At 31.4% G+C, this 144179-nt stretch overlaps 2 protein-coding genes across 2 annotated transcripts in view; one reads left to right on the top strand and one right to left on the bottom strand.

Moving 5' to 3' along the window:
* LOC145266316 (tolloid-like protein 1) overlaps positions 1-47833 on the top strand; it is a 213627-nt gene extending 165794 nt beyond the window's left edge. Inside the window, exons 7-18 of the mRNA XM_080121875.1 lie at positions 2632-2850; positions 10390-10503; positions 12922-13067; positions 18269-18464; positions 22805-22927; positions 23882-24042; positions 27217-27400; positions 29705-29830; positions 36152-36493; positions 38575-38752; positions 43388-43460; positions 47621-47833. Coding sequence (XP_079978001.1) covers positions 2632-2850; positions 10390-10503; positions 12922-13067; positions 18269-18464; positions 22805-22927; positions 23882-24042; positions 27217-27400; positions 29705-29830; positions 36152-36493; positions 38575-38752; positions 43388-43460; positions 47621-47785 — 2027 coding nt within the window. The 3' untranslated portion in view covers positions 47786-47833. The remainder of the gene's footprint in view (positions 1-2631; positions 2851-10389; positions 10504-12921; positions 13068-18268; positions 18465-22804; positions 22928-23881; positions 24043-27216; positions 27401-29704; positions 29831-36151; positions 36494-38574; positions 38753-43387; positions 43461-47620) is intronic.
* Positions 47834-62114: 14281 nt separating this feature from the next.
* LOC145266315 (sphingosine-1-phosphate lyase 1-like) lies at positions 62115-143364 on the bottom strand. Its single transcript, XM_080121874.1, has 15 exons — positions 143073-143364; positions 125407-125554; positions 112772-112947; positions 110836-110955; positions 102397-102525; positions 97371-97459; positions 94447-94483; positions 87770-87877; positions 83510-83572; positions 79191-79337; positions 76033-76153; positions 70348-70465; positions 66639-66785; positions 64379-64499; positions 62115-62392 (listed from the first exon to the last, which is right to left on the bottom strand). The coding sequence occupies exons 1-15, from the start codon at positions 143109-143111 to the stop codon at positions 62291-62293; spliced, it is 1665 nt and encodes a 554-aa protein (XP_079978000.1). The 5' UTR covers positions 143112-143364; the 3' UTR covers positions 62115-62290.
* Positions 143365-144179: the final 815 nt, after the last annotated feature.

The raw sequence follows: 144179 nt of genomic DNA, 5'->3' as shown, positions 1-144179 counted from the left end.
CTTTGGAATTTTTTGAAATTTTGCACAAACATTAAACATGATATGAGTAAAAAAAGAGTTACAGAACGGATTTTCTGGGAAAACTCCAGTTGTTCCCCTAGGGGTGCCTTTAGGGTTAAAATGACTAAAATTGACAATTTCGTGCTTATTTAAAAAAAAAATTGATGCCTTGGATTTTTATAAAACTTTCTGAAAAACTGATTTCTATATAACTTTGCGATAACTCTTACTTCGCGATAACTCTTGGGTATACCCAGGGGCTCTTTTAGGGCTAAAATGGGGAGGGGGCAAATGATGGACTTCGTCATTTTTTTTTTTTTTTTTTTTTTTGCATGGTGCAGAATGCAAATTTACATATGTTAAGGCCTGAAACTGCACCGTTTGTACATTTTCACCAGGATTTAGAATCCGCTGGAGATATTTGGGGCTAAATAGGGGGGGGGCACTCACGAAGGGGTCATGCATGCTTCACTTTTTAATTTCAACTTTTAATCCTAAATTAAAACGTGAAATCTTTGACTAGAGCCATCCGCCAAACTGCACATCTTTTATAATTTGTCGTTTTCCAATTAGTCATTTGACTTATTATACATGATAAGTGAATAACCTCCGTTGAATATGACGAAAAAGTATGCTTCGCCAGTGTTTGGACTAATCACAATCAATAAATTCAAAAGAAAAGGGTCATGTGTGTATGCGTGCGTGCGTGTGTGTGTGCACGCGCACGCGCGTGTATGTGTGTGCATGCGTGTGTGTGTGTGCGCGTGTGTGTGCGTGCGTGCGCGCGTGTGTCTGTGTCTATGTGTGGGGGGGGGATGTGTGTGTCATATATATATATATATATATATATATATATATATATATTAAGTAATGTGATTTACAATTTAAAAATTAAAAAAAAAATTTTTTAATTTAAAAATCAAATTTTAATTAAATTAAAAATCAGTTTCCTTCTTATGAAACTGATTTTTAATTTAATTAAAATTTAATTTTTAAATTTTAAAATTTTTTTAATATTTTTAAATTGTAAATCACATTACTTAATATTGAATTAGCTCTAGGACATTTAACTATCGAGCTTATTATATATCTAAATTACAACGAGCATTTCCTGTATTTTAATTAAACTAGTAATTTCACTATTACATTAAAATACACTTAGCTCTTTAGACTATTAGTCTAATCTCCTTTAAATTATATATATATATATATATATATGTACATATATATATATATATATATATATATATATATATATATAGCAAGAGTACCCGTCGTTGACTGGGTTCAAAAACAGCCTACAGAAAATGGACTCTGATTTATGAAAGTATGATAGGTTATGAAAAGGAAGGGTTGTAAAGAGATAGCTTCGAATTTGGGCGTAACAAAACCAAAGCAAAATATGATGAAAGTAAAAATAAAATAGATAAACCCCATAATTTATTATACCATACCTGTTCACACTGAAACACTTATCACAATATTCTGTGGATCTATATTAAAAAACCTTGTTAAACTTTGTGGGATATTTCCATTCTATGGAGATCAGGTGCGAACGAACACCCCCATAATTTTATTATACCATATTTCTTCAAACTGAAACATAATTATCAAAGTATACTTACGCAGATAGATGAAAAGTCTTTATTAAAGTTTGTGCCTATTTCCATTTCATGGAGGCCATCCCTATTTAAGTTAAAACAGACCCCACAATTTTAATGAACCATCGTTCTGCCAGATCAAACATACCCATTCCTGTGTCTCGATACATCTTCTATCATTATATGTAATCAGTTTTTTAAAATAGTCAACCGTATAGGAGCCTAGTCGTGACCAGACACACACACACACACACACACACACACACACACACACGCGCATTCAGCTTTATATTATATATATATATATATATATATATATCTCACACACACACACACACACACATATATATGTGTATATATATTTCAATAAATTTTTTTTCAAAATTGGCACAATTAATTAGGCTCAATAAAAATAAATGTATACTTTCAGAGCATATGTAAAACGAATTATACTAATAATAATAAAATAAAATACGTAAACATAAACGTAAAAATACCGCAGCAGCCGAGATTGAACTCACATCACGAGTTGATAGCTTGTCCGTAGCTGAATATTTGATGCTTCGCCAGGGCTATCAGGGGTATTTTTTATCGTGACGCCATCACTAGATGGATTGTCTACCACGGCTTAAGAGAGGCCCTCAAGAGAAGGATAAACCGCACCAGTTTCCCAACCTCGTATTTTACCTCGCGGAACATACAGCGCCTCGCCTTTCCAAATGGTCACTAATCTGGTACTGGCCAGGATCGACGTTGCTTAACTTCGGTGATCTGGCGAGACCCGTTGTGTCAACGTGATTGTGGTCGAAACAAGAACACTCGGAGCCACATCATACAATCTAGCAATCGGAACCAAGAAAATGTCTGGCTACTTTGACAAAATAACCAAGAATAAAAAGAAAACTCTGTCGAATGCAATAAAATTAAATTATGGAACCAGCAATATCTGTTCTCTGATAGTAAAGATGTTTTATTTGCAAAATGTTCATACTTATATTGTTATTATTGTTGTTTTTTTTGCCGTTTTCAGCTTGTGGTCGTACGCTGCAGGCAGCAGCAGGACAATTTTCGCATGATCCAAGTCAGCGGGAAACGACCGATCGAGAAGTCTGTGAATGGCGAATATCTGCCACTCATGGGGAGAAAATCATCCTGAATATCACATCGATGGACATTCCGGAATCTCGAAATTGCGCCACAGATTTTCTTGAAGTGCGCGATGGATATTACGAAGGATCAACAAAATTAGGTGAGCTTATTTATTTATTTAGTTATTTAGTTAGTTATTTATTTGTTTATTTGTTTGTTTATTTGTTTGTTTATTTGTTTGTTTGTTTGTTTATTTATTTATTTATTTATTTATGTATTTATTTATTGTTTATTTGTTTGTTTATTTATTTGTTTGTTTGTTTATTTATTCATTTATTTGTTTATTTATGTATTTATTTGTTTATTTTTTTTTTTATTTATTTGTTTGTCTATTTATTTATTTGTTTATTTAGTTATTTTTTTATTTATTTACTTGTTTATTTATGTATTTATTTATTTGTTTATTTATTTATTTGTTTATTTTTTTATTTATTTGTTTTTTTTGTTTATTTATTTATTTGTTTATTTATTTATTTATTTATTTATTTAGTTAGTTAGTTGTTTATTTATTTATTTGTTTATTTATTTAGTTAGTTATTTGTTTGTTTATTTATTTATTTATTTATTTATTTGTTTGTTTATTAATTTTTTGTTTATTTATTTGTTTATTTATTTGTTTGTTTGTTTATTTATTTGTTCATTTATTTATTTTTTATTTATTTGTTTTTTTGTTTATTTATTTGTTTATTTATTTTTTTTTTTATTTGTTTATTTATTTATTTTTTTTTATTTGTTTATTTATTTATTTGTTTGTTTTTGTTCTTATTCTTGAATTAATACATACTTCCTGTTTTACAAGTATTTTAATAGTGTGTGCCCCAAGGAACTTCAAGCTCTTGTACCTTCTCAACGTAAATACCCGAAATAAATCAGACAAGCTGCAAAATCCCACCCCTACACAGTAAAGATCCCTATATGCCAGAAAGCCTTCTAATCTATGAATTTCTTTCCTCGGACTGCGAGACTATGGAATTCCCTTCAGGGTTTTTGCAGAAGTTCAAGTGTAATGTAAACAAACATCTTGCTGCTAAACTCCCTACATGGTATCCCAGATAGTAGCGCCCTACATCAAAGTGGCGCTGTGCCTTTTTTAAGGTATCCCAGATAGTAGCGTCCTACATCAAAGTGGCACTGTGCCTTTTTTAAAGGTATCCCAGATAGTAGCGCCCTACATCAAAGTGGCACTGTGCCTTTTTTAAGGTATCCCAGATAGTAGCGTCCTACATCAAAGTGGCACTGTGCCTTTTTTTTAAGGTATCCCAGATAGTAGCGCCTTACATCAAAGTGGCACTGTGCCTTTTTAAGGTATCCCAGATAGTAGCACCCTACATCAAATTGACACTGTGCCTTTTTTAAGGTATCCCAGATAGTAGCGCCCTACATCAAAGTGGCACTGTGCCTTTTTTTAAGGTATCCCAGATAGTAGCGCCCTACATCAAAGTGGCACTGTGCCTTTTTTAAGGTATCCCAGATAGTAGCGCCCTACATCAAAGTGACACTGTGCCTTTTTTAAGGTATCCCAGATAGTAGCGCCCTACATCAAATTGACACTGTGCCTTTTTTAAGGTATCCCAGATAGTAGCGCCCTACATCAAAGTGGCAGTGTGCCTTTTTTAAGGTATCCCAAATAGTAGCGCCCTACATCAAAGTGACACTGTGCCTTTTTTAAGGTATCCCAGATAGTAGCGCCCTACATCAAAGTGGCGCTGTGCCTTTTTTTAAGGTATCCCAGATAGTAGCGCCCTACATCAAAGTGGCACTGTACCTTTTTTAAGGTATTCCAGATAGTGGTGCCCTACATCAAAGTGGCACTGTGCCTTTTTTAAGGTGAAACTGTAATAAAAGAAATAGGTAAAAATGTTCAAAATTGCGATAATGTGACTAAAAACTCATTCCATACAAAATTCGTGCCATACACAGCGGATGTAGACTTCACAACAAGATGAGAAATATGCTTTGCTCTCTCCGTAAAATGAAAAACAAAATCGAAGTTCACTAAACTGATTTTTTTGCAAAAAATATAACGCTACTCTACCGTTTTAACAACGTTTTTGTATATATATATATATATATATATATATATATATATATATATATATATATATATATATACTAGCAAAAGTACCCGTAGTTGACTGGGTTCAAAAACAGTCTACAGAAAATGGACTCTGATTTATGAAAGTATGATAGGTTATGGAAAGGAAGGGTTGTAAAGAGATAGCTTCGAATTTGGGCGTATCAAAACCAAAGCAAAATATGATGAAAGTAAAAATAAAATAGATGAACCCCATAATTTATTATACCATACCTGTTCACACTGAAACACTTATCACAATATTCTGTGGATCTATATTTTAAAAAAAACTTGTTAAACTTTGTGACATATTTCCATTCTATGGAGGTCAGGCGTGAACGAACACCCCATAATTTTATTACCCCATATTTCTTCAAACTGAAACATAATTATCAAAGTATACTTACGCAGATAGATATGAAAAGTCTTTATTAAAGTTTGTGCCTATTTCCATTCTATGGAGGTCAGGCGCGAACGCAGACCCCACAATTTTATTATACCATCCCTATTTAATTTAAAACATACTTATCAAAGTATTATTATGTACATCTATATCAAAAACACTTGTAAACGTTTTTTTTTTAATTTTTTAATTTTTCATTTCCATACTTTGTGGACCAGGCGCGAACGCAGACCTCACAATTTTAATGAACCACTGTTCTGCCAGATCAAACATACCTATTCCTGTGTCTCGATATATCTATCATTATATGTAATCAGTTTTTTAAAATAGTCAACTATATAGGAGCCTATTCATGACCACGCACACACACACACACACACACACACACACATTCAGCTTTATATATATATATATATATATATATATATATATATATATATATATATATATATATATATATTGTTTACTGTTTTTTGGGAAAGAATTCCAACAAAGTGCGCGATTACAAAGAAAAACTTTTTGGATATAAGAGCTTAATATTTATTTATTTAATTGCACAGAAGTTCAGAAAAGGGCTTGAAACCGACGGTACCAATGTTTTTCTGAATTTCTGTACAATTAAATAATTATATATATATATATATATGTGTGTGTGTGTGTGTGTGTGTGTGTGTGTGTGTGTGTGTGTGTGTGTGTGTGTGTGTGTGTGCTAGCATGGGTGCCTGGCGTTGCCCGGGTGTTTGGAGGTGTGTGTTAAGCAAAAAAAAAAAGTGGTAGTAGGAAGGCAGGCTCGAACCCGTACCGCGAAGGAGGAAAAGAACGTGAAAAAAAAACGTGATACTGATCTTGTGAAAATCTGTCGCCTCTATCGAAAGTTTTAGGCAGACATGCAAACATACATACATAGATTTATATATTTGTAGCTCAAATTTTCGAACCAAACCGATTAAAAAGCTTGCCCCATCTCTGAATACCCTTTATGTAAAATTTCAAATGTTTAGACCAGAAATTTTCTTTAGTAATTTGGTAGATACCGCAGAGGTCAAATTTTTTTAACTTTGACCCCTATTATGACCCCTCAACATTTATTCTTTTGGGCTCAAATCAAGTTATTAAGTTAGGTCCATGTCCAAGGAACCTATATCTAAAATTTTAATTGTCGGAGGAGTTTGGTAGAGTTCTCAAAGGTCAAATCTTTGAACTTTGACCCCTTAACAGACAAATTTCTGTCCAAAAACGCATTGCAAAGATTTTCCCAAATCTCAGTACCCTGTATATCAAATTTCGAGTCTGTAGACTGAAAGTTGACGGAGTTATTGTGTAGGGAAATGTACACAGACCTACACACAAACACACACACAAACACACACACACACACACGTTCGCTTTTGTAGATATAATAGATAGATATATCTATAATTCTTAAACGTATTAATTGTAGCATTATATTTTTGCAAACATATCGGTTTGAGGAACTTCATTAAAGAATATTCGTAATAACATTTTTTCAGAAGTTAAATGATTAACACTTCGTATAATTGATCGGGAAAAGCTCAGATAACCTTCGCTTGCCTCGTAAACCATTATTCTTTCTTGGAGTCGTGTTACACTTTGGTCAAATAAGAAACTTCGTCTTGTGTGTCTTTCGCGGTAATTTCCGAGGCCATGTCAGATCTTTTGTTCTCTCGCCTTATTTGTAATTTCAGCTTTTATTCAAAACGCCATTCATGAGCCGACATTCTATTAAATCTTCTCCGGCTTCACAGGAGTAAAATCTACGAGGTTTGATAGCTGTGGCGAGCACGATACGTTAGCCGCTGCGTGCTGGTAAATATCTCAAGATTGCGGTCAATCACGACAACTGCAACAACAGCTGTGGCCAAATGCAACCAAACCAAAATTCATCTGCTAGAAATATCTCAGCACACGAAGACAAAAATCTTCATGGTTTCTGGAATATTCCGATCACCTGAAAGTAAGGTGATTGCTACCACACCAACCAAACTCGATCACCCCACGCAAAAACTTATCTTTCCCAACTTTTTCTATTTTTTTTTTTTTTACTTTTCTGCCTAACAAATATCTCTCTACCTATATAAGAGCCAAGTACTCCAATGATAAAGTACTGTTGCCACATCTGGGCAGGAGCTGCTAAAAGCATTCACCCTGCCTTGACAGAGCTCAAAATAGACTTCATAGCCTAGTGGGGGATGCCATTTTCTCTTCCCTGCACCCTCTTTCCCACAGAAGAGTCGTTGCGAGCTTGTCTCGCAACGACTCTTCTGTTTATCGTTATTTTCATGGCAAGTGCTCGTCTGAGCTCCAACTTATGGTCCTCCGTTGCTTAACTTTCACTAAAAACACTCGTCTGTCTGAAACTACTATCAATAGTTTTCCCTACTCTTTATCTGTGCCTAAACCTAAACATAGATTCCAGGAACAAAGCTCCTGTCTTGGAACTGCACACCTATGGACTTCTCTTTCGTTTACTTGCTTTCCAGCTGACTACAATATGACCGTAGATTCCATGAACAAAACTTCTTTCTTAGAACCGCAAGCTTTTGTAACTCGCTTCTGTTTGCCTGTTTTCCAGCTGATTATAATGTGGTCGTCTTCAAGTCTAATGTAAACAAGTTCTGGATCAACTAGTTACTACACTACACTCATTAACCTCCGGGTCTTGATGAGTGGTTACTCCTTTATAATATAAAAAAATATAACTACCTTGTTAATCTGGTATAATTGTACAAGTGTTTGCTAATGATCCTAGTGACTCGGGTTCAATCCTCGGTTGAGTTCTGTCCAAAAAGTTTTTGTTAAAGCTAAAATTATCTGCTCCTTTTTTAATTCGTGGTTACCGTTCTGCAGACGGGCGAAGATGGCAAGCAAGACATGGTCCCTTCTGATTAATGATTATCTTCCTCTCAGATGGCGTGGAAGCCCTCCCCTTTCTTTTCATGTTAAGAATGGCTTTTTTTACTACGTCTAATTATCCATTCAAATAGACAGCAGAAACCGGAAGTTAAAAATAGCAGACAATCTTGACTATCACGAATTTAAAAAAAAATGGAAGTTGATACTCTCTTGTTAAACATTCAGCATCATGTTGGAAGGTGGGGGAGAGCCAAGCCAACGCCCCTAAAAAAGTAGCAATCTGGTCTATTAAAAACTTTCCGAACAGCCGTCTGCATTCCCTTGTCAGGGCGCCTCAGGCAGCAAGCAATAGACTTATTCGTCTGAAAGGCGAGAGGCAACGGCCTGGGAAGCTGAACCTCTTGAATTGCGCAGGACTAACAGCCGTACTTAGTTAATAGAGCAAAAGTCATTTTAATAATGGCCTAGTGTGGCATTTTTATGAATCAAACGTTAAACAAGGTTAAACGAGCAGTTCGCCCATGTCGTTTCTAACGGATGCGTACTTGTGCGTTTTCGCCGAGAAACAACTAACAAAACAAAAAGTATTTTACATACATCCGCGGTCATACTAGTAAGCATAGTCTCTATTTATTGACGTAGGGTCTCAACATATAACCGGACATCTGCCTCACTATTAAGACGCGTCTATATTTGAGTGGACAGTGAGGTTGTTTATCAGGTTTATAGAGGAAGAATGTAATCCCTACTTTATATGACTAGAACTCCTACCGAGACTCCTATTTTAAAATCCGAATCCGGAAGTGCTAACTTTAACAACTATTTCTCATACGACAGAAACGGACCTTAATTTGGTTCAGGTGCACACATCCACTTCCGGTATATATGTAAGAGAATTACATGGTCATAAAAAATGTTATCTGTTTAAGAGGCTGGCAACTCTCGGACAGCTTAAAGAAATGTGCACCAAAATAGAAATATTGCTATGACGTTATAGAATGAAATTCATATAATCACGATGTGTCGTAACTCTTACTTTCGATCAAGGAACAATCAATAAGTTTTTTTTACATACGTGCGCGGTCGCTGGTTTTCATTTTCTCCGTCGTCGCTTTCCATGCATGAGCGTTAATCCCTTTTGTGGTCGTGATCTTCTGTTTAACACTCATGGAAATACAATGGAATTGAAAATTCAGATAGTGTGCCCTTCGGGGGAAGGGAGAGATCAAGTATTAATTTTCTTTCAAATGGTCGATGCATGGGCAGAGTCTGGATACAATATCCACTTAGATTCTCTCTACATTTTTTAGACCATGTTTGTTCTCTTTGTTTCCCAAGTACCACTGACTAGAAACTCTTCCCTGTCTTCGCCTGTCAAACACGTGACGTCATTTCTACATAATAATATTCGACACCTGCTGTTTAGCACATTTTTCTAAAGAGGTAATCTTTAAAATTCCTTGCCTCAATCACGCCAGTTACACTTGTGACAACAGTAGCAGCTGTATGCAAATGTCCGAGATGTGTATGAGGTGACGTCACAGCAAGGAAGAAGGGGAAAAAAGATTACAAAAAAGAAAAACAGTCGAGAATGACAGAAATAGACGTGTTACTCACGTGATACTCACGTGATCCGAGAGCGACAGGAAAAGACACGCCCTAAACATGGCCAGACAAAGAGTACCATGTATTCGATACGGCAGAGCTTTGTTAAGTACATTGGAGTACGAGAAAACGTTTGAACAAGACACAAGGCGTTATTCTGGAAAGTACCTGTAAATAAATGTCTATTGTTGCATTAAAAAAAAGTGAATTGAATTTTTTCCTTGTCTTTGTTTTCCTTGCGATTGCTTGCATGCAACGTGTCTCGAGTGTTAGCTTATACCGACTACATTGCAGTGTTAGCATACCTCCTTGGGTCCTTCGAGTGCGCCAGCTGGGGAATTCTGATTATTTCCTCGTTTTTATAGGAGTTTTTATCGGCTTCTTAGATTTTGAGCTTAAAACGATTTTCATTGGCTGAAAAATGTTGATTTAGTACTTTCCTGTGAAAACTGTATTTTCGTTTGTCGCCAGATTATCCTGACAAGTATTTAATTCAGTACCTCAACTTATTGGCGTAGAATGCCAATATATGTTCGGTGCGGGGCTAAAAACAATGGTTACAAATGATAATATTGACGCATGGGCGATTAAGAATAATTCTCCTGCTATCCAACGCATTCGATACAGAAAACACAGATATATAATTTTCTTTTGTGAATATTTAAATTTGTGTATATTTCCAGGGCGATTTTGCGGCAAAACTGTGCCTGGAGTTCTTCAATCAACAGACAGTCGGATGTGGCTGCGGTTTATGAGTAGCCAAAAGAAAGGCGAAGGATTCGTGGCTAAATATGAAGGTTCGTACGATTTCTTTTTGTCTTCTTCTTTTTCTTAATTTTTTTATTTTTTTATTTTAGGGGGGTGTTTTATTTTGTTTTGATATTTTAGTTTTTGTTTCATAAAAAGTTTAAATAAATTATATTAAAATAAACCAGTAGATGTATTCCGCGTTTTGTGATTACAACCACCGCCTCCGCCGCCGCCGTCGTCGTCGTAGTCATCATCAGCAGCAGCACGACAATCGTCACCACCACCATCACCACCACCATTACAATCATCATCATCATCATCATCATCATCATCATTCATCATTCATCATCATTATCATCATCATTCATCATCATCATCATCATCACCACCATTGTCACCAATACCATCAGCAACAGCAGCAGCAACAGCAGCAGCAGCAGCATCATAATAATCATCATCATGACCATCATCATCATCATCATCTACGGTTACAGAACCTTGCATAAGGATATATCACGTGTAACGGGAAAATGCTGTTACAGAACGGGTGTGCCAGAAATGGTTTGCCCAATTCCGAACAGGAAGTTCTTCAATGAAAGATGCTCCTTGCTATGACCGGCCGGAAGTGATTGACAGTGATGAACCAAGTGAAAGCTGTAGTTGAACAAGATTGCCGTTTGACAATCAGACAAATCGCAGACATTCTCCAGATTTCCAAGTCGAGCGTGGAAAATGAATTACATAAATCCGATTATGTTTCTAAACTTTATGCTTGCATTCCTCTTTCCTTAAAAAAAATTTTTTTTAAACAACCAAACTTTTTGGCCAACGCAATAAAAGTAAGTTAGTACGAGTGAGCAGGGTAATGCTGCTGACATTATTCCATAAGTGAAGGTTGCCAACATTTATACGTCAGTAACTACTTCAATCCGTCTATTTCGTTTCTTTTTTTTATTTTTTATTTTCTAATGTTTGTAAATATGAGATTCAGGTTATTTCAGCAAAGAATTACATACCTCCTCTATGCGCTATTCATCCATCCAAAGATTTTACTCGTTATAAACTATATTTTGGTGTATGATGACTATTTCCTGTTAATTTCAGTGTTATGTGACCAATAGTTTAAAAGTTTATCGGTTAAATATTTTCCCACACGTATGCATATGCATCTATTGTTTTATTTATTTATATGTTTGAATATATTTTTATTCATGCAGATTTCATATTTTTTATTACAGAGCCAATACTCTATTGAATATTATATTGTACCTAATATATTGAATATTATATTGTATCATTATACTGAATATTATATTGTATTATTATATTGAATATTATATTGTACCTGTTGTGGGGGTACAAATCACCCCTATTTGAGAACAAAGTGGAATCAACCAGTCCTATGGATACCACTGGTTTCAGAGACTAAATGGAGACATTCATACCATGTTTAACTGCATACTACAAACACGTTCCTCTCATATAACTTTAGTGGCTCCTGTATTCTTTATGATAAATACATATTATTTTTTATACACTTTACAGTACTTGTGGTTTCTTTCATTTGGGAAACTCCCTGCCAGGTTCCTGCTTCCCCAACTGTACTGACATGCTGAAGTTCAAGTGTAACATGAACCGACATCTTGCTGCCCAACTCCCCACCTAGTACCCCTGTAGCCTGTGTCCCTAATAGTAGGCCCCTACATCAAAGTGGCAATGTGCAGAGCTCTACATTGCGAGTGAAACAGTCGCATTTGCGAGTGATTTTTCAAAGTGTCGACTAGAAATAATTTTAGCGATTGTATTTCTTTCACTGAGTCTTCCAAAGCTAACTACTAAGAAAAAATATATTTTCAATTTTTTTTAAATAAAACGAAGTTAAATTATTTAAACAATAAAAGTTTAATAGAACAATATACTCTTTTTTTTACGAAGGCTGTTAAAAAAATATCTGAAGAAATTAGAATGTTTATACCTTCAAGTATTAATATAAAATTTGTTGTATATTTAGAATTACACTTATTAAAAGAATACAAAAAAAAACAACTTTATTATGTACATAATCGTCACAGAATAAAGAGGTCATATTCTAAAAATCATGTGGGTTTGGCTAGTAACGTTTCTATTTGGCTAGTAAACGAAAATATTTAGTTGTCAAAGGTCAGCTAAAAAAAAAAAAATTTCTATAGAGCCCTGATGTGTCTTGTTTGGGGTGAAAATGTAATAAAAAAAATTTTTTTTTTTATTGTGACCCCTAGCACGGGCCTACAACACTAATATATAATAATGATTTCAAAAGTTTTAAAGTCTGACTTGAGTACCATCAGCTAAAATCGAAACCAAAACATTCAGAGCTCCAGCTGCATTCCCTATCGTTTGAGCTATCAAAAGATAAGCAAGAAAGATTTTCAATTAAACCACTTTATATAGAAAACGTACATGTAATCTGTCTTTGTCTGTTTCAGCCATTTGTGGTGGTGTCATTAACAAGGATAGCGGCATATTGACTAGCCCGAATTCGCCCGATGATTACCGAGCCAATCAGGAATGTGTTTGGCGATTAACCGTGCAGAAGGGATATTCAGTCGGACTTATGTTCCAGTCATTCGAGGTTTGTTGAAATCTTTTTCTTTTCTTAACGAATAAAATCTGTACCCTTTTATGACCTGAATTATGATGTAGATATTAAAAAATATTAACCGTTAATTTTAATTAGTTTAAAAAGTAATGTTACTATGATTTTAAGACGTTTTTACTGTAATGATCTTTCATTATGAAGTTCAATAGTTAAATTACCATTGAGAATTTTTGCATTTCATAAACTTACCTTGATTATTATCCATAGTGCTTGAAAAAAAGTGTGTTAATGACAGCAAACGAAATCCTTCACTCTCTGTGACAGATGACGGCATAGTTAATGTAAGCAATTAACAGTTACAATCTGGAGATATCTGGCATCTACTCAGATACTGAACTAATGCGTATAAGGCGTGTTTGAATCAATTCCCACTTTATTTATGCCGTTATATTCATTTATTTATGACTGAACGAATTAGTTCAACCAGGTCATAAAGGGTTAATAAATGGCGCTAAATTATGACCTCGTCTTTATGCCTAATTTGGCGGTTTCATATATTTCATAGTTGGCAAGGTTATGAACTTTTGTGCTAGGCCTTTGACATGTCAAGAGCTGCCGTCCTAGAAACCGACACTCACCTTTGATAGATTTACTAATCCTATACGATATCCAGTCAGCACGTCAGCTGTTTATCTTGCAGGATGAGACGATTGACGATCATTGCTGACAGGCATATTCATCCGTCATTGCCCAGGAATGAATGGGGATCCTCTGTGTACTGCTGTTCCCAAAAATGGCGCCAAAATATGACCTCGTTTTTATATTTGAAGTTTTGGATTTGGTGGCTCCGGATATTCCATAGCTAGCAAAGTTTTGTGTCAAACTCTAACAGAAGGTTTTTGAATATCTTAGGAGGTTTCTCTCTAGAAACAAATCCCATCTTTCTATAGATTTGCTGTGCAATATTACAGTCAGCTCGTTAGTTGTTGATCTTGCAGGACGAAATTCATATTGCCTGCCACTAAGTAGATTGCTTTGCTGAGATGATTGATAAATGTAAACTAACTATTGCTGACATACATGTACACCTGGCATTGCCCGAAAATGAATGGGGTCTGTTTGTATATCCTTTCCCTCAGCTCTGGACCCCATATGAAAACTTTAAGACCTATTTTTATTATATTAAGTAAATGTAAGATCTAATGAGGTTTTGTAAAAATATTACTTACTGTTTGGTTGGACTGCGGCTACAAAAAATCATTTTAATTACAGTTTCTGCGTCAGATTTGTCTCATATTATTCTTCAGCTTGCTGTTCTCATTTTGAGTGTTATTTGCACAACGTTTCAGCCGATGTAACCTCCAACCTTCTTCAGGTGTGTCCTATCAAACTCAGGAATCTTTCTGTTGAACTCGGGAATCTTTCTGTCAAACTCGGGAATCTTTCTGTTGAACTCGGGAATCTTTCTGTCAAACTCGGGAATCTTTCTGTTGAACTCGGGAATCTTTCTGTCAAACTCGGGAATCTGCACAGAATTTTGGACGGAACCCGTTATTTAATTGACTAAGATAGCATACTCTCGTTCCGGCAGCCATAACGAAGTAATTCGCATTTTTATTTTGTGTTTCGCTCGCAATAACGATAGAACCTTCAACCTCCAGAAAAGCGTAATTTGATTTTACAAGAGTGCTTTATCTACTACGTTAAGAATTCCATTTGAAATTCCGTTCAGATTCCCAAGTTTGACAGAAAGGATCCCCCGAGTTCAACAAGAGACACCTGAAGAAGGTTACGTTGTCTGAAACGTTGTAAAATAAACATTTAAAATGAAACCAAGAGTCTCGGAGATTCAAATATTCCGAGGTCCTGGATATGACCTTGGATGTCTTCAAGTCCAACGTAAACAAATTCCTAATGAACCGCCCTCTTAAGTAAACGCTTCATTAAATCTCCACACTAACGTACTGTACTTGCAATAACCCTTATCCCTGAGTGGCTTCCGGGCCTTGATAAGTGGTGACCATCGTGTAAAAAAAAAACAATATGACCTTAAACTATATCCAGTGGTGAGGCCCCAGCTTGCGAGCTTTGGAGAGTGTAGAGCCACCCTTTAATTGCTATTGTTCCCAGGTCCACTCTGACCGGGAGTGGTAGTACCTGTTAGGGTCCCAACTATGGGTTAAATAGAAACCGACTTGAAAACAACAAATATATTCTATTAAAAAAATCTTCTTCAAAATCTTTGGATTCAGCATTAAATAACCTGAAAAGGGTTGATATGCCGTAAAAGAACCAACCAACAGCCAACAACAAATAATACGAATACTGAATCGTCATCTCAAAAATTCAGTAACAAAAAAAGTATCACCACGTTTTAAGTAAACGTTCGGCATTTAAGTTGTTGAGAAATCTACGAATGTCCATACAGACAATAATCTCGTAATGATGTTTCTGAATTTTTGGAGATGAGGATTGGTTAATGGTATTATTTGGATCCTCCAACTACTGTTTTCATCGTGAGTGTCATTTTCACAAAATTCCGGTCGATGTAACCTCCGACCTTCTTCAGGTATGTTTCTGTCCAGCTTGGGAATTTGATGGGACAAACATGTGCATGCGTGTGTGTGTGTGTGTGTGTGTGTGTGTGCATGTGTGTGTGTGTGCATGTGTGTGTATTAGTGTGTGTGTGTGTGTTTGTGTGTATATGTGCGTGTATGCATGTATGTTTGTGTGTGCATGTATGCTTGTGTGTGAGTGTGTTTGTGTATGTGTATGGCTGGATGTGTGTGTGTGTGTGTTTGTGTGTATATGTGCATGTGTGCATGTATGTTTGTGTGTGCATGTATGCTTGTGTATGTGTATGGCTGGATGTGTGTGTGTATGCGTGTGCATGTGTGTGTGTGTTTGTGTGTGTGCATGTGCGTGTATTAGTGTGTGTGTGTGTTTGTGTGTATATGTGCGTGTGTGCATGTATGTTTGTGTGTGCATGTATGCTTGTGTGTGAGTGTGTTTGTGTATGTGTATGGTTGGATGTGTGTGTGTGTGTGTGTGTGTGTGTGTGTGTGTGTGTGTGTGTGTGTGTGTATCCAAAGAGAGAAATAGCCCAAACGGATAGGAAAGGGAGAGGAAAACCATGGGAGAAGGTTTTGCCCAGGTACCACCAGCTAACCCTGACTGTCTATTATATAAAGGACTTTTGTCTGTGTGTACTGTGTGTATGTCTTAGGATTCGTATCCCGGACCACGTTCCAAACGCCATAATCAACGCACGGCGTAAGCTTCCGAGCCTTAAGGAAGTACTTCTAATCAGGAGGCTTTTATGGTTTGGGCACGCTTTTATTGTCCCCCAACTGAACAGATTCACAAGGCAATTGTACAAATACTCTCCCAGGATAGCACAACAAGAAGACGTGGCTTGCAACAGTCAAAGCTGACTTGGAAGCTATGACCGACTTTTGCATCTTCCCAATGAAGTATGCTGCGAAGTCGGCAGCGGACAGACCTGAACAGACTGTAATGCAACAAATTAACTTGGAATCAGCTCAACCCACCCCGGGTGCATACCATGACAAGTACAAGCCCCAACTCCAATCTGATTATTCTCCACATCTTATAACTTAACGAAAACTATTATTCTTGATATTGATCAACGACCTTCCTGATAATATTGTGTCCGAGATGGGTATATTTGCTGATGATACAGCACTCTATAACATGAGGGAAGAAAGGAAGTATAGAAATCTAAGACAAAAGCCGTAGTTGAATGGGGTCACAAATGGATGGTGACATTTAATGCTAGTAAGACTAAGCTGTTCTCCTTTAACAATTACAAGACCCCCTGCCCAACAACAGATATCTATCACAAATAACACCCTATCTGAGAATTCTTTCTTTAAACGCCTCGGCTTAACATTCACAGGAAATATGAACTGGAACAAATACATTGAGAACATTGCAAAGGCTGCTGCAAGAAAGGTGGGCTCCCTCTATCGTGCTAGAAGACTACTTACACCTGAAAGTATCCTGTACTTCTAAAAGGCCACCATTCGTCCATGCGTGGAGTATTGTTGCCACATCTGGGCTGGTACCTCTACCACTGGCCTCTCCCTATTGGATATGCTTCAAAAAAGAGTTTTCAATCTAATAGATCCCACTTTGTCAACTAAGCACCAACCCCTGTCCCATCGCCGCAATGTTGCATATCTGTGCCTGTTTTACAAGTATTTTAATGGAATATGCTCTGATGAACTTGTTTCACTTGTATGCCCTCGACGTGCATATCCCCGATAAACCCGCTTAGCAACAAAATCACACCCCTTCACTGTTGAGATCCCTAAATGTCAGAAAGCTTTCTACTCTTATAGTTTCTTCCCTCAAACAGCTAGACTTTGGAATTCCCTTCCTGCTACCTGCTTCCCTGACTGTACTGATATGCAGAAGTTTAAATGTAATGTAAACCAACATCTTGTTAATCTTTCCTAGGCATGGTCCCAAATAGTAGGCCCTTACGTCAAATTGGCGGTATGCTTTGTAAAACGGTGAACGGGAGTAAAAAAAATAATAAAAAATAAAAAAAAAATGCAAGTGAAGGGTAACTAACTCGGGTGCGTAAGAAGCGATATTAACCGATATCAACCCTTTGGATCGAGTCGCATCGAAAGCAACGTGGTGTGCTTACCTCTAAATACCAAAACTAGACGAAGGAGGAGGAGAAATTAGGAGAAGGTGAAGAAGCAGGAAGGAGGGGGTAGGAGAAAAAGAGGTTGGAGGGGAAGTAGGAGAGTTAGGGTGGAGGAACGAAAGCAAAGGATGATGTGAAATATAAGAAGGAGGGGGAGAAGAATAGAATGGTGAGTAGGAGTGGCGACAGAGAGTGAGTAGAAGAAGAAGGAGAGAAAATAGAAGGGGGAAGAAGAGGAGAGTAGAAGGAAGAGGGAGGGGCAGTATGAGAAGAAGAAGGAAAGTATGAGAAAGAAGAAGAAGAAGAAGAAGAAGAAGAAGAAGAAGAAAAAGAAAAAGAAAAAGAAGAGGAATGATAAGTATATAAAAGGAAAATTAAAGGAAAACGAAAATATTGTAACAAAATACTGAGTTATCTCCCTTAGCGTTTTGTAAATAAATATTGAAACTGAGGTAAATGTATATTATGATCACGATAATAATAATTTTCTTTGTTTTTTGTTGTTGTTTTTTTCTTCTTCTTTCTTTTTAAATATTTTGTGTGTTCTTTTCAGATAGAAAATCACGACAACTGCGTTTATGATTATCTCGAAATTAGAGACGGACCAGATGAGACCTCGCCGTCACTGGGCAAATTCTGTGGCTACAAAGTTCCGGAGGATATCCGATCTAGTGGCAATCAACTTTATGTCAAATTCGTATCGGATGGCTCAGTACAAAAGGCAGGTTTTTCTGCGACTTTTACCAAAGGTCAGTTGTTTGATGAATTTAAATGCAAAACAGTAAAGTAAAAATAAGGAAATTTGATTTCGCCATCCTCTCTTCTAATGGCCGTATCGTCGTCTTTCACACTGGCGATCGTCAAAGGGTGCGAATGGGATCACAAGCATAAAAATAAAGTACAAAACACAGAATTACATTAACTGATACTTTTCAAAATAAAGTGAAATATAATTGAAATAACGGGTTTGTTTTACTGTACACATAGATTCAAAAAAGTTCTCAAAAAACAAATATATAACAAATAAATGTTATCCAAGGCAAGATGGGTTACTTTTCTACCAAACTGGATAAATTTTTAGTGTTTTTATTTAATGTAACATGTTTATTCGGCTCGAAAAACATGCAGTGTTTACCGATGAATTGGAAAATTTAAAATGGCGCCCGACTCTCCCTTTTTACGCGGTAAGTTTGAGAAAAGGAGTTAAAAATTTAAAAAAAAACTAGACAAAATACTGTTAGAAACTCGCTCAATATATGTTACCGTGACATAGACTGACATATATTCGGTGGGAAATACCCTCTAAATGCTAACGTCTTCATGTACGTTCTGACGAAGATGTGTTCATCTGTCGAGTTGATTAATTTATTTCCCCATCTGCTCCGAGCTACAATCTGTGTTCAGCTGTGTTCAAGTTCTAACTATCATTAAGTGTCCAACTGGTAGCTCAACTTCAATTATACCCTATTGGACTGTCATCCACTAGATTCTCAACTGTCATAAAACTGTCACAAAATACTTTCTACCGTCATAAACTCCCTCCAAAAATGTGGGAACTAAATCTAAATATATCTACGCTCATTGTTTAGTTATCGTCATTGCCATGCCAATAATTCTATGTCAACATTCTTTTGTCTAACATATGGAAGACCAAACAGAACAGATACTACACTTTGATAACGGTTCATACTTGTAAAGACTTACTACGAGGCAAACAAAAGAATGTTCTATTAATTCTACTGTTCACAACATTTCGGTCGATGTAACCTTCGACTTTCTTCAGGTGTATCTTGTCGAACTCTGGAAACTTTCTGTCAAACTAAAGACTCTTTCTCTTGCAATTAGGAATTTGCATAGAATTTCGAATGGAACCCTTTATTTAATTCACGGAGGCGGGTAGCTTGTTCTCTTTCTGTCTGTCAGCCATGACTAAATACAAGTCCTAAGTAATTCGCAATTGTATTTTAAGTGTTGCTTGTATTGAGGATTGAAACTTCAACCTCAAGAAGAATGTAACTTATAAACGATTTGACCACTTTAAATATTTTAAATATTTAACGATAAATATTTAAAATTATTTAAATACTTTCTCTAACAATTTAAACATTTCCAATTATGCTCATATATTTTCTAAGACATAAAATATTTAAAATTATTTTAGTATTTTTTTTTGATAAAAATATTTAAAATTACTTTAATATTTTCTTAACATTTAAAATATTTAAAAACGTTAGATATTTATTGCCTAAAATATTTTTTTTAATTTTAATTTTTTACGAAGATTACAAATATCTAACTTTTTTATATTTTTCCAAGATTTCAAATATTTCAAATTATTTTAGTATTTTTTTTTATAAAAATATTTAAAATTACTTTAATATTTTCTTAACATTTAAAATATTTAAAAACGTTGGATATTTATTGCCTAAAATATTTTTTTTAATTTTAATTTTTTACGAAGATTACAAATATCTAACTTTTTATATTTTTCCAAGATTTCAAATATTTCAAATTATTTTCGTATTTTTTTTTTTTTTTTTGATAAAAATATTTAAAATTACTTTAATATTTTACTTAACATTTAAAATATTTAAAAACGTTAGATATTTATTACCTAAAATATTTTTTTAAATTTTAATTTTTTACAGAGATTCAAAATATCTAACTTTTTTATATTTCTTCCAAAAAATATTGAAATATTTAAAATAATTTTTATATTTTTTCCAAGATTTAAAATATTTCAAATTATTTTAGTATTTTATTTTGATAAAAATGTTTAAAATTACTTTAATATTTTTCTTAACATTTAAAATATTTAAAAACGTTAGATATTTATTACCTAAAATATTTTTTTTAATTTTAATTTTTTACAGAGATTCAAAATATCTAACTTTTTTATATTTCTCCCAAAAATATTGAAATATTTAAAATCATTTTTATATTCTTCCCCAGATTTAAAATATTTCAAATTACTTTAATATTTTTATGATAAAAATATGTAAAATTATTTTAATATTTTTCCTAACGTTTAAAATATCAAAACAAAATTCAATATTTTTCCTAATATTAAAATATTTAAAATTACTTTAATATTTTTTCTCCCATTTAAAATATTTAGAAATATTTTTATATCTTTCATAACATTTAAAAGCATTTTTATTTTTTTATTTTGTTTTGAATATTTAGAATTTTTTAGAGTTTTTTTTTTTCATAATATTTAGAACATTATTTAAAATTTTAATATTATTTGCTAAATTTAAAATATTTAAAATTATTTCAATATTTGTTTCTTACAATTTTAAATATTTAAAATAATAAAATAAGATACGCATCAAGTGCGCTTGAAAGCCAAATTACAACGAAATATTAGGAAAATAAGCAAATATTTTACTTGTTTTAAATTCATAACATAAATATATTTCGGGGCTATACTTACTCCTCAGTATGTTGTTATTTCTTTTTTTCTTTTCTTCTTTCTTTCCATGTTGTTAAGTTGGAGAAAGAAAAGCCTGTTTTTTTCCTAATATTACGTTGTGCTTTGGCTTTCAAGCGCACTTGATGCGTATTTTATTTTATTCAAATTAAAACAACGTTTAATTTCTCTCATTCTTTGACATTATTATTATTATTATTATTATTATTATTATTATTATTATTATTATTATTATTATTATTATTTTTATTATTATTATTATTATTATTATTATTATTATTTTTACCGTTCAACACACATTTGTTTCAGTATCTAACGATATATACATATTGAAATCGATTGCGTCTCCTTTTTTGATGTTTGAAAATCAATATTTAAATTATGCTTATCAATTTTCATATGTAGGTAGATGAGCCTCTCCGTGATTTTTTTAGATATAGTAAGATATCATAGTCTACTTATTCTAATTTTATTTACACAACTTAATCTAGGGTATGTTTTTCACAAGGTCTAATTTTAGTTATGAAAAATGATGTTACTCAAATGTCCCCCATTTTCATTTTCACTCTCTTGTGCTCTCTGCAGGACATTGTCCAGGACATCACTTAATGTTTCAGGGCTTATGGCCCTAATTTCCTCCTCTATATTGTTTTTAAGGGCATTTATTGTGACTGGTTTTATTGCATTGGGAGTAGGGGAATTTCTTGTGTTGAAGTTTCATTGAAATTCTCTTCGAGTTTCTGATATTGACTCATTCAACCGAAAATATGACTCTACAATAAATATCCGCTCCTCGGTAGTGTAACGACTCATGATAGCGTTGGAAGGGTTACTCTAGATGAGCTGAAAAAATAAAAGAAAAATATGAAAAATTAAGAAAGTTATGAATCTTTTTAACCATCAGCTTCTTTTGGAATAACCTGTACGTTTCCAAAAAAATTTTAAAGTAAAAAAAAAATAATAATAATAATAATAATAATAATAATAATAATAATAATAATAATAACATTATTTTTACCGTTCAACACATTTGTTTCAGTATCTAACGATATATACATATTGAAATCGATTACGTCTCCTTTTTTGATGTTTGAAGTAAACGCTTATACAGGGTGTCCCAAAAGAAGCTGATTGATTTTAAATTTTATTAACTTTCTCAATGTTTAAGTTATGCTCTATTTGTTTATTTCCTAATATTACGTTGTGATTTGGCTTTCAAACGCACTTGATGTGTATTTTATTTTATTCCAATTAAATCAACGTTTCTATATGGACCTCGCACCCTTGACGTTATTCTCGCGTTGCCTACACACTGTTCCAACATTTCAAAATCTGCTGAGATACAACGCGTGGCTCTTTACAGACTTTTCTTTCTACAATTTTACAACATGGCAAGAAAAAAGAAAAGAAAAAAACGAAAGCAATATACTAAAGATGGAGTTTAGCTCCGAAATATATTTATATTATAAATTTCAAACAAGTAAAATATTTGTTTATTTTCCTAATATTACGTTGTGATTTGGCTTTCCAGCGCACTTGATGGGTATTTTATTTCATTCAAATTAAATCCACGTTCCTATATCAAACTCACACCCTTGACGATATTTAAAATATTTTTTTAATATAATTTTTTTTTTTAATTTTTCAATATTTCAGAATATGATGAATGCGTAACTGAATACCATGGCTGCGATCACAAATGCGTCAACACATTGGGTTCATACAAATGTATATGCGAAATTGGTTTCGAATTACACTCAGATGGCAAGAAATGTGAAGGTAAAAGATTTATCTAAACACATTAAACACATTCACACTCTGTTTAAACACGTCAGACTCTCACATTTTCATTCTTTTTAAACACGTTGTGTTCTATTTTATTAAATAGTAATTCTTTTTTTTTTCAAAGATTTGTATTTCTTTTATCAAAATACATTTAATCAAAATACATTTAATCAAAATACATTTAATCAAAATACATTTAATCAAAATACATTTTATCAAAATTCTAAGCCGGGAAGGTAGAATAATCCAAGTAATTTCTGCACCCGTGAACTCTTGAATTATTTGCTGTTTCTGATTCTCTTTCATGAAGTGAAATATAATATATCAGTGCCAATAACATAATGATACAAAAAATAAACAAAAAAATAAGCTAGTCCGAATCAAATATCGATGCCAAGCGTTTGTTTGTGATTTTCTTTCATGTTTCAGAATATGTAATGACTAAGGGGAGATGCTTGCACTCTAACCAATTCCTTTGACAGAATAAGTATTTATACAAAAAAACAGAAGTGAAATATATAAGCTAGTCCGAATAAAATGTTTCAGAATGTTCGGTGATTAAGGGAAAATACATTCATCCTAACAAATTCCTTAAACGAATTGAGTATTTACACAAAAAACACTGAAGCGAAATATAATATATCAGTGCCAATAACATAAATAAACAAAAACAAAAAACATAAGCTAGTCCGAATCAAATATCGATGTCAAACGTACTATTATATAGGTTTCGCTTCATAAATCCGGTAAGATAACTTTATATTTTAGATTAGGTTATTTTGTTTGAAATTGTATTACGATTATTTCCAATAATTTTTTTTTCCTTGGGATTTTGAAGAATGGCAACTTACCGTCTGTATATGCAACTTTGTATTCGTATCTTTAATGACTGTTTATTTAGTGGTTTCACTATTTATATATCATTTCTTTTTTTATTTCTTGTTAAAGACGCTTGTGGAGGATATATCAATAGTGAGAATGGCACATTCCAGAGCCCCTCATTTCCTGACCTTTACCCAACCAATAAATATTGTGTGTGGCAAATTGTGGCTCCGAAACAACACCGAATTACTCTCAACTTTTCCTACTTTGATCTTGAAGGAAATAATGTAAGTTTTTCCCCGTCCAAAATTGAAATTTTATTGAAAGAAAAACAACTTTGGGGTTTGCATTGCTATACACATAGATTCGAAAAAGTTGGCAAAAAAAACAAATATATAACAAATAAATGTTATCAAAGGCAAGATAAGTTACCTTTCTACTTAACTGGATAATTTTTAGTGGTTTTATTTAATGTAACATGTTTATTCAGCTCGAAAAACATACAGTGTTTATTAATGTATTGGAAAATTAAAAATGCCGCTGGATTCTCTGTTGAACACGGTAAGTTAGAGGAAATGAGTTAAAAATAAAATAAAAACTATACAAAATACTGTTAAAAACACACCGAATATGTGTCAACCTATGTATATATTGAGCGAGTTTCTAACAGTATTTTGTATAATTTTTTTTTTGTTTTGAACTCATGTCGTCCTCTTCCCTGATGAGGCTATACATGTGACTGAGAACCGTTTGTGAATTTGATATTCCTATGAAACTTCCTCCTTTGGAGGAAGCCAATTCAACCCGTCTAGAACGAATGCTACTTTGGTTCAAGAGACGGGGGAAGTGAATCGAGTATTGAAATAGTAAGGTAGTTGATCCTAATTTTCCTTACATCTCCCCGTAATTCTAATCTTTTTACTCTTTTTATTAGTTTGGTCACTTCTTCTTTTGCGTGCCTTGCAATCTTAATATTGCATCTCCATTTCCCATGTTCAATACTTTTTACAATGCCTAATTCGAGCTTGATATATTTGGACTACTCTAATATTTAGACTACTCTAATATTTAGACTACTCTAATATTTAGACTATTCTAATATTTAGACTACTCTAATATTTAGACTATTCTAATATTTAGACTACTCTAATATTTAGACTACTCTAATATTTAGACTACTCTAATATTTAGACTACTCTAATATTTAGACTATTCTAATATTTAGACTACTCTAATATTTAGACTACTCTAATATTTAGACTACTCTAATATTAAGACTATTCTAATATTTAGACTACTCTAATATTTAGACTACTCTAATATTTAGACTATTCTAATATTTAGACTATTCTAATATTTAGACTACTCTAATATTTAGACTATTCTAATATTTAGACTACTCTAATATTTAGACTACTCTAATATTTAGACTATTCTAATATTTAGACTACTCTAATATTTAGACTACTCTAATATTTAGACTATTCTAATATTTAGACTACTCTAATATTTAGACTACTCTAATATTTAGACTATTCTAATATTTAGACTACTCTAATATTTAGACTACTCTAATATTTAGACTACTCTAATATTTAGACTACTCTAATATTTAGACTACTCTAATATTTAGACTATTCTAATATTTAGACTACTCTAATATTTAGACTACTCTAATATTTAGACTACTCTAATATTTAAACTACTCTAATATTTAGACTACTCTAATATTTAGACTATTCTAATATTTAGACTACTCTAATATTTAGACTATTCTAATATTTAGACTACTCTAATATTTAGACTATTCTAATATTTAGACTACTCTAATATTTAGACTATTCTAATATTTAGACTACTCTAATATTTAGACTATTCTAATATTTAGACTACTCTAATATTTAGACTATTCTAATATTTAGACTACTCTAATATTTAGACTACTCTAATATTTAGACTACTCTAATATTTAGACTATTCTAATATTAAGACTACTCTAATATTTAGACTATTCTAATATTTAGACTACTCTAATATTTAGACTATTCTAATATTTAGACTACTCTAATATTTAGACTACTCTAATATTTAGACTACTCTAATATTTAGACTATTCTAATATTTAGACTACTCTAATATTTAGACTACTCTAATATTTAGACTATTCTAATATTTAGACTACTCTAATATTTAGACTACTCTAATATTTAGACTACTCTAATATTTAGACTATTCTAATATTTAGACTACTCTAATATTTAGACTACTCTAATATTTAGACTATTCTAATATTTAGACTACTCTAATATTTAGACTATTCTAATATTTAGACTACTCTAATATTTAGACTACTCTAATATTTAGACTATTCTAATATTTAGACTACTCTAATATTTAGACTATTCTAATATTTATACTACTCTAATATTTAGACTACTCTAATATTTAGACTACTCTAATATTTAGACTATTCTAATATTTAGACTATTCTAATATGTAGACTACTCTAATATTTAGACTACTCTAATATTTAGACTACTCTAATATTTAGACTATTCTAATATTTAGACTACTCTAATATTTAGACTATTCTAATATTTAGACTACTCTAATATTTAGACTACTCTAATATTTAGACTACTCTAATATTTAGACTACTCTAATATTTAGACTATTCTAATATTTTGATTACTCTAATATTTAGACTATTCTAATATTTGGATTACTCTAATATTTAGACTACTCTAATATTTAGACTATTCTAATATTTGGATTACTCTAATATTTAGACTACTCTAATATATGGACTACCCTATTATTTGGACCACTCTAACAATTTGATTACTTTAATATTTGAACTAGTCTAACATTTGGACTACTATCCTCACCTAGCTTGTCATTTTCTTAATGTCCTCTAGACCTTGCTGGTTTGAACAGTGACGTTCTAATCAAACTTGTATTCGTCATAAAGTACATATTGATTAAATTATGAAAAATTCCATTGACTAAATAACTACTTCCTTGCAAACTACAACATAATCATGTTTTTCTATTTGCTTGTTTTTGATAGATTTAAAGGTATGACGTTCAAATTTGCCAAATGAAAAGCTCTATATTTAGTAAATGAACAGTTCTGAATATTTAATAACTAGATAATAAAGTTGATTTTTTTAACACATTTTTATCCATACGATCGTTTCTGCCTTCCAAATGCTCGCGTTAATCATGATATCAATAAACTTAACGGCTTTGCCACAGAATTTTCTTCAAAAAGATTTACCTCGCTTGAGTCAATCGTTTACATACAAATTTACAAACATATACACACACCTAACTTTATATATAGATGAAGAGGAGTTCCGAGTTTGCGGTTTTAAACATTTTTATTCATACGATCGTTTCTGTCACATTAATCTTAATATTCTATGTATATATTGTTTTTATTTTTACGCACTCAACAGCAAGACTGTGAATATGATTCAGTTCGAGTGTCAAATGGATTGAACTCGGACACAAAAGCAATCGGGATATTTTGTGGTTCGACTTTGCCGACACCAATAACCTCATCAGAAAATTCCCTCCGCATTGAATTCAGTTCAGATAATTCGGTCCAAAAGACGGGGTTCAATGCCTCTTTTTTTACTGGTGAGTAATCAAACTTAACTATATAACATAATCATGCGGATACGCTGGTTCTGGCTATTTGCTTTTTCTCCTGTTTTCTATTTTGTCTTCTCTTATTGGTGTTATTGATATTCTCTCTCTCTCCTCTGAGCTTCATCATGTGATAGTGACACATCTTCGCGAGTGCATCTACCAATACTCTCCAATCTAATGGGTCCTGCACTGTCAACTAAGCTCCAACCCCTGTCCCATCGCCACAATATTGCATCACCCTGTGCCTGTTTTACAAGTATTTAATTAAAATGTCAAGAATTAGAGTTCAATAGAAACATTGTTTTAATTTCAATTCTATTGAACTCTCATTCTTGACGTTATTCTCGCGTTACTTACGCACAGTTCAAACATTTCAAAATGCAACCACTAGATACAACGCACGGCTCTTTACAAACAGACTTCTTGCTCCAAATTTACAACATGGAAAATAAGAAGAAAAAGAAAAAAAGAAACAAAACAACATACTGAAGATGGAGTATACCTCTGAAATATATTTATGTTATAAATTTCAAACAAGTAAAATATTTGTTTATTTTGCTAATATTACGTTGTGATTTGGTTTTCAAGCGCATTTGGTTCATATTTTATTTTATTTAATTAAAATGTGTTTTGATGAATTCATAGCACTTGTATCCCCCTCGATATACATACTCCTGAGTGACCCGACAAGCAGAAAAATCCCGCCCCTTCGCTGTTGAGGTCTTTAGATGCTGAAAAGCCTTCTACTCCAATAGTTTCTTCCCTTGGACTATTGGACTTTCGAATTCCCTGTTAAACTCTCTCTCTCTCTCTCTCTCTCTCTCTCTCTCTCTCTCTCTCTCACACACACACACACATATACACACACACATACGCACACACATACACATACATACATACATACACGCACATACACACACACATACAGACACATATGCACACACATACACATACACACACATACACACATGCACAAATACACATACACACATATATACGCACATACACATACACACACATACACATATATACACACACATACACATATATACACCCACATATACACACACATGCATACACACATATACACACGCACACATGCACAGGCACACATAAACACACACACATAAACACACATATACACACACATACATACACATATACACACGCACACATACACAGACACACATAAACACACACATATGCACACACATACGCACATGCACACATACACAGACACACATACACACATATACACACACACATACACAGACACACATAAACACATATACTTAATGGCAACAAATTTTCTGACTTTTTTATCTAATTCTTATTCAAGAACTTCTACACAAACTTTGGACTTTCAAAACATATTTTACATTTTTGTAAAATTGTTGATAAAATATATTTTGTTCGTTAATTCATGTTTTCTTGTTTCGTTCTCAAATCCTGTTGGTGAGTTTCCTACCTGTATCACCCGAGATGTGTTGAGCCAACCCCAACAGTGTTAACCACATCTCACGTCAAAGCCATTCAGCCCTGTTGGTCGGCAGCAGAGTTGACGGCATGATCCAGCCATTCACAGTTTCAGCGACGGACAGCAAAAATGCAAAGACCGGACATGATCTCCATATCTGCTTTTACTGTCGCTTAAGTTTTGCCACGTTGGTGCTTCTTCCGACCAGTGGGTGCAATGGGCACCACCAACTGACAGATAAACTCATCCCCTGGCCAATGCAGCACGTAACTGAAGCACCAGAGTCTCCTTTTCAGCAGAGTTTCTTCCAAGCCAAGGGTGTTACATCTAGCGCGTATGGTCGAGTTAGGAATCAAGCCGTAGAGGCAAATGCATAGGATATGGCAGAGATAGGATCGAAGATTTCAAGTTTATGAAGATACTCTCTGTGCAAGTCTCACGTCCATAGAGAAGAATTGCAGCTCTGTGGTACATCTTAACTCCTGGCGAGACCACAGTCTTTTTGAAGACAGATGAAGGTTGATCTATTCAGGTTGATACGGGTGATGATTTCAATTTTTTGCTTAGCTCTTACTAACTGGTGACCCATTTCATGTTTTTATTCAACTTTTATCAATCATCAATTTAACTCCATTTGCATTGACTGCTAGCGTGGCTCTTGACACTTTTCAAAGATGGCCAGCAGCAGCACAACATCCCAAAACAATTCAATATATCTTGTAGGATTTCTACTTGTTTAATTCCGGATAGTGTTTATTTCCGCTTCGAAATAATCCACTGAATGGCTGTATTTTTTTTTTCTTCTCTTCTTACAGACAAGGACGAATGTGCATTGAAGAATGGCGGGTGCCAACAAATCTGCAAAAATACAATCGGCAGTTACCAATGCGCTTGTCAAAATGGATTCACTCTACATGAAAACAAGCATGATTGCAAAGAAGGTAATGGCATTTTTTTTTTTTTTTTTACATTTTAAGACATACGTAACATAAATTTCATATGTCTGTTTAAATGTATGTATGTATGTATGCAGGGCGAATGAACTTTTTTTCTGGGTCAACGGCCAACTAGCACAGTGTATATTTATGTGTGTGTGTGTGTGTGTGTGTGTGTGTGTGTGTGTGTGTGTGTGTGTGTGTGTGTGTGTGTGTGTATTGGGGTGGAGAGGGCTCCCGGAAGCCGTGGTGAAGGCAACCTTTCTAGGAGAAGCAAATCTCTGATTTAAAAAAACCATAAAGCGGGAGACCAGTACCCGCATTAAGCTGGTCTGCAGTTTAATTTGTTGCTGGCTATCTTGCTCTTGCTTGTTGCTGGATCTCAACATTTTGAACCGAGAGAGAGACTTAGCTGTCGTACAAAGCGAAGACTCTGTAACATTTTTGTATAGATACTCCCTCAGGCATTTGGGCTCATGGATTTTAAATGTCTGAGGGAGTGGCACTCGCCTGACAAGACGTTGCAATCATCATGTATGTATGTATGTTTGTATGTCTGCCTAAAACTTTTGGTAGAGGCGACGGATTTTCACGGGATTTGAGGCTCGATCCTTTGGACGAGAAACATCGAAAACATTAATTCCTTCGCCCTTAACTGGGTACTTTTCTACAGGGATGGGGTCGTTTTTTTTTTCGGCGATATTTTCGACAGTCATCTCCTCTTTTCGATTGTCTAGCTTTAATTTAAACCTACATCACTTTTGGTTTGGTGATAAGCGGAACAGCAAAGACGTTGCGTTTTATATGCAAATATATTTCAAAATTTCCAGTAGTGTAAAATTTGTCTTTGTGGATTCATTCATTTGTTGTTTTTTTTAAATAATCTGTGAGATGCATCGTCGTCATCATCATCATCATCATCATCATCATCAACAACAACAACAACGTGAGTCTTGTAAACAAACGTTTCTAATGGTTGAATAAAGACGAATTAACATGATGGATTCAAAAAAATTAAAATAAAAGATTAGCTAACCGGGTTTCGTTCCTCGCTCAACAGAGCTAAATCGAGGAAAAATTGCGATTAAAAAAAAAAATTTTCATAATATGGTGGGGGAGAAAAAAAAAGTATAATTAAAAAAAGACGGAGGAAAAATCACATAGAAATCACATTAAGTCCTAAAAGACTATCTTTTTGTTTACAAAAAGACGGTCTCAATGACTTTACAAAAATGGTTTCTGGAATTTTTAAATGGAAAAGCGAGTGCGACCTGCTTAGGATCGTGAACATGTCATTACTAAAGTTTGTGGCACAAGCGCTGTTATTTATAAGGTGTTCACAAATCGTTGACCCATATGTATTATTCAGAACATCAGAAGGTGAAAAATTTGCATAGTGAATCGTTGATAGTACGTGTTGTTTTAAACGAAAATGGCAACTAATATATATATATATATATATATATATATATATATATATATATATATATATATAGTAATTTATAAAATATATATGGCGATTAAGCTACACTGAATATTCCGCGTTTCATCCACACAATGGATGAAACGCGGAATATTCAGTGTAGCTTAATCGCCATATATATTTTATAAATTACTAACTAGCTCTACCTACGTATTGAGCACTTTTGAAGTAAATACTTAAAGTTTACGCATAAATCTATACTTTCGTATATTAATTTTATGTGAGTAAATTAAGTAGTTATATATATATATATATATATATATATATATATATATATATATATATATATATTCTTACATATGTTTATATGTACATATATATATATATACGTATGAATTAATGAGTATATATATATATATATATATATATATGTATACGCACGCACACACACACACACACACACACACACACACACACATACTATATCAATACATTTAAAAAAAACACATTTATAGGAGTGTGTGTGTATTGCTGCTGCTGCTGCTGATGATGATGATGATAATGACGACGACGATGACGACGACAACAATGACGATGACGATGATCATCATGATCATGATCATGGTGACGACGACCATGACGATGACGACGACGGCCGAATCGTCAATTTCGTTAAAGTCTATTTAATTTTTGAAAAAAACTCGTCAGTTGAATAAAAAACACACACAGATGATTATAAAAATATGTCCTTGTTTTATTTTCTGTACATATCAGCTTTTAATGCTTTTTTGGGTTTTTTTTTTTTGTTATTGTTGTTCTTAGAATCCTAGGTTGCACGAATGACGTGCCTAACTATCATACGTGTAGAGAATCAGCAGGAACCATTTGTCATGCCTTACTTTGTCATACCTCACTTTGTCATACCTTACTTTGTCATACCTTACTTTGTCATACCTCACTTTTTCATGCCTTACTTTGTCATACCTAACTTTGTCATACCTTACTTTGTCATACCTTACTTTGTCATACCTCACTTTGTCATACCTTACATTGTCATACCTCACTTTGTCATACCTTACTTTGTCATACCTCACTTTGTCATGCCTTACTTTGTCATACCTCACTTTGTCATACCTCACTTTGTCATACCTCACTTTGTCATGCCTTACTTTGTCATACCTCACTTTGTCATGCTTCACTTTGTCATACCTCACTTTGTCAGACCTTACTTTGTCATACCTCACTTTGTCATGCCTTACTTTGTCATACCTCACTTTGTCATACCTCACTTTGTCATACCTTACTTTGTCATACCTCACTTTGTCATGCCTTACTTTGTCATACCTCACTTTGTCATGCTTCACTTTGTCATACCTTACTTTGTCATACCTTACTTTGTCATACCTCACTTTGTCATACCTCACTTTGTCATACCTCACTTTGTCATACCTTACTTTGTCATACCTCACTTTGTCATACCTTACTTTGTCATACCTTACTTTGTCATGCTTCACTTTGTCATACCTCACTTTGTCATGCCTCACTTTGTCATGCCTCACTTTGTCATACCTTACTTTGTCATACCTTACTTTGTCATACCTCACTTTGTCATACCTCACTTTGTCATGCTTCACTTTGTCATACCTCACTTTGTCATGACTTACTTTGTCATACCTCACTTTGTCATGCCTTACTTTGTCATACCTCACTTTGTCATACCTTACTTTGTCATACCTTACTTTGTCATACCTCACTTTGTCATACCTCACTTTGTCATACCTCACTTTGTCATGCCTTACTTTGTCATACCTCACTTTGTCATGCTTCACTTTGTCATACCTTACTTTGTCATACCTTACTTTGTCATACCTCACTTTGTCATGCCTTACTTTGTCATGCCTTACTTTGTCATACCTTACTTTGTCATACCTCACTTTGTCATACCTCACTTTGTCATACCTTACTTTGTCATACCTCACTTTGTCATGACTTACTTTGTCATACCTCACTTTGTCATACCTTACTTTGTCATGCTTCACTTTGTCATACCTTACTTTGTCATACCTCACTTTGTCATACCTCACTTTGTCATGCTTCACTTTGTCATACCTCACTTTGTCATACCTTACTTTGTCATACCTCACTTTGTCATGCCTTACTTTGTCATACCTCACTTTGTCATACCTCACTTTGTCATACCTTACTTTGTCATACCTCACTTTGTCATGCCTTACTTTGTCATACCTCACTTTGTCATGCTTCACTTTGTCATACCTTACTTTGTCATACCTTACTTTGTCATACCTCACTTTGTCATGCCTTACTTTGTCATACCTCACTTTGTTATGCTTCACTTTGTCATACCTTACTTTGTCATACCTTACTTTGTCATACCTCACTTTGTCATGCCTTACTTTGTCATACCTCACTTTGTCATACCTCACTTTGTCATACCTCACTTTGTCATACCTTACTTTGTCATACCTCACTTTGTCATACCTCACTTTGTCATGCTTCACTTTGTCATACCTCACTTTGTCATGCCTTACTTTGTCATACCTCACTTTGTCAGGCCTTACTTTGTCATACCTCACTTTGTCATAGCTCACTTTGTCATACCTTACTTTGTCATACCTTACTTTGTCATACTTTACTTTGTCATACCTCACTTTGTCATGCTTCACTTTGTCATACCTCACTTTGTCATACCTTACTTTGTCATACCTCACTTTGTCATGCCTTACTTTGTCATACCTAACTTTGTCATGCTTCACTTTGTCATACCTTACTTTGTCATACCTTACTTTGTCATACCTTACTTTGTCATGCCTTACTTTGTCATACCTCACTTTGTCATGCTTCACTTTGTCATACCTTACTTTGGCATACCTTACTTTGTCATACCTCACTTTGTCATACCTCACTTTGTCATACCTCACTTTGTCATGCCTTACTTTGTCATACCTCACTTTGTCATACCTCACTTTGTCATACCTTACTTTGTCATACCTCACTTTGTCATGCCTTACTTGGTCATACCTCACTTTGTCATACCTTACTTTGTCATACCTTACTTTGTCATGCCTTACTTTGTCATACCTCACTTTGTCATGCTTCACTTTGTCATACCTTACTTTGTCATACCTTACTTTGTCATACCTCACTTTGTCATGCCTTATTTTGTCATACCTCACTTTGTCATACCTCACTTTGTCATGCTTCACTTTGTCATACCTCACTTTGTCATACCTTACTTTGTCATACCTCACTTTGTCATACTTCACTTTGTCATACCTTACTTTGTCATACCTTACTTTGTCATACCTTACTTTGTCATGCCTTACTTTGTAATACCTCACTTTGTCATGCTTCACTTTGTCATACCTTACTTTGGCATACCTTACTTTGTCATACCTCACTTTGTCATGCCTTACTTTGTCATACCTCACTTTGTCATACCTCACTTTGTCATACCTCACTTTGTCATACCTTACTTTGTCATACCTCACTTTGTCATACCTCACTTTGTCATACCTCACTTTGTCATGCCTTACTTTGTCATACCTCACTTTGTCATACCTCACTTTCTCATACCTCACTTTGTCATACCTTACTTTGTCATACCTTACTTTGTCATGCCTTACTTTGTCATACCTTACTTTGTCATACCTTACTTTGTCATACCTCACTTTGTCATGCCTTACTTTGTCATACCTTACTTTGTCATACCTCACTTTGTCATGCCTCACTTTGTCATGCCTTACTTTGTCATACCTCACTTTGTCATACCTCACTTTGTCATACCTCACTTTGTCATACCTTACTTTGTCATACCTCACTTTGTCATACCTCACTTTGTCATACCTCACTTTGTCATGCCTTACTTTGTCATACCTCACTTTGTCATACCTCACTTTGTCATACCTCACTTTGTCATACCTTACTTTGTCATACCTCACTTTGTCATACCTCACTTTGTCATACCTCACTTTGTCATGCCTTTCTTTGTCATACCTCACTTTGTCATACCTCACTTTGTCATACCTTACTTTGTCATACCTCACTTTGTCATGCCTTACTTTGTCATACCTCACTTTGTCATACCTTACTTTGTCATACCTCACTTTGTCATGCCTTACTTTGTCATACCTCACTTTGTCATACCTCACTTTGTCATACCTTACTTTGTCATACCTCACTTTGTCATACCTTACTTTGTCATACCTCACTTTGTCATACCTTACTTCGTCATACGTCACTTTGTCATGCTTCACTTTGTCATACCTCACTTTGTCATGCCTCACTTTGTCATACCTTACTTTGTCATACCTTACTTTGTCATACCTCACTTTGTCATACCTTACTTTGTCATACCTCACTTTGTCATACCTCACTTTGTCATACCTCACTTTGTCATGCCTTTCTTTGTCATACCTCACTTTGTCATACCTCACTTTGTCATACCTCACTTTGTCATACCTTACTTTGTCATACCTCACTTTGTCATGCCTTACTTTGTCATACCTCACTTTGTCATACCTTACTTTGTCATACCTCACTTTGTCATGCCTTACTTTGTCATACCTCACTTTGTCATACCTTACTTTGTCATACCTTACTTTGTCATACCTTACTTTGCCATACCTCACTTTGTCATGCCTTATTTTGTCGTGCCTAAATAGTAAAACACAACATGCATAGACATTTTCTTTTTCTTCCTAATTCCATCCAATCATCTTCATCCATTTTGTTCTTATTCATCATCTCATTATCTATCCCTCTTCCCTCTTCTCTGTGTCATCCATCAATGTAATAATCATCCAAGCACGTTACCACTGCATACCGACAGAGCATCACATCCGTTTTTCCCTAACTTATGTGATTGCGTATTTTTATTGTTGCAGGAGGCTGCAAACATCAGATCAAAACGCCGTCGGGTAATATCAACAGCCCGAAGTGGCCTGATTTCTACCCAAGCCGTAAAGATTGCGTTTGGACATTCACAGTCACCGACGGCCATCGGGTGAAGCTGGAGTTTGAAGAATTCGAATTGGAACCACACCAAGAATGCACTTATGATCATATAGAGGTATTCGACGGTACAAGTACGAAGAGTCGCAGCCTGGGGCGCTTCTGTGGAAACAAAATTCCCCCGCCTATCTACTCGAGCGGCAACACTATGTTCATGATATTCTATTCGGATGCATCTGTGCAGCGGAAGGGCTTCAGTGCCATGCACAGCACAGGTAATCCAAACATTGTTTTCAATAAAAAAAAAATTAAAAAAACCTGTAACCTGTGTCTGAAAGAAAAGATTAGAATGTTAATATAACTATTTTTAAGTGCGTGTAGAGTGAAGAGTATGATTCCCTCGAAGATCAGTTTTACAAAAATGGATGAATATGACCAATTTAGGGCACGTGTGTCATATGTAGGATTTTCTTTTGATTTCGTTTGTCCCGGTTTGAATTTTAGATGGGCAGTACTTAATGGTTTTTTAACAATTTATTATCTTGAATTTATTCCTGTGTCGACAACATGAATTTTACTTACACCTTTGCTTTTATTTAGACTTGATGCGTTTAATCTTCTCTTTAATTATCCTTTTATAAAAAATAATTAATGGCGTAAAAAGTGTTTTGAAACTTTTTCGGAAATGAAATCAGGAGAGTTGCGCCTGAAGAATTTCTTAAAGTAGAACAAATGAAGTGTAAGGGGAGAATATGCTCCTGCGGAGACCCCTTTAAAGAGAAATGGATAAATATGAACCCCATAGGACAATCTCTATAGACAGGAGATACTTTTGACCACATTTCAAGTTCTTAGTTTTATTAACCTAGAAGCAGTTAGCAAACAAAGAATATATGTGTATGTGTGCGTTTGTGGAAATTTATTTTTTTCAATCATACTTCAATTTTTATTTACACCAATTCTTTAATTTATAAAGCTCAATGTAATTACAGAGCATATATTAATAACATAATATATATATATAATAACATAATATATATATAATAACATTATATATATATATATATATATATATATATATATATATATATATATATATATATATAAAGGAACAAACCGTATTATGTGTTCATCAACGTTTCGTCTTTATTTCGAGACTTCCTCTGGATGAATGAGATTATGACAAAGGAGTCTTACTCCGAAATATATTTCTTTAAAAATAAACACCCGTTTATTTTATAAAAAAAAATTTCGCGTTACAGTTTTGGCTTCAAATGTATTTATACATGTTTTATTCTTTATATATATATATATATATATATATATATATATATATATATATATATATACATATATATATATATATATATATATATATATATACATATATATATATATATATATATATATATATATATATATATAGTTTTTTTAATGACTTGGATGCCATCAGCTAGAATCGAAACCAAAACATTCAGCTCTCCAATCGTGTTCCCTATCTTTTCAGCTACCGAAAAATAGACGAGAAAGATTTTAAATGAAACCATTTCAAGCAATCAATGAATTTGCGCATGCACAAAAGTAACAGAAAAATATGTCGACAGGTTGAAATGAACATTTTTTGCATTTCAACTTGCCGTCATATTTCTATACACGTCATCCATCCAAACAAAGATTTTACTCGTTATAAATCATCCTTGTTGTATGATTACTACTTCCTGTTAATTTTAGTGTTATGTGACCAGTAGTTTAAAAGTTTATCGGTTAAATATTTTCACACACACATACACGCACATAAACACACAGACACTCACACATACACATACATACACTCACACATACACATACACACACATATACACACATACACTCACATACACACACATACACTCACACATACACACACATACACTCACACATACACACACACATACACACATATACACTCACACATACACACACAGATACTCACACATACACTCACACATACACTCACACATACACGCACTCACACATACACATACACACACACATACACACACATACACTCACACATACACACACATACACTCATACATACACATACACACATACGCACATACACACATACATACACATGCACACATACGCACATACACACACATACACACACATGCACATACACACACATACACACACATGCACACATACACACACATACAACTCACACACATACATGCATATATACATGCATATATACATGCATATATACATCTACTGTTTTATTTATATGAAAAAAAAAACCGTTGTTCTTGTTTTCTTACGATGCTTTGCATATTGTTTTCCTGTTTCCTTATGAAGTTTTCAAATCTTTCAGTTTGTGGTGGACATCTGTTGGCGAAGACTGAGCCCAAATTCATCTACTCACACGCCAAATATGGCGACCAAAACTATGATAATGCAGCCGACTGTGATTGGATAATTCAAGCAGAAGATGAACAGCAAATATATGTGGAGTTCAAAGCCTTTGAAATTGAAGATGAGACGGAATGCATGTAAGTATTCAATGGGAAGTAGGGTGAAGGTGGTGTCTACTTAATTGTCATGTCCCAGTAATCAACATATCCAAAAAATTACAAAAACCAATAAAGTAAAAATCAATTATTTATAAGAAAAGTTTTTCAAACACTGAATTTTGCTAAAAAAAAAAAGAAAGAAAAAACAGTGTTCGAAACAAGAGAATAATTTTCTGAAATCTTAAGCCAAATTAGCAAAATTCAGTTTTTTGCTAATTGTACAAGCACCAGCTTTGCATTCAATCATCTGCCAAAAGAAAGAGTTTCTTTTGTCCCTCACTACATGTCACTTAGGACTTCTTCCAATGATGCAACTTCCTGTACACGTTAGCTCTAATTCTATTTTTTGATTATTTGAAACTGTTTTTCACCCCCAAACAAGGCATATTGCCACTTGGATGTAACGGGCTACTATTTGGGATCGTGTCTAACAGGAGAGTGTGTGTAGTTGAGCAGCAAGGTGTCTGTTCGTATTACATTAAAACTTCTTCAGGTTGTGCAGCACCCCCTCACTCACTCACCCTAACTGAAACTTTTAAATAAAATAAAATGAAATGACAGCTCAAGCAAAAGTTACGTTTAAACCAGGACCAAACTCAAAGAAAACCAACCTGCCTCCTCCCTTGAGGCTTGCATTTACTAATATCTGCGGGCTTAGAACTAACTTAGATGATGTTGAGTCATTTCTCCTTGTAAACACCCCGGATATCTTAGCATTAAGTGAAACTAACCTTCACTCCTCCATTCCCTCTAACCACTTTAACATGCCTGGTTATCTCCCACTCTACCGTAAGGACTCTGACAGACATATGCATGGACTTGGAGTCTATATTCGTAACACCCTCGCCCTGACTAGAGAAATAAAACTAGAATCAGAGGACCAGGCCTTTATGTGCTTCAGACTAAATATGCAACACAATATTAGCTACTTGTATTTTCTCTACCGCTCTCCCTCAAACCAAGACTGTACCCTAATAAACAAAGTCTCAGACAGCATAGATATAGCACTCTCCCTCGATACTAGCGCACAAATACATGTATTTGGTGACTTCAATGTCCACCACAGTAACTGGCTAGGATTCTCTAATCACACAGACGATGCTGGTAGCGCAACAATTAGCTTCTCTATATCCCATTCCCTATCTCAGTTGGTTACATTTCCGACACATTTCCCAGACCAGCAAGATCAACATGCCTCACTTCTAGATCTCTTTCTGACAACGGTTCCCAATGACTGTACAACAAATGCCCACAGCCCACTCGGGAATGCTGATCACGCTGTGATAATGGTAGAAATCGGCCTAAATTCTCGCCTTAAAACTGAAGACCCACTACTCAAAACAACAAGGTATTACAAAAAGGCTGATTGAGAAGCCATCAGGGAGCTCATCAGAGATGCCCCATGGCAAAATATCTTTACTCTTCAAGCGGAACAGTGTGCAAATGAGACCACTGAATGGTTCAAAACTGCAATTAAAGCACATGTTCCCGCACGGAAATTCTATAGCAAGCCCCACTCCCCCCAATGATTTACTTCTGCTTGTGCAGCTGCCATTTGTCAAAGGCAACATGCGTTCCGCAGATTCAACCGACTTAAGTCCAGCTCAAATAAACAGAAGTTTATAGAAGCTAGAAATAATTGTAAGAGAGGGATAGAGACAGCTAAGACAGATTACTCTGAAACCACCAGAAAACGCATCGAAGCACAGAAATTAGGAACCCGGGATTTTTGGAAAATCTACAACAGCGTAGTAAATAATGGACAGTCAACTATTCCCCCACTATCAAACGATCATGAGGTTGCTTGCACGGCAACTGACAAGGCTAATCTGCTTGCCAGTCGGTTCGCCTCAAACTCCACACTGAACTCGGTACACCACTCACTCCCTGATTTTCCTCTGCGAACAGACGCCTCACTAGACGATTTGAAAATCACTCCTTCTCAGGTATATGCTATTATAAAAAACCTAGACACCTCAAAAGCATGTGGACCAGATCTCATCCCGGCTGTGCTATTAAAAAAATGCTCTGCCGAGGTTGCTCCAGTTCTGTCCAAACTTTACAATAAATGCCTTAACGAATCTTGTTTTCCCGACTGCTGGAAAACCGCCTCTGTGGTACCAGTCTTCAAGAATTCTGGTGAAAGAATTGACCCACTAAATTATCGCCCCATTAGCCTCCTCCCGCTTTTCGCCAAAATATTTGAGTCCTTAGTTAATCAATCCCTAGTCCAGCACCTAACAGCTGCTAAACTCCTGACTGACAAACAATATGGATTCAGGCAAGCCCGTTCAACAGCAGATATCTTAACTGTAGTTTCTGAACGTATATACCGTTCATTGGATAAAACAGGGGAGGGTAGAGCGGTGGCCCTCGATATATCTAAGGCTTTTGACAGGGTATGGCACGATGGTCTTCTAAGGAAAATTAGATCATATGGAATCACTGGAAGAATTCATAATGTAATTAAATCCTTCTTAAGTAATAGAAAAATCAAAGTTGTCCTCGACGGTCGTACATCCAAACAATACGACATAAATGCGGGAGTACCTCAGGGGTCTATCCTTGGACCTCTATTATTCCTGATATTCATAAACGACCTCCCTGATAAAATTGTTTCGGAGATGGGTATATTTGCCGATGACACCACTCTCTATAACAGATATGAGGGGAAAACAAATGAACACATATCCAAGGAAATGGCAGAAACACTAGAGGATGACCTCCAATCCGTAGTGGAATGGGGACAAAAATGGTTGGTCACATTCAATGCTGCTAAGACTAAGCTTGTTTCCTTCAATAACTACAAGAAACCTTCTCTACCACCAATAGCAATGGCCAAGAACACATTACCTGAAAGTACTTCTTTTAAACTCCTCGGCCTAACGTTTACAGGGAATATGAACTGGAATAGATACATTGAGAGCATTGCCAAGGCTGCTGCAAGGAAGGTTGGCTCCCTCTACCGTGCTAGAAAACTACTTATGCCTGACAGTATCCTATACCTCTATAAGGCAACCATTCGCCCATGTATGGAGTACTGTTGTCACATCTGGGCTGGTGCATCTGCTTCTTGTCTCTCGCTCCTGGACAGGGTTCAAAAGAGAGTCGCCAACCTGATAGGTCCTGAACTGTCACCTAGGCTTCAGCCTCTGTCCCATCGACGAGATGTTGCATCCCTCTGCCTGTTCTACAAATACTTCAATGGTGAATGCTCTGACGAACTGCAAACACTTGTACCTCCCCGACGTAACTACCCCCGACAAACCCGACAAGCTACTAAGTCTCATCCCTTTACAGTAGAGATCCCTAGGTGCAAGAAAGCCTTTTACTCCAATAGTTTCTTCCCCAGAACTGCGGGTCTTTGGAACTCCCTTCCAGGATTCTGCTTTCCCAACTGCAATGATATGCAGAAGTTCAAGTGTAATGTTAACAAACATCTTTCTACTCATCTCCCTTCATAATGACCCCGCTAATTAAGTCCCTGATAGTAGCCCCCTGCTTCAAAGTGGCACTGTGCCTTGTTTGGGGTGAAAATTGAATAAAAAAAAAAAAAAAAAGGTTAGTTCAATCAAGGAAGCAAGAAACAGGGAGGAAATTATTAAGACTAGTAATCTGAAGGAAGAAACTATTAGGGTAAATATTTTCTTGCAACTACGGTTCTCAATAATGAAAGGGTGGGATTTTGCTGCCTGTCAGGTGAGTCAGGAGTATATACTGTTATGGAGTTCATGATGTGGTTAGTACAGAATGTTGTTAGGTGCAGTGGGGGTCAAAAGGTTAAAACTCATCAAACCCGGTGAGACCGCTCTGATTTGTTGTGAAGGCGTTTGGCTGATGGAGCATCCAGTCGGAGATCATGCACACACACCCCATCCCTAATATAAAAAGGAAGAGTGTACACGTGCTTGGGGAGTTCAATTGAGAGTTGAGTTCGAGTTTTCGAGTCGAATATACACAGTGTCAGAAGATGAAGATTCTTGTGGTGCAACGAGAGGTAGCTATGAATGGAAGATGAATGAATAGAGAAATTCCCACCCTCCTTCTAAGGATAGGCAGATAAATAGGGTCGCACCATTCGATTGTGAAACTAATAAAGTCCTAATAGTCCAGAGAATGAAACTTGCATCGTTTTTGTGAGCTTTTGTTCCATGCAAGCCGACACGTTCAAGAGATGTGAAGAAAATATAAAATGGTACGTTTCTGCTTTTATTTTATCACCCCCCCCCCCCCAAGGTTGATGTGCCGTAAATATGAGAGCACATTCTATTAAAAATTACTTGTAAAAGCAAAGAATTGGATACAATACTGTGGGGATGGGACAGTAGTTAGAGCTTTAGTGACAGTGAGGGACGTATTGGATTTGAAACTCTTTTTTGAACCCTGTCCAAGAGAGAGAACTTGAGGTTATAGCTTTTAATGAGATTTTCTGTTCTTGTACTTAATTTTAAATTAATGTGAAAAAAGTTTCCGATTCTGACAATTTTTTTTTTTTTTTTTTTTTTGCACACTGTCATCTGGTGTCATTTCCACATTTGTCGCTAAATTGTTTTTTGTTTTTTTCTATGAAATCTAATGAATATAATTTAAGGCTTTTCTTTATTTTTCTCTAAGGTATGATTACGTGAAACTCTATGACGGTAAATCTGATACGGGACAAACTGTTGGCAAATACTGTGGAAGCAACGTAAGTAAACCTAACGCTCTTTCTCTCTCTTTCTCCATATCTTTCTCCTTTTATATATATATATATATATATATATATATATATATATATATATATATATATGTTGCAATCATCATGTATCATGTATATATATGTATATATATATATATATGTATATGTATATATATATATATATGTATATGTATATGTATGTATATGCTACTGGTACCATGTAACCCAGTACTACCTGCCTCATGGTCGGGTCACCGGCGACTAAACTGGTTCCCCCACCAAACTTGTTTGGTGAGGAGGGCGGCTAGTCTCCCTGAAGGATTAAAAACAAGACCTTCCAAAGGGCGAATGAACTCTTTTTCTGGGTCAACAGCCAACTAGCACCGTGTATATTTGTGTGTGTGTATATATGCGTATTGGGGTAGAGAGGGCTCCCGTAAGCCGTGGTGAAGGCAACCTTTCTAGGAGAAGCAAATCTCTAATTTAAAAAACCATAAAGCGGAAGACCAGTACCCGCATTAAGCTGGTCTGCAGTTTAATTTGTTGCTGGCTATCTTGCTCTTGCTTGTTGCTGGATCTCAACATTTTGAACCGAGAGAGAGACTTAGCTGTCGTACAAAGCTAAGACTCTGTAACATCATATTTGTATGGATACTCCCTCAGACATTTGGAATCATGGATTTTAAATGTCTGAGGGAGTGGCACTCGTCTGACAAGACGTTGCAATCATCATATATATGTATATGTATGTATGTATATATGTGTATATATATGTATATATATGTATGTATATATGTGTATATATGTGTATATATATGTATATAGATATATATATATGTATATATATATATATATATATATATATATATATATATATATATATACTGCGTATCAAATTATTAACGAGTTTACAGTTTTTTTAAATATTTAAGTAACGAGTGAATAAAAATCCATGAAATTTTGAGAAAGTGATTACAATACGATTCAGCTACTCAATCATAAAATAAAAGTATTTAAAGCCGTATTAGCAAAACTATGGCAGAAGATAAGAATATCTGTTGATTTCAGTTTGTCAAGTTATTAACGAGGTTGAGAAAAAATACAATATACCCATAACTTGTTTATTGAAATAATTTTCAAACATTAAATGAACTAGGAAAAATGCTTAGAGCGGAATAACTACATAGCAATTTCTACGTTGACATGATTAGTAGGGATATGCGTAAAAGACGTTGGTCCACAGAATTAGTCAAATTTGTGATTTCGTCAACAGTTATTCCTCGCGATACCTCTTGGAGAGCATCCCACAACTCATCTTTGCTCTTAAATTGGCGTCTACTTGCATAGAGGCATCGCTTCTTGATACTCCAATTGGGTTAAAATCTGGTGAATTCGCAGGCTACTCAATCTTCCGTAGCCCAGAGAGCCGCAGTTGTTGCAAATACTTTGCTTTTGTTTGCTGCATGCGAGGGAGCATTACCCTGCATAAAAATAATGGTTGTTCTGAACATCAACCTTTGCTTCTTTAGACATGGTTCAAAGCGTTCCTTCAGAAAAGATATGTAAACATTTGACGTGATTTTTACACTTTCTGGGACTCTCCATGGGCCAACTAAACTACCTCCGATTATCTCAGCCCAAATCATTATCCCAACACCGCCTTGTTAGCGTCTTAAAAGCTGATGACGATGTCGTCCATCTAGGACCCATCCTTTGCTCCAGCCATCTGGGCCATCAAGAGTGACACGCATTTCATTCATGAACAAAACTTTGGAAAAATCCGTTTTCATGTTGTCCTCTGCCCCTTTCAATCAGTTTTGTATGTGACGTTGCTTTAATGGAGGCTTTGTCACGGGCTTAACAGACTTTCCCACTTCTTTGAGAAGGCGACATCGAGTATTTTTTTAGACATTCTTCAATCCGGCTTGGTCAAAGACTTCTCAACTTGTCTGCCCAGGGTTCTTAACAACTTCATGTTTAATTTGGAGTAGAGCACGGCGTTAAACAACTCTAGAATTACCTTTATCAGCTCTCTTACGTACCTTTGTAGAGTCGTTAACATTAATTCTTCACAGTTTGATGGTATCTTCCTATCATTTTCGATATTTCGAGGGTAGTTTTACCTTTTGCTAGCTGTTCTGTTATAGTACTCTTTTCAGAACAACTACAAACCACCATTACGACCCATTTTATTGACGAAACAAACTGCCTTGTTAATAATTTGACAAACCTCAAATACTGTGGATTCAGCAATTACGATGGCAAGTTGTTTACATTGCGCGGAACAGTACGAAAATTTCACAGTACGCGCAGCTTAGCATTGCCATCGTTTCCAAAGCTTTTGATACGAAACTACTGGTAAGTTTCTGAAACTGGTAAAAACAATGTTATCTTGTTAATAATATGACAGGCAGTGTACATATATATATATATATATATGTATGTACACATATATATATATACAATATATATATATATACAATATATATATATATTTATACAATATATATATATATACAATATATATATACAATATATATATATACAATATATATATATATACAATATATATATATACAATATATATATATACAATATACATATATACAATATATATATATACAATATACAATATATATATATATACAATATATATATATATATACAATATATATATATATATACAATATATATATACAATATATATACATATACAATATATATATATATACAATATATATATATACAATATATATATATATATACAATATATATATATATATATACAATATATATATATATATACAATATATATATATATATATATATACAATATATATATATATACAATATATATATACATGTACAATATATATACACATATATATATACAATATATATACAATATATATACAATATATATACAATATATACATATATATACACAATATATATATATATATATACACAATATATATATATACACAATATATATATATACACAATATATATATATATATATGTATATATATATATATATATATATATATATATATAACAGTTAATAAAACATGTTAAAAAGCACTCTGAAATGAGTTAAAACATATTTAATCTGAAAAGGAAACACTAGATAAGTGGATAGTCCTTAATCCGCGGAGTTTCAAAGAAATAGTTTCCTTCTCATCATTAGCAAAATGCGGGATCGGATTTTGCATGCAAAAGTATTTGATGAAACAAGTAAGTCAAAGATCTTACTTAATAACAAAAACATAACCAACATTTTATATTTATATATATATATATATATATATATATATATATATTTCTGTAGAAATATATTTTTCTTATTATATATCAGTCCTTATAAAGAAGCTCAATGTGATTACAGAGCAATATATAGGATAAATGACAAAAAATTTATATTCCAAAATTCAGGATGTTGACCATCTTATAGTTTATTCCTTTAAATCAGTTGATTTATACAATTTTTGACAGTATCTGTTTCATAGCGCAAAATCAATCACTTAATTAATTTGGCTGAAAGACGTCTCGATAGGGTTTTTTTTTTTTTGTCCTGCTCCACCCATTATTTATCCCTTTTATCTAATTTATGCTTAGGAGAAATATACTTTAGAAGTGTATTTTGGTGTTTTCGAAAGTTTCTTTTTAATGGTTTATGTTTAAACTATAGAGAAAAAAAAATAAAAATAAAAATAAACCCTCAGCAATTAATTATGACACTACGTTCGGTGTTCTCCAAAAGTGTTATAAAATTATGCACCCATAAAAATCTTTTTATATATATATTTGTTCGACCTTAATATATATGTGGAATTGTCTTCCGTTTTCCTGCTTTCCAGCTGTCTATAATATGGTTGTCTTCAAGTCCAACGTGAACAAATTTCTGATGAGCCGTTCCACTTAAGTTAACAAATTTACCAAACTTCCATTACTATCGATTACTATATTGTCCTTTTGACTACTCTACACTCTTTAACCCTTATCCTTGAGTGGCCTATCGGCCTTGATAAGTGGTGCCGCCTATGTAAAAAAATATAAAATAAAAAAATATATACATATAGATGTGCTGGGTGTGACTGTTCGAGCATATATTTATAGTAATAAGATAAAATTTGAAATATTTTCTTTTCTTTTTCTATCTATTGCAGAAACCACCCCCAGTAACCTCAACTGGTCATATACTGACTATTCGTTTTGTGACAGACGACACAGTGAACTGGAAAGGTTTCTCCCTGATATATAGATTGGCCGAGGAAGGCCACGCCACAGGTGGCGGAGGAGAAACACAAGAATTACCCGAAGTGCAAGTATGAAAAGAGGCTGACTATCGCTAAAAAAAAAACAAAAAAAACAAAATGAAAGCCAGTGAAGACAACAATACACATCACTCTGCTGCTGTGTTCATTAATTGTTACCTTGACAACTTGGTTCGGAACACCATGTGGAACATGGACCGATTGCGGGGTAGGAGGGGGGATGGATACTTGAAGCTGGAGTCCATTTACTATTAATAAAAAAAAAATCCAGTTATTACAGCATCACCACACCAATCCCCTTTTCAAAAAAAATTTAAAAAAAAAAAAAAAAAAAAACTTCACCATAAATACAATAATTCTGTCCATGGATTCTTGTGTCACGTGTTCATCGTAAAATGTTAAAATGAAATATTCTTATTTCAACGTGCGTCTCTACGTTAAAACCAATTTTACTGCTTGGAAAAAAAAAAAAAAACAGTAAGGGGAGATAACTCGCTACACAGAGTTATTTCCCCTTCGTTCAAGAAATGAATTACCTCCCTTATGATATACGTTGGCTAAAGGTTAATAATATATACATATGAATTTTGATATTTTTTGAAGCAGTTAGATGAAATAGTTAATACTCAATAATTCATAAATAAAAAAAAAATAATTTAAATTAAAGTGCATTAGAAGGAAATTTAGATCTTTTTACAATAGTCAATAAAACACGAAATAGATTATATATATATATATATATATATATATATATATATATATATATATATATAATTTGTTTATTGTTATATAAACATGCTCACATCCCGCTGCTACAAACAGCCACTTGTTTCAATCAAACAACAGATATCATCAGGCAGCAACTTGACTATTCAAATGAATAGTCAAACCGCTGCCTGATGATATCTGTTGTTTGATTGAAACAAGTGGCTGTTTGTAGCAGCGGGATGTAAGCATGTTTATATAACAATAAACAAGTATTATCAGCTCTTTTTATTGAGCACTATCTAACAACCTCGTTGAATTCACTAGTCCATTACTTTTGAATAAAAAAAAAACGAGTAACAAATGACTGTTACCAAAGACAAGATAGGTTACTCTTCTGGCTATCGGGATAATTATTTTTTATTGTTTTAAATTATTTTAAAGCGTTTTATCTTGGTACAGAACTAATATCAACTATATTAAGTTAGAACAAAAAAAATACAGTGTCCATATTTGCTCAAAAAATCAAAGATAAAACAGAATCACAGCTAATAACTGCCATCAATCGTGCGAAAATACAATGTTCAATATTATTTTTATTACCAGTATATTTTGTGCAATTTCGGGGGCGATTATCGAGTTTCCCCAGCTGACCGTCTAATGCCAAATATTTTTTTTTTTTTTTTTTACTTACTAAAAAGTTGGTAATCATGAAGAAAGACCTATTGGTCCAAGGGACGTAACTCTAATTTTCCTAAGAACATTCAAACCGTAAAAATGTAAAAACAAAAGAATAAAATTATTTATTTCAAACAAAAAAATATTGTTTTTTTTTTCGACTGTTTTATTTGATGTAACAAAAAAAATTTAAGTGACTATAAGAGATAATTTTATTACTTTTTTCATATTTTTCTTATATTTACTGCATATTTTAATATATTTCCCTGATATTTACTGCAATGTCTGAGTAAAATAAGAGTTACGGCCCTTAGTCGTTCTTCATGATGGCCATAAAAGTTAGCATTAGTTCTTTATTAAAATGAAAATCGCTTTAAAATTAGTTAAAACACTATAAAAACTTATCCACGTAGGTAAAAAAAGGTAACTTATATTGCCTTTGACCACAGTTATTTGTTGTATATTGGATTTTTCCACTATCACACTTTGTTGCCCCTTGAAACTCTTTGCATAACTTGCTTAGTTTTAACATTAATATTATTTTTTTATTTCAACTTTTTCTAAAATCTTTTTAACAATCGGAAGTTAACGGCCGCCATTCCTTCTATTGTTGGCCGCCATTAAATGTTGATTGTCGAGAAGACAGACTTAACAGAAAAAAGTATGAAATAAAATGTTATAAACGTTAGAACTTATTGATTTCGATAAGGAATTTGGCGTTTATCTGATTTCGCCACAATATTAAAAAATAAAACTAACAAAATAACACGAAAATGTTTATTTTGTATTTTAAAAAAATACAGTTCACTAAAATTTATGTAAAATCATCCAGTATTTTTGTTGTAAAAAAAAAAAAAAAAAAAATTGATTATCAAATTCTCTCATCGGCCATTTTTCGTCTTCATTAATGTCAGTGCCAAAAGGCATATAACTTAAACTTATAGAATCAACAAGCCCCCTCCCCTCTCCCTCTGTTCAGAATGGATTCCAAAATTTGCCCGGGATCATTTGATTTGATTTTTTTAAAACAAAAATTTTGGATAAATTTGCATAAATTTTTATGTACAACATTTTTGTATAACCTAACAAGACCATATTAAAATTTGTGTGTGTGTGTGTGGTTTTTTTTTTTCTTTAGATATTGAGATAAAACTGAATAATCAGCAACAATTTCATTCTAATGTGTTTTATATAAATTATTTTTGGACACTTGTGCATTATTGTTTTTTTTTGCTTTTATTTTCATTTTTGAAGAACTTCTTTGAGGGGGTGATAAATCAAGAATACACCATCCGAAACTGTCAAAGTTTTGCATAAATTTTAGTTAAAAACAAAACAGTTTCATACAATAACCTAAAATAAAACATTTATTGAATTAAAATAAAATTAACAAAAATTCTGAAATCAACAAAATTTGTCATTATATTAAAATGTATGACTTTTAAAATTTTCGTTTTCAACAGTCATTATTAGACTGACTTCTTTTTTTTTTAACAAAATTTTATTAGTTTTATTTTAATTTAATAAATGCTCAGATAATGTTTTATTTCATATTATTTTATTACTGTACTATATTTGTGTTTTGTTTGTATCTGAAATTGATGCAAAACTTTGATATTTCTGGATAGGGTTTTCTTGAATTGTCCCCCCCCCCCAAGGAGTTCTTCAAAAATGAAAACAAAAAAGAATTGTCCAAAAACAGTAATGCACAAGTGCCTGTTTTTGATAATTTTCTTTGAGTAATCGAGTGTTAACTATTCTGTACCTTTACATTGTATAAAAGAACAACAAAACAATAGGTTAGCATAAAAAGCAGAAACCGTTTCTCCCTTAAAAAAAAAAATCATTACAAAACATATCCTGCAAAGTTGTCTTTACCATACCTCATATTATAAATATCTTATTTAAAATTTCTTTTAAAGACAACAGAAGGCAATATTTAAACAAATGTATAGCATAAAACATTTTGTCTCCCCCCTACCATCACCACTACCACCAAGAAAAAAAAATATATATATAACCTTTATATGATTATCATCTTTTTCTAAACTTCTTAGACAGGAGAGTTCTACCATTAAAAATGGCTACCATTTCTGTCACAAGTTATGAAATGATTAAATGACCCCTGAGTATTTGTCTTCTGTTTTTTAGTGGGTTTTTTTTTTTTTTCAATAAGAATTTTTAAACTTGATATTTATTGTAACTTTTTTTTTTTAAATTTAATGTTTGATATTTAAGTTTTGAACCAGATTAGATAGTGCATAGTAATAATGGCACAGGTAAAAATGGCACAAATAAGTGTAACATCACAGAAGCAAACAAAAAAAAAAAAAAAAAAAAAAAGAAGCAAAATCCGACTCAGCATTTTTTCAAAGTGCAAATGAAAAGCATTTATTCATGGTTCTTCCAAAACATCGCATTTCCTTATTTTTCCAAAGCCTTTTTAAAAGTCTCTGTCCTCACCACCTCACACTGGTGCTAGCCAGCATTTTCTCGACCTTGTATTTACACGTCCATCTTCCGCGGGAGAAACTTGCTTCTCTTCTCAATCACGTGGTGTATTTTTTTCTAACCTTTTCTTATGATGCAAGCTCACGCACACTTGTACGTGCTTTAACGACTGCTGCTGCTGCTAATATTTCTGCTAGTCAGCTATCCATTTGCTACTGTTGATATTTTCACACATGCCTATACATGCTCTGTTACATAAAAATGGCACAAAGCCAAAGCATAAAGGAGGGGTTCTCACTGTTTTTCTCAGGCGATCCCATCATGCACCTCAAGCTATGATTGCAACTTGTTCTAGTCGTATATGTGTAATTATTAGGGCTGTGACAACAGCATATTCTTTTCATTCTTTTGACTCTCAAGTATATATCCGACACAGTCAATCAACTGAGAACCATATCAGTCTATATAAAAACATATAAGATATTAACGGCTATACACTCAAGAGTCAAAACAATGAAAAGAATATGCTGTTGTCACAGCCAACAACTAATAACCTATAAGCAAACAAGCGTAATAAACTCAGGGTTAATTTCGAACAAAATTAATTTAATTTACTTTTAAATTCGTAAAAATAATTTTAATTGTAATTTGACATTTTTTAATGGTTTCATTTAATGAGGTTTTTTTTTGTTTTTTTTTTTTACAAAGGAGTCACCACTTATCAACTTATCAAGGCCCTTAGGCCACTCGAGGATAAGGGTTAATGAGTGTAAAATAGCCAATGGGACGATATCATAGTAATCATTAGTAGTGGAAGTTTCGTAAATTGGATTACTTAAGGGGAACAGCTTATCAAGAATTTGTTTATGTTGGACTTGAAGACGACTGAATTGTAGTCAGCTGGAAAGCAGGTAAACGGAAGTGAGTTCCATAGGTGTGTAGTTCTAAGAAAGAAGCTTTGTTCATGGAATCTATGTTTAGGTTTAGGCACAGATAAAGAGTGCAGGAAATTATTTATAGTGGTTTCAGCTAGACGAGTGTTTTTTGTGGGAGACCATAGATTGGAGCTCAGACGAGCACTTGCCAAGAAAATAACTATAGAGCAGAGACAGTTTCGTAACGTCTCTTCTGTGAGAAAGAGGTTGCAGGGGAGAGAAAAGGGCATCCCCTACTAGATTACGAAGTCTATTTTGAACTCTGTCAAGGCAGGATAAGTTTCACCTATATTTTCTCTTATGTGATTTCTACTTGTGCCATTTTGACCTTTGACATTTTTAACGTTCCCATTTTTACCTAACATTCATATTAGATAACAAAATATTCAAAACAACAAATTTAATTTTTCATTTCCAAAGAACAACATTTCTTTTTTTTTTTTAAATATTTATTGATTATTAGACCCCCACCCACTCCGCTTCTCTCTCTCTCTCTTTTTTGTGGACTTAAAATTTCACTTTCATTTTTATTCTCCTCCCCCTCCTCCTCCTCCTCCTCCTCCTCCTCCTCCTCCTCCTCCTCCTCCTCCTTCTTCTTCACTCTCTATCCTCTTCCCCCTGATCCCCAAGTTTACGATGATGGACGACGCCAGCAAAGGAATTCTTCAGAGATTCTCTTAAACCTGGAAGAAAAAGAAAAAAAAAAAAAAATACGAACAATTTCTTTCTGTTTCAGAAAAAATACAAACACATAAAAATATATATGTAACAATTTTGCTTACTTTTTTTGTTTAAAAAAAAAAAAAGAAAAGAAAAAAAAACCTTGTTGTTTTTTTTTTTATTTTTGTCTTTCAATATGAATTTCAAATCGAAAAAAAAAATATGTGTTTTTGGGATCTCTTTTCTAAAATAATTACGCTGACAAGACATAACCATTTTTGGAGGGGTTGGACACAAATATAAATATCGTTAAAATTTTTTAAATAATTTTGTAGCATTGAAATCGTTAAAAAATTTTAAATAATTTTGTAGCATTGATATCGTTAAAATTTTTTAAATAATTTTGTAGCATTGAAATCGTTAAAATTTTTAAATAATTTTGTAGCATTGAAATCGTTAAATTTTTTAAATAATTTTGTAGCATTGAAATCGTTAAATTTTTTTAAATAATTTTGTAGCATTGAAATCGTTAAAATTTTTTAAATAATTTTGTAGCATTGAAATCGTTAAAATTTTTTAAATAATTTTGTAGCATTGAAATCGTTAAAATTTTTTAAATAATTTTGTAGCATTGAAATCGTTAAATATTTTAAATAATTTTGTAGCATTGAAATCGTTAAAATTTTTTAAATAATTTTGTAGCATTGAAATCGTTAAATATTTTAAATAATTTTGTAGCATTGAAATCGTTAAAATTTTTTAAATAATTTTGTAGCATTGAAATCGTTAAAATTTTTTAAATAATTTTGTAGCATTGAAATCGTTAAAATTTTTTAAATAATTTTGTAGCATTGAAATCGTTAAAATTTTTAAATAATTTTGTAGCATTGAAATCGTTAAAATTTTTTAAATAATTTTGTAGCATTGAAATCGTTAAAAATTTTTAAATAATTTTGTAGCATTGAAATCGTTAAAATTTTTTAAATAATTTTGTAGCATTGAAATCGTTAAAATTTTTTAAATAATTTTGTAGCATTGAAATCGTTAAAATTTTTAAATAATTTTGTAGCATTGAAATCGTTAAATTTTTTAAATAATTTTGTAGCATTGAAATCGTTAAAATTTTTTAAATAATTTTGTAGCATTGAAATCGTTAAATTTTTTAAATAATTTTGTAGCATTGATATCGTTAAAATTTTTTAAATAATTTTGTAGCATTGAAATCGTTAACTGAAATGCATTTTAGCTAGAATAAAAGTTTCCCTTCTTGTAATGACAAAAATGGAAGTTTTTATTTTAGCCAGCTGGATTTTTTTTTTTTCCACATGTGGCATTAATTTGCATACAAGGGGAATAGCTGCTTTAAGAAGGACAAATTGGTGAGGAAAGAAAGTTGAATGTTTGACAGATGAGTGAAAACATCAAAGTTGAGTTTTGTCGTTTGTGTAAATTGCGGCGTCAGTGAAGAGGAGTTCTGTTTGTTTACCTTTCTCGTTTTTTTTTTTTTTTTTTTTTTTTTCAATAAATCCTTCAAAGCAAAAAAAAAAGATAAAAAGAAATAATTTTGCAAATGAAATATCAGGAAAATTTCGAAAATAATTTTGAAGCATTTAAACTGTTTTTTTTTGGGGGGGGTTTACTTTGGAGTAACCACTTATCAAGGCCCAAAGGCCACTCAAGGATAAGGGTTAATGAATGAAAGGTGATAACGTAGTCATCATTAATGGTGTAAATTGGGTAAAATTTGATTATTTAAGGAGACAGCTCAACAAGAATTTGTTTACATTGAATTTGAAGGCTACCATGTTGTATGCAACCAGGAAGCAGACCAGCGGAACAATGTTCCACAGGCGGGTAGTTCTGGGAAAGACAATTGCTTCATGGTATCTGCGTTTAGATTTATTCATGAAATCTGCATTTAGATTTATTCATGAAATCTGCATTTAGATTTATTCATGAAATCTGCGTTTAGACTTATTCATGAAATCTGCATTTAGATTTATTCATGAAATCTGCGTTTAGATTTATTCGTGAAATCTGCGTTTAGATTTATTCGTGAAATCTGCGTTTAGATTTATTCATGAAATCTGCGTTTAGATTTATTCATGAAATCTGCGTTTAGATTTATTCATGAAATCTGCGTTTAGACTTATTCATGAAATCTGCGTTTAGATTTATTCATGAAATCTGCGTTTAGATTTATTCATGAAATCTGCGTTTAGATTTATTCGTGAAATCTGCGTTTAGATTTATTCGTGAAATCTGCGTTTAGATTTATTCATGAAATCTGCTTTTAGATTTATTCATGAAATCTGCGTTTAGATTTATTCATGAAATCTGCGTTTAGATTTATTCATGAAATCTGCGTTTAGATTTATTCATGAAATCTGCATTTAGACTTATTCATGAAATCTGCATTTAGATTTATTCATGAAATCTGCGTTTAGATTTATTCATGAAATCTGCGTTTAGATTTATTCATGAAATCTGCATTTAGACTTATTCATGAAATCTGCGTTTAGATTTAGGCACAGATAGAGAGCAGTTGAAATCGTATATAGTGGCTGTAGCTTGTTGAGTGTTTTTTGTGACAGTTTGGCAAGAGGGAACCATAGGACTTGCTGTTGCATTCAGTTGAGTACTTGCCAAGAAAATAATGATAGAGCAGAGACAGGCTCGCGACGTCTCTTCTATACGAAAGAGGTTGCAGGGAAAAGAAAAAGGCATCACTTGTTTTGAAGCCGGTTTGTGTCCTGATGTCAGTTCACCTACAGCAAAAGCTCTCTTTCATGCATAAAAACAGGCACAAGTTTCGTTTCTCTGGAGAATTGGAAAAATGAGTTAAAACTAAAAAATTATACAAAATACTGTTAGAAACCTATCCAATATATGTTACTGTGACATATATTGGGTGGATTTCTAAGAGTATTTTGTATAATTTTTTAGTTTTAACTCATTTTTCCAAACTTCACGTATTTAACATTTATTTGTTTCAAAGAGATTATGATCTTTGTTAGACTCTGTGGGGTTCACGATGCCATTTTTTTTAAAAGGAGGGATGCACTCATTGTGATATGAAATATCCACTACTGACATACAAATATCAGTTGTCACCATCTTTTTGTTTTTTAAATTCAATTTTCACCCCAAACGAGGCACAGTGCCACATTGAAGTAGGGGGCTACTATCGGGGACATAAGTTGCAGGGACATTATGAAGGGAGATGAGCAGCAAGATATTACAGTTAGGATATCTGCTGTGGAACAGGCTTTTTTTTTCTTTTTTTTTTTTACGTGGAGGTCCCTACTTATCAAGGCCCAGAAGCTACTCAGGGATAAGGGTTATTGCACGTACAGTAATTAATGGGATAGTATCGTAGTAATCGTTAGTATTGGAGATTTGATAAAGTATCTTACTTAAGGGGCGGTTCATCAGGAATTTCTTCATGTTGGACTTGAAGACATCAAAGTTGTAGTCAGGTGGGAGACAGGCAGACGGAAGAGAATTCCACAGCCGTGCACTTCTAAGAAAGAAGCTTTGTTCATGGAATCTATGTTTTGATTTAGGCACAGATAAAGAGTGGGAAAAATTAATGACAGTGGTTTCAGCTAGACGGGTGTTTTTCGTGAAAGATTGGCGAGAGGGGACCAGAGATTGGAGCTCAAATGAGCACTAGCCATGGAAATAACGATAAAATAAAAACAGGCTTGCAATGTCTCTTCTGTGGGAGAGAGGTTGCAGGGAAGAGAAAAGGGCATCCCCACTAAGCCACGAAGTCTGTTTTGTACTCTATCAAGGCAGGATAGGCTGTTTTTAGCAGCTCCGGCCCAGAGGTGGCAGCAGTATTCCATCCTTGGACGTACTTGGCTTTTATGCAGATAGAGAATTGCATCAGTAGTGAGATATCTACTGGAGTGGTATATCTTCTGGAGCGGTAGAAGGATCTCACGATTTTCCTAGCGACCTTGGCAACAGACTTGATGTACGTGTTCCATTTCAGATCAGGAATAAAGGTCAAACCCAGAAGCTTGTCAAAACATGAAGCCTCCCAAGACGAGAGCCATTCATTTCAATTGATGCCAGATGGGGAGCATAGTGTTGATGATGTGAAGATAGGAGCTTGGTTTTAGATGCATTAAAAGTAACCAGCCACCTCTTCCCCCACTATACCACACGCTCAAGATCAGAGGAGAAACAATCTGAGAGAACTTTGTCATTTACGGCCTTTGATGTGTTGCCATAGATGATCATGTCATCAGCATAGATGTCAACGAATGATTTAAGTATGTGTTTTGAGAGATCATTGATGTAGATCAGGAAGAGAGTTGGGCTCAGGATGGACCCATCAATCACTACTCTTATGAGCCTATCAGAGAGAAATGATTTAATAATTGAGAAAACATTTCCAGTTTTACCGTAGCTGGAAATCTTGTGAAGTAGGCCCTTATGCCATACCTTGTCGAAGCCCTTTGATATGTCAAGAGAAATTGCCCTAGAAAGGGAGCCTTTGTTAAGAGATTCACTAATCCTATAAGATATAACCATTAGCATATCTGCTGTAGATTTAGCAGAACGGAAACCATATTGCATGTCACTAAGAAGGTTATTTCTGCTGAGGTGGTTGACTACTTCTTTATTTAATATGGATTCAAGCAGCTTACTCATGACACACAGGATACTTATTGGTCTGTACTGAGAGGGAGATCACTTATCACCTGAGTTCTTAAATACAGGGCATACTGATGAGGTTTTCCAGGGTGTTGGGAAACACTTCTCCAACACTATAATTGAAATGCCATCAGGGCCAGTTGATTTACTGGAATCAAGGTTCTTGATTAGCTTGGCAACCTCATGCACAGATATTTGTATGTTGCATAACGTGTTGTCTGTTATAGGAGGAAATACGGAGAGTTGATGGCCTTCATCGCATAGAGTAGAATTAGCTGCAAAGTTCTTGGCAAATAGTTTGGCCTTGTCTGATGCTGACGAGATGACCTCAGGTTCATTGATGATGGTTGGGATAGAACGCACGCTTCTGTTCAGGATCCTGTTTGCTATTTGCCAAAACTGGTGGGAACCAAGCTGCTGCTCAGCTACTTTGGATTTAACGGACTGGGCATATAGCTCTCTTGCATTTTTTATTACTCTTTTACAGTGGTTGCTGGCAGTCCTGAAAGCAGCTTTAATCTCAGCACATCTATTACGTTGGTAGCTATGGAAAAAGTGATTTCTGTGTGCGATAGCAGCAGCACATTCTTGGGAGAACCATGGCTGGCTGTTAGGTTTTTGTTGGAATTTTTTAGATGGTATGAATTGGTCTATGCCTACAATTAACCATTCGGTAAGGTCTGATACTATAGAGGACACATCCTTTTTAAACATGGAATGCAGAGGTAGATCAGATATGAATGTACGGAAGCTATCCCAGTCAGCCATAAGAGTATCGATATACAGTACAGTGGAAAGGTACGTCTGAAGACTTATTACATTTCATTTTTATCTTAACTGCCACAACGAAGTGGTCAGAGGATCCCAGAGGAGATAGAACGGAATATGAACATTGCTCGGGGGAAGTTGTGAGGAAAAGGTCTAGAAGGCTTGCATACTGACCGGTAGTATCGGGCACACGGGTGGGTTTGTGAACAATCTGAGTGAGGTCATAAGTAATGGCAAAATCATGACAGTACCTCCCTTCATCATCTGTCTTATTTGAGTGGGTCAGCCGTTTCACATTATGGACATTGAAGTCACTGCAAATGTGAAGGATGAGCAGACGGGATGCGGTCAATTTTCTCAGATATACTCTTAAGGATAGTAACCATCCTGTTGTGGGGGCGATAAAGGGCAAATATAAATGCAGTGGTGTAAGCAAGTGCAACCCGAAAGCACATATAAGGTAAATTAGGGTCTTATCTGGAGATATTCCTGCCACATGAAAAGCTATCTTTAATGTAGGCACATATTCCATGCCCATGGCAATCTCGGGGGTCAGATTTAGATATTAAGTTAGAGTATCCTTTAATTATGAACTCATCTAGGGAAGGGGACGGCCCTATGCCAGTTTCCCTTAGAAACAATATATCCGGTTTCGTCTCCTATAATTGTGTTTCAACCTCTGGAAGGTTGGAATGTAGACCCCTGATATTGGAGAAGGAGACATGGTAGTAGGTGTCTATGTTGGAGGATAGGGTTCTAAATTTATTCATGTTTTTTTCTGGAAATATTTCATGCTGAGGTTTTGGGATTTGTGGAACAGGTTGACAGACTTGGTTAGAGCAGGACAGAGAGGGAAAGTAAGAGAGAAAAAGACTGGAAATTTTTTTTTTTTTGTGTGTGACACATAAGTTAAAGCTATAACAATTACCCACTAGTATGGCATCGAGAGGCCCCACCAGAAACTACTGCATGGTCCAGAATCCATTCACCAAATGGCAATACAGCAGCCCCAGTACTTTGCACCTGCTGATAGGACAGCCTCCTTAGTGGTTAATCCAAGGTTCGGGTCCCTGATTATCAGGCGGATAACAAATGATGAAATGTTTACCTCCAGCACCCTTACTAGTGACATGGCCACAAGGATAGACATAGAAACCGAAAATTTCCGACATCTCAGGCTACTGTTTACAAAGTACTACCAACCAGGAAAGCTTTTTCTTCACCCTTTGTCAGAAAAAGCACTCATTTGAAATGAGGACAGAGAGACAAAAAAGGAGAAGTGAGAGTTACTGGAGCTGCCAAAATACGATAATGGAACTTTTATCAATTTGTGAAGTCGGGTTATTTTGTATTAATTTAGATTTGAAGAACTCATTTAAAAACTGGTTCAGAGTAATACCGTTTGGGTTACGTATTAAGTTTAGACTAGTTAAAAATAATGCATACTGCAGAGAAAAAAAGCCGCGTTTTTCTGAGTTTAAATAATAGTGCAGTTTTAATTTGGAAAATTCTCGTTTTCATGGCTGACTTTTTTCTTTTTTTTTTCGTTTTAAATATACGAAAACAGTATTCGCTAATAATAGTATATTTGACAAAAAAAGATTTTAAAAATTACAAGATAAGTCCAGTCCTATTGGGTCTTGGTCTTGTAACAAGTTGCCGCAAACTTCCGAGCAGAAGGTCACTAGTCAACAGCAGAACGAGTGGAAATGCCTAAATTTTCCATTAAGGTTTTCTGCTTCCAAAACTGAACACATTTGGTGCCACTGATATTAAAGCGCGCTATAAACAAGTATTTATCTGTGACCAACAATCCACAATTTTTTAAAAAATCCCATTACCTAAATCCATATTGTTTATTAGTCAGAAGTTTAGCAGCTGTAACGTGATGGACTAGAGCTTGATTAATTATGGTCTCAAATATTTTGGCGATAAGCAGGAGGAGGCTAATGGGGCAATAATTTAATGGGTCAGTACTTTCACCAGAATTCTTAAAAACTGGCACCACAGAAGCAGTTTTCCAGCAGTCAGGAAAGCAAGATTCATTAAAGAATTTGTTGTAAGGTTTGGAGAGAACTGGAGCAACCTTGGCGGAGCATTTTTTTAATAGTACAGCCAGAATGAGATCAGGTCCACATGCTTTCGAGGTGTCTAGGCTTTTTTTTATGGTATCTTCCCTCTGCCCTCCCATCCCTCCCGTGAACGAAACAGATCTGTAAATGACCTCAGAGGAAAATAAAATCTGGGCAGGAGGATTAGTTTCTACATAATTTGTTAGAAGCTATGAAGCTTATAATGTTTCTTTTTTTTTAAGGGTGGGACTGTTCATATGATCACCAATGTTAGTTCTGGTTACCTTGGAGATGAATACCATTTGTTTTTACAGATGAGCTGCTGCTATCGCCTTGCTTCATTAATTACCACATGCAACGACGATGACGCAAACTGATGAGTAACCAGTGTTTATTGTTCGCTAGTTCCTATGGATGCCATATTCCGTGGATAAATAATAAAATAAAAAAATTGATAATTTCACGATAAAAGAGTGTGTTTGCGCTTGGCCTTTTGGTCAAGATTAAAGTGTAGTGTCTGTTCCGACAGATGCTGCAAGCTATGACTAGCAAAGACCAGATGTGGGGGCAGCCCCACATGCCTTACCATTAACCAGCTCCCATTTCCCACCTCTCGGGAGCTGGTCCCCTTTTTCCCTTCCCCCTCCCTTCACTCCTCACATTAAAAATCGGCCTTGTGCCTAATTTGCTCGGTGGGGGAGCAAATAAATACCATCTGTTCCGGCAGATACTGCAAGCAAAGACCATATGTGGGGGAAACCCAACATATAAGACCTTGGTCAATGTAGGGGCAACCCTTCATACCAATTGTCACAATCCAGCTCCCCTACTCCCCGGGGAGTTGGTCCCCATTTCCCCTTCACTCCTCACATTAAAAATCGGCCTTGTGCCTAATTTGCTCGGTGGGGGAGCAAATAAATACCATCTGTTCTTCAGATGCTGCACTTCTATTTCTTGTTCTCTTTCGGTGGAGGAGAAATCCTTCACGACTGAGACAATTTTTATTTTTGTACCTTTTCTCCACGTTAAAAAACGACCCTGGTGTCTAACTCTGTCCCGTGGGAAGGCATAGTAAATAGGTACATACAGCATAATCACGACACATCAGTTCCTGTTGAATCACTGAAGTTAAGCAACGTTGAACCTTGTCAATGGGTGACCATCTGGGACTTCCAGGTGCTGTATGTGCTCTCCGCTTATCTCGGCATTGTTTCCAGTCGTCCTGGACTTCTCCTTGCCACTGGACTCAAACAGTGCCGATTCAGAAGAGGTGTGATGGGGATTGCAAAACCCTTGCCTCACAATTACACGTGCAGCTGCCCTTCCAGGGGGTATCCTTTGTCTCTTGTGACTGAACGGAGACATCATCGATCCTATGGACGCCATACTCAGTAGATAAATGATAAAATAAAAATTAATAAATTAATTTAAAAAACAAAAAAAAAACAGTTTAAAATGTTTGAAAATTTATTTAATTGTTTTTTTTTTTTTAAATAAACACAAAATCTAATTATAATTTGATAATTTTAATACTTATATTTATTTCACTGTTTTTAATGATCGATAAACAACATTCTTCTTTTTTTGTTCCGAATGGACAAGTCGTGATGTGAACAAAATATTTGTTATTGCGCGTTCGTATTATAGCTCGCATTCAGATAAATTTCTGTGACTTCTTCGACGACAGAGCGGTCCGGAATTTGTTGCGACATACCATATAGTGCACCCTGCAAAAGAGAAAAAATAATTTCAAAGAAATCCTGCATGTTTCCAAACTTATAACAAAATCAAAAATCATTTGGAGTAAAGTAAACTTCTTCCAGTAAACGATCGAAAAAAAAACAATCTTGCTGTACGTGCCTGTTACACGATGAAGTCTTTTTTTAACTAAGAAAATCTAATTTTATGAGTAAGCAAAAAGGGACCGTCTTGCATCGCCATCTTAAAAAAAAAAAAGGGGCAGATAACTCCACAATAATTCAATCTTGACAGATCAGCCTTGTTATGCATATGATTTCTCATTAATAATTTAAAATTATTTTCTTTATAAGAAACCAACTATTCGATCAATTTACGTAATTTTTGGAATGTGGCATTTTCGTTCCGTTATGGTTACATACATTATAAAGATTTTTCTGTTTTTTTTTTTTTTTTCTTTTTGTATGTATCCGTTATGGAACGAAGTTCTCCAAAAAAAATTTCACTTAATTTCATCAAGTAGTTTTTTTTTTTTTGTTTTACAGCGAAAAAACAATTTGTTATGATACCGAGCAAAAGGTTCGATTTTTAGGAAGAAGAGCTAGTATTAAAGATGGGGAGGGAGTGTCGGGCTTTAAATTGAGTTATCTCCCCATAGAGTGTTCAACATATTCCATAATGGCTGACTTCAACGTGCTCTCATAAAAACGTGTTTTTCCGCCGTAAAAAACAAACTACATGATCAAATTAAATGAAATCTTTGCGGGGGAGATCTTCAGTCCATAACGGATACGTACAATATAACCTTTTTTTCGATATTTTCATTTTTTAATGTGTTGATTAAACTGTACAAGTGCCGAAAGTTGACTTGCAGAAATGAACGTTGGCTGCAGGCCAGTTCAGCTTTCTGTCGTTTCAGTTATTTATTTGTTTCCACACGAAAAGGGAGTGTGCAAATGAATAGCAATTGTCTGATATCAGGGGTTTCCCCCGGATTGATCAAAGCTGATTTGCTTCTGGACGTCCCAGCACAAAAGGCGAGAAGCTGACTTCACTTTCGATTTAGTTTCGCTTTTATACGAAAAACATAAACACGCGAGAGGAAGGAATAGCGTGAATTTTATAAAAGTCCATCAAAATAAATGTAGATATGATGTCTGTTCGCAAATCGTAAATATTATAATCTAGGGAGTATATAAAAAGTTCTAAGAAATAGTAAACCCCCCCCCCCTTCGAGAAGCCCAGCGAAAAAGCCTTTGCTGGACATACAAACAAACGTGTGGTCGTTTTGTCTTTTATATATAGAGATTGCATAAAGGAAAATCAGAAACTACATAAGATACAATTAGAAAAAATTCTGATACCTCCGTTCAGAGGCAAAGCTTGCACAATCTCCAACCACACTTCTGCATAAGCTACTGCTTGAGTCTAGTGGCAAGAACATGTCCAGGACAACTGGAAACAATGCCGAGATAAGCGGAGAGCACATACAACACCTGGAAGTCCCAAATTGGTCACCCGTTTTAGTACTGACCAGGCTTAACGTTGCTTAACTTCAGTGATCTAACGGGAACCGGTGTGTCAACATGAATTAGATTCAGTATAACCCAAGCAATATTAAAAAGAAAAAAAAAAATGCAATATTCATGATCTTGGAGTCGCGAGCAACTAAATGAATGTGAGGACACTTTAGAAGAACGATATGCAATAAAATTTTGTTTTAAACTTGGAAAAAATACCACACAAACGTATGGAATGCTTCAGACTGCTTTTGGACCATCTTGCATGAATCAAGTATCAGTTTTTGAGTGGCATAAGAGATTCAAGGAAAGCAGGAAGTCTGCAAGGGATGATGAGAGGTGTGGGAGGAATCAAGAAAGTGGGTGGAGGTGGTTTCCAGCATCTAGGGACCTACACAGTGAAGGGAGGGGATTTTGCTGCTTATTGGGTTATCAATTTCAAAAAATGAATTTTATTTGAAGTGCATCGTTGAATGCTAATCAAGGGATACTTACGGCGCCATTGCACGGTGCACTTGGATTCTTCATGATTTCGTTGACACACTCATTCACGTCTTTCTCAAATCTCTCCACGACGCCAGCTTGAGTATGTGCCATGACAACACAAATATGAATGCTATAAAAAAAACGAAAATATAAAATAACTAAAATATAAAATAATGAAAATATAAAATAACGAAAATATAAAATAACGAAAATATAAAATAACGAAAATATAAAATAATGAAAATATAAAATAATGAAATATAAAATAATGAAATATAAAATAATGAAAATATAAAATAATGAAAATATAAAATAACTAAAATATAAAATAACTAAAATATAAAATAATGAAAATATAAAATAACTAAAATATAAAATAATGAAAATATAAAATAATGAAAATATAAAATAACTAAAATATAAAATAATTAAAATATAAAATAACGAAAATATAAAATAATGATAATATAAAATAACGAAAATATAAAATAACTAAAATGTAAAATAACTAAAATATAAAATAATGAAAATATAAAATAACGAAAATATAAAATAAGAAAATATAAAATAATGAAAATATAAAATAACAAAAATATGAAATAACGAAAATATAAAATAATGAAAATATAAAATAAAATATAAAATAATGAAAATATAAAATAATGAAAATATAAAATAATGAAAATATAAAATAATGAAAATATAAAATAACTAAAATATAAAATAATGAAAATATAAAATAACTGAAATATAAAATAACTAAAATATAAAATAATGAAAATATAAAATAATGAAAATATAAAATAATGAAAATATAAAATAATGAAAATATAAAATAATGAAATATAAAATAATGAAAATATAAAATAATGAAAATATAAAATAATGAAAATATAAAATAACGAAAATATAAAATAACTAAAATATAAAATAATGAAAATATAAAATAATGAAAATATAAAATAATGAAAATATAAAATAATGAAAATATAAAATAATGAAAATATAAAATAATGAAAATATAAAATAACAAAAATATAAAATAATTAAAATATAAAATAACTAAAATATAAAATAATGAAAATATAAAATAACTAAAATATAAAATAACTAAAATGTAAAATAACTAAAATATAAAATAATGAAAATATAAAATAACGAAAATATAAAATAAGAAAATATAAAATAATGAAAATATAAAATAACAAAAATATGAAATAACGAAAATATAAAATAATGAAAATATAAAATAACAAAAATATAAAATAACTAAAATATAAAATAACGAAAATATAAAATAATGAAAATATAAAATAACAAAAATATAAAATAACAAAAATATAAAATAACAAAAATATAAAATAACAAAAATATAAAATAACTAAAATATAAAATAATGAAAATATAAAATAATGAAAATATAAAATAATGAAAATATAAAATAACGAAAATATAAAATAACAAAAATATAAAAAAATGAAAATATAAAATAACGAAAATATAAAATAATGAAAATATAAAATAACTAAAATATAAAATAATGAAAATATGAAATAATGAAAATATAAAATAATGAAAATATAAAATAATGAAAATATAAAATAACAAAAATATGAAATAACGAAAATATAAAATAATGAAAATATAAAATAATGAAAATATAAAATAACAAAAATATAAAATAACGAAAATATAAAATAACAAAAATATAACATAACGAAAATATAAAAAAATGAAAATATAAAATAACAAAAATATAAAATAACTGTTATATTTGGTCGATACAAAAATAATGTCATTTTTCACATTCAACTTCATGCCAAAAAAAAACGACATTATTTTTGCACCAATTAACTAATAGTAAATATTTCTATAAATAAAAAAAGTAAATAATTTAAACAACTTTTATTTTTAAGTGAATTTTTTTTTTTTTAAATGAAAAATAATTTCTGTAGAATAAATGCAGCAAAAGATTGTGCCAAATTTATTTGTGACACTCTTTCCAGATAAATTCATAAAAATACAAATTAAACAGATTTAACAGGTTTTGGTCGCAAGGTCAAGGCTGCTATTTGCTCTGTGGAATTGCTGGTGACAGCCATCTTCATTTTTACTTATCCAATGTGTTTTATTTTTATTATTAGCTTTACAATAACAATGAACTGGAAAGCGTTTTGAGAGAGAGAGAGAGAGAGAGAGAGAGAGAGAGAGAGAGAGAGAGAGAGAGAGAGAGAGAGAGACATAGAAGGGGGGGGGTATTTTAAATTACCTCGAGGGGAACTGAAGCGGATTCAGGATCCAACCACGTTCAGTAAGAGCGTCCGACAAACGATAAATATCAAACTGATCGGATCCAAACGCAACGACGGATAATTTCGGATCACCAAAAACCTTTAAGCCGTCTATGGATCGCAAGCTGAAAAACAATAGAAAAAATTTTTTTTGTGAGGAATGTTTCATTTTTGTTTTTGGAGGGAGGGGGGTATAGCACATTGACGATCAAGGCTTTCTTTTAACACTAGCGAGGGGTACCCGGCGTTGCCCAGGTGTTTGGAGGTGTGTGTGGAAACTCCGGGGGGGGGGGGTAAAAAAAAAAAAAGTAAGTATGAGGATCGAACTCGAACCGTTGAGGCAAAGTTGTAAATTAAAGTGTGAAAAATAAAACAAAAAAAAAGTGCGACGTTAACCATTGCCCCACCGCGAGATGCTAACAGAAACACGTTTGAATTTATTTAATTACTTGGATTTGGCAGGTGTCCGTTTTAATGAGTTAATGAGGTCAAGTTTGACTACGGGATTTTTATTTTCTCAAGATGTAATAGGAAAAAGACTAACCCACATGCGGCAAGCGACAAATGTTGAATATTTATCTTCCCGAAATCGAGCAAATTAAATAGACAGGCGAGCTTCGTTGTTAACTATGAGATATTACGATTTATATGTGATATAAAAAGTTTTAAAAAGTTGTGAACTGACCGACCGCTTCTCTGAAAAAAGCCTTTTGTAGACATAAAGAAAAAGCAAACGCACATACAAACATACATACATTTTCGCCTTTATATTTATAGATTGAATCAAATGGTGGAATAAAATCCTATTAATAAATTATTTATTTTTTATCTTCTATTATATAAAAGGGAAAATGGGCGCACACATTTGTATACGTCTGCGAAAGGCTTTTTTCGTTGGCCTTCTTGCATCGGTTACATTTATAGAGACGTTTCCTTAGACTCTGTAGATCGTAATATCTCTGATTTGCAGATGGACATCGTCTCTAGCTTCATAATGATCGACTTTTACAAAAATTCTCTCATCCCCAGTGTTTCTTTGTCTTTTTCGTATAAAGCGAGATTGATCCAAGCAAATCCCTGTAACTTACGTCCCCGATAGTAGCCCCCTAACCCTAACCCTACTTCAAAGTGGCACTGTGGCTGATTAACTCATGCCTCCACTTCCTCCCTCTCAATAGAATTTGGTCGTCGTTGCCCCCCCCCCTCCAGTTTAACAGAGGTAGGAGGTCACGTGGTAATAACACAAAAAAGAAAATGGCTGTTTATTTTTTAGCTTAAATATAACGATCGTTTTTTTATCGGTGAATATTTTTAAGCTGAATTTTTTTTTTCCCCCCTTATCAGTTTTTCTTGACATTTTTCGTTATACTCTCGTATAATTACTATTTTTAACCCGTTAATCACGGTGGAAACATTTTCATAACGTGTAAGATTAGATATACAGACATTGTATGATTCTCGCAAATTTATCGATAAGAATTGTTTGTTTACAGACATCGCCATTACTGAATGGTGACGTCACGTCACGTGACATGACTAAGCGTTTATAGTGAAAATTGAACAAAAAAAAAAAAAAAACGTCCGCCTGGCCTTCTGGGCCGGGACATCTTGAACAATTAGCTTTGATCAATGTGGGGGGTGGGGGGGAACCCTTCATATCAGACAATTGCTATTCATTTGGACACTGCAAGGGTTCCCCCTTTTTGGGGGGAGCTGGTTTTCCCCCACATTATAAACGGCCTGGCTAATCTGCTTTTGTAGGGAAGCAAATAAATACCACGACAACCAGTTTAAAAGCAACTTTCATTTCTGTGCCAACTTAATTATTTTTGTTTTTTCTTTTTTATTTTGTCTTTTCCAAACTCAATTTACTATCCTCTTTTTTTCACGTTCTTTTCCTCCTTCACGGTACGGGTTCGAGCCTGCCTGCCTACTACCACTTTTTTTTTGTTCAACACACACCTCCAAATACCCTGGCAACGCCGGGCATCCAGGCTAGAGTATTATAGGCAAAGTCAATCCAGGCGGCATGTGAAACTTCCTCCTGGTGCACTACAGTGGGCCCCCAATTAAAGCTGGCAGTCAATAGATTGAATTGAAAATAGACAATTTTATCAATTTCAATGACAAAATAATGGCGTCAATATTGGTTAATCCTAATTCAATCCCAGACGACACTGCTAATCTTTGCCGGATTTCGCTCGACTAGCCTTAATTTAAACCTTCACCACCTCCGGGTTGGCGATAGACGCAACGGCAAAGACGTCACTTTTTTTTGTTCACATTCTTTTCCTCCTTCGCGGTACGAGTTTGAGTCTGCCTATCTACCACCACTCCTTTTTTTTTTTGCTCAGCCCACACCCCCAAACACCCAGGCAATGCCAGGCACCCAGGCTAGAGTATTATAGACAAAGTCAATCCAGGATCCATGTGAAACTTCCTCCTGGTGCACTACAGTGGGCCCCCAATTAAAGCCGGCAATCAATAGATTGGATTGAAAATAGACAATTTTATCAATTTCAATGACAAAATAAATAATGGCATCAATATTGGTTAATCCTCATTCAATCCAAGACGACACTGCTAATCTTTGCCGGTGCAATGGCTGCCACAAGACAGAGTATACAGTAGACCTCAGGTTTTTACATTAGTTTTCCTTCTCCTAGATACATGTCTTAACAAAAACTGGATGGTGCATTTATCGCAGTGAATTAAACGCGACTCCAGATACCAACTTGGAAATTTCTACATCACGTGGTACATATAGCACCTTGCCTTTCTAAATGGTCACCCATTTGGTACTGGCCAGGCTCATCGTTGCTTAACTTTGGTGATCTGACAGGAACCGGTGTGTCAACGTGATTATACCATATATATAGGTTGGGAAGAAAGTTCTTGTGGAATTTTTAAATTTGGATTTCAAATGATGTATTTTCAAATAAGTTTTTGTTATAATACCTTTACTTTATATATTATATTTTAAAGAGTGTTTTTCGTTCTATCTAATCGTTTAAATTACAATCGTTTTAAAACAATTATATATTCTTTTCAGAACGTTGAATACAAGATAAAAAAAAAAAAGCAAATTCGCACAATTTGCTGAAACAGCTTGTTATATCAATGAAGAGTTTGGCCCAGGAACCATTACTGAATGCACAGCACAATGATGGTTTAAGAAATTTTGTGGTGGCGACAAGAATCTTGAAGATGGTCAGCCATTGGATGTTGACAACGATCAATTAAAAGCCCTAGTCAACGCCAATCCACGCACAACCGTTCAAGAACTTGCTTCTGAATTAGACGTAAAGTATACAATGATTTCCAACAACTTGAGAGAGATTGGAAAGACAAAAACACTTGATAAACGGGTGCCTCACGAATTGAACAACAACCAAAAGAAACGCCGTTATGAAGTTTCATCTCTTCTTTTAAGCAACAAGAACGACTCGTTTCTCAACTGGGTTGTTACTTGCAATGAAAAGTGGGTTCTTTACGACAATCGGCAACACTCAGCTCGATGGTTAGATGCTGACAAAGCTTAACAAATTAGTTACCTATGATTTCTTTGCTTATTGTTCAACGCAAGATGTGCTTGATTGTCGGAGATCAAATTTCTTTTAATTTAATAAGCAATTTCATCTACCAATTATATGCAAGAGAAATAAAAAGGAAAAAAAAATGAATCACATTTTTGTAAAGGCTCTTGCAGTAGAAATAATCTTCCGTGCCGATTCCACATAGCCATCAATTCCAACGTACAACATCGTGGCCCAACACGCAGCAATTTCAGATCCCGCTCTGCTGCCTAAAAAAAAAAGAAAGAAAGAAAATCTCAGTGAAACGTTATCCGATTCATTCTATTATCCTACCCAGTCATGGCCGACAGAACGAAAGCATGCCATCCCACGTTGATTAAATAAAGGGTTCTGTTTGAAATTGCGTACAGATTTCCTAATTTAACAGAAAGATTCCCAAATAATACAATCCAAGGGAAATAACTCTATATACAGAGTTGCATCCCTTTTTTAAAAAAGATGGCAGCCATTTGAAAATAATTCCAACTGTAATAAAAATTTACTGAAAAGAATTTAACAGATTTAGATTTTATTCTTCTTATCAATATGCCGCAGCAACCTAGAAGAAAATCTAATAAACCAGAATTAAATATTCATTTTATAGGAAGAAAACAATTGATGATAAAATGACTGACTTTACTTTATATATTAGAAATATAAAGTAGAGCCAGCTTTTTCACCGTTTCTTTGATGTTAATAGCTTATTTAATTCAAGTAGATACTTAATTCTGTTTCGATATAAACATATGGTTTTTGTTCAGATATATGAGGCGCTTCCAATAAACTTTTTTTGTACAGGAATTTAAAATAGTCGTAAACTCTTGAAAATTCAGTATGTTATTGCTATACATCTTATGAGATGACAAACCAATTTTTATGATTTCAGATTCAAATGAACAGCTACAGCAGGAATTGGAATACACACTACTAAAGCCTGATTCTCAAAGGTGGTGAATTTCAAAAATGCAATCTGGATGTGAGGACACTTTAGAAGAACGATATACAATAAAATTTTGTTTTAAACTTGGAAAAAAATGCCACACAAATGTATGGAGTGCTTCAGACTGCTTTTGGACCATCTTGCCTGAATCGGGCAACAGTTTTTGAGTGGCATAAGAGATTCAAGGAAAGCATGGAGTCTGCAAGGGATGATGAGAGGTGTGGGAGGAATAAAGAAAGTCAGAACACCAGAGTTGATTGGCCAAATAAAGAATTTCATGGATAAGGACCTCATATTTTTTTCCAAAAATTATTTACAAACGATTTTAATATTTAATCAAATTGATATTTCCTGCTTTTAATTTTAATAATTAACAAGGTGAGTCCCTGGTATTGTACCTCTGCACCTGGCTAATAGAGTAAGAAGGAATGTTTAAGAAATTTGCAAGGTTGAAAGAACAAGAACATGCTACCCCCATGAAGTAAATAAAGAGTTCTGTTCGAAATTGCATCCAAATTCCCGAGTTCGACAGAAACATTCTCGAGTTCGACAAGATACACATAGAGAAAGTAGGAGGTTACATCGACCAAACGTTTGTGAAAATCACATTCAAGATGAGAATAGTAGTCCGCTGAATCTAAATAATACAAATAACCAACCCTCATCTCAAAAATTCAGAAACGACAGTTCTAAGTTCCAAAACCAAATTCCTATCTTTTATCGACCTGTGCCCTGATTCCTACTTGGTCCCAAATGTGAATAATGTGCAACTATTAAAAGGTGTTAATCTACGTTAAGTCTCTTCAATGAAGACAACTAAAATTATTTGCGTGACTTTCACCTTTTCCGTGATGTTAACGTTGACAAATATTTTGATCAAGTTTGGTGATGATTGATCAAGCAATATTCAGGTTTCTTTGGGAGAATGAAATTTGTATACTTAGTATTTTCCTGAGTACCAAGTTTTTGTAACAGCAGAATAATTTTTTTTTTTTCTCATCAGATATTCTTATATCTTCTAAAATATGCTGGGAAAGTCAGACCATTTGTTGGTTCATAGAAAAAAATTCTGATAGAAAGTTTGCAATTCCTTCAGGTGTAAACTGACAATCTTTTTTTTTTTTTTTCTACTTTCCTCATTAATATAGTTTGTAATAATTCACTTTGTTTTAATTGTTGTTCTTGTAAATATTCCATTTGCGTTTGTTGCGTTTGTATGGCCAACTGCATGGTTTTTGTGAGTTCAGTTATTTGCTCCATATCCAACTTTTAAGCACAGCATAAAAAAATTAATTGTACAAAAAAAAGCACTAAATGAATTCAACGTATTTGTTTAAAACGCCTATTATTTCGTAACAATTTAGAAAAGTTTTGAAGAAGAACATATATAAAAATCACTGTGTGTGTGTGTGTGTGTGTGTGTTTCCTCCTCATAGGTTCCAAAACGCCTGAGCCTATCTTTTACAAATTTTATACAAAGCTAATTTACATGTCTGGCAATGTTTTTTGTTTTGTACAGAAATTCATTTGATAAATATCAAAAACCGAAAAAATCCAATCTTAAAAATAGTTTTCTCTCTTATAGATTAAAAAAAAATAAATAAACAATTTTTACAGAGGAAATATTTTACAAGGGAGATAATAAAATTTCAGCAAATCATCTCTTCTTAAAAAAAAAAAAAGAACAACATATTTATTGTCATCTGTAAATACAGCACAGTGGTAGAACATTCGACTACAGATCGAATGATCCCCCGTTTAAGCCCAGGTGTACGTCACCATTTTATTTTAATTTTTTCTTATTAATGAGTTAAATTTGCGATAAAACAAGAGGTACCATTTAAAATCACTGCAAATCATTTTTTCGTTTACATATTTTAAAACTAAACATTAATCAGAAGTGACTTTTCCAGGGCATTCATCGTCAGGTCCAAATATCAGCTGACATGATATTGTAAACAAACACAGACGGAATTTGATGAATGACATCATCATCATCATCATCATCATCATTATTTTTTAATCTTTTTTGCGAATTAGTTCACCGAGCAAATAATTTGTCGTAATATATAATAATCGATAGAGGATTAATTCTATAAACAGTGATTTTCTTTCAACTGTGACATTTTAAACGAATTTAAAAAATCGATTTCAACAAAAGGTTTTCATCTTCTATAAACGTTGTTTACAGTCAGTGAAGTTTCAGTCTGTATAAGACTGTTATATGAGGACATATTTTCCTCTTAAAATGAAGAAATTATGATTTCTTACAGAAATAATAATATGGTTATCCGAATATAATAAATAGCAAATATAAAATATAATAAAAATATTTATTAATATAATTAAATATTATAATAATCTAATAATACCTAACATATTATATAATAATATAAAATATAAACAAATAATTATTTATAATCAAATAAATTAAAAATAACAATAAAATATTATATAATATAAAATATAAACAAATAATTATTTATAATCAAATAAATTAAAAATAACAATAAAATATTATATAATATAAAATATAAAAAATAATTATTTATAATCAAATAAATTAAAAATAACAATAAAATATTATATAATAATATAAAATAAAAAAAACATACTTATTTATAATCAAATAAATTAAAAATAACAATAAAATATTATATAATAATATAAAATAAAAAATAATTATTTATAATCAAATAAATTAAAAATAACAATAAAATATTATATAATAATATAAAATAAAAAATAATTATTTATAATCAAATAAATTAAAAATAACAATAAAATATTATATAATATAAAATAAAAAATAATTATTTATAATCAAATAAATTAAAACATAATAATAAAATATTATATAATAATATAAAATAAAAAAAACATACTTATTTATAATCAAATAAATTAAAAATAACAAAATATTATATAATATAAAATATAAAAAATAATTATTTATAATCAAATAAATTAAAAATAACAATAAAATATTATATAATAATATAAAATAAAAAAAACATACTTATTTATAATCAAATAAATTAAAAATAACAATAAAATATTATATAATAATATAAAATATAAAAAATAATTATTTATAATCAAATAAATTAAAAATAACAATAAAATATTATATAATAATATAAAATAAAAAATAATTATTTATAATCAAATAAATTAAAAATAACAATAAAATATTATATAATAATATAAAATATAAAAAATAATTATTTATAATCAAATAAATTAAAACATAATAATAAAATATTATATAATAATATAAAATATAAAAAATAATTATTTATAATCAAATAAGTTAAAACATAATAATAAAATATTATATAATAATATAAAATATAAAAAATAATTATTTATAATCAAATAAATTAAAAATAACAATAAAATATTATATAATATAAAATATAAAAAATAATTATTTATAATCAAATAAATTAAAAATAACAATAAAATATTATATAATAATATAAAATATAAAAAATAATTATTTATAATCAAATAAATTAAAAATAACAAAAAAATATTATATAATAATATAATATAAAAATAATTATTTATAATCAAATAAATTAAAACATAATAATAAAATATTATATAATAATATAAAATATAAAAAATAATTATTTATAATCAAATAAATTAAAAATAACAATAAAATATTATATAATATAAAATATAAAAAATAATTATTTATAATCAAATAAATTAAAAATAACAATAAAATATTATATAATAATATAAAATATAACAAATAATTATTTATAATCAAATAAATTAAAAATAACAATAAAATATTATATAATAATATAAAATATAAAAAATAATTAATTATAATCAAATAAATTAAAAATAACAATAAAATATTATATAATAATATAAAATATAAAAAATAATTATTTATAATCAAATAAATTAAAAATAACAATAAAATATTATATAATAATATAAAATATAAAAAATAATTATTTATAATCAAATAAATTAAAAATAATAAAATATTATATAATAATATAAAATATAAAAAATAATTATTTATAATCAAATAAATTAAAAATAACAATAAAATATTATATAATAATATAAAATATAAAAAATAATTATTTATAATCAAATAAATTAAAAATAACAATAAAATATTATATAATAATATAAAATATAAAAAATAATTATTTATAATCAAATAAATTAAAAATAACAATAAAATATTATATAATAATATAAAATATAAAAAATAATTATTTATAATCAAATAAATTAAAAATAACAATAAAATATTATATAATAATATAAAATAAAAAATAATTATTTATAATCAAATAAATTAAAAATAATAATAAAATATTATATAATAATATAAAATATAAAAAATACTTATTTATAATCAAATAAATTAAAAATAACAATAAAATATTATATAATGTAATCAATTTCAACAAAAGCTTTTCATCTTCTATAGAAATATGAACATTGTTTCCAGTCAGTGAAGTTTCGGTTTCGGTTAGGGTTAGTGTAAAAGACGTATTTGTTATTGTTTTTAAACTCTTATTCACTCCAAACGTTGGTTGAGAAGGTTTCTTACAATTGTTAAAGGCAAGAAGCCCAGTACCTATTATAGTAGTGTCATCGTCAAATATACCAATGTTAAAAGTTAATAAAAATGTTTTTAGCTGTACTGTTATCTCCATTTTTCATTCCATAAAAAATTTCTTCCACTTGAAAATAACAATTGTGCTTTCCTTGTCATGCAACAAAGAATAAATAAATAAATAAATAAAATAATGAAAACAATTAAAAATTAAATTTTTAATTTTTGAATAAAATTAAAATTTAAAAGTTGACTACCTGCAAATGTTGGCGTGGCATAAATTCCTCCGGGCCAGTTTGTAATGCTAAACCATTGATATTTACGATAGTCAGGCGTTTTGTACATCAGAACAGCGGAGCCTTTTGGAGCTTGACCATACTGAAAATAAAGTTTTGATTTTTTTTTATATATATATTTACAGAAAAAAATGTCTTTTTCTTTTTATTATTAAAAGATGAAATAAAATTTCAGACATTTCAATTTAATTTGTTTTTTTTTTTATATCTTTTTGATTAAAAATGTTAATAGGTTTCAATATCATTGAATTAAAAGAGTTATCTACACCTTTGCATTGATATTTTTATTAAAATAATAAAATAATTATTAATTGTACATTTTTTGTTTTACATCAATTCACGTCAGTCTGTGTTATCCACGACAATCTTTACCAATTCCAATGCGACCCACATAAAGCAGACATTGAAAATGATCTATAGAGTTAATGACAAACTGCTTGCAGCGTTAAAGATTATTTTTGGAAAGCTTACAAAAGGTCACACCTTCCAACATCTGTGGGCCATAATTTGACATAAGAACACAATCATTCAGGTCTAACAACATTAGAATAAAATAATTTAACCTTTTCAAGTTTTACATGGATTAATTCCTTATTTTATACCATTCCAGACTTTTGTGAAAATGAATCTTGCTGTAAATCTTTCAATCAGTATCTATATATTAATGAGTCTCCTGTGGACTTTCCACAGGTTCCACTAGTCCATATATTAATACGATAGCATATGTTATTTTGTGTGTCACGCTTACATCTTTTTTACTTCTGAGTGACCGTCGTTTAATTGTTATGACGTTCCATTTCTTGTAAGAAATAATTTTACCAGAAGTTCTTTATAAGTTTTGGTTTCGATTTCGATTATGGCTGAAGGAACTCTAGTCATATATATACATGTATATATATAAAATTTATTTATACAAATATTGATGGCTACATATGTGCATACATGTTTCCCTCTAACTCAACTCAAGATACAAAATCATTCTCTTATATCACCTACAAAAATAGAATCTTATCTTAGATTAGGGAGAGGGATACAGAAGTATTTCATTTGGAATAAGGGGTAGGGGGTTGGTCTGCGGGATGATAAATAAGGGCATGCCGCTGATCTATTTATTTCATGCTTTTATTTTAACTCATTTTCACTTGCATGGGGACAATTTTTATACTCAAGTTATATATATATATATATATATATATATATATACTTGTTTATTGTTATATAAACATGGTCACATCCTGCTGCTACAAATAGCCACTTGTTTCAATCAAACAACAGATATCATCAGGCAGCGACTTGACTATACAAAAGTTCAATGAATAACCTTATTATTAACCTTATTAGATTATTCATTGAACTTTTGAATAGTCAAGTCGCTGCCTGATGATATCTGTTGTTTGATTGAAACAAGTGGCTATTTGTAGCAGCAGGATGTGACCATGTTTATATAACAATAAACAAGTATTATCAGCTCTTTTTATTGAGCACTATCTAACAACCTCGTTGAATTCATTAGTCCATTACTTTTGAATAAAAAAACCCGAGTATATATATATATATATATATATATATATATATATATATTTAAATAAAATGGGTTAAGAAATTCCAACGAAAGAAAGATGTATATTTAAATAAGGGAGTAGTCACCAACAATGTGTATTTTTTAACATTATTTTATTATTCCTTGTCTTGGTTTTTCATTGAGAATTATGTTTGGATCATTATAATAATGTTTTTAAGTCATTGAAATCGTTTTTAAGCGCGTTTCAGACGTTCTGTGAAGCGTCCTCGTCAGAAATTATTTTCAAATATATATTTTTTTTTTCATAAGTTTTTATTTCGGTTTCGATTCAAGCTAATGCACCCAAGTCATATGGATATATTTATTTTATTTTTGAAATCGCAACTTTATAACATATAAAAATCGATAGAACATTAACTCTATAATGATATATATGAAATCTACAAGAATTAAAATATCATATTTAAGTATACTTTACGACCAGGCTACGCCGGGCGTCCCTGCTAGCTTGGATGAATAGTTTTGCAGTCCCACACTGTCAGTCAAGCTCCAACCTCTGTATCATTGCAACAATCTTTTTATTATAAAAATGCAAATAAAAGCTAATTTTGTTATTTTTATAACTTCATAAACATTTTTATTATAAAATTTAAAATAAAGATTTTTATTTCTTAAAATACTCCATTTCATAAACATTTTATTCTAAAATTTAAAATAAAGATTTTTATTTCTTAAAATACTCCATTTCATAAACATCTATATATATAAAAGCCAAACGTCTGTGTGTATGTATGTATGTTTGTTTGTAACGCTAAAACTTTTGAAAGACGGAACCAAACTTGACAAATTTGGTATCATATCGAAGCCCCATCACCCGGATGACAAATATCGAAATTTCACGTCAAACGGACCACTAGAAGTTGGTCAACTGATCTGTTATCTTCGAGGGGACCCCCAAAAAACCTGTCATTATCTATATATATAAAAGACAAATGTTTGTTTGTAACGCTAAAACTTGAGATGAAAGATTCCTCTCCCCTAAGAATAAAACATATGTTCAATATCTGCCTTTGTTTTTTCATTGTTTATACGGTCCCGAGCAACGCCGGGTAGCCCTGCTAGTTTTTATTATAAAATTTAAAATAAAGATTTTTATTTCTTAAAATACTCCATTTCATAAACATTTTTATCATAAAATTTAAAATAAAGATTTTTATTTCTTAAGTATTTCATTTCATAAACATTTGATTATAAAAAAACATTTTTTTTTTATGTGTATAATTTTCAACCATTTGCTTTCTTTAATTTCAATAAATTTTTCAAAATACAAATACTGAATAATAAAACAAACATAAGGGACCATTCTGAGTCGACACAATTTTGCACAAAACATAGGGAGAGTTTACTTGACTATAAGCCTAGTTTAAACTTATAAATTTGAATTTCTCCATCAAAACTTTATTATTCAAATCAGTCTTACAGCAATTATTTGGCCACCAATGTTTTTTTAATGAAATTTAACAGAGAAAAGAATTCAGGTTCTACTTTAAAATATTTTTTTTTTTTTTTTTTGTGGCAAAAATTATTGGAATCTTACCTTATGCGTGTCAGCAGAAATACTAGTAACTCCAGGAAGTCGAAAGTCAACAGGATCAATAGGGTAACCTGCCTGGTCAAGGAATGGTACAAGAAAACCTCCAAGACAACAATCACAATGGACTGGAATGTTATATTTTACTCCTAGCTGAAAGGAAATAAGAACCGATATTGTTGCGAATAATAAGGAAATGGCAAAAGAAAGAATTATAAAGTTTATCCATACATTTCATTCCAATGTGCAAGTTATTACAGCAATATATATATATATATATATATATATATATATATATATATATATATATATATATATATATATTCAAAGGAGATTAGAGCAATAGTCTAAAGATCTGAGTGTATTTTAATGTAACAGTGAAATTACCAGTTTAATTAAAATACAGGAAAGAGAAAGTGCTCGTTGTAATTTAGATATATAATAAGCTCGATATGTAAATATCCTAGAGCTAATTCAATATTAAGTAATGTGATTGATAATTTAAAATTTAAAAAAATCAAATTATAATTAAATTAAAAATCCGCTTTAAATCAAAACTACGCTAACGGAAATAATTTGTTACATGGACGTCCCCCCTTTTAAAATTCATCATTCAAAGAGGTGAAAAACTATAGCAAACATATATATGAGTATTTTAACCATAGTTCCTGATTTCAAAAGGCGAAAAATTAAAAGATACATCTGCCTTACTTTTAATGCTAGGTTTATTTATGGTGTCTTTTAAATTTAATAAAAACTCCTCAAAATTTGCTGACGAGGAGACCTTGCTTATTAAAAAACTATATGTAATAATTATTGTTCGTAACTGGATGTCTACCACAATAAAAAGCACTGTTTTCCGAAACGATCATACAGATAATTGATTTTGTTGTTGTTCCTTCTTATGAAACGGATTTTTAATTTAATTATAATTTGATTTTTTTAAATTTTAAATTATCAATCACATTACTTAATATATATATATATATATATATATATATATATATATATATATATATATATATATAAAGCGAAAATGTATGTAAGTATGTATGTACGCTTTTCCTCGATGTCCACAAAAGGCTTCTTTCAGAGAAGTGCTCACTCGGTTCACAACTTCTTAAAACTTTTTATATCATCTATAAATTGTAATATCTCACACTTAACCATCGAGCTCGCCTGTCTATTTAATTTTATTGACTTTCAAACGTTAATTATTCAACATTTCCCGATCGGCCCGCATTACATTCGGTTTTCGGTATAAAAACTCTAATTACAGTGGTCTCTAGAGAGCTAAGTAACGTTTGGTCAATGTCGACTTCGTCATATCAGACGGTAGCTTTCATTTTGAGATGAGACACTCCCCCTAATAAACAGGGAGCTGGTTTTCCCCGAACTTAGTTTAAAACAAACAAACCGATTTATTTATTTATTTAAAAACTGTCCCGCACAAAATGCTAACTGCTGAATAGCTATCACCGTCACGTCAATAACTTGTCAAAAACGCGCACCTGTTTTTTTTTCACACTTTATTATTTTCCAACTGCGCGTCAAGGCTTCGTTTTTTTTTTAACATTTTACTATACGCATCAAAGCTTCGTTTTTTTTTTAACTTGTAAAAAACGGGCACCTGTTTTTTTTTTCACATTTTACTATACGCGTCAAGTCTTCATTTTTTTTTTGTACACACATCTACAAACACCCGGGCAACGCCAGGTACCCCTTGCTAGTATATAAATAAAAGGCTTCCTTCAGTCTTGACAGACTATGGATACCCACGGTAAGGGTGCCTGCGCGTAAAATTTTTGTGGCAAGAGTTGCGCAATCTCCAACCACATCTCTCCTGAGTCGACATCGTTGAAAACCAGTGGCAAGTGAAGGTTCAGGATGACTGGAAACAATGCAGAGATAAGCAGAAAGCACATGCAACGCCTAGAATTCCCAAATGGTCACCCACCTGGTACTAGCAAGGCACAATGTTGCTTTATGTTTGTTTATTGCAAAAAAAATTCTGAACTTGTTTGGTCTTTAAACCGTTAAACTTTAAATTTATATAAATAAATGAAAAAATATATTTTTGATATATTAATAAACATTGTGATTCATTCAATTTTTATTTCAATGTAAAATATGCATAAAACATAAAAATAAGAAGTCACATCTACCTCATCAAATACATAAAAATATTAGTAATAGGCTGAAACAATTGTATGTGTACATTATTAATAAAACTGACACACTTTTTTGAAATGAGCATAAAAGTATGGAGAAGTGATGTATCATGAAATATATGTATATCACTCCAGTGTTACACAGGAGACTTATCTTTGAAAATCCTTGGGTTAAGAAATTTTCTTTATTATAATTCCTTTTTTGTAATCTTCATGAATTAATTAATATTGTATTGATTACATTTTTATTTCTCATCAATTTCTGCATAAACTATGCATGAAAACAAAACTAATAAGAGTTACACCAAACTTATCAAATCCATAAAAATATTAAATAATACATTATCTATGATATAAAAGCAAAAACGTGTGTGTGTGTGTGTGTGTGTGTGTGTGTGTGTGTGTGTGTGTGTGTGCGTGTGCGTGTGCAATTTTTTGGTATGTCCAGCAAACGCATTTTTTGGGGTGGGAAGTGGGGTCGCTCTCGGGAAGAGTGGGGGTACGCTTTCTTATAACTTTTTATATACTCCTTAGATTGTAATATCTCTGATTTACGAAAGGAGGTTGCATCTACATTTATTTTCATCAACTTATCAGGAGCTGCTTTCCCAACATCTTAAAGCTGAACTGGCTTGAAGCCAAAGTTAAGTGCGTCATTTCCTTCTATGGTTGATGTTTGACCTCATTAAATTTACGCACCTTAACATTTTTAATTGCTAAATTTAAACGTCTTTCACTTCCTTTGTCGCCGTAGTGCAGCGGTTAAGACCTTAGGTTTTCTGCCTTCGCGTCACCGGTTCGAACCTGCCTACTAACATTTTTTTTTCTTTTTTTTTCCTCCACACACACCTCCAATCACCCGGACAATGAAATCGGTATCATTTTAAAGTTCCGTTCTTCAAACAACAAATATTGAAAAAAACATTCATTCCTTCACCCTCAACTGAGCAGTTTTCTACAAGGAGGGGTCGCTTTGTTCGCTGACATTTTAGCAAGTCATCATCGTCTTCTTTTCAATTGACTATGCTTAATTTCATGTTTCTTTTTTTAATTTTTTTTTTTAACTATTTAATAAAAATTTATTAAAACCCCTAACCCTAACACGAACTTCCGGTCGGCCAGTGGAGATATCGGCTGATATATCACATTTTTTTTACCGTTTTTCCTCCTTCGCATTACGGGTTTGAGCCTGCCTGCTTACTACCACTTTTTTTTTTTTACATCCCCTCCCCCCCGAGTTCCTTTCTACACCATCTACATACACCCAGGACCCCCCACTACTGTTGTTTTGACGCCCTCCCCCCCAGGGGTCCTTACTACACCACCTAAACACCCGGACAACGTCGGGCAACTCCACTAGTTATAATATAAATAATATACTATTATAATAGAAATAATATATTATTATAATATAAATAATATATTATTATAACATTATTAGTAAAAAATATTAGGCTGAAACAATTGAATGCATGTATTGTCAATGAAGCTGAAACATTTTTTTGAAATGAGCATAAAAATGTGTTTGTTCCTGGTGAAGTGGTATATCAAAAAAGTTTTATAGCTCTAGTGTTGCACTATCGAGCTATCGTAAAGATATTTGTGTTGTTAAAATTAATATTTGAATACAAAATTGGAAAACTTTTATTTCAATAGTAAAAATATATCTGTGTGTGTGTGTGTGTTGTGTTTGTGTGTGTTGTGTGTGTGTTGTGTATGTGTTGTGTGTGCGTTGTGTGCGTTGTGTGTGTTGTGTGTGTGTGTTGTGTTGTGTATGTGTGTTGTGTGTTTGTGTGTGTGTTGTGTGTGTGTGTGTGTGTTGTGTTTATTGTGTGTGTGTGTTGTGTATGTTGTGTGTGTGTGTTGTGTGTGTTGTATGCGTTTGTGTGTTGTGTGTGTGTGTTGTGTGTGTGTGTGTGTGTTGGTGTGTGTGTTGGTGTGTTGTGTGTGTGTGTTGTGTGTGTGTGTGTGTGTATTGTGTGTGTGTTGTGTGTGTGTGTTGTGTGTGTTGTGTGTGTTGTGTATTGTGTTTGTGTGTTTGTGTGTTGTGTGTGTGTGTATGTTGTGTGTGTGTGTGTGTTGTGTGTGTGTGTGTGTGTGTTGTGTGTGTTGTGTTTGTGTGTGTGTGTGTGTGTGTGTGAATGCCTTACTTACTTCGGAAATCTCTTTGAGAGGATCAACTATGCCATGGGGAAATTGTGGTGCGGATCCAACCAACTGAAAACAGAAAAAGGATTTTTTAAAAATTTTGTTACAATTCGGATTTCTTTGTTTTGCATAAAGATTTATGAGTAAAATATTTTTCAATTTTTTTTTTCCAACGCAATTAATTGGTCCGATGTGATATAATGGTAAAAGGGTTCATTGATGAACCCAGGAGGTTTATAAAAATGCAACTTGGATTCCCACTTGCTAAACACTCAGAATTATAAAGCAAGAATCAAGGATAAGTGGAGTAATCCTGGCAAAGAAGTGGTGCTCTCCCTTACATCCCTGTGTAGTAGATAATGAAAAGGGACACTTAGGTTCATTCGTGACTATGGTCAACCATGTTACTTTTTTTTTAGTTAGTATGCAAGTGTTTGTTTCTATTGCTTATACTAAAAAAATCACCATCATTCCCAAAACCACTAAAAAGCCATCATCATCACTATCATCAGCATAATCATCATCACTATCATCATCATCATCACTATCATCATCAATTACCATCAACCCTATCATAATCACTATCATCATCATCATCATCACCACCATCACTATCATCATCAATCACCATCATCACCACCACCACCATCATCATCAGTAGAAGCAGCAGGGAAGTGATGGTAGCTCTGGCTAACTGGCTATGGCCACCACTATGCAAATTAGTTAACCTTATAAATTGTTTTGCAGTATTGTTGCCACATCTGAGATGGTGCATCTTTACCACTAGTCTCTCACAGGGTCCGAAAAAGAATGGCCAACCTAACAAGTCCCGAACTGTCAGCTAGGCTTCAACCTCTGTTCCATCGACAAAATGTTGCATCTCTTTGCCTGTTTTTACAAGTATTTTAATGGTATTACAAGTCCTTGTACTCTCTCAATGTAAATACCCCTCCCAAAAAAACCCATAAGCAGCAAAATCCCACCCCTACACGGTAGTAATCCCCAGATGTAAAAAAGCCTTCTACTCTGATAGTTTCTTCCCTAGGACTGCTAGATTTTGGAATTCCTTTCCGGGTTCCTGTTTCCCTGACTGTACTGACATGCAGAAGTTCAAGTGTAATGTGAACAGACATCTTGCTGCTCAACTCCCCACATAGTGTCCTTGTAAATTTTGTCCCAAATAGGACTGTGAAAAAGCAGTAAAATAAAAAAGAAAAAATGCCCAACACTCATGCTCAGAAAAAAAAAAAAAAGAAACAGTTTACGTGTTACCATCATTGTCAGCAGCAGCAGCATCAGGGAGATGATGATGGCTCATTGGTTAACAACACAGACTGACAAGTTCAAATCCAGTTTATTTCACAGAAATACTTTTACTTAACAACGTTGGCAACCTTCAAGTTGTCCCTTCCATAAGTACCCAATATATTTCCAGAAAGAATTCTAACTAGAAAGATATCAAGGAAACCAATGCCAATAACATAATCATCCATTGCATACAAAATTAATGAATTTTGGGAGGAGGCATATGTAACCCGTGACATCTGGAAAATCTACAACAGTAAATAATGGGCAATCAACAATTCCCCCACTAACCAACAATCACGAGGTTGTTTGCTCAGCAACCGAGAAGGCTAACATGTTTGCCAGTCGGTTTGCCTCAAACTTCACACTGGACCCTTCTAAACACCCCCTCCCTGATTTTCCTTTGCAGACAGACGCCACGCTAGAAGATCTGAAAATCACACCTACCCAGGTGCATGCTATCATAAAAAACTTTGACACTTCAAAAGTATGTGGACCTAATCTCATTCCGATTGTGCTAATAAAAAAGTGCTCCGAGGAAGTACCTCCAGTTCTCTCTAAACTCTACAACAAATGCCTTAATGAATCTTGCTTTCCGGGCTGCTGGAAAACTGCTTCTGTGGTACCAGTTTTCAAGAATTTTGGCGAAAGAACTGACCCATTAAATTATCGCCCCATTAGCCTCCTCCCATTTTTCGCCAAAATATTTGAGTCCATAGTTAACCAAGCTCTAGTCCATCACCTTACAGATGCTAAACTTCTGACTGACCAACAATATTTAGGCAAGCCCGTTCCACAGCAGACATTCTAACTGTAATCTCTGAACGTATATTGCATTCACTGGACAAAGCAGGGGAGGGAAGAGTGGTAGCTCTAGATATATCTAAGGCTTTTGACAGGGTATGGCATGAGGGTCTCCTCAGGAAAATTAGATCATACGGTATCACTGGAAGAATACTTAACATAATTAAATCCTTCTTAGATAAGAGAAAAATCCAGGTTGTCCTCGACGGTCGTACATCTAAACAATATGATATAAATGCGGGAGTGCCTCAAGGGTTTATCCTTGGACCTCTATTGTTCCTGATATTCATAAATGACCTCCCCGACAAAATTGCCTCTGAGATGGGTATATATGCTGATGAGACCACACTCTATAACAGGCACGACAGGAAAACAAATGAACACATAGCTAAAGATATGGCAAAAACACTAGAGGATGACCTCCAATCTGTAGTGGAATGGGGACAAAAATGGATGGTCACGTTCAATGCTGCCAAGACTAAACTTGTTTTCCTTCAATAATTACAAGAAACCTTCTCTACCACCAATAGCAATGACCAATGACTCTTTATCTGAAAGCACATCTTTCAAACTCCTTAGCCTAACATTCACAGGAGACATGAGTTGGAACAATTACATTGAAAGCATTGCCAGGACTGCTGCGAAGAAGGTAGGCTCTCTCTACCGTGCTAGAAAGCTACTAACACCCGAAAGTATCCTGTACCTCTACAAGGCCACCATTCGCCGATGTATGGAGTATTGTTGTCATATTTGGGCTAGTGCATCTGCTACTAGTTTCTCGTTCCTAGACAAGGTTCAAAAGAGAGTCGCCAACCTGATAGGTCCTGAACTGTCATCTAAGCTTCAGCCTCTGTCCATCGATGAAATGCTGCGTCCCTCTGCCTATTTTACAAGTACTTTAATGGTGAATGCTCTGACGCACTGCAAGCACTTGTGCCCCCACGACGTAAACACCCTCGACAAACCTGACAGGCAGCTAAATCCCACCCCCACACAGTAGAGATCCTTAGATGTAAAAGATCTTTCTACTCCAGTAGTTTCTTCCCCAGAACTGCTAGACTTTGGAATTCCCTTCCGGGTTCCTGCTTCCCCAACTGTACTGACATGCAGAAGTTCAAGTGTAACGTGAACCGACATCTTGCTGCTCAACTCCCTACATAGTACCCCAGTAGCTGTTGCCCCTGATAGTAGCCCCCTACACCAAAGTGGCAATGTGCCTTGTTTGGGGTGAAAATGTAATAAAAAAAAAACAGAGTGTGTAAGAATGCATGGGAAAATATCAGCAAGAACTGTAAGATGGCTAGCTTGCCGAATAAAAGCACATATACAAGATGAGAAAGAAAAAAAGGACACCACGTGGTCAAAAAGAAAAAGTGTGGTTGAAAAAGATGGACGTGTAAAGTCGAAAACGAGAAATGGCCCCAGAGTGGCAGAGAGAGACTTTTAAGCTGGTGTCGAGATACGGAGAAAAACTGTAATAAACGACTTGTGTTAAAAAAGAAAGAAAAGCCAGGTTGGATTTATTTTTGTTTGCTTTCGACAGTGCTGGACAGCGTGGGGGTCCGAGAGAGGTTTGAACTGTAACAAACGCAGTTCGAGTGCAATGGCCACATCACACATAAGGATTTTACTTGCAAAAAAAGCAAAAACAAAAAACAGACAACAGAACTCTTTTACTCTCTGAAGATGAAGCTGTTACAATCCAAAATATATCAGAAATATATCCACTTTAAAGAAAGGAAAAAAAAAAACGAAAGAAAGAAAGGAAAAAAAAAAACGAAAGAAAGAAAGAGAATCGTATTTTTCATTCCTTCTTTTAATAAAATATCTTTGCATCTTTAACGTGTTCTAAAAACAGTTTTATCTATTTATTCAAAGTTTTTCAATTCCTTATGATGCTTCCAAGAGCTTTAATATTTCTATTTATTTTTTGTTCACATTTCTACAGTTTGTTTGTACATTTTGTTTAAAAGATTTGTAACTTTTTTTTATAAAATACTAAAAGTTCACAAATCAACACGTTTTGTAAATAAACTTCTATTAATTAAAAAAAAGAAGAGCTGATGGTGTAATAATTCCGTTAAGACATGACCGTTACTTAGCATTAAAATTGTAATTCTCTTCAATTATTAATTAAATAAAAGAAACATTACTTACGACACAAGTGTTTTTATTAATAGCTTTCCTCATTGCATTCACGTCAGCTTCCCTCGTGACTGGATCGATAGGAATGTGTGTCAATTTCATTCGGAATGTCATAGCAGCCTGGACAACCAAACAAGAAAGACATTTTTCATAAGAAATTAAAAATAATAATTACAAAATTCTAATCAAAGAAATTAAAAATAATAATTACAAAATTCTAATCAAAGAAATTAAAAATAATAATTACAAAATTCTAATCTAGGAAATTAAAAATAATAATTACAAAATTCTAATCAAAAAATTAAAAATAATAATTACAAAATTCTAATCAAAGAAATTAAAAATAATAATTACAAAATTCTAATCAAAGAAAATACAAATAATAATTACAAACTTCTAATCAAAGAAAATACAAATAATAATTACAAACTTCTAATCAAAATAAAAAAAAATAATTACAAAATTCTAATCAAAGAAAATAAAAATAATAATTACAAAATTCTAATCAAAGAAAATAAAAATAATAATTACAAAATTCTAATCAAAGAAAATAAAAATAATAATTACAAAATTCTAATCAAAGAAATTAAAAATAATAATTACAAAATTCTAATCAAAGAAAATAAAAATAATAATTATAAAATTCTAATCAAAGAAATTAATAATAATTACAAAATTCTAATCAAAGAAATTAAAAATAATAATTACAAAATTCTAATCAAAGAAATTAAAAATAATAATTACAAAATTCTAATCAAAGAAAATAAAAATAATAATTACAAAATTCTAATCAAAGAAATTAAAAATAATAATTACAAAATTCTAATCAAAGAAAATAAAAATAATAATTACAAAATTCTAATCAAAGAAATTAAAAATAATGATTACAAAATTCTAATCAAAGAAATTAAAAATAATAATTACAAAATTCTAATCAAAGAAAATAAAAAAATAATTACAAAATTCTAATCAAAGAAAATAAAAATAATGATTACAAAATTCTAATCAAAGAAAATAAAAATAATAATTACAAAATTCTAATCAAAGAAAATAAAAATAATAATTACAAAATTCTAATCAAAGAAAATAAAAATAATAATTACAAAATTCTAATCTAGGAAATTAAAAATAATAATTACAAAATTCTAATCAAAGAAAATAAAAATAATAATTACAAAATTCTAATCAAAGAAAATAAAAATAATAATTACAAAATTCTAATCAAAGAAAATAAAAATAATAATTATAAAATTCTAATCAAAAAAAATAAAAATAATAATTACAAAATTCTAATAAAAAAATTAATAATAATTACAAAATTCTAATCAAAGAAAATAAAAAAAATAATTACAAAATTCTAATCAAAGAAATTAAAAATAATAATTACAAAATTCTAATCAAAGAAAATAAAAATAATAATTACAAAATTCTAATCAAAGAAAATAAAAATAATAATTACAAAATTCTAATCAAAGAAAATAAAAATAATGATTACAAAATTCTAATCAAAGAAATTAAAAATAATAATTACAAAATTCTAATCAAAGAAAATAAAAATAATAATTAAAAAATTCTAATCAAAGAAATTAAAAATAATAATTACACAATTCTAATCAAAGAAATTAAAAATAATAATTACAAAATTCTAATCAAAGAAATTAAAAATAATAATTACAAAATTCTAATCAAAGAAAATAAAAATAATGATTACAAAATTCTAATCAAAGAAATTAAAAATAATAATTACAAAATTCTAATCAAAGAAATTAAAAATAATAATTACAAAATTCTAATCAAAGAAATTAAAAATAATAATTACAAAATTCTAATCAAAGAAATTAAAAATAATAATTACAAAATTCTAATACAAGAAAATAAAAATAATGATTACAAAATTCTAATCAAAGAAATTAAAAATAATGATTACAAAATTCTAATCAAAGAAATTAAAAATAATAATTACAAAATTCTAATCAAAGAAATTAAAAATAATGATTACAAAATTCTAATCAAAGAAATTAAAAATAATAATTACAAAATTCTAATCAAAGAAATTAAAAATAATAATTACAAAATTCTAATCAAAGAAAATAAAAATAATAATTACAAAATTCTAATCAAAGAAAATAAAAATAATAATTACAAAATTCTAATCAAAGAAAATAAAAATAATAATTACAAAATTCCAATCAAAGAAAATAAAAAAAATAATTACAAAATTCTAATCAAAGAAATTAAAAATAATAATTACAAAATTCTAATCAAAGAAAATAAAAATAATAATTACAAAATTCTAATCAAAGAAATTAAAAATAATAATTACAAAATTCTAATCAAAGAAATTAAAAATAATAATTACAAAATTCTAATCAAAGAAAATAAAAATAATAATTACAAAATTCTAATCAAAGAAAATAAAAATAATAATTACAAAATTCCAATCAAAGAAAATAAAAAAAATAATTACAAAATTCTAATCAAAGAAATTAAAAATAATAATTACAAAATTCCAATCAAAGAAAATAAAAAAAATAATTACAAAATTCTAATCAAAGAAATTAAAAATAATAATTACAAAATTCTAATCAAAGAAAATAAAAATAATAATTACAAAATTCCAATCAAAGAAAATAAAAATAATAATTACAAAATTCTAATCAAAGAAAATAAAAATAATAATTACAAAATTCCAATCAAAGAAAATAAAAAAAATAATTACAAAATTCTAATCAAAGAAATTAAAAATAATAATTACAAAATTCTAATCAAAGAAATTAAAAATAATAATTACAAAATTCTAATCAAAGAAAATAAAAATAATAATTACAAAATTCTAATCAAAGAAAATAAAAATAATAATTACAAAATTCCAATCAAAGAAAATAAAAAAAATAATTACAAAATTCTAATCAAAGAAATTAAAAATAATAATTACAAAATTCTAATCAAAGAAAATAAAAATAATAATTACAAAATTCTAATCAAAGAAAATAAAAATAATAATTATAAAATTCTAATCAAAGAAAATAAAAATAATAATTACAAAATTCTAATCAAAGAAATTAAAAATAATAATTACAAAATTCTAATCAAAGAAAATAAAAATAATAATTATAAAATTCTAATCAAAGAAAATAAAAATAATAATTACAAAATTCTAATCAAAGAAAATAAAAATAATAATTACAAAATTCTAATCTAGGAAATAAAAAATAATAATTACAAAATTCTAATCAAAGAAATTAAAAATAATAATTACAAAATTCTAATCAAAGAAATTAAAAATAATAATTATAAAATTCTAATCAAAGAAATTAAAAATAATAATTACAAAATTCTAATCAAAGAAATTAAAAATAATAATTATAAAATTCTAATCAAAGAAATTAAAAATAATAATTACAAAATTCTAATCAAAGAAAATAAAAATAATAATTACAAAATTCTAATCAAAGAAATTAAAAATAATAATTACAAAATTCTAATCAAAGAAATTAAAAATAATAATTACAAAATTCTAATCAAAGAAATTAAAAATAATAATTACAAAATTCTAATCTAGGAAATTAAAAATAATAATTACAAAATTCTAATCAAAGAAATTAAAAATAATAATTACAAAATTCTAATCAAAGAAATTAAAAATAATAATTACAAAATTCTAATCTAGGAAATTAAAAATAATAATTACAAAATTATAATCAAAGAAATTAAAAATAATAATTACAAAATTCTAATCAAAGAAAATAAAAATAATAATTACAAAATTCTAATCAAAGAAAATAAAAATAATAATTACAAAATTCTAATCAAAGAAAATAAAAATAATAATTACAAAATTCTAATCAAAGAAATTAAAAATAATAATTACAAAATTCTAATCAAAGAAATTAAAAATAATAATTACAAAATTCTAATCAAAGAAATTAAAAATAATAATTACAAAATTCTAATCAAAGAAATTAAAAATAATAATTACAAAATTCTAATCAAAGAAATTAAAAATAATAATTACAAAATTCTAATCTAGGAAATTAAAAATAGTAATTACAAAATTCTAATCAAAGAAATTAAAAATAATAATTACAAAATTCTAATCTAGGAAATTAAAAATGATAATTACAAAATTCTAATCAAAGAAATTAAAAATAATAATTACAAAATTCTAATCAAAGAAATTAAAAATAATAATTACAAAATTCTAATCAAAGAAATTAAAAATAATAATTACAAAATTCTAATCAAAGAAATTAAAAATAATAATTACAAAATTCTAATCAAAGAAATTAAAAATAATAATTACAAAATTCTAATCAAAGAAATTAAAAATAATAATTACAAAATTCTAATCAAAGAAATTAAAAATAATAATTATAAAATTCTAATCAAAGAAATTAAAAATAATAATTACAAAATTCTAATCAAAGAAATTAAAAATAATAATTACAAAATTCTAATCAAAGAAATTAAAAATAATAATTACAAAATTCTAATCAAAGAAAATAAAAATAATAATTATAAAATTCTAATCAAAGAAAATAAAAATAATAATTACAAAATTCTAATCAAAGAAAATAAAAATAATAATTACAAAATTCTAATCTAGGAAATTAAAAATGATAATTACAAAATTCTAATCAAAGAAAATAAAAATAATAATTATAAAATTCTAATCAAAGAAATTAAAAATAATAATTACAAAATTCTAATCAAAGAAAATAAAAATAATAATTATAAAATTCTAATCAAAGAAAATAAAAATAATAATTACAAAATTCTAATCAAAGAAAATAAAAATAATAATTACAAAATTCTAATCAAAGAAATTAAAAATAATAATTACAAAATTCTAATCAAAGAAAATAAAAATAATAATTATAAAATTCTAATCAAAGAAATTAAAAATAATAATTACAAAATTCTAATCAAAGAAATTAAAAATAATAATTATAAAATTCTAATCAAAGAAAATAAAAATAATAATTACAAAATTCTAATCAAAGAAATTAAAAATAATAATTACAAAATTCTAATCAAAGAAATTAAAAATAATAATTACAAAATTCTAATCAAAAAATTAAAAATAATAATTATAAAATTCTAATCAAAGAAAATAAAAATAATAATTACAAAATTCTAATCAAAGAAAATAAAAATAATAATTACAAAATTCTAATCAAAGAAATTAAAAATAATAATTACAAAATTCTAATCAAAGAAATTAAAAATAATAATTATAAAATTCTAATCAAAAAATTAAAAATAATAATTACAAAATTCTAATCAAAGAAATTAAAAATAATAATTAAAAAATTCTAATCAAAGAAATTAAAAATAATAATTACAAAATTCTAATCAAAGAAAATAAAAATAATGATTACAAAATTCTAATCAAAGAAATTAAAAATAATAATTACAAAATTCTAATCAAAGAAAATTAAAAATAATAATAACAAAATTCTAATCAAAGAAATTAAAAATAATGATTAGAAAATTCAAATCAAAGAAAATAAAAATAATAATTACAAAATTCTAATCAAAGAAAATAAAAATAATAATTATAAAATTCTAATCAAAGAAATTAAAAATAATAATAACAAAATTCTAATCAAAGAAAATAAAAATAATAATTACAAAATTCTAATCAAAGAAATTAAAAATAATAATTACAAAATTCTAATCAAAGAAATTAAAAATAATAATTACAAAATTCTAATCAAAGAAAATAAAAATAATAATTAAAAAATTCTAATCAAAGAAAATAAAAAAAAATAATTACAAAATTCTAATCAAAGAAAATAAAAATAATAATTACAAAATTCTAATCAAAGAAATTAAAAATAATAATTACAAAATTCTAATCAAAGAAATTAAAAATAATAATTACAAAATTCTAATCAAAGAAATTAAAAATAATAATTACAAAATTCTAATCAAAGAAATTAAAAATAATAATTACAAAATTCTAATCAAAGAAATTAAAAATAATAATTACAAAATTCTAATCAAAGAAAATAAAAATAATAATTACAAAATTCTAATCAAAGAAAATAAAAATAATAATTACAAAATTCTAATCAAAGAAAATAAAAATAATAATTATAAAATTCTAATCAAAGAAAATAAAAATAATAATTATAAAATTCCAATCAAAGAAATTAAAAATAATAATTACAAAATTCTAATCAAAGAAATTAAAAATAATAATTACAAAATTCTAATCAAAGAAAATAAAAAAAAATAATTACAAAATTCTAATCAAAGAAAATAAAAATAATAATTATAAAATTCTAATCTAGGAAATTAAAAAAATAATTACAAAATTCTAATCAAAGAAAATAAAAATAATAATTACAAAATTCTAATCTAGGAAATTAAAAATAATAATTATAAAATTCTAATCAAAGAAATTAAAAAAAATAATTACAAAATTCTAATCAAAGAAATTAAAAATAATAATTATAAAATTCTAATCAAAGAAAATTAAAAATAATAATTACAAAATTCTAATCAAAGAAATTAAAAATAATAATTACAAAATTCTAATCAAAGAAATTACAAATAATAATTACAAAATTCTAAATGGAATTAATTATTCCTGCTTTAAGAAAAGTAAAAAAACAAAATGGCCGACCACTTAGTCACGAAATAACACTTTTATTGTTTAAAAATTTCAAATCCAATCATACCTTATCGAAAGCAGCATGTGCCGTGATGGGAGCAATTCTGCAATCGAACAAAAATGAATAGCATCATCATCATTGTCATCAACACCATCATCACCAGCATGAATGCGAGTGTTGGTTTATCATAAGTATTCACACTTTATGTTTGTATATTTTTAAGATGAGGATTGATTTTTGGATTTTGCTTTCCCATCTCTAAAATATACAAACATCATAAAAAAAAAAAAAAAAAAAAACAGAATGGATTCGAATTTAAAAAAAAAAAGAAATAGACTTAGCGCTATTTGGATTTTGAATTTCTAACAACTATGTTCGTTGGGAAAGACAAAAATAAGCAATAACATCCAGTATGAATGCGCCTGAAGATGGTCGGAAGTTACATCGGCCGAAACGTTGTGAGAAAAAAAAAAACACCCAGATGAGAATTATAGTCAAAACAATCCAAATAATCCAAACCATATTTGGAGTGTCATAGCTAAGGTTCTTAACTTACAGACTCTAAGACAAGAAAACTAAATTCTCAAGTACCTTATGCCATAAAAACCAAAAGTTAGGTGGGATGGGGGAAAGGGAAAAGAAAAAAGATGTTTATTATCTTCAAAGACCTCACTGATCCTTTTACCGTTTTTTATGACTCCCACCCAGGTTGTATTCTAACTTGATAAACGAAATAGAAAAATGTATTTGGTGGAAATATCACTTTTGACGGTAATTCTTGGCCTGAAGACGTAATCCTCCAACGTGGGTGATTACAGAAACATGTATGCACATATGTAGCCATTAATGTTTGTATAAATAAGAACGCATATATATATATATATATATATATATACGTGGCACAATCGTTTACCCGGGAAGAGTGACTTGGTTGAGAAACATGCTGAGAATGGTAACCAACTCAAATGATAAACACATTGATGATAGAAATATAAACGGGTTAATATGGCATCGGCTATAACCAGCTGGCATGGGTTTCGTCTTGACGTTATTGCGGGCAGGATTTTATCATCATTGTTGCTAACAGGAACTCTTATCAACAATGATAATAATTTTTATATAATGGTTCTAATTAAATGATAATAATTTTTATATAATGGTTTTAATTAAATGATAATAATTTTTATATAATGGTTTTAATTAAATGATAATAATTTTTATATAATGGTTTTAATTAAATGATAATAATTTTTATATAATGGTTTTAATTAAATGATAATAATTTTTATATAATGGTTTTAATTAAATGATAATAATTTTTATATAATGGTTTTAATTAAATGATAATAATTTTTATATAATGGTTTTAATTAAATGATAATAATTTTTATATAATGGTTTTAATTAAATGATAATAATTTTTATATAATGGTTTTAATTAAATGATAATTTTTATATAATGGTTTTAATTAAATGATAATAATTTTTATATAATGGTTTTAATTAAATGATAATAATTTTTATATAATGGTTCTAATTAAATGATAATAATTTTTATATAATGGTTTTAATTAAATGATAATAATTTTTATATAATGGTTCTAATTAAATGATAATAATTTTTATATAATGGTTTTAATTAAATGATAATAATTTTTATATAATGGTTTTAATTAAATGATAATAATTTTTATATAATGGTTTTAATTAAATGATAATTTTTATATAATGGTTTTAATTAAATGATAATAATTTTTATATAATGGTTTTAATTAAATGAAAATAATTTTTATATAATGGTTTTAATTAAATGATAATAATTTTTATATAATGGTTTTAATTAAATGATAATAATTTTTATATAATGGTTCTAATTATGGGATGGAAGAGTGAAAGAGTGAATAAGGTTGGGGGATGGGGGGGCGATAAACGCATATATATATATATATATATATATATATATATATATATAATATGAATAGAAATGTATAAAAAAGAATACGAAAAGTATAAAAGCTTATAACTTTTCTTTATTCGTTTTCAATTGGTGACGTGCAGGAATACAAAATAATATTATGAAAAAAATTAAAAATCTTTTTTTATATGTACATATTTTCAGCCGATCCTTCAGTCTTCGTCGGTGTAGTGAAAGTGATGGGCATACACGGGGAAAAGGGGAAAAGGAAAGATATATATATATATTTCTGTGGAAATATAGTTTCTTTCTTATAATATATACCAATTCTTATCCAAGAAGCTCAATGTAATTACAGAGCAATATAATGAAAGAATGACAAAAGTTTATATTCTAAAGTTCAAGATGTTGACCACCTTACAATTTAAGGGCAAAATAGATTCACTGATTGATAAATAATAATTAAGTGATTGACTTTGTGCTACAAAACAGATACTGTCAAGAATTGTAAATGTCAACTGAATTAAAGGAATAAATTGTAAGATGGTCAACATCATGAACTTTGAAATATAGACTTTTGTTATTCTTTCATTATATATATATATATATATAGTAAGTTATAAATTATATATGGCGATTAAGCTACACTGAATATTCCACGTTTCATCCACTCTAGGACTCTTCAGGCTTATGCACATAAGCCTGAAGAATCCTAGAGTGGATGAAACGCGGAATACTCAGTGTAGCTTAATCGCCATATACATTTTATAACTTACTAACTAGCTCTACCTACATATTGAGCACTTTGAAGTAAATACTTAAAGTTTACGCATAAATCTATACTTTCGTATATTAATTTCATGTGCGTAAATTAAGTAGTTATATATATATATATATATATATATATATATATATATATATATATATATATATATATATATATATCTGTTCCAATGTATTAGCTGTTATCAAGTCATTAACAACCAATACATTGGAACAGATTAATTCAAATGGGAATAACGATGGCAGTCACGGAATAAATTAAATTTGTATCTCAATATATTATTGTACTTACATTTCCGGTATTTTTATTCCTCTTTCCATCGCCTGATTCCTGTACGCTAAACATGCTAGCATGATGCTCTCCGTACCACCTGTAGTCACCTGGACAAAATATAACCTCAAAATAAAATAAATCCATACAAAATAATGATAATAATATACTTTTATCAGAAATTACAGATGACTTTGCCAATAATTTATAACTTAAAATATTGCAGCATTAAAAAGTGATTATATAATGTTATAAATTGCATTAAAGAAAAAAAAAATTCTTAATGGTGCAATATTTTAAGTTATAAATTTATTATATTTTTTACTAGAATATCTTGTCCTTTTCTTTTCCAGTTTCAACACCTAGTCCTTTACTTTTCATTGTTTAAATCTTAACCATATTACTTTTCATGCTCGCATTTTTCTATTGTAATCCATGATTTTTCCAGGCTTTTAATAAATTTGGTTGGTTGGTTGGTTGGTTGGTTGGTTGGTTGTTTTACGGCATATCAACTTTTTTCAGGTTATTTAATGCCGAATCTAGTTATTTTGAGGAACGATTTTTTAATGGAGTATATTTGTTTTTTAAGTCGGATTCTATTTAACCCATAGTTGGGACCCTAACAGGTACTCCCACTCCAGGTCAGAGTGGACCTGGGAGCAATGGCAATTAAAGGCTGGCTCCACACTCCCCAAAGCCCGCAAGCTGGGGCCTCACCATTGGATATAGTTTAAGGTCATATCCAGGATCTTGTTCTTTGTTTAATTTCAGTCTTATTTTTTTGCCCCCATAAACGCATATGTAATAACAATGTACGGCACTCATCTGCTTTCAATAAAATACCCTCATGCTTTCATTCTCTCAGTTTCACTTGCTACTTCTCTTTTAGCGATAGCAGTGAATTAGCAGCAACAGTAGTCACTTCAGCGACGTGGTTGCTATGGAAACCAGTCATAAAAAGTGTCACTCACCTTACATATTTTCACAATTTTGAACACCAGAAAATTCATCATAACTTTTGTTTTACTGAACGAAAATTGAAAATTTTCTTTTCACAATATAGTTGAGAAGGTGATCTATAAACTGTAATAATTGTTTGAAATTTGGTTGAAAAATGAGTGAGCAGTAAAGCTTTAAAGCAGTTCTAAATGACTAAAACTGATGCTTAACTTATATATAAGTTATAAAACCTTGTTACATTAAATAAATAATAATTTAAAAAAGTATTTTTTTTTTTTTACAATTATTCGAATATTTTCTTTGATAAAAATTACAAAATCATCTTTTATAAGGTTAAATTTTTTAGCGTCTTAAATTCTCGCACCAAAAAAAAAAAAAAAATGAACGAATCTCTCAGTTATCTCCCTCTAACCAATGACAACGATTGCAAAAGCATCGATAATCTTGCTTTAATGAGTTTCACCAAGGGCAGATAATCCTCATTCAATATTTCTCATCAAGGGCAGATAACTTCAACGTACACAAAAGAGTTATTTCCCTTCAAACATTGAACCGTTTTTAGAACAACTGATTTCTCAACAATTTATGAATGTCAAATTAAAAATCACAAAGAGGAAGACGTGGACGATAAAAGGAAATAATGGAGTGATATTAGAAAATCAACCGACACAAGGAATCTCTTTTACTTTTTTTGTTTTTTTTTTTACTTTCAGCAGATGTACATCTCTCGTTTCCTTTATTTAATCCTTTAGTCCTCACATTCTAGGAGTGATGTTTCTGACAAATTGCTGTTTTCTGGGTCAGATCTAACATTTATCATTGGCAAGTTTTTGATCTTGAAATTGTATTTTTTTTTTTAGTGTTTGTTAAGATAGAGTCAACAGATCGATTTTTTAAATATATCGATTTATGCAAAAACAACATTACTTACATGTCGAAAACAGTAACATATCCAAAAATTATGAAAATTCATTGAGTAGAACTACTGCTATTGTGTTTTTAGTAAAAAAAAAAAAATTTAAAAAAAAAAATTAAAAAAAAAAAATTTAAAAAAAAAATTTAAAAAAAAAAATTTAAAAAAAAAAATTTTTTAAAAAAAATTTAAAAAAAAAAATTTTTAAAAAAAAATTTAAAAAAAAAAATTTAAAAAAAAAAATTAAAAAAAAAAAATTTAAAACAAAAAAAAAAAAAAAAAAAAAAAAAGTCCATCGCTATGGTCTTTAAAAAAAGCGTTTCTGTGGAACCATGACTGGACAGAGGTTCTAAATAATTTGCAATTATATTTTTCAGTCGTCCACATTGAGAATTGAACCTTCAACCTTCAGGTGGATATCACTTTAACAACTGATTTTCCAAAGTACTCTAAACACTGCACAAATTCTAGTATGAAGTGGCGAAAACGGAGATAAGTATTTCCCCTGTATTCCCAATCTTCAAGGTGTTTACATTTAGGGAAAATGTAATTTTCCACAAAAATTATTTTTAACTATAAATAACTTTCTACTTGATGAATTTTCATAATTTTTGGATATATTATTATTTTCAACATGACAACTAAGTAATATTATTTTTGCTTCAAACGACATATTTAAAAAAAAATTGATCTGTCGACTTAACAAGCACCATTTATTTTTTTTTTTTTTTTTACTTTTCACCCCAAACAAGGTACATTGCCACTTTGGTGTAGGGGGCTACTATCAGGGGCAGCAACTACTGGGGCACTATGTTGGGATTTGGGCAGCAAGATGTCGGTTCACGTTACACTTGAACTTCTGCATGTCAGTACAGTTAGGGAAGCAGGGACCTGGAATGGAATTCCAGAGTCTAGCGGTTCTGGGGAAGAAACTATTAGAGTAGAAAGATCTGTTACATCTAGGGATCTCTACAGTGTGGGGGTGGGATTTAGCTGCCTGTCGGGTTTGTCGAGGGTGTCTACGTCGTGGGGGCACAAGTGTCTGCAGTTCGTCAGAGCATTCACCATTAAAATATTTGTAGAACAGGCAGAGAGATGCAACGTTTCGTTGATGGGACAGAGGCTGAAGCTTAGATGCCAGTTTAGGACCTATCAGATTGGCGACTCTCTTTTGAACCTTGTCTAGGAGCGAGAGACTAGTAGCAGATGTACCAGCCCAAATGTGACAACAATACTCCATACATGGGCGAATGGTGGCCTTATAGAGGTACAGGATACTTTCAGGTGTCAGTAGTTTTCTAGCACGGTAAAGAGAGCCTACCTTTTTTGCAGCGGCCCTGGCAATGTTCTTTTTTTAATTCCTTACATCAAGTAGCTTCCTTCTTTGTCTAGAGCGATTTCCATAAAAAAATACAGATCATTATCATAAATTATTTTATTTACCGCCTATTCAGAAATTTAGACACACAATCAGGTGTGGGTTTGTTTGTTTTTGTTTTGTTTTTTTACATGTGAGTCACCGCTTATCAAGGCCCTGAGGCCCCTCAAGGAAAAGGGTTAATGACTGTACACTATGATAATCGGTAATCATGGAAATTGAGTAGAAATTTATTATTTACAACAAGCACTTGCCTATGTTAGACTTGAAAACGACCATGCTATAGTCAGCTGAGAAGCAGCCCCACAGTATTGTGTTCCAAAGACGGGTACCTCTATGAAAGAATCTTTGCTGATGGAATTTTTGTTTAGTTTTAGGTACAAATTTAGTTTTAGGGAAATTGTTGATAGTGGTTGTAGCTCGACGAGTGTTTTCCATGAATGGTTTATGATGATGATGGGGAGGGGGGGGGCTATAGATTGTTGATGGAAGCATTTCTGTGGAACCATGACTGGACAGAGGTTCTAAATAATTCGCAATTATATTTTTCAGTCGCCCACATTGAGAATTGAACCTTCAACCTTCAGGTGGATATCACTTTAACAACTGATTTTCCAAAGTACTCTAAACACTGTGCCAATTCTAGTATGAATTTTAGGAGCCTTAAACCTATCCAGTCATGGCTGACAGAACAAGAACATGCTACACCCATAAAGTAAATAAAGAGTTCCATTCAAAATTCCGTCCAAATCCCTGAGTACATCAAGTCTGTTGCCAAGGTCGCTGGAAAGATGGTGGGATTCTTCTACCGCTCCAGAAGATATCTCACTACTGATGCAATTCTGTATCTATAAAAACGCCAAGTATGTCCAAGGATGGAATACTGCTGCCATATCTGGGCAGGAGCTGCTAAAAACAGCCTATCCTGCCTTGACAGAGTACAAAATAGACTTCGTGGCTTAGTGGGGGATTGGGGGATGCCCTTTTCTCTACCCTGCAACCTCTCTCCCACAGAAGAGACGTTACGAGCCTATCCTTGTTTTATCGTTATTCCCATGGCAGGTGCTCGTCTGAACTCCAATCTCTGGTCCCCCCTCGCCAATCTTTCACGAAAAACACCCGTCTAGCTGAATCCACTTTGAAAAATTTCCCCTACTCTTTATCTGTGCCTTAATCAAAACGTGGACTCCATGAACAAAGCTTCTTTCTTAGAACTGCACGCCTGTGGAACTCTGTTCCGTCTGCTTGCTTCCCACCTGACTACAACTTGGATGTCTTCAAATCCAACGTTAACAAATTCCTAATTAACTGCCCCCTTAAGTAAACACTTCATCAAATCTCCACACTGACGTACTGTACTTGCAATAACCCTTATCCCTGAGTGGCTTCCGGGCCTTGATAAGTGGTGACCACCGTTTGAAAAAAAAAAAAAAAAAAAGTTTGAAAGAAACATTCCAGAGTTCGAGAAGATACACCTGAAGAAGGTTGGAGGTTATATCGACCGAAACGTTGTGAAAACTCAAGATGAGAACAATAGTCTGAAGAATCCAAATGATATGAATGACCAATTCCGGGAATCTCAAAAATTCAGAAACGTCATAAAAAAAAAAAAATGTATCGAATACACAATTTTGAATAACAAAAAAAGTGAAGGAACTGATTTGCTTTATCTTCGCTTCCGGTAGCGCTTTGCAGAAAATTACGAAAGGTGTTAGCTGACTATAACCGAGAAGGGGGTGTCAAGAATAGCAGATGCATAAGTGTTATAAAAAAAAAAAAAAAAAAAAAAAACTTACGACTCCACAACTTTCCGGTCCGCCATTAAAAAGACTGCAAGTCATTCGTACAACTTCTGCTTCCATTTTACGAATGTCTGGGAAAACTTCTGGATGGAGAGGATTGCTGAAGGCGAAAATTTCATACGACTGGAAAAACGAAAAACATTACAAAAAAAATAAATGATACAATAAACTTTAAAAATTGTTAATTTTAGGTTTGGATTGGCATATCAACCCTTTTCAAGTTATTTAATGACAAATCGAGTAATTTTGGAAAAAGGTTTTTACGCTTCAAGTTGGTTTGATTGTCTTGATATCTTTGTTAATTCGTAATATTGATTTAATTGCTTTGTAGTCGATTCTGTTGTTTTTGTTCCTGGCCTTGCAGAGCATGTTTGAGCTTTGCAAAGGGGAAAGGAACAGGTTATAATATTATCATTTGAAGTCAGGAAGCCAGTAGAGAAGCAAGAGAAGAAAAAGAGAAGGGAAGGGAGGCAGACTGTTGTTTTTTGTTTGTGACTTTGCAGAACATGATTGAGTTTTGCAAAGGGTTAAAAAAAAAATTTTTTAAAAAAGGGTTTTAATAATTTGGTGCATTTGCGTAAGGAAGCCAATATCTTTAAACAACCTGATCTGGTAACACCAGTGTTAATTTAAATTCTGCATATAAATTTTTATATATATAATTTTTCTGTCATATAAAAGAAAGTAGGTAGACTACATTATTTAAATAATCTTGAGGTTTTTGTCCAGAATTTACCCCTATATTAAAAAACAAAAATAAAGAAAAATCTCTATGATGTACATCACTGTGTCAAAACAAAAATACCATACTCCAAAAAGCGCATGAATTGATCAAGTACTTTTATTTTTATAAACGAAAATCATTTTTAAGCAATTAATGGGAATTCGTAGACATTACAACATAAATCTTGCAAGTTTAAATTATTGAGTTATCACTATTTGTTTTTGTCTTAAAAATTATTCCCAAAATGGTGGACAAGACAGCTGTGCTTTGGTCACTTATGAAATTTTATTTATTTAAAACTATTTGATCAATTTACGACATTTTTGAAAATGATATTTCTATTTTGTCATGGAAATTGTTTTTAATTTTTCATTTAACATGGGAGATTTTGTTGACAAGTACGAATCTATTAAGGCAGATGAAACTGGATATTGTTTGTAAAGTTTCATGCTGAAAGTAAATATATCTTTTTGTGTGGGTCATCTCACCTGTCTGTTTAAATGTATGTATGTATGTATGTATGTATGTATGTTTGCCTAAAACTTTCGACAGATGGGACAGATTTTCACGAGATTAGCTGGTTTTGAAGCTCGACCCTTTGGACGACACATATCGAAAAATTGGATAAAAACATTAATTTCTTCACCCTCAACTGGGCACTTTTCTACAGGGAGGGGGGTCGCTTTTTTTGCCGATACACACACACACACAGACGTTCAGCTTTATATTAGATATATATCTTATAATATAAAGCTGAATATGTGTGTGTGTGTGTGTGTGTGTGTGTGTGTGTGTGTGGGGTCACGAATAGGCTCCTATATGGTTGACTATTTTATAAAACTGATTATATATAATGATAGAAGATGTATCAAGACACAGGAATGGGTATGTTTGATCTGGCAGAACAGTGGTTCATTAAAATTGTGGGGTCTACGTACGTGCCTGGTCCACAAAGTATGGAAATAAAAAATTAAAAAAAAAACGTTTACAAGTGTTTTGATATAGATGTACATAATAATACTTTGATAAGTATGTTTTAACTCGAATAGGGATAGTATAATAAAATTGTAGGGTCTGCGTTCACGCCTGGCCTCCATAGAATGGAAATAGGAACAAACTTTAATAAAGACTTTTCATATCTATCTGCGTAAGTATACTTTGATAATTATGTTTCAGTTTGAAGAAATATGCTATAATAAAATTATGGGGTGTTCGTTCGCGCCTGACCTCCATAGAATGGAAATATGTCACAAAGTTTAACAAGGTTTTTTAATATAGATCCACAGAATATTGTGATAAGTGTTTCAGTGTGAACAGGTATGGTATAATAAATTATAGGGTTTATCTATTTTATTTTTACTTTCATCATATTTTGCTTTGGTTTTGATACCCCCGAATTCGAAGCTATCTCTTTACAACCCTTTCTTTTCATAACCTATCATACTTTCATAAACGACAGTGAACTGTTTTGAAGTTATATAAACATTATTTATTAATTTAAATTTATTATTTTGTATTAATGGAATATTTTCCACTTGTAAAAAAAGAGTTTAAATGAATTTAAAAAATGATATATCTATAAAATGAAATTGTGTGTGTGTGTGTGTGTGTGTGTGTGTGTGTGTGTGTGTGTGTGTGTGTGTGTGTGTGCAATTCTCTACCAAACTAGTCTGTCAATTTTCGGTCTACAGACTCAAGATTTGACAAAAGGGGTATTGAGAATTGGGAAAAATTTTCATCGGTTTTCAGCCAGAAATTTGGCTGTCAAGGGGTCAAAGTTCAATGGTCTGACCTTTGAAAACTCTACCAAACTCTCCCGTCAATTTTGGGTCGAAACACTTGATATTTTAGATATAGGTTACTTGAACATAAAACAAATTTTTTAAAACAAATGTTAAGAGGTCAAAATTTGAGTCAAAGTTTTAAAAAATTTGACCTCTTAGCCAATTTTTGGTTTAAACATTTGAAATTTTACATAAAGTATATTCAGACATAGGGCAAGCACTTTAATCGGTTTTTGGCCGAAAATTTCACTATCAAGGAGTCAAAGTTCAAAAGATTTGACCTTTGCGGTCTCTAGCAAACTATTCAGCCAATTTTGGGTCTAAACATTTGAAATTTTACATAAAGGGTATTCAGACATGCAGCAAGTTTTTAATCAGTTTTTGGAAGAAAATTTGGCTGCCAAGAGGTCAAAGTTGAAAGAGTTGACCTTTGCAAACTCTACCAAACTCCTCCACCAATTTTGAGTCTAAACACTTGAAATTTTAGATGTAGGTTGCCTGGACATGAGTCAAACTTTTAATATAGATATATTTTTCAAGCTTACCAAAAGCAGCACTAGCCTGGTCTATCCTGTGGACTATTTCAGCATATATATATATATATATATATATATATATATATATATATATATATATATATATAATTATTTCTTTTACTGTAATAATTAAATACCTACAGACACTAGTTTTTCATCCTTTCAGGAATCTTCAGTGCAGGGTGTCACGATTAATACCAGTCGAACGATTCGAACACCGCAACACAAGACATCTCTGGCTCGATTAGCGAACACCTAATCAATTCGGCTACCATTAACCGCGTGAAATAATGTTGAATTTAAACACTTTAATTTTAAATGTCTATTTACGTCAGTAAGACAGTGATCTAATCGTTATATGATGATCTATGCATAAGAGCTAAGTTGACCGACTTTAATTCAACTGGATAGATACATATATATATATATATATATATATATATATATATATATATATCATATACAAACATATATATATATATATATATATATATATATCCACATACAAACATATATATATATATATATATATATATATATCCACATACAAACATATATATATCCACATACAAACATATATATATATATATATATCCACATACAAACATATATATATATATATATATATATATATATATATCCACATACAAACATATATATATATATATCCGCATACAAACATATATATATATATATATATATATATATATCCACATACAAACATATATATATATATATATATATATCCACATACAAACATATATATATATATATCCGCATACAAACATATATATATATATATCCGCATACAAACATATATATATATATATATATATATATCCACATACAAACATATATATATATATATATATATCCACATACAAACATATATATATATATATCCGCATACAAACATATATATATATATATATATATATATCCACATACAAACATATATATATATATATATATCCACATACAAACATATATATATATATATATATATATATCCACATACAAACATATATATATATATATATATATCCACATACAAACATATATATATATATATATATATATATATATCCACATACAAACATATATATATATATATATATATCCACATACAAACATATATATATATCAACATACAAACATATATATATATATATATATATATATATATCCACATACAAACATATATATATATATCAACATACAAACATATATATATATATATATCAACATACAAACATATATATATATATATATCAACATACAAACATATATATATATATATATCCACATACAAACATATATATATATATATATCCACATACAAACATATATATATATATATATCCACATACAAACATATATATATATATATATCCACATACAAACATATATATATATATATATCCACATACAAACATATATATATATATATATCCACATACAAACATATATATATATATATCCACATACAAACATATATATATATATATATCCACATACAAACATATATATATATATATATATATATCTACATACAAACATATATATATATATATATATATCCACATACAAACATATATATATATATCCACATACAAACATATATATATATATATATATCCACATACAAGCACATATATATATATCCACATACAAACACATATATATATATCCACATACAAACACATATATATATATCCACATACAAACACATATATATATATCCACATACAAACATATATATATATATATCCACATACAAACACATATATATATCCACATACAAACACATATATATATCCACATACAAACACATATATATATCCACATACAAACATATATATATATATCCACATACAAACATATATATATAGGTATATATCCACATACAAGTATATATATATATATATATCCACATACAAACATATATATATGTATATATCCACATACAAACATATATATATGTATATATCCACATACAAACATATATATATGTATATATCCACATACAAACATATATATATGTATATATCCACATACAAACATATATATATGTATATATCCACATACAAACATATATATATGTATATATCCACATACAAACATATATATATGTATATATCCACATACAAACATATATATATGTATATATCCACATACAAACATATATATATGTATATATCCACATACAAACATATATATATGTATATATCCACATACAAACATATATATATGTATATATCCACATACAAACATATATATATGTATATATCCACATACAAACATATATATATGTATATATCCACATACAAACATATATATATGTATATATCCACATACAAACATATATATATGTATATATCCACATACAAACATATATATATGTATATATCCACATACAAACATATATATATATATATATCCACATACAAACATATATATATATATATATATATATACATATATATATATCCACATACAAACATATATATATATATATATACATATATATATATATCCACATACAAACATATATATATATATATATATATATATATATCCACATACAAACATATATATATATATATATATATATATATCCACATATATATATCCACATACAAACATATATATATATATATACATATATATATATATCCACATACAAACATATATATATATACATATATATATATATATATCCACATACAAACATATATATATATATACATATATATATATATATCCACATACAAACATATATATATATATACATATATATATATATATCCACATACAAACATATATATATATATACATATATATATATATATCCACATACAAACATATATATATTATATACATATATATATATATATATCCACATACAAACATATATATATATATATACATATATATATATATCCACATACAAACATATATATATATATATATATATATATATCCACATACAAACATATATATATATATATATATCCACATACAAACATATATATATATACATATATATATATATATATCCACATACAAACATATATATATATATACATATATATATATATCCACATACAAACATATATATATATATACATATATATATATATCCACATACAAACATATATATATATATATACATATATATATATATCCACATACAAACATATATATATATATATACATATATATATATATCCACATACCAACATATATATATATACATATATATATATCCACATACAAACATATATATATATATATATACATATATATATATATCCACATACAAACATATATATATATACATATATATCCACATACAAACATATATATATATATACATATATATATATATCCACATACAAACATATATATATATATACATATATATCCACATACAAACATATATATATACATATATATATATATCCACATACAAACATATATATATATACATATATATATATCCACATACAAACATATATATATATATATATATATATATATCCACATACAAACATATATATATACATATATATCCACATACAAACATATATATATATATACATATATATCCACATACAAACATATATATATATACATATATATCCACATACAAACATATATATATATACATATATATCCACATACAAACATATATATATATACATATATATCCACATACAAACATATATATATATATATACATATATATATATATCCACATACAAACATATATATATATATACATATATATATATATCCACATACAAACATATATATATATATACATATATATATATCCACATACAAACATATATATATATATACATATATATATATATCCACATACAAACATATATATATATATACATATATCCACATACAAACATATATATATATATACATATATATATATATCCATATACAAACATATATATATATACATATATATATATATATCCACATACAAACATATATATATATACATATATATATATATCCACATACAAACATATATATATATACATATATATATATATATCCACATACAAACATATATATATATACATATATATATATATATCCACATACAAACATATATATATATACATATATATATATATCCACATACAAACATATATATATATACATATATATATATATCCACATACAAACATATATATATATACATATATATATATCCACATACAAACATATATATATATACATATATATATATCCACATACAAACACATATATATATATACATATATATATATATCCACATACAAACATATATATATATACATATATATATATCCACATACAAACATATATATATATACATATATATATATATCCACATACAAACATATATATATATACATATATATATATATCCACATACAAACATATATATATATACATATATATATATATCCACATACAAACATATATATATATACATATATATATATATCCACATACAAACATATATATATATACATATATATATATATCCACATACAAACATATATATATATACATATATATATATATATCCACATACAAACATATATATATATACATATATATATATATCCACATACAAACATATATATATATACATATATATATATATCCACATACAAACATATATATATATACATATATATATATATCCACATACAAACATATATATATATACATATATATATATATATCCACATACAAACATATATATATATACATATATATATATATATATCCACATACAAACATATATATATATATACATATATATATATATATCCACATACAAACATATATATATATATACATATATATATATATATCCACATACAAACATATATATATATATACATATATATATATATATATCCACATACAAACATATATATATACATATATATATATATATCCACATACAAACATATATATATATACATATATATATATATATCCACATACAAACATATATATATATACATATATATATATATATCCACATACAAACATATATATATATATATATATATAAATCCCCGAAACAGTGTTTCATGGTAAACAACTGATGATCCCTTGAAAAATAAATTATTGGTATTATAGTAAATTCGAGAGCGAGTTGATGCAGTGATTGCAGGTGATTAAATGACTTACTGACTAGATGGTTTTCTAACGAATGATAAAAAAATATTTTTATGCATAGTTTTAAAGGTTTAAAACTTCAATATCATGTGGATATATATATATATATATATATATATATATATATATCCACATAAAAACATAGAAACTGTCGAGAAATAGGATACATAGAAATATCTACCTTGGCAAGCAATGATGTTAACTTGCTATCTTGGCCATAAATCATCCCTGAACACCATCCTTCTTGCCAGTCGACAGTTCCATATGCACGATACCGTTTCAGCTCACTCAGAACTTCATCCTAAAAAAAAAAAATTTCAAAGACGTAATTGGAATTGAGTGAAGAATAACAAAATTTTTTTGGTGTTGCGGTAATGATACGAGGAAGAGGGTAGGTTTCGAACCCGTTTCGCTGTCAGTAGTTGGATCTGAGCACAAAACAAAACAAAAAAAAAAAAAACAATTACTTTTCGAAAGAAACAAAGCAAAAACCATTTCTTATCTAAGTAGATGTTATGAATCAAGCTGATTTACCTATTTCAGAAATAATGAACTAACGCAGAGACAATAAAGGGATGTAACTGGTGGCCTTCGGGACAAGATCACAGTGTAGTATCTGTTCTTCAGATGCTGCACTTCAATTTCTTGTTCTCTGTCAGTGAAGGAGAAATCCTTCACGACTGAGACAATTTTTAATTTTTGTTTCTTTTCCCCAACGTTCAAAAAACGACCCTGGTGTCTAACTCTGTCTCATGGGGAGGCATTCTAAATAGGAATAAAAACAAAAATTAACAAGCCGCCAGGCGTTGCCCGGTCATAAGATACACTTAAATATGATATGCAGATTTTGTATTTTTTATTATAAAGCCAATACTTTATTGATTATTATATTGTACCCAATGTATAGCAGTGATTTCGAAAGTTATAAAAATATATGATTTGGGTGCTATTAGTTAAAATTAAAACTAAAATATATATATATATATTTTTTTTTTACATGGAGGTCACCACTTATCAAGGCCCGGAAGCCACTCAGGGATAAGGATTATTGCATGTATGGGATAGTATCGTAGTAATCGTTAGTATTGGAGATTTGATAAAGTGTCTTACTTAAGGGGGTGGTTCATCATGAATTTGTTTATGTTGGACTTGAAGACATTCAAGTTGTAGTCAGGTGGGAAACAGGCAAAGCAAACGGAAGAGAGTTCTACAGGCTGCAGAGAAGAGAAAAGGGCATCCCCCACTAAGCCACAAAGTCTATTTTGTACTCTGTCAAGGCAGGATAGGCTGTTTTTAACAGCTTCTGATCAGATGTGGCAGCAATACTCCATCCTTGGACGTACTTGGCTTTTATACAGATAGAGAATTGCATCAGTATTGAGATATTGATAGAAGGATCCCACCATTTTCCCAGCGACCTTGGCAACAGACTTGATGTACATGTTCCATTTCAGATCAGGAGTAAAGGTCAAACCCAGAAGCTTGTCAAAACATGGAGCCTCCCCAAGACAAGAACCATCCATTTCAATTGATGCCAGATGGGGATCAGAGCACATATAGTACATATATATATATATATATATATATATATATATATATATGATTTATCTTGTTAGTGCTCCATGAAAAACCTGACGTAATCAGAGGTTCCATGGTGTCCTGCCATTTGGGAAACCCTGGTTTAGAGAGATGTAGTCGTCAACTTTAACAGTGAAGTGGCCATAAGAAAGATAAACATGAAGAAATGGAGACAAAAAAAGTTGTTTGAATTTGAATTGAAAGCCATTTTTTAATTTCGGATGAAAAAAAATTCTTAATCAGAAAAGCTTTGAATTATAAAAACCAACATGAAGACGAAGAATAGTGTTTTTTAGTGTAGTCGATCAGTACAGGTGTCGGATTGTAAAAGTCTGCAGACAGAGAGCAAATTCCTTCTCATGTTGAACATGAAAAATAATGTTCTGGAATTATAAAATATCTGACATGTTTTATTGAGTGGCTTCATTTGATTGGTCAATTCATATTGACAGTGTCTATAAATAGAAGCTTCCAAACTTGGAGAATCATTCCTTAAACATAATAGCAAAAAATATTGCAACATGTCCAATATAACTTACGTCAGAAAGTCCTTTCTCTGGAATCGCTGTGAGGTACGCATCGGAATTGATGGATTTCTTGATGCTCTCATCGATCACCCTCGAGGTCTCTTCCAGGGAAGACGAAATCTTCTTTTGAACTGACGGAAGTTTTCGCAAAAGTTTGAAAATTCGTTTTTTCAGTCTCGTTATCAAATCTGAAATAAAAAGGAAATTTCAAATATTAATACCATAACAATAGTCGTGCTCGGGGTAACGCCAGGTGACCTTGCTGGTAGATTCTTACATGTGATGATATTGTCAGATTGAAAACGGAAAGAGAAACCAACTAATTTATAGATACAAAATAATGTTTTCACCTGAAATGCATTGGTTTAAAAGATCAATAGTCTACGCACATACAGATAGGCAAAAACACTGCAGTCAATTCGGTGCAAATCTATTCCTTACTGCGATTCTTGCTTTTTAAAATTTTCCCAGGCAACACTTGTACACAAGCAACGCTAGTATATTCATAAATAAAATATTTTTATTTACTGATCACTGTACGTAACCGGTGTTGTCAGGTAAAAAATCAAATTCCGTTTTTAAATGCAGCTGATGTTGGTTATACTAATAATTAAAATTAAATAAAATGTGAATTAAACTAAATTAAAAATAAATAAATCAAATTTATATAATATTTCTAATTAGAATACTTAACATAACTATATGACTAAGTTCCATTCAAAATGTAGAGCTGATTATTAAAACATACTTTCTTTACTACAATATGCAAATGAGATAATCATTACTGCAATATGCAAATGAGATAATCTCTTGAATGTTTATTAATTCTTATTCCATTATTCCTTATTCCATTAAAAATTTATTTTTATTCCATTATTCCATTAAACATTTATTCTTATTCCATTATTCCATTCAAAATTTATTCTTATTCAATTATTCCATTCAAAATTTATTTTTATTCCATTATTCCATTCAAAATTTATTCTTATTCCATTATTCCATTCAAAATTTATTCTTATTCAATTATTCCATTCAAAATTTATTCTTATTCCATTATTCCATTCAAAATTTATTCTTATTCCATTATTCCATTCAAAATTTATTCTTATTCCATTATTCCATTCAAAATTTATTCTTATTCCATTATTCCATTCAAAATTTATTCTTATTCCATTATTCCATTCAAAATTTATTCTTATTCCATTCAAAATTTATTCTTATTCCATTATTCCATTCAAAATTTATTCTTATTCCATTCGAAATTTAGATCTGCTTAAAACATACTTTTTTTACTGCAATATGCAAATGAGATAATCTCTTGAATGTTTATTAATTCTTATTCCATTTATTCCATTCGAAATTTATTCTTATTCCATTCAAAATTTATTCTTATTCCACTATTCCATTCAAAATTTATTCTTACTCCATTATTCCATTCAAAATTTATTCTTATTCCATCATTCCATTCAAAATTTATTCTTATTCCATTATTTCATTAAAAATTTAATCTTATTCCATTATTCCATTCAAAATTTATTCTTATTCCATCATTCCATTCAAAATTTATTCTTATTCCATTATTTCATTCAAAATTTATTCTTATTCCATTATTTCATTCAAAATTTATTCTTATTTCATTATTCCATTCAAAATTTATTCTTATTCCATTATTCCATTCAAAATTTATTCTTATTTCATTATTCCATTCAAAATTTATTCTTATTCCATTATTCCATTCAAAATTTATTCTTATTCCATTATTCCATTCAAAATTTATTCTTACTCCATTATTCCATTAAAAATTTATTCTTATTCCATCATTCCATTCAAATTTTATTCTTATTCCATTATTCTATTCAGAATTTATTCTTATTCCATTATTCCATTCAAAATTTATTCTTATTCCATTATTCCATTCAAAATTTAATCTTATTCCATTATTCCATTCAAAATTTATTCTTATTCCATTATTCCATTCAAAATTTATTCTTATTCCATTCAAAATTTATTCTTACTCAATTATTTCATTCTAAATTTAATCTTATTCCATTATTCCATTCAAAATTTATTCTTACTCCATCCTTCCATTCAAAATTTATTCTTATTCCATTATTCCATTCAAAATTTATTCTTACTCCATTATTCCATTCAAAATTTATTCTTATTCCATCATTCCATTCAAATTTTATTCTTATTCCATTATTCCATTCAAAATTTATTCTTATTCAATTATTCCATTCAAAATTTAATCTTATTCCATTATTTCATTCAAAATTTATTCTTATTCCATTATTCCATTCAAAATTTATTCTTACTCCATCATTCGATTAAAATTTTATTCTTACTCCATCATTCCATTCAAAATTTATTCTTATTCCATCATTCCATTCAAATTTTATTCTTATTCCATTATTCCATTCAAAATTTGTTCTTATTCCATTATTTCATTCAAAATTTATTCTTACTCCATTATTTCATTCAAAATTTATTCTTATTCCATTCAAAATTTATTCTTATTCCATTCAAAATTTAGATCTGATTATTAAAAACATACTTACTTTACTGCAATATGCAAATGAGATAATGAGATAATCTCTTGAATATTTATTAATTCTTATTCCATTATTTCATTCAAAATTTATTCTTATTTCATTATACCATTCAAAATTTATTCTTATTCAATTATTCCATTCAAAATTTATTCTTATTCCATTATTACATTCAAAATTTATTCTTATTTCATTATTCCATTCAAAATTTATTCTTATTCCATTATTTCATTCAAAATTTATTCTTATTTCATTATTCCATTCAAAATTTATTCTTATTCCATTATTCTATTCAAAATTTATTCTTATTCCATTATTCCATTCAAAATTTATTCTTACTTCATTATTCCATTCAAAATTTATTTTTATTCCATTATTCCATTAAAAATTTATTCTTATTCCATGATTCCATTCAAAATTTAATCTTATTCCATTATTCCATTCAAAGTTTATTCTTATTCCATTATTCCATTCAAAATTTATTCTTATTCAATTATTTCATTCAAAATTTAATCTTATTCTATTATTCCATTCAAAATTTATTCTTACTCCATCATTCCATTCAAATTTTATTCTTACTCCATCATTCCATTCAAAATTTATTCTTATTCCATCATTCCATTCAAATTTTATTCTTATTCCATTATTCCATTCAATATTTGTTCTTATTCCATTATTTCATTCAAAATTTATTCTTACTCCATTATTTCATTCAAAATTTATTCTTATTCCATTATTCCATTCAAAATTTATTCTTATTCCATTATTCCATTCAAAATTTAGATCTGATTATTAAAACATACTTACTTTACTGCAATATGCAAATGAGATAATGAGATAATCTCTTGAATATTTATTAATTCTTATTCCATTATTTCATTCAAAATTTATTCTTATTCCATTATTCCATTCAAAATTTATTCTTATTCCATTATTTCATTCAAAATTTATTCTTATTTCATTATTCCATTCAAAATTTATTCTTATTCCATTCAAAACTTATTCTTATTCCATTATTCCATTCAAAATTTATTCTTATTCCATTATTCCATTCAAAATTTATTCTTATTCCATTATTCCATTCAAAATTTGTTCTTATTCCATTATTTAATTCAAAATTTATTCTTATTCCATTATTCCATTCAAAATTTATTCTTATTCCATTCAAAATTTATTCTTATTCCATTATTCCATTCAAAATTTATTCTTATTCCATTATTCCATTCAAAAGTTATTCTTATTCCATTATTCCATTCAAAATTTATTCTTATTCCATTCGAAATTTAGATCTGCTTAAAACATACTTTTTTGACTGCAATATGCAAATGAGATAATCTCTTGAATGTTTATTAATTCTTATTCCATTTATTCCATTCGAAATTTATTCTTATTCCATTCAAAATTTATTCTTATTCCATTATTCCATTCAAAATTTAATCTTATTCCATTATTCCATTCAAAATTTAATCTTATTCCATTATTTCATTCAAAATTTAATCTTATTCCATTATTTCATTCAAAATTTATTCTTATTTCATTATTCCATTCAAAATTTATTCTTATTCCATTATTCCATTCAAAATTTATTCTTACTCACTTATTTCATTCAAAATTTAATCTTATTCCATTATTCCATTCAAAATTTATTCTTATTCCATTATTCCATTCAAAATTTATTCTTACTCCATCATTCCATTCAAATTTTATTCTTATTCCATCATTCCATTCAAATTTTATTCTTATTCCATCATTCCATTAAAAATTTGTTCTTATTCCATTATTTCATTCAAAATTTATTCTTATTCCATTATTTCATTCAAAATTTATTTTTATTTCATTATTCCATTCAAAATTTATTCTTATTCCATTATTCCATTCAAAATTTATTCTTACTCCATTATTTCATTCAAAATTTATTCTTATTCCATTATTTCATTCAAAATTTAATCTTATTCCATTATTCCATTCAAAATTTATTCTTATTCCATTATTCCATTCAAAATTTATTCTTACTCCATCATTCCATTCAAATTTTATTCTTATTCCATCATTCCATTCAAATTTTATTCTTATTCCATCATTCCATTCAAAATTTGTTCTTATTCCATTATTTCATTCAAAATTTATTCTTATTCCATTATTTCATTCAAAATTTAATCTTATTCCATTATTCCATTCAAAATTTATTCTTATTCCATTATTCCATTCAAAATTTATTCTTACTCCATCATTCCATTCAAATTTTATTCTTATTCCATCATTCCATTCAAATTTTATTCTTATTCCATCATTCCATTCAAAATTTGTTCTTATTCCATTATTTCATTCAAAATTTATTCTTATTCCATTATTTCATTCAAAATTTATTTTTATTTCATTATTCCATTCAAAATTTATTCTTATTCCATTATTCCATTCAAAATTTATTCTTACTCCATTATTTCATTCAAAATTTATTCTTATTCCATTATTTCATTCAAAATTTAATCTTATTCCATTATTCCATTCAAAATTTATTCTTATTCCATTATTCCATTCAAAATTTATTCTTACTCCATCATTCCATTCAAATTTTATTCTTATTCCAACATTCCATTCAAATTTTATTCTTATTCCATCATTCCATTCAAAATTTGTTCTTATTCCATTATTTCATTCAAAATTTATTCTTATTCCATTATTTCATTCAAAATTTATTCTTATTCCATTATTCCATTCAAAATTTATTCTTACTCCATCATTCCATTCAAATTTTATTCTTATTCCATCATTCCATTCAAATTTTATTCTTATTCCATTATTCCATTCAAAATTTGTTCTTATTCCATTATTTCATTCAAAATTTATTCTTACTCCATTATTTCATTCAAAATTTATTCTTATTCCATTATTCCATTCAAAATTTATTCTTATTCCATTATTCCATTCAAAATTTAGATCTGATTATTAAAACATACTTACTTTACTGCAATATGCAAATGAGATAATGAGATAATCTCTTGAATATTTATTAATTCTTATTCCATTATTTCATTCAAAATTTATTCTTATTCCATTATTTCATTCAAAATTTATTCTTATTTCATTATTCCATTCAAAATTTATTCTTATTCCATTATTCCATTAAAAATTTATTCTTATTCCATTATTTCATTCAAAATTTATTCTTATTTCATTATTCCATTCAAAATTTATTCTTATTCCATTATTCCATTCAAAATTTATTCTTATTTCATTATTCCATTCAAAATTTATTCTTATTCCATTATTCCATTCAAAATTTATTCTTATTCCATGATTCCATTCAAAATTTAATCTTATTCCATTATTCCATTCAAAATTTAGTCTTATTCCATTATTCCATTCAAAATTTATTCTTATTCCATTATTCCATTCAAAATTTAGTCTTATTCCATTATTCCATTCAAAATTTATTCTTATTCCATTATTCCATTCAAAATTTATTCTTACTCCATTATTCCATTCAAAATTTATTCTTATTCCATTATTTCATTCAAAATTTAATCTTATTCCATTATTTCATTCAAAATTTATTCTTATTCCATTATTCCATTCAAAATTTATTCTTACTCCATCATTCCATTAAAATTTTATTCTTACTCCATCATTCCATTCAAAATTTATTCTTATTCCATCATTCCATTCAAATTTTATTCTTATTCCATTCAAAATTTGTTCTTATTCCATTATTTCATTCAAAGTTTATTCTTACTCCATTATTTCATTCAAAATTTATTCTTATTCCATTATTCCATTCAAAATTTATTCTTACTCCATTATTTCATTCAAAATTTAGATCTGATTATTAAAACATACTTACTTTACTGCAATATGCAAATGAGATAATGAGATAATCTCTTGAATATTTATTAATTCTTATTCCATTATTTCATTCAAAATTTATTCTTATTCCATTATTTCATTCAAAATTTATTCTTATTCAATTATTCCATTCAAAATTTATTCTTATTCCATTATTCCATTCAAAATTTATTCTTATTCCATTATTTCATTCAAAATTTATTCTTATTCCATTATTCCATTCAAAATTTATTCTTATTCCATTATTCCATTCAAAATTTATTCTTATTCCATTATTCCATTCAAAATTTATTCTTATTCCATTATTCCATTCAAAATTTATTCTTATTCCATTATTCCATTCAAAATTTGTTCTTATTTCATTATTCCATTCAAAATTTGTTCTTATTCCATTATTCCATTCAAAATTTGTTCTTATTCCATTATTTCATTCAAAATTTATTCTTACTCCATTATTTCATTCAAAATTTATTCTTATTCCATTATTCCATTCAAAATTCATTCTTATTCCATCATTCCATTCAAAATTTATTCTTATTCAATTATTTCATTCAAAATTTAGATCTGATTATTAAAACATACTTACTTTACTGCAATATGCAAATGAGATAATCTCTTGAATGTGGATTGCTTTTGAATAAATAGTATATATAGAAATCATGCAATATAAAAGTACATCAGAGTTCGTTTTAGTATTAAAATCTACTTGTGAAATAATGTAACTTTGGTATGTATGAAACAAACAAACAAACAAACCAATAGACAGGAATACCATTCTTCAACCAAGGATCCCCGGAACCATAAGGTTCAGTAAAAGGTCCTAAGAGTTCAGCAAAAACAAATGAGATAAGCTAATATACTTTTCACTTTTCATTTAATTTCATATATACAAGGTGTCCCAAAAGAAGCTGATGCATTTGAAATTTGAATTCGACCAAAAATACCACTCTATGATAAATATCCGCTCCTCGGTGGTGTAATGACCTTCGATGACTTTGCAACCGTCATTCTAGATGCTCTAAAATCTTTTTTTCACTGATTTGTTGCTTCTGTTGTTCCATCTTATATTTGATCGATTCAGCTTCTTTTGGGACATCCTGTATCATATTAGCAGGGAGACCCAATGTTGCCCGGGATTGCATGAGGACCAACAAATGTTCAACACTCCCAATACATCTATTGTCATCAAAATTGATGAAATCGCCCATTTTTCAATCAAATCGATTGATTGCCTGCTCTAGTTGAGGGCCCATCGCGGTGAACAGGGAGAAAGCTTCACATGCCTCCCTGCAATGGCAGTCCACAATACATTGTAATCTACATTGCACTGTAGAGAACCTACTATTGATTTTATAAAATTATTTATATAAAATGGCTTGAATTAAAGTTCAAAAATGCAAAAGTCAAGTATCATGGTTCAGTTGTGCCTTAAACAGAAAAATTAAGTTTTAATGTGCCTCTGTCTTACCAAAGAACCTACTGCTAATTTTCTATACCAGGCCCTTCTGCTGGTGTAGTGATAAAACTTCTCACATACGCTTGTGATGTTAGGCTGTATAAGGGTGTTAACTTTGAGCAAAATTGGATTGTTTCGCCTTTAATTGGATTTTTTCCATTATCGACTTTCGATACTTATTGGAGGAATTTCGATATAAAACCTGTCTAAGAACACCCCCCCCACACAGAAAGTACATTTGTGTGAAATTTTTTAAAAATCGTCCGATCACCTGCATCCAATAATGTCATTCTTTTGTTCTATTTGGCATTGCCCAGAATCAATAAATATGAGAATACAGTATTACATTTAAAATGTAGCTTCAGTGTCTGAATTACATTTTGTTTCAACACTGAAACACAAGAGAGGAATGGGTTAGACGAAAGATACAGAGAGGGTTACAGAGAAAAACGGTAGACAGAGGAGAGAGGAAAGAGAGAAAAATAAAGATACAGCTAGAGAGAGAGAGAGAGAGAGAGAAAGAGAGGGAGAGATAAAAATTTTAATATGAAGATGTTACACATAATTTTACTTCTATTTAATTTTATAAGACCCCGAGCAACGCCGGGTACCCTTGCAGGTTGCAATATAAACACCAACGTATCTAATCTATTATGTTATTAAAAAAAAATCTATTTAATGAAGTCTGTATGGCACCATTGTAAAACCATATTAACATATTAGACAGATATGAGGGGAAAACAAATGAACACACATCCAAGGAAATAGCAGAAACACTAGAGGATGACCTCCAATTCGTAGTGGAATGGGGACAAAAATGGTTGGTCACATTCAATGCTGCTAAGACTAAGCTTGTTTCCTTCAATAACTACAAGAAACCTCTACCACCAATAGCAATGGCCAAGAACACATTACCTGAAAGTACTTCTTTTAAACTCCTCGGCCTAACGTTTACAGGGAATATGAACTGGAATAGATACATTGAGAGCATTGCCAAGGCTGCTGCAAGAAAGGTTGGCTCCCTCTACCGTGCTAGAAAACTACTTACGCCTGACAGTATCCTATACCTCTATAAGGCAACCATTCGCCCATGTATGGAGTACTGTTGTCACATCTGGGCTGGTGCATCTGCTTCTTGTCTCTCGCTCCTGGACAGGATTCAAAAGAGAGTCGCCAACCTGATAGGTCCTGAACTGTCATCTAGGCTTCAGCCTCTGTCCCATCGACGAGATGTTGCATCCCTCTGCCTGTTCTACAAATACTTCAATGGTGAATGCTCTGACGAACTGCAAACACTTGTACCTCCCCGACGTAACTACCCCCGACAAACCCAACAAGCTACTAAGTCTCATCCCTTTACAGTAGAGATCCCTAGGTGCAAGAAAGCCTTTTACCCCAATAGTTTCTTCCCCAGAACTGCGGGTCTTTGGAACTCCCTTCCGGGATTCTGCTTTCCCAGCTGCACTGATATGCAGAAGTTCAAGTGTAATGTTAACAAGCATCTTTCTACTCATCTCCCTGCATAATGACCCCGCTAATTAAGTCCCTGATAGTAGCCCCCTGCTTCAAAGTGGTACTGTGCCTTGTTTGGGGTGAAAATTGAATAAAAAAAAAAAAAATATTAGCAGGTGATCGACTGAGCTTCAATCTATGCCCCCCCTCTGCAAAACATTCGCAACAAACACTTATCAAGCTACAACTGTCAATAATTTCCCTTGCTCTCTATAAGTGTCTAAAACTGAATGAAAACTCCATGAGCAAAGTTTCTTTCCTAGAACAGACCATCTGTGGAACACAATACTGCAGATCTGCTTTCCAGTGGATTATAACATGGTCGCTTTCAAATTTAATGTGGGCCTGATGTCATCACTGCTATACTAATTAAGAAATGCTCAGCCGAGCTAGCCCCCTTCCCTACTTTCCAAGGTCTACAATAAATGCCTTACTGAATCCTGCTTCCCTAATAGCTGGAAGATGGCCTCTGTGGTACCACTGTACAAGACTGACCCTCTCAATAATCACCCTATCAGTCTCCTTCCCCTCTGTACTAAAATCTTTGAAACCTTAATTAATCAAACACTAGTCCACCACGTCGCAAAAGCAAATCTTCTCTCTGACAAACAGTATGGATTTAGGCAATGTCGTTCTACTGCAGACATTTTGACAGACATTTCTGAACGCATAGACCATTTACTGGATAAGGCGGGTGGAACCAAAGCTGTAGCATTTGATATATCCAAGGCCTTTGGCAAAGACTGGCATGAAGTGTTGTTAATGAAAATTAAATCATACCATATAACTGAATGTATACTATAATTAGATCCTTGGAATGAGGTGGGAAAAACGGTTAATACGCCATAAAAACTTACAACCAATCAACGTGGCACATCTAGAGTAGATTATATCCATACGAGCCGAGGATGTGTCTTCAACAAAGTCTGACAAAGTCTCAGTCATTTATGAGTATGAGGATAACCTTCTATATGTCGGGCTGAGGTGTGGTCTTAGGGAGTCCTAGGTGAGCCATTCTCCCAGGTCCGGCTGAGGTGTGGTCTTAGGGAGTCCTAGGTGAGCCATTCTCCCAGGTCCGGCTGAGGTGTGGTCTTAGGGAGTTCTAGGTGAGCCATTCTCCCAGGTCCGGCTGAGGTGTGGTCTTAGGGAGTCCTAGGTGAGCCATTCTCCCAGGTCCGGCTGAGGTGTGGTCTTAGGGAGTCCTAGGTGAGCCATTCTCCCATGTCATTGTCTCCTGTCTTCCAGGTGGAGTGAGTTTATTGCCTACTGCTTGGGGCGCTTCTACTGGAGAATGTAATTTTTAAAAAGGCCAGTGTGCTCCTCCTTTAAGGACGCTGGCTTGACTTTCTCCACCTTCTTGACCTTGTGTCACATCTTACTGCAGTGGTAAGGAAGCAAATAACATAAATTATTGTTATAGATTTCATAGGGTGAGACCTTAATCAAGCACTAGTCCACCACCTCGCAAAAGCAAATTTTCTTTCTGACAAACAGTATCGAGTCAAGTAATGTCGTTCTACTGCAGATATTTTAACAGTCATCTCTGAACGCATACACCATGTACTGGATAAGGCAGGCGAAGCCAGGGCTGTAGCTTTTGATATATCCAAAGCCTTTGTACAAAGTCTGGCATGGAGTATTGTTGCCACATCTGGGCTGGTGCATCTACCACTAGCTTCTTCTCCCTCTCGGATAGGGTCAAAAAAAAAAAAAAAAAAGGTCCCACATTGTCAACTAAGCTCCAACCCCTGTCCCATCACTGCAATGCTGCATCTCTGTGGTACCAGTGTACAAGACTTCTGGTGTAAGGACTGACCCTCTCAATATTCACCCTATCAGTCTCCTTCCCCTCTTCACTAAAATCTTTGAAACCTTAATTAATCAAACACTAGTCCACCACGTCGCAAAAGCGAATTTTCTTTCTGACAAACAGTATGCTGCATCTCTGTGCCTGTTTTACAAATATTTTAATGGAATTTACTTTAACGAACTTGTTGCACTTGTGCCTCCTTGGCGTACATATCCCCAACAAACCCGCTTAGCAACAAAATCACACCCCTTCATTGTTGAGATCCCTAGATGCCAGAAAGCTTTCTACTCTACTAATTTCTTCCCTCAAACAGCTAGACTTTGGAACTCCCTTCCTGCTACCTGCTTCCTTGACTGTACTGATATTCAGAAGTTTAAATGTAATGTAAACCAACATCTTGTTAATCTTTCTTCTCACCAGAGCTTAATCTTTTTGGGTCCTGGATATGACCTTAAACTATATCCGATTGTGAGGCCCCAGCTTGTGTGCTTTGGGGGGTGTGGAGCCACCCTTTAATTGCCATTGCTCCCAGGTCCACTCTGACCCGGAATGGTGGTACCTGTTAGGGTTCAAACTATGGGTTGAATAGAAACTGACTTGAAAAAAAAAAATATATTCTATTAAAAAAATTTTTCTTCAAAATCACTGGATTCGGCATTAAATAATCTGAAAAGGGTTGATATGCCGTAAAACAAAACCAACCAACCAAGTGGGAATATGCCTTGTTAACTTGTTGGTGAACGCAATTCAAAAAACAATGTAAAAGTAATTTTTTTTTATTATTGAATTTATTTGGAAATATTTTGAAGATGAGTAATTCGTATAATTTTTATTCATTGAAGGCAGTAGCGGTTTCAATCCCACCCAAAGTCGGTCAGAGGATTAATTGACCAAACCGTGGTGAGATAAAAACAGCTATTGAAGGCAGCAATTGCTGTGGATGTAGTTGGAGGATTCAACATTCCTATCCCGTTGCAGTTAACCTGACGAAGGCCAGAGAAATGATTGGCCGAAATATCGTGAAAACAACAATTAGAAAATGAGGATAATAGTCGAAATAATTTTTTAAAAATTAAAGTTTTTTTTGCTGTTGACTATAGGATGGTCGTTTTCAAGTCTTATATAAACAAATTCTTGTTGGTTCATCCTAAAACGAAAATTCCTTGAGCAAAGTGTTTTTCCTAGAACTGTGTCTGTGGAACATGATACCGTGGGCCTGCTTCCTAGCTGACTATAGCATGGTCGTTTTCAAGTCTAATGTAAACAAATTCTTAAATAATCAAACTCTACCCAAGTTTCACCATTACTGGTGTAGTTTCACAATCTACTTAACACTCATTAACCTCAAGTGGCCTTTGGGCCTTGATAAGTGATAACTTCCTAGTAGGAAAAAAAAAAGAAAAAAAGAAAAAGGTCGGCTCATGTGGACAAACAAAGTAAGAAATAAAAAGCATCTCTGAAATCCTTGACTACTCACGTTGTTCGTGGTTGTGTTGTAATTCGTGGAGTTTGATGATGGCGAGGGTGGTGCCGCAAGTGATTATCGCGACTCTCCAGGCATCTTGACCTTCAAAAACAGAATTCACTTTGTCCTGAACGTATTTGTGGCCCAGCCTGAACGGACTCTGCAGTAAAGAAAGAAAAACACAAATAGAATTATCGAACTGATGACGGCTTCAACGACTCGTGTGAACAGACAAGATTTTTGGGGTGATTGTTTGTTATAAACTAGCAGGACCTGTTAACCGGCGTTGCCCCGTGGAAGCACCCCTTTTCCTGTGCTCTTGTAAAAAATTAAATTATGGCTTACTACATTAAGAACAGCTTTCGGAATAGACACCCCCAACCCCATTTTATGAGGGGGCGGGGTTGTCAGAGTATTTGGTCCAAATTCAACCTTGATATTCGATGTCAGCATACCCACCCGCAAAGTGCATAATGCATATCTTCATACCTCAAAAACTACTTGTGCCCGTCAAAGGTAAAAGATACTGTCATAATAAGGATTGCCGAAAACCTATAAATATCGTCATTTTAATGAAAATTGGTAAGTTGGAGCCAAGATAAAAATTTACAGAAAAAGAAAAAAAAAGTAAATGTCTGATCAGTGTGGAAAAGAGATGTAAAAAAAAAAAATTTTTGAAATATAACAAATAAGTGTTTCCGTAGGCAATGTAATTTAGGGTACATGTGTAGTTTAACGGCGTAAATTAATCCGAAAGACAAAACAAGTATAAAAAAAAAACTATTCATATTTATGTAAAACACAGTATTACAACAAAAAGCTGTAATACAAGCAGAAGAAATATCGGTGTAACTATTTATGCCATCATTTTTTTTTAGTCTAAATGTACGGCAATTGAGGACAGCATAAAATTTGGCCTGTTTAAGATTTGACAGATTGCCCTTTTTAAGGCCAAATTTGGCCTTATTCTGCTCTTTCATAGACACGTTTAGACAGCATCTAAAAGGCCAAATTTGGCCTTATTATGCTATTTCATAGGCACATGTTAAAATTAACAGCGTCTAAAAGGCCAAATTTGGCCTTATTATGCTCTTTCATAGACACATGTTAAAATTAACAGCGTCTAAAAGGCCAAATTTGGCCTTATTATGCTCTTTCATAGACATGTTAAAATTAACAGCGTCTAAAAGGCCAAATTTGGCCTTATTATGCTATTTCATAGACACATGTTAAAATTAACAGCGTCTAAAAGGCCAAATTTGGCCTTATTCTGCTCTTTCATAGACACGTTTAGACAGCATCTAAAAGGCCAAATTTGGCCTTATTATGCTATTTCATAGACATCAAAATGCCAATCTGTACAAGTTTAAAAAGACCAATTGGTAAATGTCATATAGCAGCCTCAAATGTTGTAAAATAAGGTTAATATATAATGCTGCAAAAATGATATAAATGGAAAGTTTTCTGGGTTAGGTTTAGGGTTAGGGTTAGGGTTAGGAGTGTAATAAGTATAAAGTAAAAAGTTTTTTTTGATTCGTTTGTCTGTCAAACAAACGAAAAACAAACCAAGAAAATAGCATCGTCTAAAGGTTGGAAGCGGTTGACACGATAAGTGACACGGAAAGTATATCGATGAAATCGGCCACAGTAAAACACCCCAAGAAATCCACCGAAAAAAAAAACAACAAATAATGGGGGGGGGGGGTTTCTTTGTCAGGGCCTTTCGTAAGTGAAGTCTAATATATAATGATGGGAAAATAGTACAAATAGGGGATTTGTGTCTAAGAATGTGTATAAATTATAATGAAAAAGCTGTTGTAATGCGTTTGATTGTCCACAAACGAAAACAAACAACAATAAAATAGGGTTGGAAGTGGTTGACATGATAATTGACATGGTGGAAACCTAGTTAATCGCTGGAAAGTATATAATTAAAAATCGGCCACAGTATTACTTAAATTAAAGGAAAATAATGTAAGTAAAAAAATAGATAAATAAATAAATGCCCCCAGAAAACCACGTAAAAGAAAACCACGTAAAAGAGCATCATGTAAGAGTTGAGAAACTGATCACAAAACGAAAAATAAATAATGGTACGCGCATTTTTATTTTCATTTTTTTTTTTTTAGGGCCTCGAATGTCGTAAATGTAGTCTAATATATAATGACGGAAAAAGAATGTGGATAAAGTATAACGAAAAAGTTTATAAAATGTGTTGGACTGTCAACAAACAAGCACAATAGTAGCATCGGTTGACACGATAAGTAAGACAATGGAAGCCTCGTTAATCGGCGGAAAGTATATCGATAAAATTGGTCACAGTACTAGTTAAAGTAAAGAAAAAAATAATATAAGTCGGAAAAAATAAATGCCCCCAAGAAAACCACCGAGACAAAAAAAACAAAGAAAAATTGCATAGTCTAAGGGTTGAGAACCCGTTCCCAAAACGAAAAACAAATAATGGTACCCAGAGTTGGAGGGGTCTTTAACAGAGCCTCGAATTTACACAGGTCCACAGTATTAGCAAAAGCTAATCTAAGAAAAACAAAAAGTCCCCCCAAAAAAAAGTCCGAAAAACAAAACAAAGGGAAATTCCATCGTGTAAGGGTTGAGACACCGCTCCGAAAACGTAGAATAAGTAATGGTACCCAAATTTTTTTTTTTTTGTCAGAGTATTTTTGTTTTTGATTAAAGGGGGGGGGGTAATGGTGTGTAGGCACTTTGTGCATAAGTACTTTTAAAGGTTAAAACTATTTGATTTTCTGTTGACGAACAGTTTAAATGTTTATACTTGGTCATATTTTATCAGCAACATTGCATCATGTAGATAGAGGTCGCCGCCATTTTGGAAAATTTCCTGAACGTTCGTTTATGTATATAGAAGTGTATTCTGGAACAGTAGAATTAGCTAGTTTCATCCAATCAGATGGGGCGGATTTTGAGGAGGGATAATTTATTATTTTTGAATCAGGTAAAGGAAAGATGGGGTTATTTGTTTTAGTTTATAATCAGTTACGATGGGTGCAATGTAAGTATCATAGGAAAATGTAGACAAGCTCCTGGTGTCAACTGGTGGCAGTGGGAGGACTAAATATTTATAGAGAAAAGTAGAGACTCCTTCTTTTATAGATGTTGTGATGGTGATGATGTTGCTCCTAGGATGGAATGTAGCATTTTATTATAATGACTTAATGTGTCTAAAATGGCATTGTAAAGTTACATAAGATAGTGACTAATAGTCTAGACATAATGAATTAGTATGCGGCATCTGTTGTTGCAAATCTATGATACTTTAGTCCAGAGGGGAATTTCTACAATCAAAATATTATATAGGAGACAATGTTGTTTGAATATAATAAACAACATTGCTATATTCAAACAACATTGTTTTATATATATATATATATATATATATAATGTTTTATATACAAACAATGTTGTTTGAATATAACAAACAACATTGTTTTATATATATATATATATATATATATATATATATATATAATGTTTTATATACAAACAATGTTGTTTGAATATAACAAACAACATTGCTATATTCAAACAACATTGTTTTATATATATATATATATATATATATATATATATATATATTGGGGGGATGGAGAGGGTTAGGGTTAATATATATAATGTTTTATATACAAACAACATTAATAACGTTGTTTGTTATATACAAACAACGTTGTTGTTATATTAAAACAACGTTTTTTATATATAAAACATTTTTACATAAAAACAAGATTTGTGATTCCTGCATTTTGTTATTGTTGCATATTAGCACCCCTGGGGTATTGCCGAATTATGTGAGCCAGAAGATTTATTTATTATTTATTGGAGGAAGTGATAAGGATGGAATTGAAACGAAAGAAGGATAAATAAAGACCTGGCCAGAGATAAGTTAGTTTGGAAGTCAATTTCTAACAACTGTCCTGATTTTAGTTGTAACGGTCCTCTCCAGTTCAGGATGAATGTGCTTGGGTGAGTAAAGGATGTAGAGCAGTTAAGGTCAGTTAGTTAAAATGGTGATGATGATGATGATGATGATAATGATGATGATGATGAAAGAATGGATGAGAGCTTTTGTATTAGATGTAGAACAGTCGAGGTAGCAGGGTCAGTTGTCAAGGGAAAGTCAAGGACAATGAGTTAGGAAGAAGTAATAAATATGGATGCGAGAGAAAGAGGATTATTTTTGGTTATTTGTATGTAAGAGTCACTGCTTATCAAGGCCTGAAGGCAGCTCAAGGATAAGGGCTAGTGGGTTTGTCAGGCGGACAGCGAGACGAACACTGTGAGGATTGGAGATGATTGTTGAAACTGGGAAGAATTATTTGAGTCGATGGCTTAACAAGACCTGGCCAGAGATAGGTTAGTTTTGGAAGTGAATTTCCAAAAGTCGTCCAACACAGAAGTTAAACAAAACATGATTTTGGATGAATGGATATGAGGGTGTTCGGATGAGTATGGGTCACTGCTTATCAAAAAAAAAAAAAAAAAAAAAATGGGTGAGAATTCTTGAGTCGGTAAATGTAGAACAGTTGAGGTAGCAGGGTCATTGGAAAAAGGGATTAGAATGAACTGGAGAGAAAGAGGGATAAATAAAGACCCGGCCAGAGATAAGTTTGGAAGTCAATTTCTAAAAACTGTCTAACCATGTAAATGCCTGTTACGATGATGATGATGATGATGATGGTCTTGGCTTCGTTAAAAAAAATCTGGACATTTAATAATTGCGTTGTCCCATAAATCATCTCACCTGGTTGTCAACTCAATGGCCAAACATCAAAGTCTAAAAATGAAAGATTGGTTGTCATGGCAATGCAATCAAGATAACAGGACGAAGAAAAGATTATTGAGTTAAAAAAAAAAATCAAAACAATTACAATATTTGACTGATAAGAGCATTTACTCTGATTATTTATATTATATCTATTATATCCCCGTATTTCTGATGTTTGTCCGTCTGACAACACTTTAGAAGAACGATATGCAATAAAATTCTGTTTTAAACTTGGAAAAAATGCCACAGTAACGTATGGAATGCTTCAGACTGCTTTTGGACCATCTTACATGAATTGAGCATCAGAAGAGATTCAAAGAAGACAGAGAGTCTGTGAGGGATGATGAGGTGTGGGAGGAGTAAGGAAGTCAGAACACCAGAGTTGATTGGCCAAATAAAGAATTTCATGGATAAGAACCGTCGTGTGTCTATAGAGACAATAAGTGCATATTTTGATGTCAGTGTGGGAACTGTACACACAATTATTTGTGAGGAACTGAAGATATAGAAGATTTGCGCAAAGTTTGTCTTAAGGGTGCTCAGAGGAGATCACAGACTATTTAACCAAGATGTGCATCAAGATGGTTCCTCATCGTCCCTATAGTTCAGGCCTTATTCCCTGCGACTTTTGGTTATTCCCTAAGCCCAAAGAAAACCTTAGAGGCTGTCATTATGAGACAACTGAGAAGATGAAAGAGGCTGTGACAAGAGTTATTGACACCCTCACACAAAAGAATTTCCAAGAGGACTTCCAGAAGAAGGAATGGTACAACAAGTGCATTGCAGCCGGAGGAGATTACTTCGAAGGGGACAAGAGTTTCATGTGTGTACTATCAATAAAAGTGCCCATACGAAAAAAGTCTGGAAACTTATTGAAGGCACCTTGTACTTGTAACATAGATGCAGGAATGCAACATTGCGAGGATTGGACATCGGATGATAGTCCTATTAGATTGAAGACTCTTTTTTTTGGACCGTGTCTAAGAGGCAGAGACTAATGGTAGTCGTAAGCATCAAAATGGCCTTTAGGGGAGAATGATAATTGTTTTAGCTTCCTAATAAATTATAGCAAAGAACAAGACGCAGAAGAAACACAAACTTCCTTTTAAACAATGAAGAGTATTTCTGTGTATTTAGTGTATGGAGAGGTGATTGTTTTACCTTCCTAATAAATTATAGCAAAGAACAAGGCACAAAAGAAACACAAACTCCTTTTTAAACAACAATGAAGAATATTTTATTTGTAGCAGGAACTGGTAGGTCAGGCTGCTAAAAAGGGAAGAAGGCAAAGAAAGTTCTTTTAAGGTCGTCGTCGGTCAATCAGTACCGTGTCATCCCTGGCTGAATAGCAGTTGTCTCAAATCAAGACCGTCAATGCTATAGCAAGATGTCCAGTGGACAGGGGATGAAAGAGGATAGATGTTGTTATGCTGGTCCGGTTCTGACTGGTAACGTTCTCTTAAGACTTTTAGGGAGCAGATGAATCAATGCGCCTTGTTAGCTGATTCGTCAGCCTGTGGCCAGAGAACTAAAAGCGAGGGAGAGCATTGATTCACCAGAGAAAATAGTTCTCTGCGACTGCTACAGGTCTATACTCAGATGCATCAGCCCAGATATGGCAAGAATACATCATGCATGGACAAATTGCAGCTTTGTAAAGATATAGGATGTCCTCCGGCGTGACTGATTTTCTAGCATGATAGAGGGAGCCCACCTTCTTTGCAGCAGCCTTGGCAATGTCCTCAATGTATTTGCTCCAATCTATGTTGCCTGTCAATAGGGTGTTACGGCGTAATCGCGTTGACAAACCGGTTCTCGTCAGATCACCAAAGTTAAGTTATGTTGAGCCTGGATAGTAGCAGATGGGTGATCATTTGGGAATTCTAGGCGCTGTATGTGCTCTCTGCTTATCTCGGCATTTGTTTCCAGTCGTCCTGAACATACGCTTCACTTGCCACTGGTATTTAACAATGTCGACTTAGGAGAGGTGTGGTTGGAAATTGCACACCTCCTGCCACAAAAAAATTTCACGTGCAGGCAACCCTATGTGGGTATCCATAGTCTGTCAAAGATTGAAGCAGCCTGTGCATTATCAATGATAATGGGTGGTTGAGAAAGTTTCTTGTAATTGTTAACGAGAAGCAGCTTAGTCTTCGTCGTTTTAAATGTTATCATCCATTTGCGGTCCCATTCCACTACAGACTGGAGGTGGTTTTCTAGAAGCCATTTTAAATTTTCCTCACTGTAACAAACGCAACAATATCAATCGATAAACATCATACCAATGTTGATAATTGTAGATCAGGAAGTGTGGCTTACTAAAGTAAAACATGGGCGAAATATGTAATCAATGAAAACAATTGGAATTTATTTTATTTGGACAATGGAGGCTATACCAGTGAATAAATGACTGACTAGTAAGAATGAAATAGCAATGTGTCAGATGCAATGCTATTTAGGTCTAACTTCGATAATCCAACTGACTTATTTTTATTTGTTAGATGAGTTGTGCTTCAGTCAGCGGAAAATGATGCCAACGAAAATTGGATGTTAATTTCTTTGTAACGACGATTTTATCGAAACAACTCGATCAAGTCGAGACTCATCTCACAGGATTTCTAAAGACAAATTAAATTTCAAGGGAATTTCAAGCTTCAAAAAACGAAAACAAAGAAAGGAAAACAAAAGAGGAAAAAAGATCCCCAAAAATAAAAGAATTGCCTACAAAAGAATCAAGAAAAAATAAAGTCGTAGAATAAAACGAAAAAGAATCAATTTGGAAGCAGACGAGCAATGAAACACAAAGAAAATTGTATTAAATTACGAGCAGTGCGAAAAAAAAGAAAAATCTATTGAAGCGAGGGAGTGGGGTTGACAAATAAGCTCACTTTTCTGTTTCTTTTTTTTTTAATACTTTTCTTTACAGGTGGATCTCAACAGACGTCATTATTATTAACAGTAGTAGTATTTTTATGTTTAGTAGTAGTAATAGTATGATTAATATTAGCAGTAGTAGTATCATTATTAATATTAGTCGTCATAGTATCCAAGTTATTATTATGATTATTAATAGTAGTATCATTAGATTTTGATAAATAGGTTCATTTTTTTTCCTGTTTTTTTTTTTTTTTTTACTTTTTTAAACAGGTGGATGTCAAAAGACATTATTATTATCAGTAGTAGTAGTAGTAGTAGTACCTATTTACTATGCCTCCCCACGGGACAGAGTTAGACACCAGGGTCGTTTTTTAACGTGGAGAAAAGGTACAAAAATAAAAATTGTCTCAGTCGTGAAGGATTTCTCCTCCACCGAAAGAGAACAAGAAATAGAAGTGCAGCATCTGAAGAACAGATACTACACTTTGATCTTGTCCCGTTCTGCCAACGACGAGTAGTAGTAGTAATTGAGAGAAAGAGGGATAAATAAAAACCTGGCCAGAGATAATTAAGTTTTGAAGTCAATTTCTAAAAATAGTCCACCATATACAATCATGTAAAACAGATGTTAAACTGATTAGTAGTAGTAGTAGTAGTAGTTTTAATAGTTGTAATATCTTTATTAGTACTAGTAGAAGTAATATTTTATTAGTAGTAGTATCAGCACTTTTATTAATAGCAGTATTTTATTATTATTAGTAGTAGTAGTAGTAGTAGTAGTAGTAGTAGAACACAGTTTTATTATTAGTATTTTTGTTGAATACTAATAATAATACTATTATAACCTTTTCTGTAGCAATTTCGCATGTTTTTTCCGTCTCGACACGGTAAGAATATTTTGCTCTGTGGAACTGTCTACTGCAAACCAGTCACCTCTCAAGACTTGTTTAGAACAACGAACCATCGGAAACTGTTCTGTCTACTGCAAACCAGTCACCTCTCAAGACTTGTTTAGAACAACGAACCATCGGAAACTGTTCTGTCTACTGCAAACCAGTCACCTCTCAAGACTTGTTTAGAACAACAAACCATCAGAAAATGTTCTGTCTACTGCAAACCAGTCACCTCTCAAGACTTGTTTAGAACAACAAACCATCGGAAACTGTTCTGTCTACTGCAAACCAGTCACCTCTCAAGACTTGTTTAGAACAACGAACCATCGGAAACTGTTCTGTCTACTGCAAACCAGTCACCTCTCAAGACTTGTTTAGAACAACGAACCATCGGAAACTGTTCTGTCTACTGCAAACCAGTCACCTCTCCAGGCTTGTTTAGAACAACAAACCATCGGAAACCGTTCTGTCTACTGCAAACCAGTCACCTCTCAAGACTTGTTTAGAACAACGAACCATCGGAAAATGTTCTGAAACTAAACATGGCTTACACTTCTAGAGGTTATGGGCCCAGCGTACGTCTTTATTTCGACAATTCTATTATTATTATTATTAGTTATTAGTAAGAGTATCCATATTATATTATCCTTAGCATTAGTAGTAGTATTCTTAGTCATATCCTCATTATTATTGTTGGTAGTATCCTTGTTAAAAGTATAGCAGTATTAATAGTAGTAACCTTATTAATAGTGATGTCATTATTATTTGTAATTAGTAACAATATCCTCATCACCAGTAGTAGTAATATTACTTGTCGTAATATTAGTATTAGTAGTATTTTCCTTACATTTCTATGTAGAAAATTTTTTTAATATTTTTGTCATTTCGAAAATAATATTTATATTACTGCACGTATATATGGTACAATCATGTTGACACATCGATTCTTGCCGGATAGCCGAAGTTAAGCAACATTGAGCCTGTCAAGTACCAGATGGGTGATCCTTTGGAAAGGCAAGGTGCTGTGTGTACCACGAGGTAAAAATACCAGGTTGGGAAATTGGCGCGGTCTATCCTTCTCTCGGGTGTAGATGGGACTCTCTTAAACCATGGTAGGCAAACCATCTAGTGATGGCGTCACGATTAAAAATACCCTTGATAGCCCTGGCGACGCATCAAGTATTTCCAGCCATTAGAAAAAAAATATAAAGATTCTGCGGAATTTGTTCACGTTTCACATGCGCCTACTGGTGTTGGATGAAACATTTTTATTTTTTTATATATATTACTTGTACTGAACGAACTATTGTTCTCATCTTGAGTTTTATTTGCGCAACGTTTCGATCGGCTTGGCCTTTGACCGTCTTCAGGCATGTTGGCTGTTGTTTGGAAAAGAAAAGAGAAAAGTTACTGGCTCCGTAGATATTTTCGTATTTTTTAAGTTAGTCTCCGTTTTACGGCTGTTGTTTCGTATGTGTGAAAAAAAAATTGGTTGACAAAGGGGAGGTAACTCTAATAAAGATCGACAGGGAATTATTTTTTTTTTTTAATTGGAACTTTTTGGGGGCGGGGGGGGGGAGATTTTGGCGGATGAGGTGAATATTTTTGTGATGGAATTATAACAATGACCTAATGCTGATAGAGAAAAAGGAATTCAGAACTGAATTTAAAGAACTCTCTGATGAAATATTTAAGAATATGAATTTAGATTGTCGCTAGAAGTTTTATCCAGTGTCGTCTAGCTGTCATGTGGAATACAACAAGCAGGGCAACCAGGTGTTGCCCGGGTATTATATAAATCATAATACCATTGGTGAATAGTACAAGAGTATTTAAAGTTTGTCACCTAAGCTCCAACCCCTGTCCCATCACTGCAATGTTGCATCTCTGTGCCTGTTTTACAAGTATTTTAATGGAATATGCTCTGATGAACTTATTGCACTTGTGCCCCCTTGACGTACATATCCCTGATAATACCCGCTAAGCAACAAAATCACACCCCTTCACTGTTGAGGTCTCTAAATGCCAGAAAGCTTTCTACTCTAATAGGTTCTTCCCTAGAACAACTAGACTTTGGAATTCCCTTCCTGCTACCTATTTCCCTGGCAGTACTGATATGCAGAAGTTTAAATGTAATGTAAACCAACATCTTGTTAATCTTTCCTAAGTATGGTCCCAAATACCCTCTCCCTGGTAATAAAAGGCTTGCAAGATTCCCACTCCCCACTTTTATTTCTTTTCATCCTTGGCCTTTATTCTCATCATCTTGTAAGGATTATGTCCACTCCCCCCCCCCACCTCTTTTTTACACCCACATTTGGATTCCACTCCCACTTAGAGATTGACCTGCTTGTTTTCAGCAAACTGAAAAACAGTGGGTGGTCTATTATTTAGAAAAGGTTGGAAAGGGTTTTGCTAACGAATTTTTGTTCCTTCTTGTTTATTCCCCATTCCCTCGCCAATGAAATGTTATTACTGTAAATAATCCGATAAAACTTCTTTCAAATTTTGGTTTATCTTGAGTAGGAAACAACTAGAGTGAATGTGGTATTGTGGTGACTGAGATATTTTTAGTTAAGAGTAGGGTAGACAATTTTGAAACCAAGGATAACCAACGACATTCGTTATCTTCATACTTTTGAATGGCCTTGTGCCTAACTTGTTCATTATGTATTTTTATATTTTGCACAAATAAATATTTCAAGATTATTTACTATGGTTACTGATGGAAAAGGTTGTTTTACGGGGGGGGGGGATGGGGGGGGCAGTAATTCAAGCTCATTCGAGCACCTATCTGTTTAGGTGGTGCATTATCGTCACCACTAGTGGTGTGCACATAAATGGGTGACCATTTTTAGTTGAATTTATGTGAACCTCATCTCACACTATAAGGTTTAAAATAATTGATGTTTTTGATTTTCGTTTTTTTTTATTTTTGTTGTTTTTGATTTTTGTTGTTTTTGACTTTGTTGTTGTTGATTTTTGTTGTTGTTGATTTTTGTTGTTTTTGATTTTTGTTATTTTTGATTTTTGTTGTTTTTGATTTTTGTTGTTTTGGCATTTTTGTTGTTTTTGATTTTTGTTGTTTTGGCATTTTTGTTTTTTATTTCAAACATTTTTTTTACTACCAAGCTTTTCAGGGTGTTTTAATCGCTTAAAGAAAAACAAAAAGAAAAGAATCTTGCTATTTTTGGAAGCATGGTCTAAAGGTAAACAATTTTTGTTTGGTTACATAATTTTATTGTAACTTTATTGTATATATTTGATGTATTCACTGGTGTTGCCCGGGCGCCCAAGAGAAAGGAAAATAATTAAAAAATATAATCACATTTAAAGAAAAAAATAAATTGTGCATAAATAATTCAATGAGTGTTGAACGAATTTACTTATAGGTAGGAAAAATACTTAAACACGATATTGTTTCTGGTGAGATGATCATTGAACCGTTTCTTGCAAGTCACATTCAACAATGCAATTGAAAAAATAAGTCTTGCGTTCACTTTTACATGATAAAAACCTAGTCATATCAACCGTTTTGGCGCAAGTTCAAAATTAACTTTAAAAAAAGTGAAGCATGCATGGTCACCCGTGAATGCACAGTGAACGAGGCATAAAAAAATGACTAAGTTCAAATCCCGGTGAAAATGAACAAACGGTGCAGTTTTAGGCCTTACCATGCAAAAAAAGAAATGACTAAGTTTCCCCCCCCCCTCCCATTTAGTCCCAAAAGTCCCCAAGGCCTTAACATATTTAAATTTGAGTTCTGCACCATGCAAAACTGCTAAATAGACATACACAGAAAGGGGGAGAGGAGGCAACCAGATTTTTCCCAGAAAATCTGTTCTGTTACTCTTTTACTCATATCATGTTTAATGTTTGTGCAAAATTTAAAAAAATTCCAAGGCATAGTTATTGAGAAAAGTGCACAGTTCAAACATTTCAAAATACAACCGCCAGATACAACGCGCGGCTCTATACAGACTTCTTTCTCCAAATTTAAACATGACAAGGAAGAAGAAAAAGAAAAAACAAAACAAAACATACTGAAGATGGAGTCTATCTCTGAAATATATTTGTGATAAATTTCAAACAAGTAAAATATTTGTTTATTTTCCTAATATTACGTTGTAATTTGGCTTTCAAGCGCACTTGATGCATATTTTATTTTATTCAAATTAAAACAACGTTTCTATTGAACTCACATTCTTGACGTTATTCTCGCGTTACCTACGCACAGTTCAAACATTTCAAAATACAACCACCAGATACAACGCGCGGCTCTAAACACATAGACTTCTTTCTCCAACTTTACAACATGGCAAGGAAGAAGAAAAGAAAAAAAAAAAAAACAAACAAAACACTGAAGATGGAGTCTACCTCCGAAATATATTTGTGATAAATTACAAACAAGTAAAATATTTGTTTATTTTCCTAATATTACGTTGTGATTTGGCTTTCAAGCGCACTTGGGGTGTATTTTATTTTATTCAAATTAAAACAACGTTTCTATATGAACTCTCATTCTTTGTAAAAGGAATATTTCGTTAAGTTTTATTGAAAGAAAGAAAGAAAGAAAGAGAGAGAGTGCGGAAGAGTACCACGTTGTTGTTTTGTGTTCTAGCAGGTTGCGAAATGAAAACAAATGTAATGAATATTTCGTCCAGTTTATTTTTAAGAGAGAGAGACAGAGAGAGAGATAGGAAAAGTATGTTGTGTTCATTTTGTGGTATAGAAGCTAGCAAAAAATGAAACGGTCCACTCTCTATAAAGAAAAAGCATAAAAAAGAAAAGTTATGGTTAACTATGAGAACGAATAAAAGAAATATTTCGTCACTTTTATGGTAAAGAGAGAGAATAGCGCTATAACGAATAATAGAGACAGAGTGAGAGAGTAGAGGACAAACTAAACGCAAAGTAAACTGTCGTCAATCGGAAAGTTTTCAATGGGGGTTCTGTTTAAATGTATGCGATCGCAAAAAAAAGTAAACAATCTATATGTAATGTCGGCGTCATAGGTGTGTATAAAATTGGCATAACGCTTGTCTTGTAGACGCCATGTTGTTCAGAGTACGTATGCCTTTGTTTTTTGTGTAAGGTTTTAATTCTGGAATGAGAGAATTACAGCTGACAGCCAATGAGAAAGGGTGGAATTTGTGAAGGGAGTAATCATTAATTTTTTAATCTGCGAATTGAACGTGGACGCTATGTCTATGAGGCTATGATTCAGTTAATAAAGGTGAGGGGGCAATAAAAGGCTACTGTGTGTAGTTTTATGCGGTGTATAGTGGTGGCAGTGAGAGCAGTTATGAAGTAGAGGGTAAAATAGGAACTACTTCCTCCAATGCTAATGGCGATAGTGGTGATGTCACTCCTAAGATAAAATCTAAGGGTTTAATATGACGAATGAATGTGTCACAAATGTTGTTCTATAGTTACATAAGGTAGTGGCTAATAGTCCAGACATAATAAAGTTGTATGTCACATCTGTTGTTGCAAGCCTACAGTATTTTGGTGCAGAGGGGAAAAACTGTGCCGGTTTTTTATTATATATATAGGGATTAGCAGGCTACCAGGCATTACCTGGCAGTAAAATACGCATAAATATTATATTTTAATTAATACAGAAACTGAGACATGTGCATGCGAGTATTACGTTTTTTTCTAAACAGTTCACTTCTTGTAAGTAAAAAAAAAAAATACTCAAGCTGAGATTGAAACCAAAACCTAAAGACAGTGACTCAAGTTCACTAACCATTAGGCCAGCTTGACACAATCTTTAGAAAGTGTTTTCAAACCTACTTATTCTTAACATAAGTAATCTGTCATGTGAATGATTCATGCATACGCATCTGTGAAACAGTTGACATGCACATAAAAATCAGATGACCCCCCGCCCCACGTTACAATTTTTCAATTTTGACCCCTTGTAACAGGCCTTTTATTTAATGTAACATATTTATTCAGCTCGAAAAATATACAGTGTTTACCGATTTATTGGAAAATTTAAAATGGCGCCCGACTCTCTCGTTGACACGATAAGCTTCAGAAAAGGAGTTAGGAATGAAAAACTAGACAAAATACTGTTAGAAACTCGCTCAATATATGTTACCGTAACATAGACTGACATATATTCAGTGGGTTTTTAACAGTATTTTGTATATTTTTTATTTTTAACTCTTTTTCTCAAACTTACAGCGTCAAAGTGAGAGCCGGGGTTGGGCTATTTAAAATTATCCAATACATCAGTAAACACTGTATGTTTTTCGAGCTGAATAAGCATGTTACATTAAATAAAAACACTAAAAACTTATCCATTATTTTATTTTTATTTTAAAACTAATAATTCGTGATATTCGTGATTTGACGGTGTAAAATACTGATGCGACCCTTCTAGAGTTGTCGAACTTTGCCGGGACTTAACTGCAATACTGCCGATAAAACGTGTTATTTTAGTTTATGTCTGTTTCTTTGTTTTTAATTTCATGATTTCATAAAAGAAACAAACAAACAAAAAAAAAAAAAAGCCAAGAAGCTTACAATATGAGTGAAGGTAAATAATTCGTGTTATTTATTTGAAACAAAAAAAGAAATTTCGGCATTTTTTATTCTAACGTTACTTCCTCAAAAAAAGGGGGGGGTTACTTCCTTTACATGTAAATAATTTATTGGGTACTAGTGCAGAGAGTGATCCGGACGTAAATAATAACGTTATTATTTAAAAAGCCATTCTTAACATGGGGAGGGAAGGGTGTTTTGTACCTATTCTATACTTTAACCTTACAACTGAATAAAAAAAAACATATCATAAAACTTTAAACTTGGAAATACGATTTAAAAAATAGCGCGAATCGCCGAATCACTCTCTGCCTGCACTAGCACCATTTATTGGGGTGTTTATGCCGAAAGCCGTTCTTAATATGGAGTGGTTGGGGTGTTTATACTACGCTGGAGCAGGTCGTAAAAAATACCCTAATTTTTTTTCTTTTTAAAACTAAGTTTTCTGGGTGTTCGCGCGCAATCGATTACAAAAAACGAAAAAAATATTTCACGGATAAGAAGATAAATTGATTGTTAATCTACAATAATAACCAAAACGTTGATATTTTTTATTTACGCTTTCAAAATAAGGTTTATTTAATTGGTAGCTAATTTTTTTAAAAAGTTGTTTATTTTATTTATTTATTTATTTATTTTACACGACAGTAGGGTGATTTAGGGGAGAGTGTTACTGTTATAATACCCCCCATCCATCACCTCTCCGAAAAAAAGAAGATTAAAAAAATGATTACTGATCGCTAACACTAAATCCTAAATCATTTTTATGCAAAATTGATCCGGGATCAGTTTCGCATAGAAATTAAATGCAAAATGATCACCCACTTCCCGACCGACCAAATGATGTTTTTAAAGGCGTGAAACCAATTTTTCTTTTTCAAGATCGAGAGAAAAAAGCGATGTGCAGAGAGTGATCCGCGCAATTTTTTAAATCGTATTTCCACGTTTAACTAAAGTTTTCTTTTAAATGACGACTTTTAAAGGTTTTCGACTATGCTGAATACGGAAATCGCATTGAAATTTTGCAGAAATAAGTAGTTATCGAGATATAAAAAGTTGTATTATGCATTGTATTCTTTGGCGGCCACCTTTGTTACACGCGTGCACGCGCGCCATAAACAAATCTACGCGCGTAAAAAAGATGGCCGCCAAAGAATACAATACATAATACAACTTTTTATATCTCGATAACTATTTACTTCTGCATAATTTCAATGCGATTTCTGCATTCAGCATCATAGTCGAAAATCTATGAAACCTATTTAAAAGAAAATTGTGGAGGTGGACCTAATCTAAAAAAATATCGTTTTTTTATTCAATTGTAAGGTTAAAGTACAGAATAGGTACAACCCCAACCCTCCCCATGTTAAGAATGGCTTTTTAAATAATAACGTTATTATTTCAGCACGGATCACTCTCTGCATGAGTACCGAAAACGAGAATGAAAAACAAAGGAAATAATGGTGCTTGTTAAGTCGACAGATTTTTTAAAAATATTATTTAATGTCTTTTTAAGCATTATTACGTACTTCATTGTCATGTCGAAATAGTAATATATCAAAAAATTACGAAAATTTATTCAGTAGAATAACTGCTATTGTTTTAAGTTAAAAAAAAAATAATAATTTAAAAAAAGTCTGTCTAACGTTATAGGCTACAAATATCGTGTAATCTACATTTTGTGTATTGGGTTATGTCCCTTGTGTATGAACTCTGTTTGGTCTTCTTTATAACATCTAAGAAAAATGCAATTTTACCCAATTTTCCGTAAAAATTACTTTTACCTATAAATAATTTTCTACTCGATAATTTTTGTCATTTTTATTACTATTTTCGACATGACAATTAAGAACGTGATATTGTTTTTGCCTAAAACATTTTTTTTTAATCGATCTATCGACTACTCTATCTGAACAAGCATAAAAATAAACGCGACCAATGTTAGTATTTATTCGCTTTCCCACCAAAGCAAAATGTGACACAAGGTCGTTTTTAATATGGGGTTAAACCAGCTCCCTGAAAAAAAGGGGAGGGAGGGGCAGGGGCACTCTGGTTGGGACCAAAAATAATAATTGCTTCAATATATAGGGTTTTCCCTCCATTGACCAAGGACAAATTAACTTAAGAGTAGCATCAGAACAGATGGTATTTATTTGCTCCCCCACTGAGCAAATTAGGCACAAGGCCGTTTTTAATGTGAGGTAAAAACCAGCTCCCCAAAAAGGGGGCACTCTGGTTACCAAAAATAATAATTTTCCCAGTATAGAGGGTTTCCCCTGCATTGACTGGTACAAATTATCTTAAGTGCAGCATCTGCCGGAACAGATACTACACTTTGATCTTGGCCAAAATAAACGCTACTAATATTTGTGTACACTATATGTGTGTGTGTGGAGAGAGAGAAGATAAGTGAATAAGAATTATTAACTTCGTGCAATTTAAACATCATCGGAGGAGGAGCCCATCGGATTTGGTTAAATTATTAATAATAAAAAATAATAATAAAATTATTAATTAAATTAATAATAAACAACAACAAAAAAAAATTAACAAACCAATAATTGTTTCAAGATATCGAATACAGCTGCTGCCATCGTGTACTTTGGCGATGTAAGTGGTCGCAAACAACTAAACAACAATGTTCCACTCGGTACACATATGACCTTTGACTTGCGTGACTCGAAGTCAATAATGATGCCGCTCTCTCCTAAACTTGTGACCCAGGAAACAATAACAGCAATAATAACTAGGATATTCCACGTACATAACAAACACGGAATTATGTAAGCGCGTTGTTTAAAACATTTGGAATTAGAGTAGTCTCCCCTGATTATAAGCTCATTGTTGTATCACAGCTTAGTCTAACTCAGCCGCCCAGCCGGTGCTTTTTCTCCAAGGGTCTCTAGTGTTATTGTTGGGGTGGCTTGTTTATATTTGCCTCTCCACGGGAAAACAGGGTCAGTTTGTAATATGGGGAAAATCTAGCCTCCCAAAAAGGACACTCTTGATAAAACAAAATTTTTTAAATGCCTCAATCTAGAAAGATTTCAGGTGTTTGTACCCTTTTGCCACCGTGTTGAAATAATAACGTTATTATTTTGAAAGCCATTCTTAACATGAGGAGGGGAGGGTGTTTTATAACTATTCTGTGCTTCCACCTAACAATTTAATAATAAAAAAAAGGTAAATTTTTAGATTATCCACCGCCACCGCCACAATTTTCTTTTAAATGACGACTTGTAACGGATTTTATAGGGTTTCGACTATGCTGAATACAGAAATCGCATTGAAATTTTGCAGAAATAAGTAGTTATCGAGATATAAAAAGTTGTATTATGCATTGTATTCTTTGGCAGCCATCTTTTTTACATGCGTGCACGCGCACCACTAGCAGTATCACCATAAACAAATCTACGCGCGTAACAAAGATGGCCGCCAAAGAATACAATGCATAATACAACTTTTTATATCTTGATAACTACTTATTTCTGCAAAATTTCAATGCGATTTCCGTATTCAGCATAGTCGAAAACCTTCACAAGTCGTCATTTAAAAGAAACTTGTGGAGGTGGATCTAATCTAAAAAAAATACAAAAAAACAAAAAAGATATCGTGAAGCTTGAATTTAACCTAAAAAAAAAAAACTATTTAAAAATAGGGCG

This window comes from Euprymna scolopes, chromosome 41 (genome assembly GCF_053919585.1).
Source record: "Euprymna scolopes isolate OS-2025 chromosome 41, ASM5391958v1, whole genome shotgun sequence".
NCBI lineage: Eukaryota > Metazoa > Mollusca > Cephalopoda > Sepiida > Sepiolidae > Euprymna > Euprymna scolopes.
Note: the sequence above shows the minus strand (reverse complement) of the source record. Positions and strands in the feature narration are given on the sequence as shown.

Coding starts and splice junctions, on each gene's coding strand:
- LOC145266315 (XM_080121874.1), bottom strand. CDS start 143,111: ATGGCAGCAGCTGTATTCGATATCTTGAAACAATTATTG. Junction 102,526..110,835: donor TAACATCATTGCTTGCCAAG/GTAGATATTTCT, acceptor TCGTTTTTCCAG/TCGTATGAAATTTTCGCCTT. Junction 83,573..87,769: donor TTAATAAAAACACTTGTGTC/GTAAGTAATGTT, acceptor TTCTGTTTTCAG/TTGGTTGGATCCGCACCACA.